This window comes from Dermacentor andersoni, chromosome 7 (genome assembly GCF_023375885.2).
Source record: "Dermacentor andersoni chromosome 7, qqDerAnde1_hic_scaffold, whole genome shotgun sequence".
NCBI lineage: Eukaryota > Metazoa > Arthropoda > Arachnida > Ixodida > Ixodidae > Dermacentor > Dermacentor andersoni.
In genome coordinates, this window is record NC_092820.1 from 144,866,114 (window position 1) to 144,979,156 (window position 113,043).

General features: G+C 47.3%; 2 protein-coding genes and 1 long non-coding RNA gene across 3 annotated transcripts; 1 reads left to right on the plus strand and 2 right to left on the minus strand.

Annotated features, from left to right (window-relative positions):
- The first annotated feature begins 6,969 nt into the window (after window positions 1-6,969).
- On the plus strand, window positions 6,970-28,887 carry LOC126533694 (uncharacterized). The gene is made up of 7 exons (XM_055072158.2): window positions 6,970-6,991; window positions 7,937-7,987; window positions 9,218-9,665; window positions 11,896-12,019; window positions 15,180-15,350; window positions 26,190-26,327; window positions 28,243-28,887. The coding sequence occupies exons 1-7, from the start codon at window positions 6,970-6,972 to the stop codon at window positions 28,411-28,413; spliced, it is 1,125 nt and encodes a 374-aa protein (XP_054928133.1). The 3' UTR covers window positions 28,414-28,887.
- Window positions 28,888-32,851: 3,964 nt separating this feature from the next.
- On the minus strand, window positions 32,852-86,940 carry LOC129385568 (uncharacterized). Its single transcript, XM_055072268.2, has 9 exons — window positions 86,831-86,940; window positions 82,517-82,621; window positions 79,338-79,545; window positions 76,721-76,868; window positions 58,831-58,940; window positions 48,251-48,374; window positions 43,473-43,643; window positions 35,090-35,227; window positions 32,852-33,086 (listed from the first exon to the last, which is right to left on the minus strand). Exons 3-9 carry the CDS (start codon window positions 79,496-79,498, stop codon window positions 32,916-32,918), a joined length of 1,023 nt encoding a protein of 340 aa, XP_054928243.1. The 5' UTR covers window positions 79,499-79,545; window positions 82,517-82,621; window positions 86,831-86,940; the 3' UTR covers window positions 32,852-32,915.
- Window positions 86,941-87,011: 71 nt separating this feature from the next.
- LOC129385567 (uncharacterized) lies at window positions 87,012-104,455 on the minus strand. The gene is made up of 4 exons (XR_008613034.1): window positions 104,221-104,455; window positions 104,091-104,150; window positions 98,892-98,995; window positions 87,012-87,232 (listed from the first exon to the last, which is right to left on the minus strand). It is a non-coding gene; the product is annotated as an uncharacterized lncRNA (long non-coding RNA).
- Window positions 104,456-113,043: the final 8,588 nt, after the last annotated feature.

Below are 113,043 nucleotides of genomic sequence, written 5' to 3' on the forward strand. Positions count from 1 at the left end.
TAAAATGGAGATTTTGGCCGAAGGGAGTTCGGCAATGGCAATTATGGATGGATGGAGTACTCTCGTACCTAGGTAGCTGCAGTTCCGCAGAAAACCACGCTAGTAAAATCGTCGTAACTTGTTAATTTACAAATTTTAGCATTATTTTTTTTTTTGCCTTGGGGGTGTGTGCCACATAATGGAAGATTTAATTTCTTTTAAGAGCATCAGTGCCTGTACCCTCTACACCAATACTACGCCACGCCGCATCGGGAAACGTCGTTCCGCCAGTTAGTTTGTTTTTATACGCACGCGAGCCGCACGTGTCGTTCAAGCCGAGTTTTGTAACTCATCTAGAAGCGGTTCAGCTCACCGCGAACACACAGACACGCACGATTACACAGCGGAATCACAACTCGAAGCACCGGCGCAACAACGTGACCCGCGCTGCCCACGCACGAAAGCAAGAGCGCAGTGTGGCCAGCATCGCTTGCAACTTCGCTATGCTTGGAAAACAAGTCTTGCCTTAACGTACCGCAACGTTTCTCCCTGTGATTTTATATTGTTACATACAGCGTTAATAAAATAAACATATATAGATTATATATAGATTACTTTACCGGCGACCGTATATGCGAACAGTTGCGCGCGGTAGTAAGCACAGCAGCGCCGTTTCTATCCCGTGCGGCGTCCGTCGAAAGCTCGCACTGTGCCGTGTAGCACGGCCGTAACTCCATTGCCGTCAATTTCCGTTAGGGAGTTTCATGCTCAACGGAGTTCGTGGGGTGCCCGTATGACAGGGGTATAAGAGCTGTCGCTGGGCGCCCGCCGGTAAAATAAATACAAGCGCCCGGATCTTCTAATTATATCGAATCTCGAATTTTATATCGATCTTCTGCAATTAGATCCAAATTTTTCCGGATCTTCTACAATTATATCGACAACAATTTTCTCCGAATGTAACATTTGAGGTGTCGAAAACTAATAGTAACTAATTAGGTTATTAGGCGAATTACAAAGAATAGCCTGACTTGCGCAGAGCGACGGCGAACAGCGTTACTCTGCTTTTGTCCACATGCGTGGCACTTAACATATTATAAAATTGTTGCACTAGTTAGGTGGACATGGTATACCCGTTGTTCTACAAAACAAGTCCCCGCTTGCGTCGGTTTTCCTTCCTCGAGAAAGCACAAGAGAAAATAATATTTGACAATATTGATTATTTAATCCTCGAAATGAATATGCATCCAATATGAAATTTCATTAGATTCCTATTAGATATTTCAAATGTTCGCACGAGCCTCATAAAGGGGTGCGAGAATAAGGCCTTTAAGATACACCACGTAGAGGTTGTGAGAACGAGATCGGTAGAACGTGCTGCCTCCGCATTTAAAAGGGAATGCTCGTGCCGTCATCAGCATCAGCCGACGCCGCGAATGCATCGCAAACAACGTTCCATGAGCTTGCATACCGTACCTTTTGACATTCCATCGTCCATACGGCCTTCGGTTGCTTCCACGCCGCCACCCCGTGGTCCATCTTGCTTCCGTTTCAGGTACATCACCGCGGACAAGATAAAAAATGGCGCCAATGCTTTGGCCCAGCTGTCCTATTACAACATTCGGCACTTCGGCGTGTTCAATGTCGTCGGGAAGGCCGGTGACATTCTCAAAGCAGTGGAGTCCATGAAACCAGTTTTTGAGGTGAGTAATCGCTGCGCAATTCGAAATTCCCTCGGGTTCTGCCCTCAGGTAACGGTGCCACGTACGGGCGCCCATCGGTTCTCTACGCGCCATCAAGTGCGTCTGCTACGACACGCGCATTTGCGCAGCACAATGCATAATCGCAGTTGTACCTCGCAAACTTGTACCGCTGCTACTCTGAGCAGACACACACTCACACAGAGCGAGAGGAATAACGCCTTAACCAGAATGAAGAAACTTGCGGTGTATTTTTGGCGTTGACGCGCCTGCTGGGAGTCAGGGGGCGTCGGCTGACCACGTGTCAGAACCTTGCGACGCCGAGCGCGACGCTCCGTGCAGAATGGAGACAACCTGGGCGTCTACTGCGGCGTCGGGCATGTGAATGGCGGATACACATGAGTGCCGCCAACGCGTCCCTACGCCGTCCACCAAAGGCGTCTACTACGGCGTCCGCCATTCGCGTGCCCAACGCTGTTGTAGAAGGCGCGGTTGTTTCCACTCGGGCGTGGAGAACATCGAGCCACCCTAGCCCGTACCGTACCACAGCGCCCGCACCCGTACAAGAAAGCCGGCCGACGCCAAAAATCTGTCGCGAACTTGTCCCTGGGTCTTACGAGGAGGCGAAAGGTCTCGGCTTTGGCAGCCTCGATGCATTGTGGCAGCGTACGGGGATGTAGATGTGGCATGAAGAATGGTCACCTGTGCCGCGAACTTACAGCGAAGCCTTTTCTCGACGCTAAAGCCTTTTGGCGCTTTTCACGTTCGTGAGTAGCTGCGTTCGACGCTCCATCCAAGGCAGAGCACCTCTTGACCCCTCATGAACGCGAAAAGCGCCAAAAGGCAGTGCTATCGTAAAAGCCATCGCTACAATATCGTGGCCCTGCTCCTTAAGCCACTTTCTATACATGTCGCCTGCGTGTTAAAGGTGCCTTTAAACATGTTTTGGACTGAATAAGAAAACGTTGCCACTCGGTCGCTGAGGCTGCTATTAACCAACTATTACTGCACTGCATGCAGCAGGGGATATACAATCTCGTGTCGGAAACAGTGTTTGCTTCCTCTCGCTTCTGCTATGCCGTCAAGCAACTTCATGGCAAGGAGCTGGCCCGCGAACGCTGTCGGCTGATTTCGTCAGTGCGAAGACCGTTCTTCTCGCTAGGTCTATTACACTTTATCTGGGCCGAAATTAGTATAATTTTCAATGCAATTCGTACTTTTTTCAGTGCAGAAGGTAATAAGATTGTATAAATATGCATGATTGCTGCTTTTCCATGGGTTCGTAACATGACGACTTCAATATCGGGCTTCCGTGTTCAAGGTCCTGTGCTCGAATCCTGCCGTCGGACAGTTCAAATATTATCCTTTTAAATATTTACAACGCAGAACTTTATTAACAATGATCGCTTTGCACCGTCACGAAGCCACGGGAAGCCAGAAGGACGAAGTTTAGGCCAGTCCGTGTACTGCCCATCGTGCCCACGCTGGCTGAACCACCCTGCTCGATGCTCACGCAGACACTAGCGCCAGAGTTACCTCTGGTAATTATTGTGTGAAACTCTTATGTGGTGTGAAGCGCAGTTTACCGCGGCCACCATGCACGGGGTGCCGCGACGAGTGCTTTCGCCGCCGCGGTACTGAACTTTTAGCCGGGACTTTGCGCTCTTGGCTTCTCCGCTGTGCAACTGCCAGCACGCTAGTGGAGACGAAAATTAAAAAAAAAAACGGGTATCGGTGCGGTAACTCCACTGTCCTTCAAAAGTGAGGCCACGCTATGATTACTAAGAAAGTATTTCAGGGGCCTTTTAAAGTACCTTGTAACAGCGGTTCTGTTATTTTTTTTTTCAAAACTGAGAACGCATCGGAGTAAGTGCGGTGGTTTTCAGTGAACACCTTCTCGCAGCAAATTTAGAAATAAAAGTGTGTGCAAAAGACGCACACATACGCATGTGCGTGTGGTGTTCACATATGCTTCGAAACTCAATATTGCTCAAGAAGACTCAATGTTATTCCACAATAAGTTAACAGACTTTTGTCAACGACTTTATTGTTGTGAACACTCAAAATTAGCTCAATAATGCTTAAGATAATTAAACAATATATCAGCAGAATTTAGTCAAAGACTTTATTGTTGGAAACTACTCAACAATGGCTCAATAATACCTAATACTATTCAACAATATATCAACAGAATTTAGTCGACTTTTTTGTTTAGAACTACCCAACAACTTTACTGTTGATGTATTGCTCTGCGGTTTAAATAATTTTTGAGGTAATATTGAAAGGCTATTGAGTCAACAATTCATCAACAATTTGCCAACAACATTTCAACAGTCATTTTCATAACGGTTGGCTTGCGGATACAGTAATGGTAAACAAATCTGCCTGAACTGTTGGCCACACAAGCTTAAGAAACAGGACACATGAAAGAGACGTCACTCCTTCAGGAAGTAAATTTTTGTTGACTTGTAAACGCGAAACACGTAACTAAAGCCAATGCACCTTCTCAAACGGGTGTCGGAGTCCTCAGATTTCATTCTTCAAAATCTGTCCCCACCACGTTTAGCGAGCACTCTTCTTTTTCTTTTTGCAGGAGATCAAGAAGAACTTTGATGGCTCGCACAATGTCATTGCGATCGGAGACTGTGATTACAGTCGTCCGAGCATGGTCACCTTACAACAGGCGGTCCAGCAGGCTGTAGAGTAAGTATCGTGTGCATGCCGGTGCGGTGCATGGAAAGGGTACATCTAACAGTGCATCTTTCCGTCGCCCTGTGGCGCTGCTCTTCGTTTGGTATTGTATATGGCTCCTTACGGGAGTCGACGTCTGTGGCGCTTATTCGGCCGAAACTTTTCGAGCACTGGTCTCGCATCCGACAACGAAGCTTCTGCGCATCGCAGCGGAGCCCATTTTTTGGCCACGTGATTGCGCTCCGCGAATAAGCAAGCGCCTGATAGGCGCGCGAAAAGCAGTCGCGCAATTATGGCTCCGCTGCATGGGGTTCGTGTACACGATTACTGCTGTGCACAGTCCAGGAACGCCGGAGCAAATGCCCATTTGTGAATACGACTGTAAAGGCAAAGGACACGCGGTATACGATTTGGCGTGCAATCTGGCAAGTTTCAAAGAGATGACGTCAGATTCGAATCAGTCAGTAACAGCCGTGCATGGCAGTGACTCCTGCCAGGAGTCCCCGGTACTCCCTTTTTTGAAAGAGATTGCCAGTGATATTACTTCATGAAACAGTACAACAGTTCTCCCAAAGAAGAGTTCGATACGGGCCGTGAGTTGCAGTTACTCGGGCAATAATATGAGCCACTAGCGCTCCAACTGTAACAGACAGGGCTAACGACCACAATCCGTTGATAAGTACGAAACTCGAACGCAAATTCTGGGATTTGACCTGCCAGAAGCACCATCTGTTTATGAGGCAGGGTACACTCCGGATTAATTTGGACCACCTGGACTTCTTTAACGTGCACTCAATGCACAGTACACGAGCGTTTTTACCGCGTAAGCATTCTTGGGCCACTTCTCATGGCAATCTGTCCGTCCGTCCGTCCGTCCGTCCGTCCGTCCGTCTGTACCGTGGGACACGACGCCCTAGTTAGGTATACATGGAGTCCTACGGGGCTATATATGAGAAGGCTTGATGACTGCGCATGGTCTACTGAGATTTGTGCTTATGACTACATCTAGTGAGTACTAAAGTATCAAAGGGGCGTTGAAGGAAAACAGTAAGTCGACTTGTACAATTCGATACCATTCCGGAAACTTCGCAACGCTTGTTTCGTGCCAAGAAAAGATTGCCTAACAAAAAATTGCGTCTGGAGGGTCCGCATATGTTTAACGCAAGTCAAATTGTTTGCCCCCGAGCGGGAAGAACGTGACGTTGCATATGCCATCACTGCCCTTCACTGCCGTCGGTGAGTAACACGGCGCTCGACAGGGGGCGCTACGGTTTTCAGCGCAAAAAGCAAATGCGCGGCCATTGGGAAACCGAGCCAATAGAGCGTTCGATTCGCCGCTCATCTGCTCTTGGTCACGTGGCGTCGGACCGTTCGGGAATCCCGCGACATCGCACGGACGCGGCAATCTCTGCCACTCGCTTCTTGTGCCAGTTTCGCGAGCCAGCAAAGATTGCACTACGCGATAACGAAACTACTCGAACACGAAAGCGTGGGCGGCGAGGAGTGGAAAAAACCCAATCTTTCGGCCGCCCGCGTCGTTGTCAAGGGTAACGTCAATAAGTTGTTCTCTATCCTCAACAATCAAACAGAACTGCACAAATACCATTTTCTGTCGTGTTATAATGCACATCAACGATCTTTTATTAGCGGGGGCTGAGCACTAGTAATGGAATTACAATGAGGAGTGCATTCACCATTGGGCTATTACTTTAATGTACCGAGGGAGTGTCGACTCCTATCCTGCATTTACTTCAATTTCCCAATTACCTTAGACGTTCTTGAGCAATAATATTTTAACTGAAAAGGTAGAGGCAACTAAAAAGAATCCTCTAATGATGGGGGTAACGAAACTTTCATAACGACTTTTTAGGAGGGGGGTGTAGGCTTCGGCGTGGAGGAGGCTCAGGCCCCGCAGGCCCTCCTCCCCCCATATTTGGCGCCTATGCGTTGCGTCATCCGCGGTGTGCACAACTCAGCCACTAAGTGTCAATCATTCGTTGCATGAGTGCAACGAGACCAACTGGATATAATGCCTATTCGCTATCTGAGAAGTCGCACTAGGAAGTTTCTGCTGTAATTTTGCATTCATCCTCCATCATAATGCGGCCCAAGTACGAAGCCTTCAAAAATAAAAAAAAATAAAACGGACATGCGTGCAGTTACTACTGCACAAATAAAGGCGTCGCCAGTATTCCCTTTGTGAAGGACATTGCTGGCGACTTTACTCTGTTGAACAGTACTGCACTCTTAAAAACACTTTGCATCCTTTGGGGCTCACAGTGATGAGATAGCTGCGCCAATTGCGCCAAAGTGCGCCAAAAGGCAAATCCTGCTACATCCTGCTACATTTTTGCTATTCTGCGCCAAAGCTGCGCCGAACGCGTATTTTCACACTCCGAAAGCGAAACTAATATCTCGAGGCCGAAACGTCCATGCGCCCTACAATTGCGAGCGACATCAATCCTCACGTCGACATCGATCTTCGTCGCCATTGCACACTTCGCGCGTGAAGCAAAGGAAACGTGAGCGCGTGTGCAGGGCAAGTCGAACTACCGGATAATGACGTGCTTGGAATGCTGCAGCACAACTCATCATTGAAATGGCGCATTCGAAGCTTAAAGGTGAGTTCACGGAACTTTCTTAATAAAGCGTTATGAAAAAGTTCTGCACTGGTATAGTGATGCCTTAGGGCGATGCAAGTTTGCCATTGTCGCATTCAGTAGATGTTAGCTGTCCTGTCAAGTCGGTTCAATTGTTCTTTAATCTTTGGTTTTCGTCCTTGATAAGGACAAAACCAACTACATTCGCGCCGCAAATATCTCTTTGGCGTTATTTTTCGTCGACCGATTGCGGAAGCTCAGTGTCAGTGCCTTTTGTATTGCATTTTCACGTAGGCTGGCGGCATCGCATCACATGGTAGTTTGCTGGCACGCGGCGCTATCTGCTTGGTCGCGCTTATCATTTGCCATGATCTAACGTTAGAAGTCAGTACTCTGGACCCTTTGCTAACTTTCGATTCGTGTTTTCAGCGCGGTGATACTAGCAGGTGTCTTTTACAAGCCTATGTTCTCGTGCGGTACACTAATACCGGTGTCAAACTGGCACCTTTGATCGCGATCAGGGCCAACCCGGATTAGGCTCGATCCGGATCAGGTGTAGCTGCACGGTCACTCTCGATCGCAATCAGGCCCGATCGGGATCACGATAACCGCGATCTGGCTCCGAGATCGCGATTTGGTTGACGTGTGCGCCATATGACCTCCGGATTAGTTTGGACCGTGTAGCAGCGACCACTGTTAATCGCGATCAAATGTGCCCATGGGACTCCGGTATACGACCGGGCTGCTTCCCGATAGTGTCACTTGTTCGGTCCGTTTGCTTCGACGCTTCGTTGTGTTGGTCTGTTCACTACACATTTGAGTTGCAGTGAAAAATGTGGTGGTACAATCGCTTTTAAAGCATTTTTGGGGAGTTGTCTTGCCTGGTGTCTCTTAAAGCGATTCTTCCAGCATGCCAAACGCATGTATGTGCCGTGATACTAAACTAAAAAACTTGTTGTTCCTCAGGTCGTTCCATCAAGTTCAACATCGACATCCTCGGCAAGAAGGACGAAAATGGTGACACCATATCATCTTGGTGTCGCCAAGGCATTGATGGCAGTGGATACTGCATTGTCTGCAATCACACCATTAAATGCACACAGCATGGTGTTGCAGCGATAAAGCGACACGCTACAAGCAAGCGGCACATCGAGGCCACGAAGAACCATCGTGATTCTGCAGGTGTACTGAAAACGCCGAAGGCCTGTCAGACGCATTTGGACTTCTCGCAGAGTTCAGCGACACTCTCAGGCGACCGCGTGGTTCGTGCAGAGACTCTCTTCGTTCTGGGGATTACTCTCAAAGAAGTTCCCTTCTCCTGGGCGGATACAGCCACGTCTCTTTTTCCGAGGATGTTCCCCGATTCTGAAATTGCTAAACAGTTTTCCTGCAAACGAACCAAAGCATCCTACATGGTGTCTGATGGTCTTGGGCCCTACTTTAGGAAACTTGTAATTGATGAACTAAACAGACCAAATGTTTTCTACTCAATCGCAATTGATGAAACGCCATTGCCGGAGCAACGTTGCCAGCAACTCGATGTAATGGTGAGGTACTTTTCATGCATTACAAAACATGTGGTTGTGGAACATCTTCAGTCTTTCAGGTTAGGCTCAGCTACGGCTGATATCCTTCTCAGCGAAACAAGAAAGGCAACACAGGATCTTCCACAAAACAACTTCATTTGTTTCTTTAGTGATGGGCCTAATGTAATGAAAGCTGTGAAAAAGAAACTGAAGGAATCGCACCCAAACCTCATAGATGTAGGCGAATGCTGCCTCCACAAAGTTCATAATGCATTCAGCCATGGCATAGATGCTTTTGGTTCGGATGTTGAGGCAGCAGTCGTGGATGTATATTACTTTTTCAAAAGTGCTGTACAAAGTGCTTCGATTAAGGCCCAGCAAGAAGTGCTTCAACTGCCAAGCAATGTTTTCTTACGTCATGTGAGCTCCAGGTGGCTTACATTAGGGCCTGCAGTTGATCGCCTCATTGAGCAGTTTCCAGCGATCAGAAGTGTTGTCATGTCTGATTCAGCTTGTCGTGTGGGAGGACAGCTGCGTCAACGCCTGAGGAAAGCGTTTTCAGACAGAATGTTTTATGCAAAGCTCCTGTTCATGAAGAATGCTGCAGGTATATTTACCGATTTTTTGTCTCTGTTTCAAAAGAGCGAACCTTTGGCTCATCTGCTTTATAGTGAAATGGTGGCTTTAGTTTATAAGCTGTGTGGGCGTTTTATGAATAAAGAGTCCTATAGCTCTAAGAAGGGCACAGAGCTGCCACTACTGCAGGCCGACTCTCCTGCGAACTGGAAAGCAAAAGTGGAGATTGGAGAGGACACAGAGCAGGAAATGTCATCTTGGGAAGCAGCGGACAAAAGAGCATTTAGGCTGGGTGCCAGAAAGTTTTATATCAAGTGCACAGAGTACCTTGTGTCACGACTGCCATTCGGCAATTTATTGCTGAAGAGTCTACGCTTCCTTAAGCCAGAGTCCGTGGAAAAGGAATCCTCATCCAGTGACCTCAGGCAACTAGCTTCAGGGCTTCCACAGGTTATACAGCCGCGCGACATCTCTGCCTTGATGGACGAGTACAACCTCCTCCGGCTGCAGCACATTGAATCAAATGCATCCACTTCTGTCGAAAAGTACTGGCAGAACATTTTTGATAAGAAGAAGCCTGACAATGGAGCCAAGTACCCTCTGTTGAGCAAGATTGTCAAAGCGTTGCTTTGCATTCCGCACGGAAATGCAGACGTAGAAAGGGGGTTTAGTGCGAACCGTCGACAACTTAATGAAAGGTCTAGATTGACTATTCAAACCGTAAATGGCATAAAGAACATTGTTTCATATGCCAAACGCTTTGGTAGTGACCCGTCTAGTTTCGATGTTACGCCTGATGCTGTCAGAGCAGTGCGAGGGGCAAGCAAAAGATATAGAGAACGTTTGGCAGCTGAAGAAGAGCAGGCTGCGAAACGGCAGCGTGCCAATGGTCCCGAGATGATGCCAAGTGAAGCTGACAAAAACCTCCAGCTGGAAGTAGAAACGGCAAAGAAAATGTTGGTGAATGCAGAGCTGCTCATTAATAACGGCATCAAGACGAAGAATTTTGGCGATATTGAAAGTGGGCAGGCCTTGCTTGCTGAAGGGAAAACAAGGCTTTCGGCTGCGCTTCACAAAATGTCGCCTAAGGCAGCCAACTAGGCAGTATTTTGCAGTTAGAGTGAATGATGTTGCTCACAGAAGAAGGCACAGAACAAGTCCACTGCTTTTTGATAGGCCAAGAAGCCGAGAAGTTGTGCTGTTGTTACATGTACATAATTATTATTCAGTTCATATATGTTTAGAACCGTTGATAGTGTTTGTTCATTGTTTTTCTATAGGCTTGTGATCTGCATTCTAGTCTTTTTATTTATTTTTCTGTAAGCTTCTCATTTGCGTTCTAGTCTTTTTTAAATAAAAGTTCCATTGACTTGCTCGTTGTCCATTTATAACTTGCTGTCCTATAGGGGCTTGGTGGCTATAACACAGCGCTGATCTATACTTGGTCACATAACAAATAAATAAAATGATGCTGAAGTTCTAAAATTAGTTATTTGGGCCAACATATGACGTTGCACATGTAACCCGAAATTAACTAACTTGTAGGGTCTTGCGTGCCAAAACCACGATCTGATTAGGAGGCACGCCGTAGTGGGGAACTCCGGAATAATTTGGACTACCTGGGGTTCTTTAATGTGCACCTGAATCTAAGTTACGGGTGTTTTCGCTTTCTGGCCGCATCGAAATGGCGCTAACACCCTCTTTATGGCACAGCACCTTTTTGTTCCCAAAGGCTTCTTATTTACTGTTTTACTTCTCGTAAAGTCAGTTTTTCCACTTGGCAATGAGCCTTGAGCTGCTCCAAAAGCATGTTTCCCTGCTCCAAAATGCCCTTCTGGCTGCTCCAAAAAGCTGCTCCAAAATGGCTTCAGCCAATCACATCACTGGGCTCATCTCATCCCAGAACAATAATCGCCATCTGTCTTGCCCGCATTTCCTTTCTTTAACCCGGCGTTATCAGCTTGACACAGCATTCTCGACAGGAAAGTAGCGCAGAGATTTCATGAAAGGAAACCCAAGAAAAGTAGATGACGGTTACTGTTGTGCCACAACATAAGACCCAAAGGTTTCAAACAGGTTTAAGAGTGTATTGCTCTCCAAGCGAAAATGGATCTGTGTGCAGTGACTGCCGTAAAAAAGGGCGTCGCGAGCACTCCTGTTGTGGAACACTCTTTAAAATGTTTACACTTTTTTGGGTCGCATTTTGTCACACAACAATAATGGTCATCTGTCTTGCCCGCATGTCCTTTCTTTAACGCTGCGATCCCGGTACTTCCAAGTCACGAGCGGCTTGCGCGTTGTCAGCGTGACACAGCATTCTCGACAGGAAAGTAGCACAGAGTTTTCAAGAAAGGAACGCAAGCAAGGCAGATGCCCATTACTCTTGTAGGACAACATAAGCCCCAAAGAGTGCTAACAGTTATAAGAGTGCGTCGCTCTCTAAAGCGAAAACGGATTTGTGTGCAGTTACTCCCGTAAAGAAGGGCGTCACGAGCACTGCCTTAGTGGAACACTTAAAATAAAGGTTTATGCATTCTGAGTCGTATTTTCTGCCGCAACAATAATCTTCATCTGTCTTGCCTGCATTTCCTTTAACGCGGCGAGCCCGGTACTTCCAGGTCACGAGCGGCTTCCAGGTCACGAGTACTTCCAGGTCACGAGTAACGAGCGCTGAATTTTAAAGAAACGCAAGCAAGGCAGATCACGGTTATTGTTGTGAAAAAAGCCCCAAAACGCGTCAACATTTTTAAAGTGTGAAGGCATGGTTACTCTCTTCATGAGGAGGATGCGCAATATGGATTTCCTGCGCTCTGTTGCCCGCAGTTCATTCGCCGTGGACACGGTCATCGCCATAGCTTCAGTGATCTCGGCGGAGAGCAGAGAGAGCTGCCGCGCCGTGCCTCCGAACATCCTCCAAAGTTCGGCAGATGAGAAAAACCCGAGCTTGGTACGTTTGCTTCAACCTGTACAACTTCGGATTACGTCCTGGGGTCTAGTTCATTTATAATCACTTTTTGCAAGCATAAGCCACGGCCGGTCTCAACCGTATGGGCCGTAATCACCTGCTTCCTTTGGGAGGCGACGGCCATGGCCAACCAGGTGAAGGGTGCTAAGCAGTATTTACCTTTCCAGGAATAAACTGAGCCAGGTAGCTATAAAGTGCGAGGTTCATTGATAGATTTATTCAATATTAGCGAAGGTGAAACAGAACCTGGACGCTGGAAGGGTAAAAGCAAGCGAATTCAGGCTGGTACTCATGAACGAACATACAGCTTTCGAACAGGAAAGTGGAGATAACAGAGAGGTAAAGGAGGAAACCATAACTAGGCTCATTTCCGAAGCAACAATTGAAGTGGAAGGTAAGGAACCAAGGCAACCTACATTGGAAGTAATGATCTTTCTATTACAAGCGATGAAGTTAGAAGCGCCTTGCTAGACATGTCCCCAGCGAAAAGCGGCAGGAGACAATGGAACAATACAGAATTTAATCAAAGGTGGGGGAGAAATTATGCTTGAAAAGCTTGCTGCCTTGTAGCGTAGAGAGCGGGAAGAATGCCATCATAATACTAATCTACAAGAAGGGTCACGTCAAAGAATTAAGTAAATATAAGTCCATTCTAGCTAGCTTTCTGTATTGCATTAAATGTTCACCAATATAACTTCCAATAGAATCAGGGCAAAACTTCAATACACACACAAAAAAACAGGCAGCTTCAGGAACAGATATTCTGCAGTGAATTACATCTATTTTATCAATCAGGTGAGAAATCCGCGGTGTACAATCAACCTCTCTATATGGCTTTCGTAAATTATGAAAATGCATTTGATTCAGTAGATATGCCAGCAGTAATGGAGGCATTGCGTAATCAAGGAATACAGGAGGTATATATGAAAAGATTGGGAAATGTCTACAAAGATTCCACAGCTATCTTGGTTTTGCACAAGAAAAGTAGAAAATTATCTGTCAAGAAAGGGGTCAGATAAGGAGAGAATATCTGTTCAATCCTGTTCACTGGATGCTTAGAAGTATACAATCTATTAGACTGGGAAGGAGTCAGGATCAATGGCGAATATTTCTGCAACCTTCATTTTGCATGCCAGATTGTCCTGTTAAGCAGAACGAATGACAACTGAGGACGAATTACAACAAAAGATTGAGAGTCTTAAACTTAAATCTGTAAGAGTGGAGTTGAGGATTATTATGCACAAGACAAAGGTAGTGTTCAATAGCCTGGCAAGGAAACAAGAATTTAAGATCTGCAGTCAGCCTGTACAGTCTGCACAGTAATACGTTTATCTGGGTCCAGGGAAAACAGGGGGAAGGCGGGAGATGGAAACTGAAGATGATGAGCAAAACGAGAACAAGGTGAAAGCAGGTCCCAACGTTTCGACAAGTGGACTTGTCTTCTTGAAGGCAACTTACGCTTTCCGTGCCACAGCATATATAGGTGGGGTTCTTCTAAATGGGAGAGGGCGTAAGGCGGGTGGGTGCGGCAACGAGCGAAGGTGTGTTAGCGTCGAGGGTGTCGAATTGAGAATAAAGGAGTGCTGTGCACAATTGAACGAAAAAACCAGTCAAAAACACACTGGACAAGAGGAGAGGTTCACACCACAACGACTGGACTATCAACTGAGGTTTATTAGAATCGGAGTAGTCCCAGCAAGGCCAGCAGAGCATGCGCAACTGCATCATCGCTAGTCACACAGCATGAAAAGACAAGAAACGCTTCTATCGTGGCCGACCTATAAATTCAAATTCTTTTTCAAGTAAGCGCACCGAGGTTGTACTAACACAGTCATCACCTAATAAACTGATGTAGTACGCTTCCAAGATTTCTCGCTCTTCTTTGCCCTTGCCCCTACCAAGAATCGTCACATTGCTGAACAAAGGGTAACAACCACACTCATTGCAATGGCGAGGCAAGTTTGCACCGTTATCTGACCCCAGGGAGGAGTGGTGCTCACGCAGGCGGTCATTATACATCGACCGGTTTGGCCTATGTAAAATCTTTCGCACGTGAGAGGGAACTTACAGACAACCCCTGCAGCACATGCCGTAAAACGGTTTTCATGCTGCGTTGTGCAAACGTGGTTCCTTGCCCTGCCTCTAGAAATGCGCGAGCACAGACCCGAAAGGCTTACAAGGGGCAGAAAACACAACACTTACTCCCTGCTTGGCGGCAACCTTCTTGATGTTGTGGCTCACCTCATGCACATACGGCAAAAGTTCCCTGACGTTTTTCTTATTTCTTGTTTAACTCTACTGTACAGAAATTCACTAGTGTCTTGTATCTTATTTAATTCTGCACTAAGTGCCACTTTAGAACGTACCTTGTTTATCTTCTCGGAAGCCAGCAGTGCCAACTATCAAAGTTAAATATTGTCCTTTATAAAACCTTGATACGCTTGTGTTTCAAACTTGCTGCTACCTCTAAACATTGCAATAGGGTCCTGCAAGTGTCGACAAATGTGTTTCAACGTTCTTAAAGTGCGCGGCAAAAATCTTGATTAATAAATTCGTCGACAATACGTCGGTGATTTGTTCCTTTCGCGCACAACAGCAGCTTGGAACGATACGAGACAAGCAAGTCTATGGCCGCCATTTTCGCCAAGAACGAAGCACTAAGCAGAAGGGAGTCGTCCACGGTGTTGTGACGGTGGCGGCTACACGTATAAATTCGGCCAGTGTCCAATAAAACAATTGTTTGTCCTTTTTAAATGCAAATTAATGTCGGTATGGCAGCATTTCAGTAATTTCTTTTTCTCTGAGCGTTTTCATTCGAACAAGAGCAGAACGTTATTTTCGATATCCCAGAGCCTGAGTATATATTTTATTTAAAAACTTAAAAGGAAAATTGCGCAACAAACCACCCTGCAACCTGTAGAGAAGCTTGCCAGTAAACACATGCTGACGAGACTAGTAGTCAAGGCCGTTTAAGTCGTCCAACGGACACCGAACTTTGGCACTACATCTCGCCGCGCAAGAATCTGCACACGCGGGTCGCGTAGCTTTGGCTCTGCTGCACGGAACTACCCCAACAAAGTGTAGCCAGCGGATGGAATCGTACTGCGTAGTGATATTCGAACGCGCGCGGAACTGCCTGCAGGCCAAGCTCTGGTATCTGTTGAAAAGGAACGCCACTAACAAACAGACCACAACGCTGGGACTTTCCTTTGAGATGGGCACGCTGATGTACGAGCTGACCAGCGACCACAACGACCTGGCTAGCGCCGTCAACGCTAAATGCAACGGAACTTCCCTGACAAGCAGGGAAGCGGTGAGTTTTCGAAAACAAGAATTTCTTTGCTGACTTCGTACGGGTCGCACGGGTCGTACGGGTCGTACGGGTCGTACGGGTCGTACGGGCTTAGCATTTCAGGCGCTAAGCCATGCTCCCTAAACGGTTGCAGAAAATAGTGCCCATTCCTCTTCACAATCTCTCTCTCTCTCTCTCTCTATGTTTCTAGCGTTTCTGAGATCTGACTATCTATGTGGCCTACTTACAAGAGCGGCGATTTCGTTACCTTAAAATGCGAGTTGCAAGTGCCATAAGACAGGTCCCAACGAGACAAGTGTTATGTTTTAAGTGGCCGAGTAGCCCTTCCCCAATACGTATATCCCCAAAGTGTTGCACATATAAAAAAAAAACTAAAGTGTGTGTTTTATGTGTTTTTATCTAGAGCCCAATATTAACGGAATAGTTGACAAAAATAATCTGCCAAGGCACGACGAAGGCGTTTTCGACTCGAACACTTTTCTCGACCACAGACTAGACGAACAAAGTATTGGGCACTTTCAAAAGTTCAGCCTTTACCACTGGCAAGCCAATCAATTTTGCGAGGGTTGGCGGTAGTAAAACCTTTTGAATGACAGCAATAGGTTCCCTCTCGGTGCCTAAGTGACGGGACGGGGGGAGGGGCGCTCATAGAGAATATACGGCGACCCTAGGGACGACATGAAAAGTTCGGAGTAATTCTCAGAAAGCCTTTCTTTTTTAGCTGTAAACAGCCATGGGGGAGGGGGGGGCGCATCCGACACACAGATTGTGGTAGATGGTCAGCGCGAGGAACATAAAACGCGCAGGAGTGTTCCAGCGTCTCATCATGTCCATCTTGCCTTCCTCGCACGGTCGTTGCGCGGAGTTCGCGCATATATGCGACAGCGGTGCCTTAAAAGGACACTAAAGGTTACTATGAAGTCAAGTTAAAGTGATAAAGCAATGCTCTAGAACGTCTAAAGCGTCAATATCATAGCGAACAGAGCTTTAGTAACCGAGAAATTGATGTAAATGCATGACACGATTTGAGACCCCCCCGCGCCATTCCGGTACTATAGCCCGATGACGAAAGCACTCCTCACCATAATTTATGTCACTAGTATTCAACTACACGCATTAGGTTATAAGACGGCAGAAAATGCCACTTGTCTACTTCTGTTCCATTCTAAGAAGAAAATAACATTTTGACGTTACCCTTGAGTAGTATGGGTGGTCGAAAGGTTTCGTTTTCGCTCGACTCTGCGCGCTCGCCTCTGCACCGCGCGCGCTTTGGAGTTTCAGTTGTTTCGTTATCGTGTCGTGCTGCCCTGGTCCTGCTGGCTCGCAAAACTTGCATTTGGAACAAGCAGCGAGAATGCCACGTCCATGTGATCTCGTGGGATGCGCGAACGGTCCGCGGAACTTGTCCAAGGGCACTTGCAGCGACGAATCCAACGTTACTTATTACTGTGTACCAACGAGTGAACCTCTCCGTTCGAAGTGGTTTAAGTGCCGTACCTCTGCCACAGCGCGTTGGAAAAGAGTCGGAAAATCGCATAGTGTGCTCGCTGTACTTTCGTCCAGATGATTACGAGTTCACCGCCGACTTACTGAAGTCGTGTGGATTAGCTTTCAACGCAATGCTTTCCCGTGTCGCTGTTCCGTCGGTCTTGCCTGCATTCTCCGAAGCGCAAGAAGCACTGCAGGTCGAAGACGGGGCGGTGAGTGCGGTATTTGATTTTCACGAAGGAAAAGCTAAATATGTACGAATATGTACAGCCATGAGATACAGCTGCCCTCGTAGTAGTACGCAACGACGCCGGCAGCGCGAGCCCTAAGCAGCAGGTCACGTTCATTAGTGCTTAAATCGCTGAAGTCGAGCCCAGCATCGTGAGCCAATGTGTCTTTGTCAGGGTCGTCCATTGCAACGAGCGTCATAGTGGGCGTCATAAAATAAAGAACCAGCTTATCGTCGCGCGCTTTCCCTTCCGCTAGCCACCATAGTTCCGCTTTCGCGATGCTGTCGGCTCTGTCTTGGCTCTGTTTCTTGCCGCGCGTTTGCGTTTGGCGAAGAAAAGCCATATAGCGCCGTCTGCGGGCGCCGTTTTACTCACCGACGGCGCAACGTCACTATGACACTATGACGTCACCACTCATCGATCGGAGGGCGGCCGATTTGAACTGTGCTAGAGGTACGCGGACGCTTCAGAACGCATTTTCTCCTAAAATAAGTCCCTTCTTCGCATGAAACAAGTGTTTCGAGGTTTCTGGGATGGCATTTCAACAGTCCACGTTGACTTATTAATAACCTTTAGTGTCCCTTTGGGCACGAATAAGACGAAGTGTTGAAGAAGCGCTGCACGAGCTGGCAGTCGCCTTGACTGCTTTGTCCAATTGTACGTACTGCATAAATACAAGCTGTCGCTTTTCCTCGACATACGGGTAATCCACGCATCAGCTTGTTCGAGCTATAGCGAAGTCCAAGGACGCCCGACCACGGGAGTTACACAGAGGTCGTCGCTCCAGTGTTTCCACGATGGCGGACAAGTCGGTGAGGGCACCATCAACGGCACCGGCAACACCAGCGATCGTCCTTTCACGTCCTCCTAACTCAGGAACATTCTACGTTACGAGTGAAATTGGCGTTGAAAATTGGTTGGACTACTACGAACATGCGAGTCAGCCCAACCACTGGGATCCGAGGCTCATGGTCGCGAACGTGCTATTATACCTCAACGGAACACCAAAGATACGGTCAACCACGAAGAGGAGCTGGGAAGCTGGGACGACTGCAAGGAAGCAACTCCGCGACTTGTACGGGAGGGCCGCCGGCGGGAAGGCCACTGCAATGAAAGAGCTAGCCACCCGAGCTCAAGCATTCGACATTCAGAACGTGTTGGCACTACTTCAGAACACTGATGCTAACACGTACGAGTCCTACAAGGTTGAACACGTCTTGAAGGGCATAGCGGACGACGATTTCAGCCTCTTTAAGTTCAGCCTCTTGATGCACTAGCGTCAAAGGCATCATTGAGGATTCCCGGCGCTTTGAACAGGCCATGGGTCGCCGTATTAAGAAGCTGAAGCCATTTGTCCGGTTACCGAACACCACTGGGACCGTCCTTGTATGAGGAAAGCTCTCCCATTTCGCCTCCGCCTCCGCCTTAGCTCGCCCGGATGGTACACTAATAAATTGAAGCGAGCGCTCCTGTTGCCTCGGCGATTCCTCCGCGCCTTAAGTTCCTCTTGTTCAGGCCGTAGTGCCAGGAACTCAGGGACTAAGTTCACACCGTCGACGCAGTCTCCAGGTCTACGACCAATGACTATCGACATCCTCTTCTCCAGTCGTAATCAGCTACCAGCCTTCCTAAGTGTCATCGAGTACCTCGACTCGTCGGGGCTGTCGGCGAGACTCTAGGAAATTTCTTCAAAGACGATTACCCTAACGGCTATTCACCACCTCGGGCCTCCTAATCCGCCTCAACTCCACTTTTGCTGGGCCACCTCCTATGGTATATCACTAATCCACTCCTCCGGTCGAAGCCACTGGGCCTTCCAGGCCGGACAGCTCGGCTGTTGCCATGGCGGCCCTCCTTCTATCTCCTTCACTCCCATATCCTTCCCCCTGCTGGCGCTGAGCCGTGTTCCCGCAAGGGTTGCAGAAGATAGTGCCAGCCTTTCCTCCTTTCCCTACAAGAACCACTTCTCGACAAATATCACCGCCTCACGACCAGCGGTTTTATGCTCACCCTCGCAACCCAGAAAATGGAGGACTGCAGATGACCACCTGATTTGTTTCAACTACCGTCGTATCGCTCATGTGGATCGCTGTTGTAATAACCGGTGATCGTCGTCACCAACAACGCAATATGCGTCTTCTAACCGTTTTCACACCACCTATCGTCGCTCACAACCTCCGTCTGAGCGTTTCAACAACCCCGATGCCACTACTGCACTCTACAGCCCCTCGCCATCGCCACGAGGTCGCCCGTCCCGTTGGCCGCCGAAACGTCGTTGGTCGACTCCTTGCTCTCGACGGCGACGGCCGACCTCGTCGCTCAATGTGGACAGGAGACTACGTGACGCAGCTCTCAGAGGTGATGCTACATCGTCGACTTCAGCTGCAGATCATCTCTTTGCATTGCCGACATGACGAAGCTTCGCTGAAGTTGGCTTTGATGGTACAACTGTGCCTGCACTCGTCGACGCTAGTATCCGCATTTCCTTAACGAGTGTTCCACTTCGCCGCCGCCTCGAAAAGTGTCGGTGCCTGCCACTTAGAGTTTTAACGCGATAGCATTAAGGGCACCGTGCCGCAGAAAACCTAGCGTCGTGAACCACGTAGTTGCCGCCTTGCATTGACGGCTGTCAAGTTTATCGATAAACCCCTACGTTACACTTGGGCAACACTTCAAAAACACGTTGCTGACGCAGTCTTCTTGCAGCGTTGGCCCACTCTTGCAGGTGGTGGCAGCGCGTCCCTGACTTCACGTACTCGTTTAAGGCGTGGTAACACTGGGTCGATACAAGACCGACAAGACGTTGACGCCGACGATTGACCGACTATTCAGCACTGCGTCACTGAGACCATTTGATCATAATAGGCCGACTGTCATATAGCACGACGGGCTTTCTTGTCGACGACGGCACCGACAATACCAGAGTGCAGGCCGTGATCGTCCTACCGAACCCTACGCGATCAGCCGTCCAACCGGCAACGCGATAGCTGCAGCTCATTCAGTTGTAAATATAATTATTCGCGCTCAAAATGCACCGACATGCCTTCGAAGTTGAAATACACAAGCATCAGGCCTTTCAAGCTCTGCACGTGAAGTTCGAGCCAATGTTTATCCTGTTTATAGCGAAGGTTGGGTTAGGCCTGACCCCGTAGAGTTCGTGCACTCGCTACCGATGGATCTGAACCTAAAGAATAATCAGTCAGGACGAAGGAAACCACTCTTATAGTTCAGTTGTGGCCCCATAGCGATTTGATAAATACTCTTCACTTCTCACGGCACTTACACAATAAACGGCAAGCGGCGAAACACCGCTGTGCCAACATCTTGTAGTGTGGTCACCGTTCCAGAACGCTGCCGGTCGCATTCCCGTAGATGGTGGGTCTGTGTTTGTTGGTATGCTGACACATTTCTTAATTTCACAGAAGCACTGTTTACCTCTGCGTAAACGGGAAAGAAGAGACAGTGCTTTCGGTAGAGCAGCATAACCTCGCTCAGTAGCCAACGGTGTCAGCGATGACATCTTCGCTTTCGTGAGAGAACTACACGGCCTGTAAGTGGGGCCTTATGCCGAGGACAGTTTTCTCTAATAATACTTTGTGGCACGCGTAAACTGTAAGTATGATGAAGTTAAAGAAAATCGAGAAGCAGTAGCAACATCCCGTATTATATATGCGTCTGGATCACCGTTGTAGTTGGTTAAGTTGCTCGACCGCTCATATTGACTCACCTCAGGGAGGAACAACGCGGCTCATGTGTGCAGATATGTATGTTTTGCTACGTTTTGAGAGTATTTCACATCAGGGATGCGTCGTTTCTAAAATATTCGGAGCTAACGGCGATCTGAAGCTGTAGATGTACATGTAAACAAATGCATCGCTTTGGCAAATCCTACGTGGCAGGCTGTGCTCGAAGGCTTCTTGAATATGCAACATGTTTAGTAAATGTCTCAAAGGAACACAAAAAGCAATATGCAAGCACAGACATCAGCAACAACGAACTCCAAGGCAGTCGCGTCGGTAGACGGAACTCAGCGTGCCTTCATTGGCCGCGCTGTGACCACAACAGCGCACTCGGGCCTTTCACCCAGTACAGTTGACGGGTGAACGAGATGCTACCCCGGAGAAACCATTAAGAATTAATCGCGATCCATGAAGCGCACAACCGACGCACACTCAACATGGGCGCAGGTACACAAATCAACCGGCGAAACCCCCGGCACCTTTCCAAAACGTTTCCAGCGGCGTGCGTCAGAGGGCAACACAGGAACAAGAAAGAGACGGATTGCCGCCGGGATCCGCCCACCATTCTTTTGTATCGGGAACCGCGTCGCACAATATCCAGGGTCGGTGTCAGCGTCAACAGGGCCAGATAACGTTATCGCGTTCCGTGTTCAAATATCTTACACCAGTGTTCAAACATATTATAGAGACATCTTCGGCTTCCTTCAGGCAAACTTCACTGGTGACTCACCGCATATATACCGGTGCTGCCAGTCCTATTTGGCTACGTCCCTATCATGTGTGTCATGCTGAACGTCAAGTCATTCAGCGTGAAGTAGGTAAAATGCTTGCCAAAGCCGTCATCGAAGCATCCTCCAGTACATGGATCTCTCCTGTGGCCCTGATCAAGAAGAAGAACGAGCGCTGTAGATTTTGCGTCGACTATCGTTCTTTGAACAAGATAGCTCGCAAGCGCGTCTATCCGCTGCCACGCATTGACGACGCCCTTGACTGTCTTCACGAAGCCAAATACTTCTCAACTATAGATCTACGCTCTGGATACTAGCAGACTTCTGTCGATGACATGGACGCGAGAAGACAGCGTTTATAACACCAGACGGGATCTATCAATTTAAGGTTATGCCTTCTGGACTCAGTGATGTCCCAGCTACGTCCGAACGGATGATCGGGTATTTATTTCGAGTCTATAGATGATCAATCTGGCTTTGTTACCGCGACCACCTCATTGTGTTTTCCCCAATGTTCGAGAGTCACCTTACCTGTCCATCAACTGTTCTGTATTTAGTCGAGCTGCCCTTTGAATGAACTCCTCCCAGTGTAATTTCGGCAGGCGGCAAATAACAGTCGTCCGCCATCGTATAAATGTCACCGGCGTCCCGCCCCACCCTGACAAGATTCGTGCCGTGAAGAACTTCCCAATACCATGTTACCCTAAAGATGTTCAGAGTTTCGTTAGATTATGTTCGTAAAACATTTTGCAAATAACACTCGTCCTCTTATGGGTTTTCTAAAGAAGGACGTGCCTTTCTCGTGAGGGCATGAGCAAGCCGCCGCGTTCTCCACGCTGATCGATTGGCGGACCCCACCACTTATACTGGCCCATTTCCAGCCATCAGTGCCCACTGAAATTCTCCCCAATGCCAGTGAACATGGCATAGGAGCTTTCCTCGCCCAGCATCGGCATAACCAGGAACGAGTCATTTGATATGTCAGTCGCCTTCTTTATACCCATGAACGAAATTAGTCTGGGCGGTCGCAAAATTACGTCCGTACTCGTACGGCCCTCGATTCTCAGTCACTACTGGCCGCCACGACCTTTGCTGGCTGTCTTCTCTAAAAGACCCGAGCGGCCGCCTTTGTCGTTGAGCCCTTCAGCCCCAAGAGTATTCGTTTGTTGTAATATACAAATCTGGCCGATTGCACCAAGACGCAGACTGTTTCTCACGTCACCGGATGGACAAGACTCGCTCTCCTGAACATGATGCTGATAGTTATGCACTGGCTATCTCCGATTTGGACAATATCGACACCGAACAGCACCGCAATGTTTCATTGGAATTCATCATGAACTGTCTCCGCTCTGGTCATTCCGACCCTTCTCTTCGCCGCTCTGTCCAATACGCGGTGGCATTCTGTACCGCCGCAATGCTCAGCCAGGTGGCCCTGAATTTTTCCTACTTCTTTCCCGGTGCTTGCGTAATCTACCCTTCTGCATGATCTTCGTGATGCACCGATAGCTAGGCATCTCGGCGTCTCCAACACATACGACGACGTGAGATGGCGGTTCTCTTGGCCTGACCTTTACCGTTGCGTGCACCACTGCATCGCCGCCTGCGGTCGCTGTCAGAGCCGCAGACATCCTTCTCTTGCACCTGCTGGTCAGCTGCAGCCAGTAGACATCTCACCAGAGGCATGCTTTCGTGTCGACCTTGGTCAGCTGGGGCCTTTCCTACATCCGCCTTCGACAATAAATGGCTTGCCGTCGCGACCGACTACGCGACCATATTTGCTATCATCGTGCGCCCACCCAAGCAGCTGCGCAAGAGACGTCGCCAAACTCTCTAACCACGCCATCCTTCAGCATGGTGCTGGTTACGGACCGTGGCCGCTCATTCGTGTCCCAAGTTGTCGATGACATTCTTCGCATTTGCTCTGCAATGCATGAACTGCCGACCGCCTACTATCCGCCAACAAATGGCCATAGCAGACGGCTCAACCGAACAATAACCGATTTGCTGTCCACATCTGCATATCCTGAACGCCACGACTGCGATACCAGCCTGTGCCTGCCTTCACGTTTGGTACACTTCGTCCCGCCATGACGCCGCCGGCTATTCGCCGTTCTTCCTTTTATGTGGACGCCACCCGGTGTTGCCATTCGAAGCACTGCTACCTCCGGCTCCCTGTGTTCCGTTCCTGCTGCATATCCCCACCACGTCGTTGTCGCGCAAGCCCAATGCCTCCACAGGTCGCTCACACGCTGCACTGTGCTTGGCAAGTGTCCCAGAAAGCAGGCAACAACAACCGGCACTGCGACGTGGACTCTCCTCCTGGAACTCTGGTTCTGCTCTGGTTGCCCTGTCGACGTTCATAGCCTGTGCGAGAAGCTCATCGACCGCTACACGGGACCATACAAAGTTATTCGCAAGATTAGCGCCGTGAACTGCGTGAACACTCCGCTCTATCCTAAAGCATCGTCTCCTACTTCACTACCGATTGACGTGGTGTATGTGCCACGGCTAAATCCTTATCACACCGCCAATGCCACACAAACTCAGCGGCTGCCGTGACGCGGCTCAGTGACGCCGCCCGTGACGCCGGTGACGCCGGAGCGGTGGAGCCACCTGGTGGCATAGAACTTAACCACACAAACACAGAGCTAAAATTGCAGTAACCTGCTGTATTCTGCTTCGCTGCTTGTGCAAATTTTCGGCAGCGGCGTAATTGTGAATACGATTGCGCTGCGGTCGAAAATTCACACCACTAGCCAAGCAGAATATAGTATCTGTGTCTGTGAGTGTGGTTGAGCCTTGAACCACATGCTGGCGCCGCCAATTTGGCAGCTCAGGTTTACGCCCCCGCCCAACCGGCAAACCGCCCGGGCTTGCTGGGATACCGGACGCAGTGTAATTCTCTTAACGCAGCTATTGCGCATGAACGCTCGAACGGTTCCTTGAATGCGATCGTCAAGAAGGGCTGCACGAGCTGGTAATCAGCTTGGCTGCTTCATCTCATTGTAGATAGTATGCAAATGAACACATTCCGTTTTCTTCGACGTCCGCGTAATTCCAGTATCAATATAGTAATGAACCACAAACAAGCAGGACCTTTTATCCTATTGGACATATACTCACGACATTAATCCTGCGTTTTTTGTAGGTTGGGTGTGTGTCGTGCAGTGTACATATCATTTCATTTTTTTTTCATAATATCCCGTCTGGAGGAGCATGCTATGCCTGCCGCCAGGCAGACATGGCTGAGAGCGGGGACTGCTTGGAATTTTCACGTTTGACGCATTTGCAGCTCCTAAAGGGAAACAGCAAATACTGAGAGAAGAAGAAAACAATAAGAGAAAGTGCTCAGTATGATTGAAGCTTTTACTCAGGGGTTGCTACCAAAATATATGGGAACAGAGAGATACATGTGTTATCGCTAGTCACCGCGCCGAATTTGATGAGATAATTGTTGCATTGAAAAGAAGTCGAATTAAAGTAATTATAGGAAGCAGAGTTTCCATTTATGCCGTCAATTTCTTATTAATTTTTTTGCAAAATAGCAAAATTTCAAGAACGAATATACCAACTTCACAACTCTGTAACTCAGAAATCAAGATCTAACACTAAGTCAAATCTAACACCGCAGCTAAAACGGAAAAAATTGATGGAATATACACTGCTTTGAATGCGCTACTTCATGTGCGTAAACCTTTTACACAACCCTTACAAATACCATAGAAAATTTACACATTTCATTTAGCACATTTGTCCGTTTGAGATACCCCTCTAATCCTTATCTGTGTTTGTATACGGTAGGTGCAGTATCTATCGTACTTTTCTTCTGTACACACCTCTCATCACCATTCAGCCCTCGACAACTATCATACATCACCTTAAGGTCCTCACTTCGTCGCTGTATCGATGACAAATATTATTGCAAGCATCGAATTTGGTTGCACATAGTGGATAATGGAAGTGGACGTGAATGGGAAGTTTTGAAACCGAATTGAATACAAATCGCAAAAGTGCCAGAAGCGAAGTGAGTCTAATGTCGAATAATTTTCGAATATTGTGCAGGCCATTTTGACCGTTACTATAAGCAGCGCTTCACGTACTACTATAATTTCAACGTTAGCAAGATTCTCATAATATGGCGCATTATGAATCGTTCTTTAATAAAAGCGCCAGTTGAGCATTCGGAACGAATAAGCAGTTTATTCGCACGCTTAGGACTCGTTGGAGACTGTGTATGGCACTAGTGTAGCAGGAAAATTCTGGTTACATGGGCGACGTAGTCTTCTCCACTGCATCTAAATTCTCCTATTTATCTGCAGTCATGGATGAAATTTATTGCACTTTTCGTCCACTGTTATGCTTGATCCCGTAGAGTTGGCGATTTCAAATATTCGGAAACTGCTCGAAAGGCCTTCGTATTTACGTATAGCGACTATTCGATTGGAATACGCAGTCGAATAGGGGAACATTCGATTCGTTATTCGAATGTTTGAAATATTGGCACACCGTTAGCTTTTATCGAACCGCTTCAATTAAACTTTTGCCTCACAATAAATTTCATCATGTGCATCGGATCTGCACCTGCCTTTTTGCTTACTAATGGGAGTCGAGGGTACTGATTCGACGTCGACTGCTGGCGTTCCGTTCTAGCTCTGCGGAGCGGCGAAGGTCGTCGACACAGCCAAGCAAAAGTTGGCCGCACCGTACCTCACGTACGGTGGATTCCCGACTGCCGGTAACAACAGGAGAGTCGTCTTCACGGACTACCTGCACACTGCCACTGAAAGGGTCAGTATATCAGCGCAAGCTTGAGGTCGTAATTCGTCTGGATAAATTTTTTTTCCGCAAACATTTTACCGTTTGTGGATTACCGGGTTATACAGAAGACAACCGGGTAGGCAGCGCCAGCTGGTGGCGCAGAACTTATTCAAACAAGAACAGGATAATTATTGCAATAGCCAAGTAAGTTCTCTACATTGGAGCTGGTGTAAATTTTCGCCAGCGGCATAATCGTGAACATATGGTATATTTTTTTTCTTTTTACAGCGGAGCTGGTAGCCTCTGGGTAGTCGGCACAACCCCCTAAGCAAGTAAAAATGCAATGGCTCACCCCCCCCCCCCCCCCCCCTCCGTAATGAAGAGGCTACAAGCACTCAGCAAAGTGTCGCGAACCGTGCGTACATTGTTCAATCATGCATGCAAATACAGAACAGCGAGCGTTTAACTGAAGAACACGCTCTAAACAAGCAGCTATCATAAGCAGCAATTGATCAAACCCCCCGTGAGCACGCCAAAAATGCAATGGCTCGCACCCCCGTAAGGCAGAGGATACCAGCCCTCAGCAAGTGAAGCGAACAGTGCGGGCATTCATTGATGTCACCCATACAACACAGTGAACAGCATACATTTAAAGAAAGAACAAGCTCAAACAAAACAGGCATCCGAACCATCAATAAAGCATTGCATCAGCCTCAGCTGCTGTAGTGGTGATTTTCAAAAGCTTCGCTGGACATCCACTTTTTGAGAGCCGGAATGGCGATTCAATTATCTCAACAACTCAAATGGCGTGGACACGTTTCTAAGGTGTTGAGGTTAAGCGAAGCATCAGTAGATGTCGCTGCTAGCGTTTTTACTTCTGCGCACTTCACCGATAACCCGATAAACCGCAAACATTAAGAAACTTACAAGGCAAGCTAAAGCTCTCTAATATTACAAAGCTTTAGCTTGTCCGAAAACTTCTCTTCACTTACGGATTACCGGGTTACCGCAGCCGTGGACGACACCGTCAATGCTGATTGCGACATCGCGTGACTCTTTGCTCAACTACAATGCGAACTGTTCTTGTATCGCGGGAGTGTTCTCGGTGAAGGAAAATCATAAAGAGGGCGGTCGTTAAGGAGTTTTCCGCTATCAACGCTTTAAAACAGCACTTATGTACAGTACAGTAGGTCAGTGAAGTATTAGCTTTGCGGGCTACCTTGTTAAACTCTGCGTAACGCGGTACCGCCATGGATGCGGCCGTACACCACCCTGGTGATCCGGTATACCGCAAACGGTAATGACGTTTACGGACAAGCTAAAATTCTCATCGAAAAGCGACTGCTTTGCACTCACAAACCGCGGCGGACATGTACAGTCGTTCAGCAAATGCCTGTATCTTTTCTACTACCCCACCACATTTAGAAATTTTATTGCGGCTGTGTGTTCATTGTAGACTGGCACACAGCTACTACTCCATAAAATATTTAAGAGCTCAAGGTGGATTATTGTGTTTTTGTAACGCAAAAAACGGTAATTTACATTTTTCTTATCAGCCTCTAAACAGCACCGAAGCAGACGACGAGTGCTACTGGTGTATTTGCCACTACGACATAGATCCTAGCTAGCCGCCTCCGATATTTTCGAATCTCGGAGGTCACGCTGATAAACAGCGAGTTGTAGGCTATCCGTCACTTATGGCAAGTGGTGATGGATGGTTTTTCAGCTTCTTTGTCAGAAGCGGCTATTTTTTTAGAGCTTTGCTTGACACTAATGTTCGTATTTCAAACGTCAAATTTTGCACGGAGGTTTCTCGACGTCGACACTATCTCAAACTAGGCATGTATACTACGCGTTCCAAAAATTTTGTCGCAGTCGGCCTTCAAGAGTACACGCGTTGCGGAGCGCACGTCGCACCTTCGCTTTTTTTTTTTTTTTTTTTCAGTTCTTGAACGTCAGTGGTGGAACTGGCAGCAACGACCTTCGTAGTCGAGTGGCCTGGATGTTGTTCAACGTGCACCTGGCAGACACGGGAAAGATATGCGGCGGTATCCCGCCTTTCGAGCTCGAAAATGATTTCTGCAAGGTATTTCTTCCGTCAGGCCAGGGATGCTGAAACAACGCAGGTGATCTGAAAGGAGGAAGATAAAACTGCAATAAAAATCAATTTCTGCGCTTTATTGTGGCGTGACTCATTGGCTTTTAACGCGATAGTGTTAAGGTCCCCGTGTTCGAAATTTGGTACGAAAGCCCGTGCTGATGGTCCCAAAATTCTTCAAAAGCTCTGATTCAATGTGATGCGAGTGACGTTTCCCCGGAGCTAGGGAGTGTCCCACATATACTCCTGAAACCACCGCGCCCTGAACCGTTGAAGATGCGCGGCCAGCCGTTCTAACGTCGCGAATCCCAGAGGCAACACTTCGAGGACTGTGAACCCCGGCAGTCCTGCGTGCCGTGCTGTTTACGGCCACTTTCTGCTGGCACAAGCTGGATGCCACAGTTTCCGCGCCGTGCCTCCGCCGGCACCGTAACGCTTGAAGCTTGGAGCTCGTCGTCCTTGGCCACCTGCCGGCACTTACTAGAAGGGCACTAGCCCTCCTTAATCCCAAACTGAGGATGCCGAGCTTGGAGCCGAAGGCAACGTCAAATTCTAGTGTCTTTAGGTGCCGCTAGGATGCCTCGATAGTACCGCTTCTCTCCGTTTCAACTGCGGCGCTGTCGTCAAGGCGTCCTGATTTGCAACGTCTGGCTAATATCTGTGGACAGGAAGTCAACAATTTAGGCTCGGTGGCCTGCTAAGCTCGGCAGGCAACATTGGTCACCGCACCGCAAACACCGACGAGCACGGCTGTTCGGCGGTCAGTCATCGTTCAGCACCACCACGCTGCGGAGTGTCCGTCTAACGGAGTTGTGCCTCGAGCCTTCCCTTGTTCATGAACCCAGGTGGATCGTGACACCATCTCCAAAGGATAAATGCGCTGCCATCCTTTTCCTTCAGTACCCCATTACGGAATCCACAACTACCTGCACGCATATGCTTGCTTCGTTGTATGTATATTTACAAGACACTACCTATTTTTAGCTCCCTGTACGATTTCGACGTATTCTAAGGCGATAGACGGATGATGGACGCAGAAAAGCACAGGTAGGTTCATTCCAGGTTGTGCTGTAAAAATGTAATTAACGTATGAAGAACAGCAGCAACATTCGGATCCATAGCGGAGAGTCCGGTGAAGCGACGAAGTTTCTTTACTGGCAGCAGTGGCAGCTCGTCGACAACGATTATGACGATATATGGATACATATAAGGTAACGCACAAAAAGCTACATTTATAAGTAACAGTCCCTATGGAGCCGTACCAGGCGCGTAAGTACTAACCTGCGTGGGGCTGGTTCTTGCAGCATACAAAGATACGTAGGTACGTACGTACACCCGTGAGCAAAAATATACGGACCAGGGATCGCGCGATAAACTAATTTTCTCATTTGTCTGTGAGTGCAACTTGAAAGTGAAGACTGCAGTCCAAACTTGCCATAACTAAGTTTCTAGTGCACTCGTCTGTTTCCGTTTGTGCGTGTTAATTACGAAGAAATTCTGTTCTTTTTTTTTTCGGCGACCCTGTGGTCCGTACACTTTTGCTCACTGGTCTACGCAGCCTTTTCCAATGTTTTCCTGTGTGAATCCAGCGCGTTTATTTGACACTGGATCGCACTGTGGACGCTGGCGATCGCTGGGAGTCAATGGCACACCGGTGAGGCCGCTGGAAAAGAGCTGAGTCACACTGGACGAGACGCTGGTATTACTACAGTATGGGGCACACTGGTACGTGCGGTAAACGCGCTGGTTCTCGCTGGAGTTCGCCTGCGCACAGTGGAAGTTGCACTCATTGCGTTTCTGCCGCAATGGTTACATTGCGTATGGAGTAGGCGCTGTTGAAAATTAAATGATGCAGTTTTATAAGGATATAACGGCATATCTTGAGGCCACCAGTGCATGTTTCGTGTGGCAGCTTGAAAAAAAAATATGTACGTGGGCTGTTCTGTTTGCAAATGCATATATGTGACACTGAGAAAGAGCGAGATAGAGTTAGAGAGCACTTATTTCATGCATCGAGGTGGTTGCTTGTGGCACTGAAGACCACTTTTTTTCAACTCTCTTTTGCCGCGTTTCGATGGGAGAGAAGTGCGAAAACACCCGTGTACCTAGATTTAGGTGCACGTTAAAGAACCCCAGCTGGTCCGAATTGCCGAGAGTCTCCCACTACTGCTTGCCCCATAATGAGATCGTGGTTATGGCACGTAAAACCCCTTAATTTAATTTTAATTCGCTAATCTCCCTTTTGACTGCGCGGATAGCTATGTTCCTGGACGAAACCGCGCAAGCGCCGGTGAGGAGCCTGGTCGGCATTTGTTGATTTTCCGTATTACGCCCGCAGTCTATAACAAGTATTGTTGCGTAGGTTTGAGTATTTGCATGCTGGAAAACCCGCATTCGCTTTTGTACATAGCATAGGTTCAAATTTATTCTTTAGTGCCCATCATCAAGCAAATTGAGAATTTTCATTTTCGCTAGCCCCCTTAAATAATTCTGAAGTTTTACGACCAAAAATCTTGATCTGATTATGAGGGATCCACATTTGCGTCCAACTTCTTTAATCATGCATGGTTACTGACGCAGTTTCTACGAGGGCGGCCCGGTCGTTACTAAGTTTTACACACGCAGCAATGAAATTAGCCCGTTCCTTCAGCATGTCCTTTATGCATGCCAAATAGTACATTCACGATAACGGTGGTAGTAAAGGAATTGTGTGCTAATTAAACTTCTGTGGTTCGATGCGATGACCTAAAACTAAATCGGGCGATTGTTTCGGCGGCGCCTGCGAGAAGACTGAACAGAGAGGACACGAGAGTTTGCAGATATACCCAGGGTGCGAAAACTAAAGAGATGTAGAACATGTGCAAGAAGAAAGTTTTATTGGTACGGTAAAATATAGGAAAATACCCGAGAAGGGTAGAAATTCGGCCTTGTTGGTATGACATAGTGCAAGTGAGCACATAAAACAGAGACGACGGGGGACAGCAGCGCGTGTGTTGTATCCACTGTCTCACCCTGAGTTTCGCGCTTCACTTGCAAAAGGAAAATACTGTTATGCATTGCAACAGTATACGAGATCACGCTGCGCTGTCAATTCATTGCACACGACTTGGTGATCGAAGCATTTTTCGCACACATATATTCTGTCGGCTGAAGGGATCGATCCTTCCTCGGGATCGCACACACTGGTCAGGCGATCATAGTCTTTTGTGGAAAAAAAAAACAAGAACTTAGCTTTGCAGGACTTGTACCCCGTATTAGAATGCGGGACCAAGCAGTTTCTTTTTCGTTATGCGCTAAAATACTCGACACATTGCTGAGAAAGCGCGCGCAAACGGACCATGTGACCTCATAACAGCCCACGCACATTTTCTTTTTCAAGCTACACGAAACATGCACTGGTGGCCTCAAGATATGCCGTTATCTCCTGATAAAACTGTATCAAGTATTTATTATTCAACAGCGCCTACTCCTTACGCAATGTAACCATTGCGACATTGCGACAAGCTTAAGGCAATCCAGCTGGCCGAAGATACCGCCAGGGATTGTACCTCTGGTTTAAAGCAAACAACCGCATTTCCAAAAGTAAGTCCTGGAACCATTACACCTTTTCACATACCTCGGAGGACCTCGTACCTATTGTATCCCCATAGCGTTCTGTGCTTCATTATGGCTGCATTTCTCTTCCCCTTCATTCTTATTGTTTTTTCCTGTGTTTCCATATATCTATTGCCCTCGTTTATCCATACACCATAGTATTTACATCCTGTTACCCAAGGTATTTCCTGGCCCTGTACCTCCCCTCTCTGTTCACTGTTTTCGTTGAATACCATAACACCTGATTTTCTTACACTAAATTTAAAACCTAAATTGTTGCCTTCCTGTCCACAGATATTAGCCAGACGTTACAAATCAGGACACCTTGACAACAGCGCCGCAGTTGAAACGGAGAGAAGCGGTACTATCGAGGCATCCTAGCGGCGCCTAAAGACGATGGAATTTGACGTTGCCGGCGCCTCCAAGCTCGGCGTCCTCAGTTTGGGATTAGGGAGGGCTAGTGCCCTTCTAGTAAGTGCCGGCAGGTGGCCAAGGACGACGAGCTCCAAGCGTTACGGTGCCGGCGGAGGCACGGCGCGGAAACTGTGGCATCCAGGTTGTGCCAGCAGAAAGTGGCCGTAAACAGCACGGCACGCAGGACAGCCGGGGTTCACAGTCCTCGAAGTGTTGCCTCTGGACTCCGTGACGTTAGAACGGCTGGCCGCGCAACTTCAACGGTTCTGTGCACGGTGATTTTAGGAGTATATGTGAGACACATCCTAGCTCCGGGGAAACGTAACTCCCATCGCATTGAATCAGAGCTATATCAAAATTTTGGGACCACCAGCACGGGCTTTCGTAGCAAATTTTGAACACGGTGACCTTGACGCTATCGCGTTAAAAACAATGGGTCACGCCACAGTGAAGCGCAGAAATTGATTTCTTTTACATTTTGATCTTCCTCCTTTCAAATCGCCTGCATTGCTTCAGCATCCCTGGCCTGACGGAAGAAATGCTCTGCAGAAATTATCTTCGAGCTCGAAAGTCCGGATACCGCCGCATCTCTGCGCCGTGTCTCCCAGGTGCACGTTGAACAACATCCAGGCCACTCGACTACGAAGGTTGCTGCTGCCAGTTCCACCACTGACGTTCATGAACTGCAAAAAAAAAAAAAGAGGTCAAGGCACGACGTGCGCTCCGCAACGCGTGTACTCTTGAAAGCCGACTGCTACAAAATTTTTGGAACGCGTAGTATATATGCCTAGTTTCATATAGTGTCGATGTCGAGAAACCTCCGTGCAAAATTTGACGCTAGAAATACGAAGAGTAGTGTCATGCAAAGCTCTAAAAAAATAGCCGCTTCTGCTACCGAGACTGCAAAAAAAAAAAGCCATCCATCACCACTTGCCAGAAGTGACGGATAGGGAGGACTCGCTGCTTATCAGCGTGACCTCCGAGATTCGGGGCCCGCCGCGGCGGCCAGCGGCTTCCTGGGAAAATATCGGAGGCGGCTAGCTAGGATCAATGTCGTAGTGGCAACTACACCAGCAGCACGCTTCGTCTGCTTGGGTGCTGTATAGAGGCTGATGAGAAAAATATAAATTACCCTATTTTGCGTGACAAAAGCACAATAATCCACTCTGAGCTCTTAAAATGTTAATGGAGTAGTAGCTGTGTGCCAGCCTACCTGTGTGCCTATAATATTTCTAAATGTGGTGGGGTAGTAGAAAAGATACAGGCATTTGGTGAACGACTGTACATGTCCGCCGCGGTTTGTGACTGCACAGCAGTCAGTTTCCAATGAGAATTTTAGCTTGTCCGTAAACGTCATTACCGTTTGCGGTATACCGGGTTACCAGGGTGGTGTAAGGCCGCATCAATGCCGGTACCGCGTTGCGCGGAGTTTAACCAGATAGCGCGCAAAGCTAATACTTCACTGACCTACTGTACTGTACATAAGTGCTGTTTTAAAGCGTTGGTACCGGAAAACTCCTTAACGACCGCCCCCTTTATGACTTTCCTTCACCGAGAACATTCACGCGATACAAGAGCAGTTCGCATTGTAGTTGAGCAAAGAGTCCCGCGATAACGCAATCAGCATTGATGTTGTCGTCCACGGCGGCGGCAACCCGTAATCCGTAAGCGAAGAGAAGTTTTCGGACAAGCTAAAGCTTTGTAATATTAGAGAGCTTTAGCTTGTCTTGGAAATTTCTTAATGTCTGCGGTTTATCGGGTTACCGGAGAAGTGCGCAGATCCAAAAAAGCTGGTAGCGACATCTCCTGATGCTTCGCTTATCCTCAACACCTTAGAAACGTGTCCACGTCACTTGAGTTGTTGAGAAAATTGAATCGCCATTCCGGCTATCCGAAAGTGGATGTCCAGCGAAGCTTTTGAAAATCACCACTACAGCAGCTTAGGCTGGTGCAACGCTTTATTGATGGCTCGGATGCTTGTTCTGTTTAAACTTGTTCTTTGTTGAAATGTATGCTGTTCTCTGTGTTGTATGGGTGATGTCAGTGAATGCACGCACTGTTCGCTTCACTTTCCTGAGGGCTGGTATCCTCTGCCTTACGGGGGTGCGAGCCATTGCATTTTTGGCGTGCTCACGGGGGGTATGATCAATTGCTGCTTATGATAGGTGCTTGTTTAGAGCGTGTTCTTCAGTGAAACGCTCGCTGTTCTGTATTTGCATGCATGATTAGACTATGTACGCACGGTTCGCTACACTTTGCTGAGTGCTTGTAGCCTCTTCATTACGGAGGGGGGGGGGGGGGGGAGGATGAGCCATTGCATTTTTGCTTGCTTCGGGGGTTAGGAGCCATTTAGGAGCCATCTGTTAGGAGATTTTTGTTCACGGACAGACACGAAAAATGGCGACTACCGAAAGGCTAACAGCTCCGCTGTAAAAAAAAAGAAAACAAATAACATGTTCACGTATATGCCGCTGGCGAAAATTTACACCAGCTGCAACGTAGAGAAGTTACTTGGCTATTGCAATAATTATCCTGTTCTTGTTTGAATAAGTTCTGCGCGACCAGTTGGCGCCACCAACCCGGTCACCTTCTGTGTAACCTGGTAACCCGCAAACGGTAAAATGTTTGCGAAAAAAAAATTATCCAGGCGAATTACGACCACACGCTTGCCCTGCTATGTACTCACCCTTTCAGTGGCAGTGTGCAGGTAGTCCGTGAAGACGACTCTCTTCTTGTTACCGTCAGTCGGGAATCCACCGTACGTCAGGTGCGGTGCGCCCAACTTTTGCTTGGCTGTGTCGACGACCTGCGCCGATCCGCAGAGCTAGAACGGAACGCCAGCAGTCGACGTCGAATCAGTACCCTCGACGCCCATTAGTAAGCAAAAAGGCAGGGGCAGATCAGATGCACATGATGAAATTTAATGTGAGGCGAAAGTTTAATTGTAGCGGTTCGATAAATGCTAACGGTGTGCTAACATTTGAAACTTTCGAATAACGAATCGAATGTTCCCCTATTCGACTGCGTCTTCCAATCCAATAGTCGCTATCCGTAAATACGAAGGCCTTTCGAGCAGTTTCCGAATATTTGAAATCGCCAACTGTACGGGATCAAGCATAACAGCGGACGAAAAGTGCAATAAATTTCATCCAAGACTGCAGATAAATAGGAGAATTTAGATGCAGTGGAGAAGACTACGTCGCCCATGTAACCAGAATTTTCCTGCTAAACTACTGCCATACACACTCACCAACGAGTCCTAAGCGTGGGAATAAACAGCCTATTCTTTCCGAATGCTCAACTGGCGCTATTATTAAAGAACGATTCATAATGCGCCATATTATGACAATCTTGCTAACGCTGAACATATAGTAGTACGTGAAGCGCTGTTTATAGCAACGGTCAAATTGGCCTGCTCAATATTCGAAAATTATTCGACATTAGACTCACTTCGCTTCTGGCACTTTTCGATTTGTATTCAATTCGGTTTCAAAACTTCCCATTCACGTCCACTACCATTATCCACTATGTGCAACCAAATTCGATGCTTGCAATAATATTTATCATCGATACAGCGAAGAAGTGAGGACCATAAGGTGATGTATGATGGTTGTCGAGGGCTGAATGGTGATTAGAGGTGTGTACAGAAGAAATGTACGAGAGATACTGCACCTACCGTATACAAACACAGATAACGATTAGAGGGGTATCTCAAACGGACAAATGTGCTTAATGAAATGTGTATATTTTCTATGGTATTTGTAAGGGTTTTGTAAAAGCCTTGCGCACATAAAGTAGCGTATTTAAAGCAGCGTATATTCCATCAATTTCGTCCGTTGTAGCAGTGGTGTTAGATGGGACTTAGTGTTAGATCTTTATTGCTGAGTTACAGAGTTGTGAAGTTGGTACATTCGTTCTTGAAAGTTTGCTATTTTCCAAAATATTTAATAAGAAATTGACGGCATAAATGGAAAGTCTGCTTCCTATAATTACTTTAATTCGACTTCTTTTAAATGGAACAATTATCTCATCAAATTCGGCGCGGTGACTAGCGATAAAATATATTTCTCTGTTCCCATATACTTATGTAGCAACCCTTGAGCAAAAGCTTCAAACAGGAAATACTGAGCTCTTTCTCCTATTGTTTTCTTCTTCTCTCAGTGTTTGCTGTTTCACTTTAGGAGCTGTAAATGCGCCAAACGTCAAAATTCCAAGCAGTCCCCGCTCTCAGCCATGTCTGCCTGGCGGCAGGCATAGCGTGCTCCTCCAGATGGGATATTATGAAAAAAATGAAATGATATGTACAGCACACGACACACACCCAACCTAAACAAAACGCAGGATTAATGTCGTGAGTGGATATCCAATAGGATAAACGCTCCTGCTTGTTTGTGGTTCGTTACTATATTGATACGGGAATTACGCGGACGTCGAAGAAAAGGGAATGTGCTTATTTGCATACCATCTACAATGAGAAGCAGCCAAGCTGATTGCCAGCTCGTGCAGTGCTTCTTGACGATCGCGTTCAAGGAACCGTTGGAGCGTTCGTGCGGAGTAGCTGTGTTAAGAGAATTATACTGCATCCGGTATTCCAGCAAGCCCGGGCGGTTTGTCGGTTGAGCGGGGGCGTAAACCTGAGCTGCCAAATCGGCGGCGCCAGCTTGTGGTGCAAGGCTCAACCACACAAACACAGATCCAGATATACTATATTCTGCTCAGCTGTTGGTGTGAATTTTCGACCGCAGCGCAATCGTATTCACAATTACGCCGCCGCCGAAAATTGCACAAGCATCGAAGCAGAATACAGCAGGTTATTGCAATTTTAGCTCTGTGTTTTTCTGGTTGAGTTCTATGCCACCAGGTGGCTCCACAGCTCCGGCGTCACCGGCGTCACTGAGCGGCGTCACGGCAGCCGCTGAGTTTGTGTGGCATTGGCGGTGTGGTAAGGATTTAGCCGTGGCACATACACCATGTCAATCGGTAGTGAAGTAGGAGACGATGCTTTAGGATAGACCGGAGTGTTCACGCAGTTCACGGCGCTAATCTTGCGAATAACTTTGTATGGTCCCGTGTAGCGGTCGATGAGCTTCTCGCACAGGCTATGAACGTCGACAGGGCAACCAGAGCAGAACCAGAGTTCCAGGAGGAGAGTCCACGTCGCAGTGCCGGTTGTTGTAGCCTGCTTTCTGGGAGACTTGCCAAGCACAGTGCAGCGCGTGAGCGACCTGTGGAGGCATTGGGCTCGCGCGACAACGACGTGGTGGGGATATGCAGCAGGAACGGAACACAGGGAGCCGGAGGTAGCAGTGTGTCGAATGGCAACACCGGGTGGCGGCCATATATATAGAAGGAAGAACGGCCAATAGCCGGTGGCGTCATGGCGGGACGAAGTGCACCAAACGTGAAGGTAGGCATAGGCTGGTATCGCAATCGTGGCGTTCAAGATATGCAGATGTGGACAGCAAATCGGTTATTGTTCGGTTTAGCCGTCCGCTGTGGCCATTTGTTGGCGGATAGTAGGCGGTCGGCAGTTCATGCATTGCAGAGCAAATGCGAAGAATGTCTTCGACAACTTGGGACACGAATGAGCGGCCACGGTCCGTAACCAGCACCATGCTGAAGGATGGCGTGGTTAGAGAGCTTGGCGACGTCTCTTGCGCAGCTGCTTGGGTGGGCGCACGATGGCAAATATGGTCGCGTAGTCGGTCGCGACGGCAAGCCATTTATTGTCGAAGGCGGATGTAGGAAAGGCCCCAGCTGACCAAGGTCGACACGAAAGCATGCCTCTGGTGAGATGTCTACTGGCTGCAGCTCACCAGCAGGTGCTCTGACAGCGACCGCAGGCGGCCATGCAGTGGTGCACGCAACGGTAAAGGTCAGGCCAAGAGAACCGCCGACTCACGTCGTCGTATGTTGCAGACGCCGAGATGCCTAGCTATCGGTGGATCACGAAGATCTTGTAGAACGGTAGAATACGGAAGCACCGGGAAAGAAGTAGCAAAAATTCAGGGCCACCTGGCTGAAGATTGCGGCGGTACAGAATGCCATCGCGTATTGGACACAGCGGCGGAGAGAAGGGTCGGAATGACCAGAGCAGAGACTGGTCGTGATGAATTGCGATGAAACATTGCGGTGCTGTTCGGTGTCTATATTGTCCAAATCAGAGATAGCCAGTGCACAAGTATCGGCATCATGTTCAGGAGAGTCAGTCCTGTCCATCCGGTGACGTAAGAGGCCAGATGTGCATATTACAATAAACGAATACTCTTGGAGCTGAAGAGCTCAACGACAAATGCGGCTGCTCGGGTCTTTTAGAGAAGACAGCTAGCAAATGTCCCGGTGGACAGTAACGACTGAGAATCGACGGCAATACGAGTACGGACGGAATTTTGTGACCGCCCAGACTAAGTCTAGTTTCGTTCCGGAGTGTAAAGGTGGCGACTGACATATCAAATGACTCGTTCCTGTTTATGCTGATGCTGGGCGAGGACAGCTCCTTTGCCATGTTCACTGGCATTGATGAGAACTTCAGTGGGCACTGATGGCTGGAAATGGGCTAGTATAAGTGGTGAGGTGTGCCACTCGATCAGCGTGGAGAACGCGGCGGCTTGTTAGTGCCCTCAAACCGCAATGGTTGCTGAGTGGCTATGGTGTTGGGCTGCTGAGCACGAGGTCGCGGGATCGAATCCCGGCAACAGCGGCCGCATTTCGATGGGGGCGTTTCGCGACTAATCCGTTGAGGGAAGGGCGCATGTGCCGTCGCGCCGTGAAAAAAAGGCGGATTCAGGACAGAGCGATGGCTCATACACCCGTATGGCCGATGCTACAAGCAGTGACTCATCAATGGCTCATACCCCCCAAAGGGCGATTTGTGATTGAGTTTTCGCGTAAAGAAAATATGTTTTATCATACGTTCAAATTATTTTCTCGTACATTCAAATTACAGTCCGAAGCTATCATGTCTGTAGGTTGTGTGTAAGTCGGACTTTACGAATTTTCTGACGCTTTTTTTTTTGTTTAGATATTCAATTATTTTGGTAACTGTGCGCCACGCGGTGGGCATAAGTGGCTGTGGTTCGGGATGATTTTTTTTTTTTTTTCTGACGGACAACGTCGCCGACGGCGGGCGCTGACGCTAGGTTTTCTGCGGCACGGTGCCCTTAATGCTATCGCGTTAAAACTTGAAGTGGCAGGCACCAACACCTTTTCGAGGCGGCGGCGAAGTCGAGCACTCATTAAGGAAATGCGGATACCAGCGTCGACAACTGCAGGCACAGTTGTACCGTGAAACTTCAGCGAAGCTTCGTCATGTCGGCAATGCAAGGAGAGGATCTGCAGCTGAAGTCGACGATGCAGCATCACCTCTGAAAGCTGCGTCACGTAGCCTCCTGTCCACATTGGGCGGCGAAGTCGGCCGTCGTGGGCAAGGAGACGGCCAACGGGACGGGTGACCTCGTGGCGATGGCGAGCGGCTGTGGAGTGCAGTAGTGGCACCGGGTTTGTTGAAACGCTCAGACGGAGGTTGTGAGCGACGATAGGTAGTGTCAAAACGGCTAGAAGAGGCATATTGCGTTGTTCGCGACGACGATCATCGGTTATTACAACAGCGATCCACATGAGCGATACGACGGCAGTAGGAACAAATCAGGTGGTCATCAGCAGTCCTCCATTCTGCTGGATTGCGAGGGCAAGTATAAAACCGCTGGTCGTGAGGCGGCGATATTTGTCGATAGTCATTGGTCGTTGACCTGGAGACTGCGTCGACGGTGCGAACTTAGTCCCTGAGTTCCTGGCACTATGGCCACAACGAGAGGAACTTAAGGCGCGGAGGAATGGCCGAGGCGACAGGAGCGCTCGCTTCAATTTATTAGTGTACCATCCGTGTGAGCTCCGGCAGAGGCGGAGGCGAAACGGGAGAGCTGTCCTCGTACATGGAGGGTCACAGTGGTGTTCGGTAAGCGGACAAATGGCTTCGGCTTCTTAATACGGCGACCCTTGGCCTGTTCAAAGCGCCGGGAATCCTCAATGATGCCTTTGACGCTAGTGCATCAAGAGGCTGAACTTAAAGAGGCTGAAATCGTCGTCCGCTATGCCCTTCAAGACGTGTTCAACCTTGTAGGACTCGTACGTGTTAGCATCAGTGTTCTGAAGTAGTGCCAACACGTTCTGAATGTCGAATGCTTGAGCACGGGTGGCTAGCTCTTTCATTGCAGTGGCCTTCCCGCCGGCGGCCCTCCCGTACAAGTCGCGGAGTTGCTTCCTTGCAGACGTCCCAGCTTCCCAGCTCCTCTTCGTGGTCGACCGTATCTTTGGTGTTCCGTTGTGGTATAATAGCACGTTCGCAACCATGAGGCTCGGATCCCAGTGGTTGGGCTGACTCGCATGTTCGTAGCAGTCCAACCAATTTTCAACGTCAATGTCACTTGTAACGTAGAATGTTCCCGAGTTAGGAGGACGTGAAAGGACGATCGCTGGTGTTGCCGGTGCCGTTGATGGTGCACTCACCGACTTGCCCGCTATAGTGGAAACACTGCAGCGACGACCTCTGCGTAACTCCCGTGGTCGGGCGTCCTTGGACTCCGCTATACCTCCAACAATCTGATGCGTGGATTACCCGTACGTCGAGGTAAAGCGACAGTTTGTATTTATGGTGTACGTACAATTGGACAAAGCGATCGAGCCGACTGCCAGCTCGTGCAGCGCTTCTTCAACGCTTCGTCTTATTCGCGCTTAAAGGGACACTAAAGGTTAATATTAAGTCAACGTGGACTGTTGAAATACCATCCAAGAAACCTCGAAACGCTTGTTCCATGCAAAGGAGAGACTTACTAAAAGAGAAATCCGTTCTGAAGTTCAATCAGTTCAATTAGCCCGCCCTCCGATCGAGGAGTGGTGACCTCATGGTCTCATAGTGACATTGCGCCGTCGTTGAGTAAAACGGCGCCCGCAGACGGCGCTATACGGCTTTTCTTCGTAAAACGCAAACGCGCGGCCAGAAACAGAGCCAGGACAGAGCCGACAGCAGCGCGAAAGTGCAACTATGGTGGCTAGCGGAAGGGAAAGCGCACGACGATAAGCTGGTTCTTTATTTTATGACGCCAACTTTTACGCTCGTTGCAATGCACGATCCTCACAAACACATACTGGCTCGCGATGCTGGGTTCGACTTCAGCGATTTAAGGACTGATGAAGGGGACCTGCTGCTCAGGACTCGCGCTGCCGGCGTCGTTGCGTACTACTACGACGGCAGCTGTATCTCATGGCTGTACTACATATTCTCAGATTTTTAGCTTTTCCTTCGTGAAAACGGAATCCCGCACTCGCCGCCCTGTCTTGGACCTGCAGTGGTTCCTGCGCTTCGGAGAATGCAGGCAAGACCGACGGAACAGCGATACCGGAAAGCATTGCTTTGAAAGGCAATCCACACGACTTCAGTAAGTCGGCGTTGAAGTCGTAATCCTCTGGACGAAAGTACAGCGAGCACTCTATGCGATTTTTAGGCTCTTTGCCAACGCGCTGTGGCAGAGCTACAGCACTTAACTACTTCGAATGGAGAGGTTCACTCGTTGGCACACAGTGATAAGTAACGTTGGATTCGCCGCTGCAACTGCCCTTGGCCAAGTTCGCGCATCCCACGCTATCACATGGATGTGCCATTCTCGCTGCTTGTTCCAAATGCATGTATCGCGAGCCACCAGGACTAGGGCAGCACGACACAATAACGAAACAACTGAAACTCCAATGTGCGCGCGGTGCAGAGGCGAGCGCGCAGAGTCGAGCGAAAAGGAACCATTTCGACCACCCATACTACTCAAGGGTAACGTCAAAATGTTACTTTTTCTTAGAATCGAACAAAAGTAACAAGTATCATTTTCTTCTGTCTGATAACCTAATGAAATAATTTTTTAATACGAGTAGTTGAGTACTAGTGACATAAATTATGGTGAGGAGTACTTTCGTCATCGGGCTATTACCGGAATGTCGCGGGTGAGGGTCTCAAATTGTCTCATGCATTTACCTCAATCTCTCGGTTACGAAAGCTCTGTTCGCGATTATATTGACGCCTTAGATGTTCTAGAGCATTGCATTATCATTTTAACTTGACTTCATAGTAACATTTAGTGTCCCTTTAAGGCACCGCTGTCGCATATATGCGCGAACTCCACGCAACGACTGTGCGAGGAAGGCAAGTCGGACATGATGAGACGCTGGAACACTCCTGCTCGCTTTATGTTCCTCGCGCTGACCATTTACCACAATCTGTGTGTCGGATGCGCCCCCAAGGCTGTGTACAGCTAAAGAAAAGCTCTCGTTCGCAGGCTGCTTGCCTCGATCCCTGTGAAGACGATCACCCGCTGCCGCCACCCACCACTCGCAGAGAGGAAGAGCGAACAGAAAGGCTTTCTGAGAATTACTCCGAACTCTTCATGTCGCCCCTAGGGTCACCGCATATTCTCTATGAGCGCCCCTCCTCCCGTCCGCTCATCTAGGCACCGAGCGGGAACCTATTGCTGTCATTCAGAAGGTTTTATTACCGCCAACCCTCGCAAAATTGATCGGCTTGCCAGTGTTAAAGGCGGAACTTTTGAAAGTGCCCAATACTTTGTTCGTCTAGTGTGTGGTCGAGAAATGTGTTCGATTCGAAAACGCCTTCGTCATGCCTTCACAGATTATTTTTGTCAACTATTCCGTTAATAATGCGCTCTAGATAAAAGCACATAAAACACACACTTTAGTTTTCTTTATATATGTGCAACACTTTGGGGATATACGTAATTGCGGAACGGCTACTCGGCCACTTAAAGCATAACACTTGTCTAGTTGGGACCTATCGTATGGCACTTGCAACTCGCATTTTAATGTAACGAAATCGCTGCCTTTGTAAGTAGGTCACATGGATAGTCAGATCTTAGAAACGCTAGAAACAAAGAGAGAGAGAGAGAGGGAGATTGTGAAGAGGAAGGGGCACTATTTTCTGCAACCGTTTAGGGAGCATGGCTTAGCGCCTGAAATGCGAAGCCCGTACGACCCGTGCGACCCGTACGAAATCCTTGTCTGCGAAAACTCACCGCTTCCCTGCTTGTCAGGGAAGTTCCGTTGCATTTAGAGTAGATGGCGCTAGCCAGGTTGTTGTAGTCGCTGGTCAGCTCGTAAATCAGCGTGCCCATCTCGAACGAAAGTCCCAGCGTTGTTTCCTGTCTGTCAGTGGCGTTCCTTTTCAGCAGATGCCAGAGCTTGACCTGCAGACAGTTCCGCACGCGTTCGAATATCGCTACGCAGTACGATTCCATCCGCTGGCTACACTTTGTTGTGGTAGTTCCGTGCAGCAGAGCCAAAGCTACGCGACCCGCGTGTGCAGATTCTTGCGCGGTGAGATGTAGTGCCACAGTTCGGTGTCCGTTGGACGACTTAAACGGCCTTGACAAGTAGCCTTGTCAGCATGTGTTTACTGGCAAGCTTCTGTACAGGTTACAGGGTGTTTTGTTCCGCGATTTCACTTATAAGTTTTTAAGTAAAATATTTACTCAAGCTCTGCGATATCGAAAATAACGTTCTGCTCTTGTTCGAATGAAAACGCGCAGAGAAAAAGAAATTACTGAAATGCTTCCACACCGACATTAATTTGCATTTAAAAAGGACAAGCAATTGTTTCATTTGACACTGGTCGAATTTATACGTGTAGCCGGCACAGCCACAACACCGTGGACGATTCCCTTCTGCTTAGTGCTTCGTTCTTAGCGAAAATTGCGGCCATAGACTTGCTTGTCTCGTATCGTTCTAAACTGCTGTTGTGCGCGAAAGGAACAAATCAATTGGTGTTGAACATCCTTGGAATAGCGCGGAAGGTGTGCGGTAAACGTGCACCAGTTCTAATTAAGAAAAAGGCTACACTTACGAATAAGGAATGATCGATTACCTTTTGAATTCCATTAACGATTAATCACTGATCATTTCAGCCGTTAGTTGATTAATCGCTTTCTATGCAGGATTTTTTTATCGACTAATTGATTAATCGAGATTAATCGAGATTAATCGAGATACAAGATGAACTTCGTCTATACAACTACCAGCCATGCTCATCACGGCGGCTCAGCGGGGCGGCGCAAAGTGGCGGCGCCTTAATTAAGGTGAGGCAGGAATGCAGAAACAGTTGTTACCGTGCTTTAGGAACACTGTAACAGATACAAATATATTTATTTATCCCATTTCAATATTTCCTTTTAATTTTTTTTACGAGCACCGATTTCTGCCGCTCCTTCTATTATCTCTTTCAGAGACTCAATACCCCACGACCACCAGGCACGGTGGCTGACACACGGTCGCTTACAAGTGATTGACGGACGGCCGTGTCCCTGGCCTTGTGCACAGCACTCCTTTATTCTCAATTCGACACCCTCGACGCTAACACACCTTTGTCTCGTTGCCGCACCCGCCCGCCTTACGCCCTCTCCCATTTAGAAGAACCCCACCTATATATACTGTGGCGAGTCGCGTTGAAAAAGACAAGTCCACTTGTCGAAACGTTGGCTCCTGCTGTCCCCTTGTTCTCGTTTTCCTCATCATATTGAATTTCCATCTCCAGCCTTCCCCCTGTTTTCCCTGGACCGAGATTAACGTATTACTGTGCAGACTGTACAGGCTGACTGTCGATCTTGAATTCTTGTTTCCTTGCCAGGCTATTGAACATTACCTTTCTCTTGTGCATAATAATGCTCAACTCCGCTCTTACAGATTTTCGTTTAAGACTCTCAATCATTTGTTGTAATTCGTCCTCAGTTGTAATTCGTCCTGCTGAACAGGACAATATGGCATGCAAAACGAAGGTTGCAGAAATATTCGCCGTTGATCCTGACTCCTAAGCCTTCCCAGTCTAATAGATTGAATGCTTCTAAGCATGCAGTGAACATGATTGAAGGGATTGTCTCTCCTTATCTGACCCCTTTCTTGATAGATAATTTTCGACTTTTCTTGTGCAAAACCAAGATAGCTCTGTAATCTTTGTAGACATTTCCCAATCTTTTCATGTATACCTCCTGTATTCCTTGATTAAGCAATGCCTCCATTACTGCTGGCATATCTACTGAATCATTTCATACTGAATGCATTTTCATAATTTACGAAAGCCATATAGAGAGGTTGATTGTACACCCCAGATTTCTCACTTACCTGATTGATAATATAGATGTAATTCACTGCAGATTATCTGTTCCTGAAGCTGCCTGTTTTTTTTTGTGTGTGTGTATTGAGAGAGAGAGAGAGAGAAAACATTTATTTATCAGGAGTTTGGGCGACTTCCGCGCAGGGTGGAGCCCTTAGTTCAGGGCCCCATTGGCTCGCGCCACTCCGCGTGCCCGCCGGATCAGCCATCGCTGCTCTTGCGGGTCTGAGCTGGCCAGCGCAGTCTCCCAGGAGGAAGGGGAAGGTGAAGGAATAGGGGAGTAGCCCGGAGGGTGTGGGCACTCCCAGGTGCAGTGATATACTGTGGGCTTTGCTCCACAATAGGGACAGTATGAGGTATATTGTGTGGGGTGGAAGAGGTGAAGATAAAAGAGGCAGGGAAATGAATTAGTTTGAAGCTGTCGCCACGCGACGGCATCCTCTCGATTAAGGGAATTATGTGGGGGAGGGAAGTGTCTCCTGTTATCTCTGTAATATTGTAGAGTTTCAGTGTAGTTCAGTGGTTCTGTCGGTGCGTCGTCTGGGTTGGACAGCTCTTCCAATGGCGCCCGGTTAGCGAGCTCTCGGGCTACCGCATTAGCGCGTTCATTACCATGGAGAGAGGCGTGTCCAGGTGTCCAGACGATACGCACCCTGTGTAACGCTGTGGGGTGTAATGATGCAAGGATGCGGTGTGTGTAGGGTGTCACCCTCCCTTGTGCCAAAGTCCTGCAGGCGGTCTGAGAATCAGTGACCACTGTGATAGGTCCATCCGGCGCCGGCATGGTTGAAGCGTGTACGATGGCTAGGGCAATAGCAGCCTCTTCCGCCGTGCCACTCTCCACAGTGTTGAGCGTTGCCGAAGCTCTCAGAATGTCTGCACTATCTAGTACGACTAGGCATAGGGCGCGTTTCTGTGGGTAGCGGGCCACGTTGGTGTACAGGACTGGAGTGTTTGATTTGTCATCGCCAAATAGGCGAGCGAAGGCTTGTGCTCTTGCCTTTCGTCGACCTTTATGACGGTCAGGGTGCATATTCCGGGGAATTGGGGCCACGTGAATTTTGTTGCGAATGCTAAGCGGAAGAAGTGTGCGGTTTTCCTGTTGTGGTTGTCTTGGTATTTGGTATCCTAGCCGGGATAGAATGTGGCACCCTTGCATTGTTCGTTGCAGACGTTGCAGTTGGCTGTTAAAATGACCTTCAACTAGTTCGCGGATGGTGTTGTGCACCCCCAGTCGTAGTAAGAGCTGCGTAGACGCATGTTGGGGTAGTCCCAGCGCTGCCTTTAGTGCCGTACGGAGGAGGGTGTCCATCTGGTGCATCTCAGTCTGAGTCAGATTATGATAGGGCAGGTGGTAGGTTAATCGGCTAATTATGAGGGCTTGCACGATTCGGAGTACGTCTTTTTCTTTCAGTCCTTGTCGGCGGTTTGTAATGCGCTTTATCATGTGCGTTATTTGGGTAAGTTGTTGGCGGAGCATGTGTAGGGTATGTGTGGCCTTCCCGTTGTGTTGTATGTGAAGTCCTAGTACACGTAGTCTGTCAACCCTTGGAATAACGTTGCCATCGAGATGCAATGTGATGGCTGGTGGAAAATCGGCCTTGTTCCGTTTTTTGAATACAAGCAGGAGCTCCGACTTCTCAGCTGCGCATGTGAGTCCTCCGGCTGTTGCGTACTCTTGAACTATATTTACGGCTTCCTGTAGTGCGTCTTGCATGGCGCCGTCTGATCCTGTGGTCACCCAGATTGTAATATCATCGGCGTACAGGGCGTGCTGCACGTTCGGAAGTTTGTCGAGGAGCGGTGGTAGCTTTGCCATCGCCACGTTGAACAGGGTGGGTGAGAGAACCGAACCCTGGGGAGTCCCTCTGCCGGAAAGATTTATGATATCCGACCGAATATCACCTAGGCCGATGGTGGCTGTTCGGTCGGATAAAAAGGCTTGAAGTGTTGCCCTGATTCTATTGGAAGTTATTTTGGTGAACATTTAATGCAATACAGAAAGCTAGCTAGAATGGACCTATATTTACCTAATTCTTTGACGTGACCCTTCTTATCTAATAGATAAGTATTATGATGGCATTCTTCCCGCTCTCTACACTACAAGGCAGCAAGCATTTCCAGCATAATATCTCCCCCATCTTTCATTAAATTCTCTATTGTTCCGTAGTCTCCTGCCGCTTTTCTCAAGGGACATGTCTTGCAAGGCCCTTCTAACTTCATCGCTAATAATAGAAAGAGCATTACTTCCAATGTAGGTTGCCTTGGTGCCTTACCTTCCACTTCAATTTCTGCTTCGAAAATGAGCCAAGTTATGGTTTCATCCTTTTCCTCTCTGTTATCTCCACTTTCCTGTTCGAAAGCTGTATGTTCGTTTATGAGTACCAGCCCGAATTCACTTGCTTTTACCCTTACTGCGTCCAGGTTCTGTTTCATCTTCGCTAATTTTGAATAAATCTGTCAATGAACCTCGCGCTTTATAGTTACCTGGGTCAGTTGATTCCTGTAAATGTAAATACTCTTTAGCAAACTTCACGTGGTTGGTCTTGGCCGTCACCTCCCAAAGGAAGCAGGTGATTACGGCCCATGCGGTTGAGACCGGCCGTGGCTTATGCTTGCAAAATGTGATTATAGATGAACTCAATGCCAGGACGTAATTAGAAATTGTACAGGTTGAAGCAAACGTACCAAGCTCGGCTGTTTCGCCTGTGGCGAACTAGAGAGAACGTTCGGAGGCACGGCGCGGCAGCTCTCTCTACTCTCCGCCGCGCTGACTGAAGCTATGGCGATGACCGTGTCCACGGCGAATGAACTGCGGGCAACAGAGCGCAGGAAATCCATATTTCGCATCCTCCTTGTGAAGAGAGTAACCATGCCTTCACTCATTAAAACCGTTTACGCCCTTTGGGGCTTTTTTTCGCAACAGTAACCGTCATCTGCCTTGCTTGCGTTTCTTTAAAACTCGGCGGTCGCTACTCCTGACCTGGAAGTACTGGAAGCCGCTCGTGACCTGGAAGTACTGGACGCCGCTGGTGACCTGGAAGTACCGGGCTCGCCGCGTTAAGAAAATGCGGGCAAGACAGATGAAGATTATTGTTGCGGGACAAAATACGACTCAGAATGCGTAAACCTTTCTTTAAGTGTTCCACTAAGGGAGTGCTCGTGACGCCCTTTTTTACGGGAGTAACTGCACACAAATCCATTTTCGGTTTAGAGAGCAATTCACTCTTAAAACTGTTTCAACCTTTTGGGGCTCATGTTGTGGCACAACAGTAATCGTCATCTACCTTTCTTCGGTTTCCTTTCTTGAAAGCTCTGCGCTACTTTCATGTCGAGAATGCTGTGTCACGCTGATAACGCGCAAGCCGTTCTTGACTTGGAAGTACCGGGCTCCCCGGATTAAAGAAAGAAAATGCGGGCAAGACAGATGACGATTATTGTTCTGGGATGAGATGAGCCTCAAAGGATGCAAAGTGTTTTTAAGAGTGTAGTACTGTTCAATAGAGGAAAGTCGCCAGCAATGTCCTTGACAAAGGGAATACTGGTGACGCCTTTCTTTGTGTAGTAGTAACTGCACGCATGTCCGTTTTATTTTTTATTTTTGATGGCTTCGTACTTCGGCCGCATCATGATGGAGGATGAATGGAAAATTACAGCAGAAACTTCCTAGTGCGACTTCTCAGATAGCGAATCGGCATTATATCCAGTTGGTCTCCTTGCACTCATGCAACGAATGATTGACTTAGTGGCTGAGTTATGCACACGGCGGATGACGCAACGCATAGGCGACAAATACGGGGGGCAGGAGGGCCTCCGGGGCCTGAGCCTCCACCACACTTTACCACAAAAAAGGGGCATCCCCCGCCCCTTCGGCAATGCCGAAGCCTACACCCCCCTCCTGAGATGTCGTTATGAGAGTTTTGTTACCTCCATCATTTGAGGCTGCTCTTTAGTTGCCTATACCTTTTCAGTTAAAATATTATTGCGTCTAAATGCTTACTGCATCGTTGTTGGCGCGGACGTGCACGGCTAGTGATTCATACTACAGCTTTATTGCTGCAAATCCTGACAATAGGAGGACAAGCGCATTAGGAGCAACAGAGGCGACTACCTTATCCGTATTTTTTCACAACATTTAAGAAAAATTTATGCTGCGAACACCATGCACAGACACAAAATATCTAAATATATACACAGGCCAAAGCTTACTATATTTCTTTAAAAAAACAGTTAGCCAACTAACAAAACTTTCTATTTGCAGGGATAGCCTGTGCCTAGAAAATGAATATCTTGCTCTATGTTCACCTCACTTCAAGTTTGTTGCCGTGTTTTTAGGATGCTGAAAAAAAAAATCTGCAGACTTCAGTGAACCCTTCGGCAGAGTCTTTTATCAGCGGCGTGTGAAATGTGCGTGAATGACACGTGCCTCAGTGTTACTTCTTATTCCAGTAGGCAGCGCTAACGACTCATGATCGAAAAAAAAAAACCTCTTCTAATAATTGAGTACATTTATTTGGAATGGAAACATTGCCACTTGAATGCAGAGGTAATAAATATATATAGTTTACTCAGTAACCGAAATGCGGCCAAGCTGGATTCGATAGAAATCGGAATCAATAGTAGTAAAAAAAAATTATGAGGTTTTACGTGCCAAAACCACTTTCTGATTATGAGGCACGCCGTAGCGGAGGACTCCGGAAATTTCGACCACCTGGGGTTCTTTAACGTGCGGAAATGCGGCCGCCGTGGCTGGGATTCGATCCCGCGACCTCGTGCTCAGCAGCCTAACACCATAGCCACTGAGCAACCACGGCGGGTATCAATTGTAGTCACCCGAAGCAGTATTAGTGATTGCGAAGCCATAGCCTCCAATAGGAAGCTACGGCTTATATATATAGGAGGCTATGGCGAAGCATAAGACAAAGACACTTATTCCAAATGAACAATGCAACGAGGTGACACGAAGTTTCTTCAAGTGCGACGTTTACTAAAGGTTATATTATAGTATATATATATATATATATATATATATATATATATATATATATATATATATATATATATATATATATATATATATATATATATATATATTTCCGCCTCCCGGAAAGATGCAAACTTTCCGCCTATGACGCAATACATCGAGGATACCATAATGGGCTGGAAGCATTGCAAAAAACCTGATGCAGTTATATAATTTGTGAACCTAATTATACTCGGAATTAATCTTATTGAGCGAAATAATGTCATTGTAGATAATCGGGATTAGGGTTAAGCAATGTAATATGAATTGACCTTCATTAACCTTATTATTCATGACCGGGCATAAGTCATGTGTACGTAATTAATCTCCATTAGACTTAAGTCGGCTTAATTAACGCGGATTACTTTTCATACATTTAATGTTGATCTTATTCTTAATCTTTCAGGCTTGTTCAATCTAAAGTAGCCTCAAATAATCTTGATTAGGCTTAAGTAGTTATATAACCTAAATCATTTTGATTAGCATCACTATTCTCAGTCACCCGTCATTACGCTTAAATAATTTCATTTTAATCTCCGATACGCTTCCTTGCTCTTCACTAGTCTCAGGGAGCTTTATTAAGGCTTACATAATTTCACTATAGCAACCCTTCTTAGTCTTTTATTAGCCCTAATTGCTCCTAAAAGAACAGTAAAGGCAAATATTAGGTAAACTAAAGCGATAGATTGGTGCTCAAGAAGTCTAAGGTAATTGGGAAATTGAAATAAATGCAGGATAGGAGTCGACATTCTCTCGGGACATTAAAGTAATAGCATGATGGTGAATGCACTCCTCATTGTAATTCCATTTTTAGTGCTCAGCCCCCGCTAATAAAAGATCGTTGATATGCATCATAAGACGACAGAAAATGGTATTTGTCCGGTTCTGTTTGATTGTTCAGGATAGAGAACAACTTATTAATGTTACCCTTGACAACGACACGGGCGGCCGAAAGATTGCGTTTCCTCTTCTCCTTGCCGCCTGCGCTTTCGTGTTCGAGTAGTTGCCTTATCGCGTAGTGCAATCTTTGCTGGCTCGCGAAACTCGCACAACCTGCGAGTAGCAGAGATTGCCGCGTCCGTGCGATGTCGCGGGATTACCGAACGGTCCGACGCCACGTGACCAGGAGCAGATGCAGCGGCGAATCGAACGCTCTATTGGCTCGGTTTTCCTATGGCCGCGCGTTTGCTTTTTGCGCAGAGATCCGTAGCGCCCCCTGTCGAGCGCAGTGTTACTCACCGACGGCAGTGAAGGGCACTGATGGCATATGCAACGTCACGTTCTTCCCGCTCAGGGGCAAACGATTTGACTTGCGTTAAACATATGCGGACCCTCCAGACGCAATTTTTTGTTAGGCAATCTTTTCATGGCACGAATCAAGCGTTGCGAAGTTTCCGGAATGGTATCGAATTGTACAAGTCGACTTACTATTTTCCTTCAACGCCCCTTTGATACTTTAGTACTCACTAGATGTAGTCATAAGCACAAATCTCAGTAGACCATGCGCAGTCATCAAGCCTTCTCATATATAGCCCCGTAGGACTCCATGTATACCTAACTAGGGCGTCGTGTCCCACGTTACAGACAGACGGACGGATGGACAGATTGCCATGGGAAGTGGCCCCAAAATGCTTACGCGTTAAAAACGTTCGTGTACTGTGCATTGAGTGCACGTTAAAGAACTCCAGGTGGTCCAAATTAATCCGGAGTGTACCCTGCCATGAATACTTTGTTTAGCGCAAAACGACAGAGACAAGAAAGACGACAGGACAAGGCGCTACTCTCAACTGACATCATTTTATTGCGTCACTCCTTTATAGACCGCTCAAACCAGAGGAACATGCGCAGTGAGCACCATGCGGTGGAGCCACCAACATCCGATCCCAAGAGCGCACTCATGCGACAGAATCCAAAAAACCAAATTCAGCGCTGTACAAGGTTAAGGAAGGCACACTAATGCACTGTGACCCCAATGACTGAATGAAAAAAGCTTCCGATAACTCTCGGGCGGTGGTGTCACGGCTCTTTTTCAAAATCGTGGTATCACGAAACATGGGTTTGCACTTGCATGTTTTACAATGCTGAGCCAAATGGGAACCTGTGCCTGTTGGTATGGATCGCTCATGTTCTCTAAGGCGCTCGTTAACACAGCGGCCTGACTGCCCTACATACACTTTGCCACATGACAAGGGAATCTTATAAACCACACCGACTCTGCAATCTACAAACTTCACGTGGTTCTTTTCACAATCAGGTTTTTTACTTGTTTTGGAAATACGGCTGCACAACATTGACAGTTTCTGAGGAGCGGAAAACACTACCGGAATTTGATATCTAGTGGCGATATTCTTTAGATTGTGAGCCACTCTGTGGCAATACGGCACAACTTCAGGCCTCTTCTTTTGTATGATGCGGTTACTTTTGTGCCGCTTCCCTTTCAGTTTCTGAAGCAATACCTCCGAGACTGACGTCACCACCACACTTGGGTAACCAGCAGCCTGCAGCCTATTTAACTGAGCAATGAAACTCATTTTCGCAGAGTGATGACAAGATTTCATTAAGGAAGATTCTAAACACATCAAAGCAATGGCGCGTTTCACAGTCTTTGAGTGCGCAGACGCGTAAGGTAAAAGTTCCTTACGTGCACGTGGCGAATACATCCAACAGGCGTGGCCTGTTTGTAAGGAAAGCTGCAAATCTAAAAACTGGAGTTTTCCGTCCCTAGATAGCTCATGTGTGAAAGTTAATCCTTTGCCATTGTCATTGAACAGAGTTAAAATATCAGCTACCGTCACGGAGCAGTCATTGTTAGTCTGTTTCATCACAACAAGAAAATCGTCAACATATCTAAAAATTTGAACTGAGTCATTGTTTAAGGCACTCTTAAGAGCGCGGTCGACAAACGATAAAAAGATATTACAAAGAGCAGGCGCCACACATGAACCAATACACACACCATTTTTCTGGATAAAAAGGTTGTTTTCGAACCGGATAAAAGTTGCACTTAAATAAAATTCAAGAAGGGACATGAAACTTTCCGAAGACAACCCGGTCACATTGCGAAAATCTACCTCGCCACTTTCTTCGATGCACGTCATCACACTGCGAAATAGCTCATCATGCGGTATTGAATAGTAAAGATCTTCGACGTCAACAGAAAAAATGTCAGCTACTGAATGGTTGTCTTCCAGAAAGGAAACAACATCGAAAGAATCCTTTATGGCATACGGATCGTCAATAGTTAAATGCTTCAATTGTTTTTGCAAAAAGCGGCTAACCAAAACCTGCCAACAGTTGTTTTCACTGACTATTGTACGGAAAGGCACATCCTGTTTGTGCGTTTTTGCAGTGAAAAAAACCTCTAGAGCAAGTACCTTACATTGTTTTACATTTTTCACAATCTTGGTGAGGCCCATATTTTCCAACAAAGAAATGGCTTTGCGTTTTACCTTCTGAGCTTTCTCATTTGCCAGAATGAAGTTCTTGTTGACAGCCTCAATGGCTTTTTTGTTGAAGACAGCAGACGGAGCTATCACAAACCCGCCCTCTTTGTCACTGAGTAACAGCCGAAGTTCATTGTCTCTAAAGAAAGATACTGTCCTGTTGATCACAGCTGTCGAAGGTGGTGGTCTCCCGGTGACGGTCCTACGAAGGCAGTCCACCCCATCGAGGAGGCACCGCTCCTGGTCCTCTAGTTCTGCTTTCCTTGCGATACGCCTGTTCAAAGCCAGTAGCTCATGTGCAGGAATTCTTGGTTCCGTGCTATACTTCGGCCCATTCTTTAACAATGCAGCAACTTCGTCAGGAAGCCTGGCGTCACCGAGTACCTGGAAACCAGCGGTGACAGGTTGCGTTTGTTCCTTTCTGCGCGGGAGTCTGGACCGGAGGAGTAGCAGCAGCTGTGTCCACCAGAATTCTGTAGTCTGAGTTGATAGACGTCTGTAGAGACGAAACTTCTTCTCAGCCACAATAGGCGCATCGCGCGAGCAGCAGACAGCTCTCAACCAGTCGTACAGAAGGCGTACCTGCCGCCAAATTTTCGAAGAATCCGACACATTCGCCGCACGTGACCGACGGAAGGTCTGACGTTCCCGAAGAGACTCGCCACGTCTTGAGGAACATGTCCATTCTTCATGCAGAACGTAAGCATCCTTGCACGGCACACAGCAAAAGCTATGTGACTGACCAGAACAGCAGGATCAGGAGATGACACAGACACACAAATATCAGGGCCCACAGTAGAAGAAAGATAGTTCAGCACAATGCGTTGGCGGGCTAGTTGGTGCGAATCCATGAATACTTTGTTTAGCGCAAAACGACAGAGACAAGAAAGACGACAGGACAAGGCGCTACTCTCAACTGACATCATTTTATTGCGTCACTCCTTTATAGACCGCTCAAACCAGAGGAACATGCGCAGTGAGCACCATGCGGTGGAGCCACCAACATCCGATCCCAAGAGCGCACTCATGCGACAGAATCCAAAAAACCAAATTCAGCGCTGTACAAGGTTAAGGAAGGCACACTAATGCACTGTGACCCCAATGACTGAATGAAAAAAGCTTCCGATAACTCTCGGGCGGTGGTGTCACGGCTCTTTTTCAAAATCGTGGTATCACGAAACATGGGTTTGCACTTGCATGTTTTACAATGCTGAGCCAAATGGGAACCTGTGCCTGTTGGTATGGATCGCTCATGTTCTCTAAGGCGCTCGTTAACACAGCGGCCTGACTGCCCTACATACACTTTGCCACATGACAAGGGAATCTTATAAACCACACCGACTCTGCAATCTACAAACTTCACGTGGTTCTTTTCACAATCAGGTTTTTTACTTGTTTTGGAAATACGGCTGCACAACATTGACAGTTTCTGAGGAGCGGAAAACACTACCGGAATTTGATATCTAGTGGCGATATTCTTTAGATTGTGAGCCACTCTGTGGCAATACGGCACAACTTCAGGCCTCTTCTTTTGTATGATGCGGTTACTTTTGTGCCGCTTCCCTTTCAGTTTCTGAAGCAATACCTCCGAGACTGACGTCACCACCACACTTGGGTAACCAGCAGCCTGCAGCCTATTTAACTGAGCAATGAAACTCATTTTCGCAGAGTGATGACAAGATTTCATTAAGGAAGATTCTAAACACATCAAAGCAATGGCGCGTTTCACAGTCTTTGAGTGCGCAGACGCGTAAGGTAAGGGCAGGTACGCCTTCTGTACGACTGGTTGAGAGCTGTCTGCTGCTCGCGCGATGCGCCTATTGTGGCTGAGAAGAAGTTTCGTCTCTACAGACGTCTATCAACTCAGACTACAGAATTCTGGTGGACACAGCTGCTGCTACTCCTCCGGTCCAGACTCCCGCGCAGAAAGGAACAAACGCAACCTGTCACCGCTGGTTTCCAGGTACTCGGTGACGCCAGGCTTCCTGACGAAGTTGCTGCATTGTTAAAGAATGGGCCGAAGTATAGCACGGAACCAAGAATTCCTGCACATGAGCTACTGGCTTTGAACAGGCGTATCGCAAGGAAAGCAGAACTAGAGGACCAGGAGCGGTGCCTCCTCGATGGGGTGGACTGCCTTCGTAGGACCGTCACCGGGAGACCACCACCTTCGACAGCTGTGATCAACAGGACAGTATCTTTCTTTAGAGACAATGAACTTCGGCTGTTACTCAGTGACAAAGAGGGCGGGTTTGTGATAGCTCCGTCTGCTGTCTTCAACAAAAAAGCCATTGAGGCTGTCAACAAGAACTTCATTCTGGCAAATGAGAAAGCTCAGAAGGTAAAACGCAAAGCCATTTCTTTGTTGGAAAATATGGGCCTCACCAAGATTGTGAAAAATGTAAAACAATGTAAGGTACTTGCTCTAGAGGTTTTTTTCACTGCAAAAACGCACAAACAGGATGTGCCTTTCCGTACAATAGTCAGTGAAAACAACTGTTGGCAGGTTTTGGTTAGCCGCTTTTTGCAAAAACAATTGAAGCATTTAACTATTGACGATCCGTATGCCATAAAGGATTCTTTCGATGTTGTTTCCTTTCTGGAAGACAACCATTCAGTAGCTGACATTTTTTCTGTTGACGTCGAAGATCTTTACTATTCAATACCGCATGATGAGCTATTTCGCAGTGTGATGACGTGCATCGAAGAAAGTGGCGAGGTAGATTTTCGCAATGTGACCGGGTTGTCTTCGGAAAGTTTCATGTCCCTTCTTGAATTTTATTTAAGTGCAACTTTTATCCGGTTCGAAAACAACCTTTTTATCCAGAAAAATGGTGTGTGTATTGGTTCATGTGTGGCGCCTGCTCTTTGTAATATCTTTTTATCGTTTGTCGACCGCGCTCTTAAGAGTGCCTTAAACAATGACTCAGTTCAAATTTTTAGATATGTTGACGATTTTCTTGTTGTGATGAAACAGACTAACAATGACTGCTCCGTGACGGTAGCTGATATTTTAACTCTGTTCAATGACAATGGCAAAGGATTAACTTTCACACATGAGCTATCTAGGGACGGAAAACTCCAGTTTTTAGATTTGCAGCTTTCCTTACAAACAGGCCACGCCTGTTGGATGTATTCGCCACGTGCACGTAAGGAACTTTTACCTTACGCGTCTGCGCACTCAAAGACTGTGAAACGCGCCATTGCTTTGATGTGTTTAGAATCTTCCTTAATGAAATCTTGTCATCACTCTGCGAAAATGAGTTTCATTGCTCAGTTAAATAGGCTGCAGGCTGCTGGTTACCCAAGTGTGGTGGTGACGTCAGTCTCGGAGGTATTGCTTCAGAAACTGAAAGGGAAGCGGCACAAAAGTAACCGCATCATACAAAAGAAGAGGCCTGAAGTTGTGCCGTATTGCCACAGAGTGGCTCACAATCTAAAGAATATCGCCACTAGATATCAAATTCCGGTAGTGTTTTCCGCTCCTCAGAAACTGTCAATGTTGTGCAGCCGTATTTCCAAAACAAGTAAAAAACCTGATTGTGAAAAGAACCACGTGAAGTTTGTAGATTGCAGAGTCGGTGTGGTTTATAAGATTCCCTTGTCATGTGGCAAAGTGTATGTAGGGCAGTCAGGCCGCTGTGTTAACGAGCGCCTTAGAGAACATGAGCGATCCATACCAACAGGCACAGGTTCCCATTTGGCTCAGCATTGTAAAACATGCAAGTGCAAACCCATGTTTCGTGATACCACGATTTTGAAAAAGAGCCGTGACACCACCGCCCGAGAGTTATCGGAAGCTTTTTTCATTCAGTCATTGGGGTCACAGTGCATTAGTGTGCCTTCCTTAACCTTGTACAGCGCTGAATTTGGTTTTTTGGATTCTGTCGCATGAGTGCGCTCTTGGGATCGGATGTTGGTGGCTCCACCGCATGGTGCTCACTGCGCATGTTCCTCTGGTTTGAGCGGTCTATAAAGGAGTGACGCAATAAAATGATGTCAGTTGAGAGTAGCGCCTTGTCCTGTCGTCTTTCTTGTCTCTGTCGTTTTGCGCTAAACAAAGTATTCATGGATTCGCACCAACTAGCCCGCCAACGCATTGTGCTGTACCCTGCCTCATAAACAGATGGTGCTTCTGGCAGGTGAAATCTCAGAATTTGCGTTCCAGTTTCGTACTTATCAACGGATTGTGGTCGTTAGCTCTGTCTGTTACAGTTGGAGCGCTAGTGGCTCATATTGCGCGAGTAACTGCAACTCACGGCCCATATTGAACTCTTCTTTGGGAGAGCTGTTGTACCGTTTCATGAAGTAATATCGCCGGCACTCTCTCTCAAAGAAGGGAGTACCCGTGACTCCTGGCAGGAGTAACTGCCATGCATGGTAGTTACTGACCCATCCGAATCTGACGTCATCTCTTTGAAAGTTGCCACATTGCACGCAGAATGGTATACCGCGTGTCCCTTGCCCTTACTGGACTGTGCACAGCAGTAGTCGTGTACATGAACCCCATGCAGCGGAGCCATGATTGCGCGACGGCTTTTCGCGTGCCTATCAGGCGCTTGCTTACTCGCTTAGGGCAATTACGTGGCCAAAAAATGGGCTCCATTGCGCTGCGCAGAAGCTTCGTTGTCGGATGCGAGACCAATGCTCGAAAAGATTCGGCCGAATAAGCGCCATAGACGTCGACTTCCGTAAGGAGCCATATACAATGCAAACGAAGAGTAGCGCCACAGCGCGACGGAAAGATGCACTGTTAGATGTACCCTTGCCATGCACCGCACCGGCATGCACACGATACTTACTCTACAGCCAGCTTGACCGCCTGTTGGAAGCTGACCATGCTCGGAGGACTGTAGTCATGCATTCCGATCGCAATGACATTGTGCGAGCCATTATGGTTCTTCTTGATCTCCTACAAGAAAAAAAAGAGTGCTCGCTAAACGTGGTGGGGACAGATTTTCAAGAATGAAATTTGAGGGCTCCGACACCCGTTTGAAAAGGTGCATTGGCTTTAGTTACGTGTTTCGCGTTTACAAGTCGAAAAAAATTTACTTCCCTAACAAGCGACGTCACTTTATTGTGTCCTGTTTCTTAAGCTTCGGTCGCCAACAGTTCAGGCAGATTTGCTTACCATTACTGTATCCGCGACCCAACCCTTATGAAAATGACTGTTGAAATGTTGATGGCAAATTGTTGATAAATAGTTGACTCAATAGCCTTTCAGCAATACCTCAATAATTATTTGAACCACAGAGCAATAATTTAACAGCAGAGTTGTTGGGTAGTTGAGAACAAAAATGTCGACTAAATTATGTTGATATATTGTTGAATAGTATAAAGTATTATTGAGCCATTGTTGAGTAGTTTCCAATAATAAAGTCGCTGACTAGAGTCTGTTAATATTTGTTGAATAATATTGAGTATTATTGAGCTATTGTTGAGTGTTCACAACAATAAAGTCGTTGACTAAAGGCTGTTATACTATTGTTGAATAACGTTGAGTGTTCTTGAGAAATATTGAGTTTCGAAGCATATGTGAAAACCACACGCACATGTGTATGTGTGCGTCCTTTGCATATATATATATATATATATATATATATATATATATATATATATAGTTTTCCTGATCACATGATCACCATTGCATATATATAGGGTGTTCTTTCACGTTGCTTGAACCATAGACGTAACTACCGAGTGATCAGGGAGACACTGACCCCTGCCCAACATGTAGACACGGCTATAGTTCAAATTACGTGACTTGGCCTCTCCCCCACTTCAGAGAGCGGGGGAGGGGATGAGCCCCATTCACTGTACTGGTTGGCGCCCCCTGTCCACTAAGTAGATACGTCTGCGGTTTAAGTTACGTGAAAGGCCCTGCACGTTTCCACACACACACATATGTATGAATAAGACTTCATGGGAGAAGGAATCTATGGCTGCGGCAAAGTTTTATTTGAAATGTTGATGCACTTCTTGAAAACTCTCGGCCATGCACACTCGTTTTCTTTGCCCGGTGTCCCAGCTTACTTCAGCCAGAGTTTAAAATAATGGGAATGCAATGTAGCTGAATAGAACCAAGGTCATCTTGTTTGCCGTCGCTTGGTGATACGCAAATGATTCTTTTTTCATTCAGCCTGATTGGATAATTATTACTAATTAATTGTCTGGCTTTTCAAATATGATTAGATTAGAACTGTCAATGAGAAAACTGTATAGCGACATGAAAAATCTCCCGATACAGCTTTCTGTTGCTCAGCACCTGCTACATAAAAGTGGTTTTCCGAGCGTGAAAGTATGCCGCAAATGCACGCATAATTGCCGCGCGGCTGGCCGCTCGAGGCACTTTCGTGTATTCGCGGGCTTCTTTCACGCTCGGAAAAATACTTTATGGGGCACGCATTGAGCAACAGAAAGCTGTATCGGGAGTTTTTCATGTCGCATCACAGTTTTCTCATTGACATGTTAAGTTACTTAAAACACCCTGTGCGGCCACGAACGCATACACCCACCCACACTCACACACACACAAACACACATATGTATGAATATGACTTCAGGATAGAGGCATGTATGGTTGCCGCAAGGTTCTATGTAAAAAGTTGATGCACTTCTTGGAAAACAACTTTCTCTCTTTCACACGCATTCTTTCTTATATCGGGTGTTTCAGCTAAACTTCCTAAGAGTTAAAAAATATGTCGATGCACTCTAAGACGACGCGACCAAATGCATGTTGTTCACTTTCCTATGTGTCACGCTATTCTTTATTTATCTTAATTAGTTAATTACACAAGAAAGTTAGCCATTCTGAAATAGCAAAGTAAGGCAAAAAATTCCGATGAGAAAGTTCTAGAGGACTTTGTAAGACGTCCGATTAGGCAATTTCTAACTTTCTATCTATTAAGTGTTGGTGTTTTTCAGGTTACTGCGTATGCCTGCGAAATACAAAAACATTTCACGTGACATACCCGCTTGCGCGACGAACATAGCATCTAGCAGGGTGTGCTGCCGCTTAGAAGGCAACAGGGCAGTGACCACGGCGTTGGCTGTGGTATTGACGCCAGCGATGTGCTTCCCTCGCGGCGGTTCATGATGGCGATAAGCAGACGGGTGGTCACACCGGTTAAATTAATGCTATGTTAGTTTGTGCACGGAAGGCTTAGGAGCAGTGCAATCACGAATCGCAGGCGGGCACGTCACATGGTGTTTTTTTGTATTTCGCGGGCATCCGCAGTAAGCTGAAAAACACTAATACTTAACAGCTAGAAAGACAGAAACTGTTTATTCGGAAGTGTTGCCAGCTGCTCTGCAACTTTCTAATTGGAATTTTTGTCCTAGCTTCCTTACTTCAAAAGTTGGGTAATTATCCTTGACTAATTTGCTACTTAAGCAAAACACAAAAATAGAGTGACATGCTACAAAAGAAGTGAGCAACATTCATTTGGTCGCGTCGTCATAGAGTACATCGCGTCGTCATAGAGTGCATAGAGCTTAAACTAGGCCTAAAGTTAACTGAAACACCCTATATACATATATATATATATATATATATATATATATATATACATATATATATATATATATATATATATATATATATATATATGTACACGCAGTCTGAGAAGAAGACAAACATCCCTGGAAGCAGTGACCAACAACCGATGATTGGACGCATCCTGCATTCCCATCGGCGTCCATTGTAAGTGGCCAGTGCTCTGGCTGTGCGTTAGGAGACGGCATTGCATGCCTCCATTTGCAAACTGCATTAAACATATCTTTTAGCACTGCAGGACTCCCTCACGAATTTAACACGTATTGATATTTTATGTGCACTGGTTGTATGGTTTACCCGGCCCACACCAAGCACAAGCCTCGTCGCGTTAGAGCGCGTGTCTCTTGGGAATAAAATTCAGACCCCAACACCGCTCCTCTGTCATCTGTGTTGCAGACGAAGCCAGCTTTGTCGTCTGCATGGGCACGTTGCAAGTGCTAGGCGGCGCCCTGTCTTTCCGACCCCTGGCGCCATCTGACGAATAGTTGCGCGAATGTGGTAGGATTACTCACGGCGTCAGCAGCCCGCGCTGCGTGTTTGGCGTCCTGTCAAACGGCAGCGATGGCGCGAAACAGCGTGCCGATATTAATTTTAACCGGGTTTCGGGAATTACAAGATCTTCATAGCTTTTTTAGGGAAAAGAATTTAGAGAAAGGAAGTCGTCTATTTGAAATGGGGCACGTCTACGGCGTGAGCGAAGTGCTGAAATCGCACTGATCGGAAGTGACTGCTAGATTTATTCCGCAAACGAAAAATAATGCACCAGCGAGATGCGTGAAGCTCAGCTTAAGTTACTTCGTTATCTATGGTGTTGACGCATGAAATTATAGGCGACATTGATTCTTGAAGATCGGCGACAGCAGACAAATCCTAGCGGGGAGCTGCGATTGCCATGCTGGTATCGCAGGGAAGGGCAAGGACGCCGCGGTAGTTTCCCTGTACATACAGGACGGCAAATACGAATCCAAAACATCTCATCCAAGAACGTGGGGCGTACGAACGACTCGTAAGACCTACCAGAGGTATTCTAACGTTGCTCTCCCCAAACACAAAAAAAGGGGATGAACTTACCAGTTGTTAGACTACGCTGGGAAAATATTTTCGCACAAGTTACTGGAAGTGCGATACTTTTATGTTGCGATTTTTCAGTGCGTGCAAAGGAGGTTCCAATAAACCACGTTGTCAAAAATTTTGGTGATCTCATCTGCCCCTTCGTTGATATGCTGGGCGCAGAAGGGTGTATGCCAGCTCAGCCGGCTGCAACCCCTCCTTAAACCTCTCAGCAAGCCCTAGCGCTGTTTGAATGGGAGAGGATTGGGAAAGAGTTCCACAGCTTTACTGCGGTATAGTGTGGGAACAAACTACTTTGTTTGCTGCATGTCCCGGTACGCACTGCAGGCAGTGACGTAGCAGGGGGGGGGGGGGGGCGTGGGCTCCTGGTGCAAGGGGCCAGGGGGGGGGGTGTCATATACGTCTGGAGACACGCGGAAATTGTTGATATCCTCACCTTCCTCGAATAAACCCGTGGGAGGGGGGGGGGGGGGGGACAGAAGACCTATGGACCCCGGGTGCCAGACGACCTAGCTATGCCACTGACTGCAGGTGTCCCGTTGCTGCCATCATTGCTGTAAAAGCAAAGAATTCAGCGTTATAACGCACTTGGCATAACGCCGGAACATAAAACAGCTTATGCCGTCGGACGAGCGCTATCCAGTGTTGACGCCGTTCTGGTTCATGTGGTCGGCTTGGAAACCTGTAAAACTTTGTTCCTCGTGAGTTGGTGTACGTGCTGTTGCAGCCCACTACTCAACAGCTCGGGCTGCACTTCGGCATTGCTCAGAAAAGGCAACAGCTACGCGCGAAACGGTGCACATACAGGCTCTCCGAACGCAAGCGAGCCGGTCGTATCCTGCCGGTTCCGCGCTCGCCGCCGCGAGGGGCGCCCTAGTAGGCGCGGGAACTACGTGCGCAACCTGCCTATTCCCAACCGGCAAGCCTGTGCGCACATCCAAGGAAAGTCAGTGCTGACAAAAATTCAAAAAGAATTTTTTCGCATTTCAAAATAATTACCTTCTTTTTTAACTTCACACATGCATAGCAGACATGCAGATCTATCCAGTAATGTATCACATATATTTTGTTCAACTACCAACGCTGTTTTTACCTTGAACATGAAGCTTCTTGCAAAAGATAAAACATTTACAGTTTCTTTACAGGGGATGAGCTGAACCTTGAGAGCTTCAAACATTTTTCTGTTATACTGTGTCCCCTGTCTACCATTCTGTATTTAATTTGCCCTTTGAATTTCTTGTTACGAAAAAAATTAATGTATTGCAATTTTACTCACTTTTGCCGGTGCCAAAAGCACTTGAAGTAACGAAACATTTGAAAGATTGGCTTTTTTGGCAGTTGCATCACTTCACCATATCTCCATGCACAACATTTGAAGGCCTCGATCAATACAATGTGTATTTGAAGAATAAATGTTGATTGATGTCCTCTAGCTCAGCTGAGCAGGAAAACCAAACTGCCACTAAAATCCTACAAAATATCTGGCAAAAATAAATGAAAGTGGGTAAGGAGTTTTCAACTCTAGTAAACATAGGGCGATGTTTTCAGCTATATCTGTGGTGTCGAAATAACGCTGGTCGATTCGGCATGGAATCGCACATCTCCAAGTGCATCTGTGCCATTGTCCGAGTTCTTCAGTAAAAACTGCATTTTAAATAACTTTGCAAAAATGGGTTATTGCTATCTAAAATGCATGAGTAAAAATTATTATATGTAAGTCAGCTTATATTTAAAATGCAACAAAAAATCTCCAGTAATGGCAATGATGTGGCTTTCATGTTTGCATGAAACCAGATTTTTTTGTCAATTCTTTCGATATTTTTTGTAGGAGTGAACAAAATTGAAATGGAATTCACACAAGGAGTAACATTGTAGCATTCCAGCACATCATTAATAGCTGTCTTTTTTTTTTCATATAAAAATCTGAAGCAGTCAATATGAACAAGTCGCTTGGTATGGAATGACCTGCGCAGGAACGTTATCATGGCAAAAAACACAACTGGATCATGCAACAGCAATGCAGCATAATAAACTGCTCCAATAAGCACCACTTATTGCGATTGCCTTGTTTCAAAAGTAGCTAAGGTTTACTGAAATTGGCACACACTATTCAACCAGCAAATAAGGATTGTACAGGGTGATCCTTTTTCAGTTTTACATATTGTTTTAAGATGCCTGTGCCATGCAGCATAATTCTTGATCTTCAGCTGGATTATTCAGAGGTGGGCATTACTAGCACAACAAATGGAAACACATTCAACTGATTCTCATAAATTTATTAATTCACTTATAACATCACGGCACATACTTCAGTTTGCAAATTGTAGACAGTGAGTTTGAAAAAACGTATTCACTTGAAATTAATTTTCAGGATGGCCCCAGTTTCGAGAATTTTCCATAAATGTGAGAGAAATGCATGGGCATTCCAGACACTTTTGTGCTTCGATGCATAACAGTGTGTTTCGTTAGAAAAGTAACCACATAACCATAACCGAAAAAGTAACCATAGTCATCCACTCGTCATATTTCTTTGATATCAGCGTTTCCTTCTTAAAAACTGCTTCCGCATTATCCCCCTTATTGCTCCGTAGTCGCATTGCCAGCCTATCTCTATTTCACAAATTGTTTCATAGCCCTGTGCGCATCGCACCGTATATCCTTCGCCCTACACGCATATCTCACCGCACCAGCCATCAGCTACAGGTTGCCCGTCCAAGCTCATGCACCGCCACGTTTTCAAATTCCTTTTTTCTTCGCACAGCTGCAGACTGGAACGGCCTTCCTAACGACGTTTCTGTCATTATGTGCCCATCGAAGGTCATCGAAAATGTAAAAAAAACTTTCTGTTATTGTGACAATGTATATTTATTCTTGCCACCCCTTATGTAACGCTCCAGTTATTGGGGCCTTTAAGGTAATAAAATGAAATGAACAGTGCAACCGTGCATTTCTACAGCCACTTTGATGGAATATGTCTCGTTACTGTTGTCATTCTGGAAATTCATGCGCAGTGCATACACCTTGTAACATTACCGTTCACAAACTGTAAAAAAATTATTCGGAACTTGAGTTTTTGTTAATTAGCTGAATATGGTGTCTTGATTTCTCATGCAAGTAATGTTTGGCACTCTGTATCTATAATTATGTTAACGAAAAATGTTAGCCGTAACGGTAAGCGACAGGAAGAGAGCGGTGTGGATCAATGAACAAGCAGGCGTTCCCGATATTTGATGTGATATTAAGAGAAAACAAATAGATCGGAACAGCCCATGCGATGCGTAGGGCTGATAACTGGCAGACCATTAGAGTTACAAAATGAGTGCCAAGGGAAGAGAAGCGCAGTCGAGGACGGCAGAAGATTGGGCGGCATGATGACATGAGGAAATTTGTAGGCACAAGCTGGAATCGGCTAGCGCTAAACGGCTAATTGGAGATCACTGGGAGAGACCTCCGTCCTGCAGTGAACATAAAAATAAGCCGATTATTATTATTATTATTATTATTATTATTATTATTATTATTATTATTATTATTATTATTATTATCATTATTTAGGGCAGCGCTACCTACTGTCCCGGACACCCTCTGCATCATTTTTGTGACTTTTCACGTTCTTTCTTATCAATGTTCAGTCAACTCATTGAACAACATGTTCTACTGAAGAAAAGCGTGTAGGAGGTAAGCTCAAGTGCGTCAAATCTGTCCGATCCATTGCAAGACGACAAGTATAGGCGGCGGCATATGCACCGATGGGACCCGACAAAACTCAATGGAAAATTGGAAGCTTGTTGCGCGTCTTGTTTACACGAACAGTCGTACGAAGACTTCCATTGTTTCCGCGCAAATCTGTTTTCTCCGAACACCTGTGACACAACACGCCAGAAGGATGGAACCTTAACGGAATTTGTTAGAAACTTGTAGGAAGCTTTCGGCGTGTCTTATTCGGGCGACCAAACGTATGCGAAGCCTCCGATTGTTTACGCGTACATCTGTTTCGCCCAGAATCCGCCGGACAAAGTGTCGTGAAGATGGCTACTTGATGCAGTTTGTTGGAAGCTTGTTCGAAGGGTTGGTGGCTGTCTCGTTGCTCCGACAAGTATTATACGATTAAGAGGACGATTTCGGCTTCCGCGCACCCGCGTTTCAACCAGCATCCGCGGGACTACCTTCCAGAAACACAAGCTTCTTTGACTGATAGATACGTGATGAAGTTTGTCGCGAGCTCTTGTCGAAAGGCTGTTCGATTTTTCGTTGACGCGACGAGTCGCGCAAATTATCCGACGGTCTATTGCAAGCGCACCTGTTCGTCTATCAACTGTGAAAGGACGCTTCGCAGAGACGGTTACCTTGACTAATGGAATCTGGTGCAATTTGTCACAAAATTTGTTTGACAGAGTTGCTGGTATGACTAACGCATGGGCGGATCAAACAAATTTTGCACACTTGTGTTCAGCGCCTAATTTTGTCGCTTAAGGTGGACAGCTGAAACAGTTTGCGACAGGAGGAGAGCCGTTGGCGCTGGGATCAAACTAGTGAGAACTAACCTATCCCAGTGCCGCTTTGCGGGAACGTATTATGCGGGCACGAAGGCCACTAAGCGTGACGTAGCCTCCCATCGTCATGTGTAAGAACACGATGCAATGGGTTGCCCTGTATTTACTGTTAAACTCGTCACCAATTATAGTAACCAGTGTAGGATACGTCCGTCTATATATATATATATATATATATTATATATATATATATATATATATATAGCCAGAGGCGCGTACAAACTGCGTGACCTGGCCTTTCAACAATTTTAGCCTCCCAATTCTTTCTTTCGCGAGTAAGTACCTTCTCATATCCAGCATAGTTAATCGAAGATGCTTGGAGAGAAAAGTTTATAGCGAACAGGTTATGTCGTGCTCAGATTGATGAAACCGTATGAAATTCATTTGAAACAGGTTGGCATATTATTGGATGTCTTGTTCGCATGACGAGTCGTTCTAATCGGGCAGACTTTTCCCGAAGGCGCTATTTTTTTTTCCTTTATGAGGGCAATTAATATTTTGTAGCCATAGAGTGTTTACATTTACCATGTGCAAATGTTCCGCTTCGGCAAATCGATTATATTGGGAGTAGTGCGTTACCAGGGGCTTGGTAACGCTTTGGTAACGCTTGGTACCTTTGGCTCGCTTGGTCAACAGTCGAATAACTGCTTGTTTACTAAACAGTATATTGGTTTACATTTGTGTAGTCATAAGGTAATGAAGCCAATCACTGCATAACAAACACCAAATGATTTTTATTCAGCTGTGTTTACTCTACCAGTCCAGCTAAGGAGGTGGCTCTCCCTCGGTTGAGTTTGAGTATCCATTCACATGTTGTTGTAACCGGGCCCTACGGAGGGTTAGCCAGCGCTATTCAAAGTCATAGCGGCGGATGTCAAAGATGCATTGAAGAGGGCACTGCAACTTTTTATTGCGATAGCAATTATATGGACACTCCAGGCGCATTTCCGCCGTCGTCGTCGGTGGTGCCGTCACCGTGATGTTGCGCATAAAGTCCAATAACAATAACATCTCGGCCACGTATCGTAAGCTATGGATGCGAGTGAAAGTGGGCAAAAGTGAGCCAAGAAGGGCGGTGATTCCATCTCGAACGCGCAAGGAAGTAATGCGGTGAGGAAGCGCACTGTATTCCGTACCGAACAAGACATCTGCGGGGGGATGGGGGAGGCGGTGTACATTTTCGGTGGCTTCGTATGGACCGGCTGAGATTGGCCGCGCGGGCTCTATCTTGAAAGCGATCTGCGCTCGGTACAGAGTCTAGGTGCACCGATATCTGATGGCTTCGTGTGCGCCCTGTTCTCGCCGCTTAGTTCTTGTTGTAGAAAGAGGCCGCACGAAGGTCAATGCGCTCGCTACTGCTTCCGCTCTTCCTCACGCCAGCGTTTCGACAGCGACTGCCCGCGTGACAGGGTGAGATGTGTTCCTGTTTGCGTGTGCGCGGGTGGCACGAAGCTTGTTAATTTAGTTAGTAAGCCAATGCTTGCAAGTTTATACGATCGACAAATCTACTATATCCTTGCTTGATATAGCTGCTTAATAATTTGCTATAGCAATCGGGCGAAACGGCGACATTTTTTGAACATAAGTGTTGAAAACCAGGAAGCGGAGCCGAAGTAGAGAACGTCTTCTTTACTCGACGCTTTTAAGAACAACTAAAAAATGCAGGCGCACGCTCATCTCCACGCTCGTTTCTAACTTCGGCTTCTTCACTTCTTTTTCGGAGCATAATATTTAACAGCTCGCGGCCGAACAATTTGCGTGTGCTTGTTCCTTTTCAAGAAGGAGCTTCAGTACAGCATCTGTACTGGGCTCCGCAACGTGTTGCCATTGGAAGTGCGTACTTTGCATGAGTGAACTTTGCCGTCGCTGCCCAGGAATAATTCTGTAATTTGCCCCATCTTCCACAATTGTCTTGGCGAGTTTAATTCATTTAGCAGTACTAGCTGTCTCCAAGCTTCACTGATTCTGAGTGTCTATTTTCATTAAGGTGAGCTGAACGAAGTTCTTGGAGGTACTCTCGTCGCCACCGGTTCCAGAAATTGTTTAACACATGTTCTCTGTGTTTCCATCTTCGTTGAAATAATTCGCGTGACGACGGGGTCTCTTTTGATGCGGTGCTCGTGGTGTAACCATTGCTGAAAGGTGTCTTCCTGATGGGAGTAGGTGCCGCAGCGAGAGCCGTTGCAGCCACCATTGCTGACATGGTGCTGGTGCATGCGTCGGGTGTCATGTGACTGGCCTGCACTGGCCCCGGCCCAGACAGCATTCCTAGCCTTCAAGAGGTTAAAGGTGGTGGCGGTTGGGGCGAAGGTAATTCCTTTTCACGGCCTGGCGAGCTGTTGCGGGCGGCCATGGCTTCAGGCCGTCGTGGAAGTGGCATTCGCTCCACCAGGACAATGGGGGCCAGCGTGTGGTTGTTGCGTTTTAGCCTTTCCACCGCACTGCTGGGCCTCCCTGACAATGAGGACCCAGATGGAGCCTTTGGTGTTGACGACGGGCGCCCGGCAGGCCCGCTCGGGTGTCGCGGGGCGGAAGACGATGACGTTGAAGACGACGATGATGACGACGATGACAAGGAGCTGTGCCTCGACAACTTCCCTCCCCCCGCCGGGTGGAGCACGGACGTGTCAGCAGTGTGGTCACCCCGACCAAAGGTGTCAATGCTCCCATGCCGCTGCTCCAAGTGATTTCGCAGAGCCTGTGGTTTCGTGACTTGGTTACGTATTTCACACACAAATTAACAGAAATCATCCCACGCTAGACAAAATCCGAAAAGTTCCATATCCTCTTTTCTTAATTTCATGGCATCGCTTTCTCTTTTCGCTGTCTCTGCCTCTGTATCGGTTTCTTCGTTTTCTGGACTCCGGAAGCAGATAGTTTCGGCCCAATAATTCCATGACTGTTCAGTAGCCGACACACTATTAGTGGCCGCCATTATGTGAAGATCATTCAATAGTTTGGCAGTAGAAGGGTGGCAGTAGGGTGGCAGTAGAAACATCATTTCAAACAGCTCTCTGGTCATACTTAGAAAATTCCAACGTAAAATGACGTGCGTCTTTGTTTCTTCCTTTCTTTTGTTTTCGTGCCGGCCGTATCGTTCCGTGAATGTTAGATGCCATGTTTTGCAACTTCTGAAGGGGCTGATTTTTTTTTCTTTGTGGAATTCGCTACATGTGCAATTTTCCAGATCCTGCTCCTAGCCATTTTTTTCTCTTAATAACTTGTACCTGGCTTCTTAACTTGCTTATTTCTGTCTTCAGCCGTTTATAACCTGTGTTGTATATTTATAAGTTGTATATTGTAGTTGTATAAGTTGTATAGTAGTGTTGTATATTATAAGAATCCCCCCCTATGTAATGCCCGCATGGGCCTTTAGGGTATTGAAATAAATAAATAAATATGTCTTCTACTTGTCGCAGAGTTGCAGCAAGTGCGGCAATTGTCGAAGTGCTGTCGCAGAGTTGCAACAAGGAGAGGGACTGCTGCAGACGCCAAAAGGAACCCTTTTCATGCGCAATTCGTCAATATTGGAAGATCCTTCCTCAAACCAGAAGTAACGAAACGCGTCTCGGTCTTGTTCAGCCAGCGGTATTTGAAGAAACGCTTTTTCGATGTCGGCGGAAATTCCAATCTTGAAGCTGCGAAACTTCAGCAGTAAGTCGAGGATGTTGGGGTTCAAATTCGGCCCTGTCCAAAAGACGTGGTTGAGTGAAGGCGAGTCCGAAGCATGAGAAGAGGCGTCGAATACCACCCGTACTCTAGTCGTAGTTCGGTCGCGTCGCACTACCGCTCGGTGTGGCATATAGTACGTGATATGTTCACTCGTACTGCCGATAGTGACCTTCTCAGCGAAGCCTTTGTTATAGTAGCTCCTAATGGCGGTGTCATATTCCTTCTGAAATTCTGGTTCTCGATGTAGCGTTCTCTGCAAGAATTCCAGCCTCTTTAACGCGACATCCCGGTTATCTTTAAGCTGGGAACAATTGCTGCGCCACGGCAGTTCAACTTGATAGCGACCATTGTTCCTAACAGTTGTTTCCACGAAGTTCTTCAGGACGTGTTCGTCATCTTTCGAAAGTCTGTCTTCGTTAGTCAGTCCCAGATGTTCTACTTCCCAGAAAGACCTCAGTTGCTGGGAAATTTTGGCTTCCGTTAGGCATATATTGAAGTTCCTTACGGTTTCCGGCTTGTAGAACTTAGGTGGATTTCTCGTATCTCCATGAAGTGTCCATCCTATGATAGTTTCGATGGCGCTCAAGGAGTCGTCCAGTCGATAATTCTTGCGCTGACGAACTGCCAGTAATAGTCTGCACCTATACGGACGCTTATTCCAGGCTCACGCGAGACTTGAACTGTGTTGACGTCAGCCAAACGTAAGTTCTTGCTTTCAACTTTGCAAGTACATTTGTCTCCGTCAATGCTGACAAGTCATTGCATATTTCGGGAACTTCTATAGCCTCTACTTCAAGTGAGTTTGAGTCATACTGGCTATGCAGTGTGACTCGTACTCTCCGATAATATTTCCGCGGTGCTGAAACGTTTCCAAATCCCGAGATGGTGAGCTGCTGTTCGGCTAACACAGTGGCTTTCAGCTTCCTAGACAATTCTTCCGTAATGAAGCTGCGTTGACTGCCACCATCAATCAACATTCTTACAAAGAATTTACTTCCAGTGCCCAGAGCCCAGACTTGGGCGGTCTGCGGAAGAACTGTGTACTTCAGCGAGTCTGTTGACGAGCTGGAAACAGTTGACTGCGTTTCCATATTCTTCTGCTTCCATTTTGGGTCACACATCGTGGTGATATGTCGCCCCTTGCATTTCGCACAGCTTTGTCTCTTCCAGTTTCGGCATTCCTTACCTTTGCGAAATTGTCTAGCGCAGCGGAAACAACGTTATAATTTGCGTAGTTTCTCTTTCTTCTCGTCTAATGTTAGTTCCGTTGGGCAGGCATCCACCGAGTGATCTTTGTCTCCGCATAATATACAACTCTCTGAAGTCAGTTTCACGGTTCACATAGATGCAGAAACTTGGAAATGCTCATTGGATTGTCGTTTTGCGGTTGAAGCTTGTTCTGTCTTGTCAGAAGTCATCATTAAAGTCTGTTCCCGGCTTCTTACTTCAAGGCTCAAGAAGTCTTGAAGAACAGACAGTTCATTTAGCCTGTCACTAGTAACGCCTTCATTTGTCCAAGACAAGATGCCCTGAGTATAACGGAGTACCATTTCTTGTGGAATATTTTGTATTATTGCAGTTTTCAGAAGCACTCCATATTCTTTTTCTTCGACGCCAAGGTTATGCAGGGATCTCACGCGGGTCTGCACTTCTTCATGCAACCTTTGATGCCCTTCGAAATCTTGGCAAGAACGAGCTTTACGTCGGTTTAGAAGACGACGCATGTGGTCGTTAACAATCAGTCACTTCTGACGGAATCTTTCTTTGAGAAGTTCTATAGCTGTGCTATAGCTTTCGTTAGTTGTCGACAAGCCGCTGATGACACCTTCCGCTTTACCCATCAAGTAGCTCCGAAGATATTGCAATTTGTCTACGTCTGTGATATATCGGTTCTGATGAACAGTAGACTCAAATTGATTCCAAAATTCTGGCCATTTAATGGAGTCAAAATGAAACTTCGGCACATTGAGCTTCACTAGCTTAACGTGTGCGCGTGCTTGATGAAAGTCATCGTGAGATGCGTGCGTAGTCGTTGTTTGCTGATCGGATAAAATGCGTTCTGCGCGGGAATTCGCGAGGACGATAGATTCTTGATACTGTCCGATGCTTTGAAGCTCATCCTCATAATTATCATTGGTAACATGCTCTTCTACTTGGTTATCAAGGTCCGTAAGCATAGTTTCCTTTATCTTCAATAGGTTAATATGGTCGGTCAGCTCGCCATATGGCGTTGGTTCCGTCAGCATAAGAGTTGTCATGTCGTTGATGATCCTGGTGACCGCCGCTCGAACGGTAGCACGCTTCCGTCGTAGTCTTTCCATGTCGTCACGTCGGGAATCGTAGGCTTCGTGATGACGTGGATCGTTCTTCGATTCTGTCGCATCGTCGTCGCGTTGATCATGTCGGTCGTTCGTCCTCTTCAGGTAGCTCGCTTCATCGTCAGGGATCTTCAACTGTAGATATGATATCCTGGTCACGGCGCCATATTTTGAAAACCAGGAAGTGGAGCCGAAGTAGAGAACGTCTTTTTTATTCGACGCTTGTGAAAACAACTAAAAAAATGCAGGCGCACGCTCGGCTCCCCGCTCGTTTCTGACTTCGGCTTCTTCCTTTGTTTTTCGGAGCACAATATTTAACAATAAGGAAGTGTTCGCAATCTCCATCCAGACAGTGCTATCGTGAATATGCGGGCAACATAATATTCCGCTTCCTGTAGCGGGGAACCCACAGTCTCGCATAAGCGATCGCCCACTCTCACCTGAGGCCTTCAAGCTCCCCCCTCTTGTGTCCCATCTATGACGTCATAAACCCGCTCGCCCTTTTAAGTGTTTTAAACCAGCAACGCTCCTTTAAGGGTTACAATAAGTGCATCGCCGAAAGAATAAAAAAAAGGAATATGCAGGCCCAACGCACCTGTTCGATCCTCTATTGGAGGAAGCCTCCGTGAAGCAGCTAATTAAATGTGTTAAACGTAAATTGGATGCTTACGATTGTCTTTATTTTCACCTGAGCACCTTGCAGTGTCACGCAATGTTCAACTTTATGCACCGAATCGGTCACAACTTAAGTGGTATGCAATGTCTATGCTTAGGCACTGCAACATTCACAATCTAAACCGACATAAAACAGCACCCAGCGAGACGTCGACACTGTGAAGTTACGAGGACAATGGTGATGTTTGTGGAAACAAGAGTGGTGAGCCCCGGTAGGTGCTCAAATAAGCACACGACGCCAAAGACAGAGGTAAGGACGAACATTGCCACTTTTCATTCGTGCGTCCACAGCCTAATAGACGCTGGCGCGTGTTCCACACGACGTGATGATCGTGCCTATTAGGAACACAGCAGCAGCCACGGGAATGTAAAAGTGAAACTCATTATATGCAAAGATTGTGTAAAAAATATCAATCAATCAATCAATCACTCAATCAATCACTCAATCAATCGGTAGTGTCCAAGTGAACGCCCCAGCAATGGCTCCGACGTATTAAAAGAAACCAATCTTGAAGGCTATGCTTTTGCTGGCTGTACGCGCCGGAAGCAACTGCAGAGGCGAAAACTCACCATGATTCATGAACGCCGTGTTTTGGCCACTACCCACATGCAGATCGCAGCTATTAGCGCCGCCCCAGCTGAGGGGAAACATTATGTTGAGGAGTAACGAGGAAGCTGAACATTACGCTCTTGGAATGTCCGTTATTAGCAGGTAATTTCTTTTTTCAAAATTTGCTGCGGGAAGGTGTTCACTGAAAACCGTCGCACTTACTCCGATGTGTTCTCAGTTTTGAAACAAAAAAAATAATAGAACCGCTGTTTCAAGGTACCTTAATAGGCCCCTGAAATACATTCTTACTAACCATAGTGTGGGCTAACTTTTAAAGAACAGTGCAGTTACCGCACCGATACCCGTTTTGTTTTTGTTTTTTTAATTTTCGTCTCCACTAGCGTGCTGGCAGTTGCACAGCGGAGAAGCCAAGAGGGCAAAGACTCGGCTAAAAGTTCAGTACCGCGGCGGCGAAAGCACTCGTCGCGGCACCCCGTGGTACCGCGGTAAACTACGCTTCACACCACATAAGAGTTTCACACAATAATTACCGCAGGTAAGTCTGGCGCTAGTGTCTGCGTGAGCTGCGAGCAGGGTGGTTCAGCCAGAGCGGGCACGATGTGCAGTACACGGACTGGCCTAAACTTCGTCCTTCTGGCTTTCAGTGGCTTCGTGACGGTGTAAAGTGATCATTGTTAATAAAGTTCTGCGTCGTAAATAATTAAACGGACATTATTTAAACTGTCCGACGGCAGGATTCGAGCACAGGACCTTGAAAATGGAAGCCCGATATTGAAGTCATGTTACGGACCCGTGGAAAAGCAGTGATCATGTATCTTTGCACAGTGTTATTACCTTCTGCATTAAAAAAAGTACGAATTGCTTTGAAAATTAGACTAATTTCAGACCAGATAAAGTGTAATAGACTTAGCGAGAAGAACGCCTGAAGTCCCAAGCACGAAGATAAGACAAATCCATGTACTACCCACCATTGCCAAGCTGGCTGAACGGTAGCAGCGCCCGAGTTCTCTATGTGACGTAGTAAGTATGACGCATCAAGCCACTGCCACCTCGGAGTCCACGCGCAGCTGACGCAGCTACAAGCAGTGCAAACATGACATAATATGGTTTTTCGGTCTTTTCGAGGTCGCAAACATATATTGTTGCATTTTAATTCAAATGAGCAATTATGTATTGCCGAGAACGCTGTTCGCACTGACGAAATTAGCCAATAGCGTTCGTGGGCCAGCTCCTTGCCATGAAGTTGCATGACGGCATAGCAGAAGCGAGAGGAAGCAAACTTTCACTGTTTCCGACACGAGATTGTATATCCCCTGCTGCATGCAGTGCCGTAATAGCTGGTTGACACGTTCAGAGCAGCCTCAGCGACCGAGTGGCAACGTTTTCTTATTCTGTCCAAAACGTGTTTAAAGGCCCCTTTAACACGCAGGCGACATGTGTAGGAGCAGGGCCGCGATAATGGAGCGGTGCCTCTTGGCGCTTTTCGCGTTCGTGAGGGGTCAAGAGATGCTCTGCCTTGGATGGAGCGTCGAGCGCAGCTACTCACGAATGCCAAAAGCGTCGAAAGGCTTTAGCGTCGGGTAAAGGCATCGCTATAAGATCGCGGCACAGGTGACCATTCTTCATCCTACACTTACATCCCCGTACGCGGCCACAATGCATCGAGGCTGCCAAAGCCGAGACCTTTCTCCTCCTCGTAAGACCCAGAGACAAGGAACAAGTTTGCGACGGGTTTTCGACGTCGGCCGGCTTTCTCGTACGGGTGCGGGCGCTGTTGTACCTTACGGGCTATAGGTGGCTCGATGTTATCCACGCCCGAGTGGAGACAACCGCGCCTTCTACAACGGCGTTGGGCACGCGAATGGCGGATGCCGTAATAGACGCCTTTGCCGGACTCCGTAGGGACGCGTTGGCCGCACTCGTGTGTATCCGCCATTCACGTGCCCGACGCCGCAGTAGACGCCCAGGTTGTCTCCATTCTGCACGGAGCGTCGCGCTCGGTGTTGCAAGGTTCTGCACGTGGTCAGCCGACGCCGCAAGCTTCTTCATTCTGGTTAAGGCGTTATTCCTCTCGCTCTGTGCGAGTGTGTGTCTGCTCAGAGTAGCAGCGGTACAAGTTTGCGAGGTACAACTGCGATTATGCATTGTTCTGCGCAAATGCGCGTGTCGCATCGGACGCACTCGATGGCGCGTAGAGAACCGATGGGCGCCCGTACGTGGCACCGTTACCTGAGGGCAGAACCCGAGGGAATTTCGAATTGCGCAGCGATTACTCACCTCAAAAACTGGTTTCATGGACTCCACTGCTTGGAGAATGTCACCGGCCTTCCCGACGACATTGAGCACGCCGAAGTGCCGAATGTTGCTATCGGACAGCTTGGCCAAAGCACTGGCGGCAATATTTATCTTGTCCGCGGTGATGTACCTGAAACGGAAGCAAGATGGATCACGGGGTGGCGGCGTGGAAGCAAGCGAAGGCCGCATGGACGATGGAATGTCAAGAATGACGGTATGCAAGCTCATGGAACGTTGTTTGCGATGCATTCGCGGCGTCGGCTGATGGAGATGATGGTACGAGCATTCCCTTTTTAATGCGGAGGCAGCACGTTCTACCGATCTCGTTCTCTCAACCTCTACGTGGTGTATCTTAAAGGCCTTATTCTCGCACCCCTTTATGAGGCTCGTGCGAACACTTGAAATATGTAATAGGAATCTAATGAAATTTCATATTGGATGCATATTCAGTTTTCAGAGGATTAAATAATCAATATTGTCGAATATTTTTTCTTATGGCTTCTCGAGCAAGGAAAACCGACGCAAGCGGGGACTCGTTTTGTAGAACAATGGGTATACCATGTATTCCACCTAACTAGTGCAAGAATTTTATGGTATGTTAAATGCCACGTATGTGGACAAAAGCAAACTAACGCTGTTAGCCGTCGCTCTGTGCAAGTCAGGCTATTCTTTGTATTTCGCCTAAATACCTAATTAGTTACTATTAATTTTTCGACATCTAACATGTTACAGTCGGAGCAAATTGTCGTGGATATAATTGTAGAAGATCCGGAAAAATTCGGATCTAATTGAAGAAGATCGATATAAAATTCGAAATTCGATATAATTGTAGAAGATCCGGGCGCTTGTATTTATTTTACCGGCGGGCGCCCAGCGATAGCTCTTATACACCTGTCATACGGGCACCCACGAACTCCGTTGAGCATGAAACTCCCTAACGGAAATTGACGGCAATGAAGTTGCGGCCGTGCTACACGGCACAGTGCGAGCTTTCGACGGACGCAGCACGGGAAAGAAACGGCGCTGCTGCGCCTACTTCCGCGTGCAACTGTTCACATATACGGTCGCAGTTAAAGTAATCTATATATGTGCACCGCTAACACATAGATACGCACGATTACGCAGCGGAATCACAACTCGAAGCGCACCGGCCCAACAACGTGCCCCGCGCTGCCCACGCAGGAAAGCAAGAGCGCAGTGTGGCTAGCATCGCTTGCAACTTCGCTATGCTTGAAAAACAAGTCTTGCCTTAACGTACCGCAAAGTTTCTCGCTTGAACTCGGTTTGAACGACACGTGCGGCTCGCGTGCGTATAATAACAAACTAAATGGCGGAACGACGTTTCCCGATGCGGCGTGGCGAAGTATAGGTGTAGAGGGTTCAGGCGCTGATGCCATTAAAAACAAATTAAAACTTCCATTATGTGGCACACACCCCAAGGCAAAAGAAATAATGCCAAAATTTGTAAATGAACCAGTTACGACGATTTTACTAGCATGGTTTTCTGCGGAACTGTAGCTACCTAGGAACGAGAGTACTCCATCCATCCATAATGGTCATTGCCGAACTCCCTTCGCCCAAAATCTCCATTTTACTTCCTTGGCGCAATGGAGACCGTGTGACACGGAGCGCAACTCCATTGGCGTAAAGACGAAGAAGTTCAATGGAGTTCGCAGGTGCCCGTGTGACAGGGTTATAAGTCTGCACGTCACAGCCGCGTGGAATGCTTGTCACCACACAAACCTACCCCCCCCCCCCCTTTTTTTTTTTTGTGGAGATGCGAATCCCCTCAAGTAGCAGAACACAAGGATGGAGTGGGCGTGGAAGGGGGCATCTCTACCCAACAAAAAGTAAAAAAAAAACTGCTTGTTTCCGGCGGCTCTGCGATTTTAACACCGTACTTCCCGCATACGAGACGCACGCTCCACCACTGGGTCATTGCCGAGATCATCGAGCTACCTACATGGAATGCTATACATTGATGATCGAGTCCTGCGGGCTAAACCACAGGCTCGTTCGATAACTAAAAAAAAAAGATACGCGAGGCAATGCGAACGATCCAGTTTCTCAAACGCTGCTGCTGTTGTGACTAATGCAAAACACGCCTAACACCATGAACCGAAAGGAAAAGTAACATGTTCGTCGTCGTCGTCGTCATCATCACCGTCATCATCATCATCGTGATCCTGAAACCTAGCTCAGCGTTAGGCTTAGTTGTCATCGTCCTTCGATCAGTTTTAACGTGGCAGCTGAAGCCTTCCTCACCATCGCTCCTGCCTCTTGTTTTCGCGCTGTTACTCGTAGCCTGCATCTCAATTCCTCGTCGCAATAATCGCGTCATCACCACGATCGGTTCTCTTCAGAGTGGTAGGCGTAGTCTGCGTTATCACAATCGTATCATGCAAGCCTCCTCTAGAGAACTTTAGGCGCCATAATTATAATCAGCGCCCTCTTCCGGTAGGAGGTCGTGGTTCAGTGTGTGGTGGCATCTTCATCATCATCATCCGGTTCAAGGTGTTAGGCCTAGTCTGCGCCAATAGCGATTGAAGCGGAAGGTGACACGTAGCATTAGCAGCCTTTTAAAGCACGTGCTCCTCACCGGTGGTCAAAGGAGACTCCCATCTTGACGTTGCGGTATGTCAAGGCCCGATACTTGTAACTCAGCCAGCTGCTCTGCATTTTGGCGCCGTATATGTTGTTCCCGTCGATGATCACGTGTGTGTAGTACAAGTACGTACACATCCTGTCTGGAGGGTACATGGACACTATGACTGCGGTTTCGCCCACTGTACACAGAAGCTCCCGGTCTGGGTTAAAAAAAAAGAAAGGTTCTGAGATATTACGCGCCAAAATCACGTTATGATTACGCGGCACGTGTTATTGTGGGACTCAACAGATGATTACTGACCACACGGGGTTCTTTAGATTGTATTATAATCCGAAGTGTTCTTTCCCAAATTCCATTTCGTTAATTTAGTGGTAATGAGGTTGGTTATATTAGAAGAGGAAATGGCAGCCAATCTCCAATTTTGCGAATTCCATGTCGAAACGCATTCTGGCCGCTGTGGTTCAGTAAACGTTCTCGGAACTTTTGGAGTTCTGTATTCAGCCCCCTTTTTTAGAACACACTGCAAAGTATCTTAAAGCCCATAAAGAAATTAACTAAGCCTAAGCAGACGCTATATGAAATCCATGACGTCACGACTAGCATGGTGCGGGAACTTAACAGTGACCGTCACCACCAGTCTTTGGTTTTCGCACCGAGGAGTGTTTTGGACATTTACCCAGCAGGCATCTGCCGAATTTCATCGCGTGGCATGTTGACAACAAAATGATATTTCAAAACGTCGCCCAAATTTCAACAACTTTCAGTTAGCAATGTCGAAAGGGCACGCGCCCATATGATAACCCGCGTGTTTGAGACACTTATCCCTAACTATGCTGCTGTGGTGTATCAGTGTTTTAATCCTGGCCAAACAGAGCATTGCTATAACGCATAAACGACGACGTTACGATTAAGTGTCGTAAATAAGCCATGTAATTAGGAGGGATGTTCTGTAGTCGAAATTCGGGCGGCCTTCGGAAATTTCATTTACCTTAAAATGCTGCCTTTGATTTAGACTGGTGCACTGCGGTTAAGTTTTACAGATGACCGAAAGGTAAATGTAGAAAATTTCTTGACCTATGTGCGTGTTCAGGCTTGCCAAGCTTGGCACCACGGTAAGAGTGGTTTCCTTGCGATTGCAAAATGTTAATTTGCTAGCATAGCTCGAGCGGTTATTTTCACTCCCTTTAGTTTAAGCGACGGCAACTTGAGGGCCCATTCAGGTGCACTTTTTGAGATGATCAGTGCTACTACCAACAATGCAGAAAAATATATTTATAACACTATACGGGTCTTTTTTACTCCATAACCAAGGAGTTTACCTAATGCTGCAGTACACATGACCTAAAGGAGTACTGACGCGATAGACTGTGTTCTCTATTTCTACGTTACACTGCCTACAGTTGTCTGCTTGGGAAAGCACCACAAGACTTATCAATAAGGAAATATGATACTTGTGAACAATAGCCTCTAAGGTGACCATCGATAGAATAAGCGGCCATATTTTGAGCCAAACAGGGTAACAGGGTAAGTGAACGTCCGCATTTATTACGTGCATTTCGTAAGGCTAAATGTTACGTGCAAGCATAGTCATAGAGAAAAATACGCAGTTGGCACATTTGTTCCAGTTACTACTCTCAGCACTTGTATCTGCAAATTAATTCGAGCGCTCAAAGCTGCTCGTATGCGCAGAACACACCGGTCAAATCGGTGGCCGGTCAGCGAAGAACAGTTCTCATGAAAGAAACGAGTCCAGCGATTTCTGACCCCGGGTCACTTAGCGTTCGTGGCAAGGCCGAACGCTAATCATTGTGCGAACGCTTTTTGTGCTTCCAAATTTACCTTGACCCCATACATGCAGGCTATCTTCTTCTTCGCGCTTGAACTTGTGTCTCGTTCACACTGGGACCGTCGGCGCGTCTACAGCGGCGCGGAATCTCTTTCCTCCGAAATACCGCGTCGTTCACATCATTCGCAATTCGTGAACGCCGCGCATTCGCAAACACCGCGAAAGGTAAAAAAAGAACAAAAAAAAAGCTCGCCTTATTTTACTACTAGCGTAATCTGCCAAGCATGAACTTTATCTTTCCTCCCCGTTTCCAGCCACGCCCAGCCCCATTCCCACCCTCCCTACCACGTCCCCCAATACTGTCCTGCGCTAGCGTAAGGTTCGCGCTTTTACAACTTTCCGCGCGAGCTCGTCTTTCTCGACCTTGTGCTTGGGTTGGCGCTTGCCGTACAGAACCGGGCAATATTCTCAAAGCCTCTGTGAACTTCTTCACTTGCGCGACAGCTGACGCAGCCTGTCGAGACAGATCGTGAGAAGACGAGATCAAACGCGATCAATGATTTGCGGAGTGCCGCCAGGCGAAGCATGGCGCGTCGTAACCAGGGCGGTGCCCACCGGGAACGAACTTGATCGGTCCAAATTTGCATGTACCACGGATCATCATCAGCAGCAGCAGTAGTCTATATATATGCCCACTGGCCGGGGGGGGAGGGGGGGGGGGGTGTAGACGAAGACCTCTCACAGCGACCTCCAATTACCCCACTCTTGCGCTAGCTGATTACAGGTGACGCCTGCAAATCTCCTAATTTCATCACGCCACTTAATTTTTTTTCCATCCCCGCCTGCGCTTGCCTTTCCCTGGAAACCATTCTGTTGCACTAAAGGCCCTTCGGATGCCTGTCTTCCGCATAACATGCCCTCCCCAGCTCCACTTTTTCTTTCAATGTTAAATCAGAATTTTTCGCTGTTGCCGTTTGTTCTCTGTTCCACACCGCTCTCTCTTTCTCTTAACGTTGTCCCTGAGAATACCGACGTGCGACAACAAGCACATGCCTCTCCTTTCCCCTGCAAAAAAAAAAATACTAATAAAGAAACAAGGAAATTCCTGTCTACGTATATAACTCGCAAGGCATGAATCAGTTGCTGAGTCTAGTTCTGATTGGTCCACGCGACGAGAGACTCGGGTGGCGGCAGAAGCGGCAGAAATCGCTATAAATAATATCGATCGGTGCGGCGGAATGCGCCGCCGCCGATTTGGATCCGCGCACCTCCGAACGACGGTCGCCTCAGTGTGAACGAGTCATTTCGGGCGCTTTACACCTACCAGAAAAAAAGCTTATCCGCGCATTTCTATTTATCGAAAGTGGCATCGACTATTGCTTACATATCGGCAGCTGTGTCGTCGTCGTCGGTGTCGGTGTCGTCGTCGGGGTCGTCGTCGGTGTCGGTGTCGTCGTCGGTGTCGTCGTCGGTGTCGGCTTCGTGGTCGCTACGGGCGGGAAAAATCAGAATGAGTCGCGTGTCGTCAAAACCGAGCCATTGTAAACGAATTAAGGTACACGCTTAGAGCGACAGAAAAGTTGAATTCGTTTGTAAGGGTTCATAATGCAAAGAAAGGGTAAGGCGTGCAGACATGGACAGAGGAGAAGTGGACAACACGAATGCGGCGTTCGTGTTGTCCACTTCTCTTGTGTCCGTGTGTGCACGCGTTTCCCTTTCTTTGCAATGTAGACGCGTTGAGCGCGAAATACGTCAGGCAATTCACCGTATACGACTCAGTCGTAACGAACAGCCTAAATCTATTATTAATGCGAAAGCGTTATTTGCCCCATACAGCGAACATCTGTCGGCGTCACTGAAAGATAGTACCAAAAAGTGTCCGTGCGGCTACAGGGTCCTGGTTGACGAAACGTGTGCCGAGTTCGTGCGTCATTGATCACGTGACGGCATAGCCAATGGGGAGGAAATTGAGCCACGTCATGAGTGTATCAAGTAAAAAGTGACAATAATGCCCGATTGAACGCCGATGAGCGGCCCCTTCGAGCTATGAACTCTGCGCGAGCAAGCGGGCTCGTTAAGACAGTGCGCATTTTGATTTGGCGTTACCCAGGCCGAACCTCTCTCTCGCCTCCGTTAGAACGAAGGCGACAGATTGCGCCTATAAGGAACGCGCGAAGAAAAAAAAAAAAAGATTTCACCACAGGGATTGTATGATGCTTTTGCATTCCCTCACGTAGGCAGTCTTCAGTGCAGCTGCCGAATTTATTTTCTCGAATGTTCCAGTACTACAGAAGCAGACATCGTTTCCAACTCATCGTACTCTGCGGATCGGACGGTTTTCTGGATCGCTTGCCAAACAGGAAGCGCATAAGCACGACAGCGGAGTGGGATCCGCGGGCGTACGAGATGTCGTAACGACAACAGCTAATCAAAGAAATTTTTTCCCAGCAAGTTCTGACTGAGCATCGAGTCGGATCCGACGCGCGAGTCATTTGAAAAATGCCCACACCGGAACCTTACTCTTGGCTGTTGTAATCTGTCGAAAACATTTTAGAGGCGGCTGTCGGTATACGTGCGACAGGTCGTCCGTAGGATCGCGCGCTGATTCGTAAAAACACCTCCGTAGACGCTCTTACCCACGTTCTGCACAGGTTCGGCTGAGTTAGTAAAACATATTCTTTTTTTTTTTTTTTGAGAAGCGTTAAACGGGCTTAATGGTACCTTAATGGAACGACTTAAGCACGGTGCGACAGATCATCCATTTGTAGGATCGCCTACCGTCTGTCGGAATAATTAGCCAATTATTCATTTGGATGTGTTGCGCAAGTAATATCTGGCTCTTCTATGAATAAATTTCAAGGTTTTACTACTGTGCTAGCTGCCATGGGCAAATTATTAAAATTTCTGCACAATAAAGAATAGTCTGCTGGTATGTCAGAACAATATCATGTCGAATATATATGCCTCTTCTCGAAAGTGGTGGCCAGTGACCACGTCAGCGACATGATCGAAAGCAACGGTACGAGGACATGTCGAAGTGCAGGCAATCAGCGCGCAACGACGATCTAAACGATGTGGTAAGTGTGGCTTGGATATTTGTTCTTCGCTACCGACGGCATCGACAAAACTAATTGTGCTCGCTGATCTATGCTTATCAGAGTATCTCATACATCAAATACGCTGTATACAAGGAATTGCGTGTTTCTCTTAAAATCGCTGAAGAAAAACGTTTTCGCCCTTAACTAAATTATGTTGTTGCCTAAATTTCTGGAAATATGGCATTTGACGGCCTGGATCGTTCGGTATGACACTTGGTATACGCTTACCTGCCTGGCTAGTCGCGAAAACGAACTTTGAATTTGCGTTCCCGCACGCCCCTGGCACTCTGCGATGATTAAAACATTGCGGCTCTGTAACTTCCGTCGTCTGCAATACGACAAAGCGTGGCCTAAGATATTGGCTTCCAGGCTTCTATTAATCCCTCAAGAACGCATCCAAGAGGCAGACAAAGGCAACATGGCAGTTTTTTTCCTTAAAAACATCAGACAAGTAACATTGACCAAGTGCCACATTGAACAATCCGCACAATACAATGATATCTTTCTCCGAAATCAAGCAAGCTCATCTTTCCGTACTATTGTAAGACCAAAACGCACATTCCAGTACGTAAAGGAAGTTATACCTTTCTGCAACCCAACAGCATGCCACTACGTCCGGTGTTACTGGACGTATCCGAAGCATGTCGTCAACGACGCGTTTTCGGCTCCCGCATCGTTTGCGGCGAATACAGAAAAATAAAGCATGCCTCCCGAATCCGAGGCAACCATCGGTGGAGCGAGGATTTGGACACAGCTCCTATTCGATTGGTATGTCTGACTTTTTGAACGCTTCATAACATCATCGTGAAACCGGAAGGCAACGTTCACACTTGGGAAGCGGCGAGCGGGCGGAAAGGCCAAAGCGGGCGGAAAATCTTTTCCGCGCGTGTCCAAGATGTTCACATTCGTTTCGCCACAGCAGCGCAAACCATGGCCGCTTTCGGCCACATCCGTCGAGCCTGCGTAAGTTTCTCCGCGTGGTGGCGCTATTCATCACACCACTTCAAGCAGTTTGTTAATTCATTGACTTATCAGTTACTGAAAGCTACCATTTCACACAACTGCTCGTGTCGTCATCAACTTTCGTCTACCATGGAAGTTAAGAAGACATAGTTCTGATACTTTTGGCTAGTTCCTGAAAGAGTGAACAATGAACAACGGAAGATGTTAAATTTTACGACCGGATGTTTACATGCTAGTGCAGCATCCGGTGACGCGAAACGGCTTTCCGCTTCGCCATGGCGAAAATATCGGTCCGAGACCTATCTGACTCACCGCCTGGTTTTCCGTTCATTTTGCCGTCTAGGCGGCGGAATTTTGTGAAGTTTTTGCCGCTTCCGGCTCCTCCAATACCATGTGTGAACGTAGCCGAAGACATCTCCGGGATATAAATGCTTATCAAGTCAGCTTGTTGTTACCAACTAATATGTTACGAACGTGAAACAAGAAGTGTTTTTTTTTTTGTTTGAAGAGCAGGGTTATATGTAGATAACAGTATATTTTCGTACATAAACAAACGGTCTTGCTATATATGTTGTCGCAGAAACAGATTTTCTTTGTCAAACTACGAAAAAAAAATGAAACTGCAACATTGTGCGGTAGATTGGGAAAGTGACGTTGCATCCTGGATTTTCAGCTCCTCTCAAAGCGTTGGAAACGCATTTCGCGAGCCTACCAATATTGACGTAGTTTGTGATGACTCAGCGGTCTCAATTGAAACAGTGCCAATTATTTCAGGAGCTGTTGGCAGTGATATCCATAAACCACTTGCACAAAGTTTTGCATGCGTTTGACTTCATATATGTGGTGTCGTGACTTTCGGTTTACCGCGGGTTGTGTCTTCAGATACGTCATATTTGGCGACGTTTGGAAGTGTACGTGGTGTCACATCAATGCTTTTGACATCACCAATATACTAACCTTGAAGTCCTATCCGAATGAGTTCTTGTCGTCAGCGATACGACTGCGAAATTAGTTCAGAGTTAATTTTATAAAGGACTGACCTCAATGTGCAATTATTGTACACGGGGTCTCAGGAGGATAGACAAGCTTAGTATAATTCCAGCGCTATATTAGACTCATAATTCTGTATGCTTCGCCGCCTCTAAAAGAAGTTTGTAAGACGAGTTTCACATGACGAGCTGCGGCAAGGGGCGTAGCGATGTCTACTGCCGGTCCAACGGCCATCGAGCTAGTCTGATAAACTACACTGTTACAATCAGTAGCTGTCAACGAAGCCCACAAAACGCGGTCCGCTCGTCGTTGCGGGGTACCCGTGTGTCTGCCACTGGCAAGCATGCACGTGCTTCAGTGATGTGTTTTGTAGCGCAGCGAAGGAGCTTTGGGCGCAGTTGGTTGGTTTGTCGTTTTCGGCGGAAGAAAAGTAAATGCGCAGGCACAGCGCGGCGCGAAATGTGCCTGCGGGGATATTGGACAACAGTGGTCGTGTGCCTGTACGAGTGCTCCGAATCTTCGTGCACCGGGCGAATCCCTTCGTCCGATGACGTGTACAGTCGACGAATCGTACCGTTAATTGCACCACGTGTCTGTCATTATCAAAAATTTATGAACGCAGAAAAAAAAAAGAAACAAGTGCTCACTCGGTGGCGCCGGTGGAGGAACTGGTCTTGCCGGTGGAGGTACTGGTCCCCCAGGTGGAGATACTGGTCCCCCAGGTGGAGGTGGAGGTCCTCCAGATGGCGGAACAGGGCCCCCAGATGGCGGAACAGGGCCCCCAGATGGCGGCGCTGGTCCACCATGTGGCAAACCTGGTCCCCCAGATGGCGGCGCTGGTCCCCCTTGTTGCGGAACTGGTGCCCCAGATGGAGGTACCGGTCCTCTCGGTACACTTGCTGGTACTACTGATGGAGGCGTGGTCGTCGAGGCTGGTGTTTTAGCTCCTATAGGAACTGGTACCGGAAGAGGGAGGCTGCTACCGCCACCACCACCACCGCCGCCAACGCCACCACCGTCGATGTTGCCGAACTCATTTTGTTCGTCCTCTACGGGTCACAAGGGCAAGAGTGCGTCGTCGTACAAATGCTTCTCTGACAGAGTTTAAGGATGACGCAGAAGCTGCGGCTATATTGGGTTACAATTTTTTCAGTTTTATAGACACCTTAAAAATCGGCTGATGGTCTTAACGCAATTTTAGACCTTCAACTAGGTTATTGAGAAAGGTGGGCATTACTAGCACTAAAAATCGAAACACACATTCAACTAAGTAACAGGCAGTCGCGAATTAACTTCTTGATTAAGTACTTTATGGCACATATGGCACTTTACAAGTTGTAGCGGTTGCGTCTTCGTGGCGTGTCTAATTCGATTTGATTTGCAGAATGACACCAGTTTGGAGATATCAGCCATTAATGTCACCACGAGAATGCACGGTTGGTCCACTCACTTTTTAACAAAACATTCTTTTATGCATTGAATCACAACGGTAACTTGAATGCACGGTTGCAACAGCGACAGCGCTTTTGTGTGTGACGGGATAAATTAGCGGGCAGGTAGGTCAGACTTGTACGTAACTGAAATACTGTACTCAAGTTACGCTATCCTAAATAATTTTCATAATATTTTGGTGTCTTGGAAATACATTGAGAGAAGAGTATTTCTGCCGTAACCTAAATGTGCTTCAAGGTATCCTGTACAGAAGAAAGGCACAACACTGTCTTCCACAGAAACTTGTTCCACCAAGCACCCACGTACGTGTCCCCCGTGGCTCTTACGTTCGTCCTTGATTCATGAAAGAATTTAACTACCCCGCAGGTGGGGAGCGACCACACAACCTTATGCAAAGGTTGTGGGATCGTTCCCCACCTTTTCCAGTAATTTATTGTTTATTTCATTCATTAAGCACAAGTAATTTTCCCTATTTGTCCTTGGTGTGTCAGTGTTTGTTGGCTTCGCATGATAGGACTAATAAAATGGGGCCCCTCAGTAAGCCCCTTTCTTCTCGTGTATATATATATATATATATATATATATATATATAATGTTACACACGAGGTGTTTAACGCAGAACCAGAGGAATCTGGTTGATAGGCGCGGTTGTTGAAGAGCGGTCTCGCGGCAGCTTGGCCAACGTCGTTCTCTTCTTTCTTCTCGTTGTCTCCGCGGCAGGCGTGGTTCATGACAGCTTGTGACATTTCCCCGCTGGCAGACGAAGCCCGCCGGGCGAGTCAGTCATCTCGTGGGTTGTAACGCCTCAGACGCGCGACGTGCGTCACTTCAGCCTTGGCCGAGCGTCGTCCACTGCTCGTGACACGCGCAATGCGGTAGTTTACTTCGCTGAGGCGCTCCAGAATAACGTAAGGGCCGACGTAGTGGGCGAGAAACTTCTGGCACAAGCCACGCTTCCGCAACGGCGTCCAGAGCCACACAAGGTCCCCAGGATCGAAGGAAACGTGGCGGTGACGCCCGTCATAGCGGATCTTGGACCGGTCCTGCGATGCTAGGGTGCGTAGCCTAGCGAGGCGTCGCGCTTCTTCTGCTCGACATAGGATCTGATCAATTGATTCGTTGTCATGAGCGAAGTAGGGAAATATGGTGTCGAGGGTGTAGCGCGGCGGACGAGCATACAGAAGGAAAAATGGTGAGTAACCAGTGGTCTCGTGTCTCGCGGTATTGAAGGCATAGGTAATGAAAGGCAAGATACTGTCCCAATTCTTGTGTGCTGAATCGACGTACATGGATAGCATGTTGGCAAGAGTTCTGTTTGTGCGCTCGACCAGACCATTAGTTTGTGGATGGTAGGGCGTAGAATGGCGGAAGCTACATGAACACAGACGAAGGGTTTCTTCAACCACGTCCGCGGTAAACTGTCGCCCACGATCGCTGATTACTATGCGAGGGGGTCCATGTCGGAGTATAACGTTAGCCAGCAAGAAGATAGAAACTTCTGTAGCTGTGGCCGATGGCAATGCGGCGGTCTCACAATAGCGGGTCAGGTGATCTACGCAAACGATAACCCAACGATTACCCTTGGAGGATCGCGGGAAAGGGCCCAGAAGATCTATACCAACTTGCTCAAAGGGGACGCTAGAAGGGGGAACTGGTTGAAGCAGGCCATGTGGCGCTTGTGGCGGACGCTTGTAGCGCTGGCATTGAGAGCAGCTGGTGACGTACCGTTCGATATATTTCCGCATCTTAGGCCAGTAAAAACGTTCTTGAGCACGGTAGAGTGTACGTGTGGAACCAAGATGACCGGAAGTTGGGTCATCGTGCATGGCGTGTAATACTTGGTGGCGAAGGTTCTTGGGGACAACTAAAAGGTAGCGTGCACCGGTGGTCGAGTAGCTCTTCTTATACAGCGCGCCACCATCACGTAGGCGAAAGCGACTGCCTGCAGGTGACTCCTGTGCTGCCGCGAAGAGCGGTTGTAAGCTCTCGTCCTTGTGCTGCTCGGATATGACGGTACGCATATCCGGAAATTCCGGGGACACAAAAGCGATGTATTCATCAAAATTGTCCGCATCACATTCAGTTGTTTGAAGTGGCATCCGAGAGAGACAATCAGCGTCAGCATGTCGCCGGCCACTTTTGTAGCAAATAACGAAATCGTATTCCTGTAGACGGAGGGCCCAGCGCGCTAGTCGTCCTGAGGGATCCCGCAGATTCACAAGCCAGCATAGCGAATGATGATCTGTTATCACAGTGAAGGGGTGCCCATAGAGATACGAACGAAACCGTTGCACGGCGAAGATGACCGCCAGACACTCTTGTTCGGTGACTGTGTAGTTGCGCTCGGAGCGGCTCAAGGACCGGCTAGCGTAAGAGATCACGTGCTCACTGTCGTCAACACGCTGAACTAGCACAGCACCGATGCCTACGCCACTGGCATCGGTGTGAATTTCAGTTGGTGATGAAGGATCAAAGTGCCGAAGAATTGGTTGGGATGTCAACAGGAACTTGAGCTGGCGAAACGATGAGTCGCAATCTGCAGTCCACTCAAAGAGAACGCCTTTTTGGAGAAGGCGTGTAAGGGGATGAGCCATGTCAGCAAACCGGGGAATGAATCGGCGAAAATAGGAGCACAAGCCCAAGAAACTTCTTAACTGCTTGACAGAGTTGGGTACTCTAAATGCTGCTACGGCCGCAGTCTTTTGTGAATCTGGTCGGATGCCTTCTTTAGCGACGAGATGGCCTAGCACAAGAGTTTGTCGTTCCCCAAAACGGCATTTTTTTTAATTGAGCACGAGGCCCGCTTTCTCCAAGCAGTTCAAGACCAAATCCAAACGTTTGTTGTGCTCACTAAACGTTCGCCCGAAGATCACAACGTCGTCTAAGTAGCACATGCAAACTTCCCATTTTAAGCCGCGTAATATCGTGTCCATGAACCTTTCGAACGTTGCAGGTGCGTTACACAACCCGAAAGGCATCACGTTAAACTCGAATAGTCCGTCGGGTGTTACAAATGCTGTCTTTTCTCTGTCGTCCTTGTGTATAGGAATTTGCCAGTAACCTGACCGTAAATCGATTGAGGAAGAGTAAGATGCCGCAAAGAGACAGTCGATGGCGTCGTCAATTCGTGGGAGCGGATATACATCTTTCTTAGTGACGGCGTTTAGGCGACGGTAATCAACACAGAACCGCCACGTACCGTCTTTCTTCTTCACCAATATCACGGGTGCTGCCCAAGGACTAGATGATTCTCGAATGACGCCTTTGCATAGCATTTCTTGGACCTGATCACTGATTATCTTGCGTTCTGACGGAGATACACGATAGGGTTTTTGTCGGATTGGCTGGGCGGCTCCTGTGTTGATGCGGTGACGAGTTCTGGACGCAGGAATTGATGGCGGGCCCTCGTGCTGCGCAAAGTCGAATACCGAGGTATGTTTCGTAAGCAGGGCCATCAAAACTCGACGCTCGTGATCGCTGAGTGACTTGTCAATCATGGAAAGTATCTTCGAGCTCCCGGGGCTCGAGACACTGGTTGCTCCTCCATCGGGGAGCTCTGTAAGTACTGCCACCGATACGGGCGAGTCTTCCTGAAACGTGGCAATCTTTAGGCCTTGAGGTAGCACTGCCGCTTCAGTGGAACAGTTTAGCGCCCACAGCCCCGCGCATCCATTGGTCACTGAGACTACGCAGTGCGGAACTAACACGTTTTTCTTGAGGCAGTTCCGATGTACAGGTTCCACTGCAGCGTCGAACGAGATAGGAGCCGGAGATGAACAGGCGACGGCAACACGCATCGCGGATAAGGCGGGCACAACTGTATCCTCAGACACGCACAGCACACTCTCCGGGCAAGCTTCACCTTCAAAGAGCACAGGTGAAACACTGGTGTCGACACTGAGTTCTCCCGTCCGGCAGTCAACATTCGCACCACACAATTGCAAAAAGTCAATCCCCAGAATCACGTCATGCGAGGAGCGAGGAAGAACAGTAAACTCTGCATTAAAAACTTTCCCACCCAATGACACATCCACGTTACACACACCAACCGGGTATAATGATTCACCACTGACTCCACGGAAACTTGTGCACTGGTCCCAACGAAACATAACCTTGCGTCCCAGAAGGCCTTTAAACCCCACACTCATGACCGAGACAGTTGCTCCCGTGTCGACTAAAGCCATTGTAGAGACCCCATCAATCAGTACATGAACCTTATTCTTTAGCATGAAAATAGTTGGAGGCAGTTGAGTCGGCAGCACACATTTTCCAGCGACCTCACCTCCATCGGCCGCGCTGGCTAGTTTCCCGGCGGGGGCGACACGAAACGGCGCCGAGGCGATGGTGACGTGAATCGCGGCCGAGGGGATGGTGATCGGGAGGCTCGGAAGGCTGGTGGTGGCGTCAGAGTACGGTCGGAGGCAGGGGAGCGGTAGCGGTTCCGGGTTCTTTCTTCTCCAAGGTAGGTCTCCTGGGCGCTGCATCGGTCCTCTCGAAAGTGGCTTCCTGAAGTGGAGTCTCCTGGCCACTGAGTGCGCAGTGTACGACCGCTAGACCGCATAGTGGGCGCTGACGATCCGTAGTTCGATGCTCGGCGTCGGCTACAGTACCTAGCTATATGGCCAGGCATGCCGCAGCAGTAACACACTGGCGAAGGGCGAAGTTCAGAATGCGGGTTGAAGTATTCTGCCGAAGACATCGGTTGAGGATAACGAGGCTCTTCCCCTTGAAAGTCGTAGGTAGCGGCGAGTCTTCGTGGACGAAAGTTGCGTGGGCGTGGATCAAAACGTTGAGGGGGCGAATCATTGCGTGGTGGTTCGGTCGTAATGTAATGCGGTTCGTCTCTGGAGCCGTTAAGATCCGCGACGTTCACCGAGTGGTTCCAAGTAGCCGAAGGGGGTTCCCAAAGAGTGTCTCGGAAAACGGAGGAGCTGTAACGTGGCGCCGCATAACGTGCCTGTTCGTCATGTCGCTGTAGCTCCTCGCGGACTATCTGGCGGATGGCGGACGATAGGTCTGGGAGCGGAGGACTCGTGTCAACACTTGCTACAGTTGTTACATTGGCCAGCCGTCCAAACTTTGGTGTAATTCGGCGAGTCTTCAGCGCCTCGAACGTACGGCAGTGCCGTATCAGTTCTGATACAGTGTGCAAGTTCTCTTTACCAATGAGGAAGTTGTACACGTCTTGCGCTATTCCTTTTACCACGTGTCCCACTTTATCTTCCTCTGTCATGTGAGGGTTCACGGTTCGGCACAGCTTCAAAATTTCTTCGATATAGGTAGTGCAAGTCTCGCCGGGTACCTGAGCTCTCTGGGCTAATGTGAGTTCCGCACGTTTCCTCTTTGCGTCCGAGTCACCGAAACACTTTTTGATCTCCTCAACGAAGCGTGTCCATGTAGTTAGCATGTCCGCGTGGTTGTCATACCATACCAGCGCCGTGCCGGCCAAGAAGAAAACAACGTTCCTAAGCTGACTGGCAGCATTCCAGTTATTGTATTGGCTTACCCTTTCGTAATGGGTTAGCCACTCATCCACATCTTCCTCTGCCTTCGCCGAGAACGTGCGTGGCTCTCGGTAGTGCTGGATAGGGACTGGGCTTGCCGAGGCACTGCTGGTGAGGGTATTTTGCTCTGTAGCCATGATTGAGCGCGACGGCGAAAGTCCGGCGAGGCGACGGCTTCGGCGTAGCTCTAGTGCTGGTGGTTCCGTTGTAAGTCGTGGGAGGTACCCCGCACAGCTCCACCAAATGTTACACACGAGGTGTTTAACGCAGAACCAGAGGAATCTGGTTGATAGGCGCGGTTGTTGAAGAGCGGTCTCGCGGCAGCTTGGCCAACGTCGTTCTCTTCTTTCTTCTCGTTGTCTCCGCGGCAGGGGTGGTTCATGACAGCTTGTGACAATATATATATATGTATATATATATATATGTCGAAAAGAAAGAAAATATAGGCGCACCAAAAAGATTCTGGAACCATGGAAGGTCATCCGGAGCTTCAAGTAATAATTTGCTAATGGCTATAAGGGATCCAAACTGTAACGTCTGCGATGGAGGCGACGAGCCGCCGTACAACAGAGATGTCATTAGGGATAACTTGGACAAGAAAGAAAGCGTAGTACAGCCACAAACAATTGCAGGAACAGAGAAGCCTTAGAGATCAAAATGTATCGTAGAAAGCTTTTACTAAGAAAAAATGGGAGAGAAAATGAACCTAATGACACGGCCACAGGATCCGATAAAACCACAATACAGCTAAGCAAACATCAGGGTCCGAAGAGCAAGGCACTGCTGACTAATGTCATGAAGCAAGTGATTAGAAAGAAGCGAAATCCATTTGGGTGGCATGAAAGCAGGATGAACCTTATGTGTAAGGGCAAAGGTGATACAGGTCATTGGAGCTCGTACAGGACAGTTACAGTAACGTCGGTGAAATATAGAATGACAATGCAAGCCATAACATCAGAGCTGTCCAATTGGATGGAGAAACGATAAACAGGTACTAGAACTACACAATAGTACTAGAACTACACAATGGGTTCTGGTCAGGCCGGTGCTTATCAGAGAATATTTTTATGCTAAGGTGGGCATACATATTTCAGTAGCTCAGAATAGACCTTTATGGATAGCATTTCAACATACTGAAGGAGCTTACGACAACGTAGACAAATAATTGTTATGGAATATTCTCAAGCAAGAGGACATGGACGACGATTTCGTGGAGCTGTTGAGGTACCTACCTAGAGACAAAGGAGTAAAAATTGTAAAGGAAGGACGGAGATACAATCACGTTGCGGAAACTCACTAAGCACTGATGCAAGGGTCTCATCTGTCTCCAATATTGCTCACGATTCATGTGAGGGCGTAGAAAGACGACTGGAAATTAGTAAATTAGATTTTGATCTCTTACATCCATGATGGGCAAAAGGTGGAGCAGGATGTGGCTGGGCTGATGCATTTGGAGGACGCAGTGCTACCAGCGAGCAATGCAAGTTATTTACAGAAACTTGCTAATACGAGTCACAGTGCAGCGACGAATCTAGGCCTGATGTTAACGCAGATAAATCAGGGATTATGATCTTTGATAAAGAGACTAGTGATAAAGTGGCACCAAATCAACGTATAGTCAAGCAATATTTATACCTCGGTGTATACATAAATGAATGAAAGGCCTACTCAACCATTTACCAAAAAGAAGAAATATGAAAGGGTAGCGGAATGCAGCAATAACAAAACATAGATTGCTTTGACGCTACAAAAAACACGAGGTGATCCGAGGAATTCGGGAAAAAAGTAACTGGGCCGGAGCTAACGTTCGCAAAAGGAATTCTGTGCTATAAACTAGAAATCGTGCTGGGGTTGCAGATTAAACAGACGGTGCTGGGCCGACTGAATTTGGGGGTCTACGGTAAATCCCCCCCTTCCAAAAAAAAAAAAGGCAGTGCAAGGTGACTGGGGTTCGGCTTCTTTTGTACTGAGGGAAGCGCAGAGCAAGATTCGTTTTGAAGAAAGGCGAAGGAACATGGATCAAAAGAAATGGTCGACTCAAGTGTACAAACATCTGTGCATCAAAAGCGCGGACACGGAATGACGGACAAGGTCAAGGAAGTCGGTAATCCAGTACACTGTAACTGAAAACATAAATATACCAAAGGAGGTCGTGAAAAAACGTGAGAAACAGAAACAGCAAATTCGATGCGATGTACGGTAACAGACACGAAGACGGAGATTTACGGAAACGGCGCCAAATAAGCCAGGAGAGACAAATCTGTATGATAACGCATAGATAAGTGCCTGGCTATGTAAGGCGCAAGCTGGCTGCCTGAGCAAAAAAATATACCGGAGAAGATATGCGCCACATGATTAGGCATGAGTGGGCAGCAAAAAACGACTCCGCCCATCGTTATGGAATGCCAAGATATCCACCGAGATCTAAGGTGTGTCCACCTTGGAGAAGCGTTGGTGTTCAAAGAATACGGAAGAATTAAGTGGTCAGCAGGCGAGATAAGTAAGGGACGATTAGACTATTGATGTAAAAAACAATCAGGCAGAGGATTGATAGAACCGGAGTCAGGGCAAACGCTGGTAAGTTAAGATCGAGATCAGATATAGACAAAAAGGTTAGATAGCGAGAGATGAAGTAAAATATGATGAAATCAAGCAAGCTACGGGACCACTTGTCCCCGCCCCGTTTCAAAAGGGATACCGATAAATGTCGTCATCATCATCATCATCATCATGGACACATTTATCCCATCTGATGTTCTAGGTTACTCCATGTTCACAGCACCTCTGTTGTCACGCCTGACATGCACTCTTCGAGTCTTTGCATTGCCGGCCGTGCAGCTGCCGGAGTATTGGGCAGAGGTAGCGGTCCCGATGGCAGATCATGTGACCCGGCAACATCGATGGTCCTCGGCTACTATCAGTAGTGAGTGACACTGCTGATGTATTTGTGCGCGGCGCCACAGCCAGAAGAATAGTATGGGAGAGAAAAACCAAGTATGACGTTTTAGGTAAGGCATTACCATGCCAGTTGTTGCAGGAAAGCCAGTCATCTCTCTCACGACCATTGTAGTGCAGCAGGTATTCGTTCACGCCGGAGGCCAAGTGAGCCAGTGCCGTTGGGATCACACGCATCCTCTTTATTCTCATCTGGCGACGTAAATGCGCTGCCCCTTGCCACTCCCGACACTTGCACATTGGCCATTGCAGCGAATAGAATTCGGCTAAAAAGAAATTCGGCATAAGTTACTTCCGCTTAAGCAAGCGTTGGCGGGCGTTTATTGACGCCGAACTGAGATTGCTGTCCACTAGGGTCGGCCTTGTCGGAGCACATGTCATTGCCACGAAGCCTCACGTGGCACTCATACAGACCAGGATTATACGGTGCAGGAAAGCTGTAACCACCGACATTCGCCGTTTTGTTTCCCTGACAACGCGAGTGGCAGCTTTTAATAGACACCTTCACTTTAACCGGGCTTGCAAAAGGAGGGGACTCATCCCTCGTACTCTGCGACTGAACCGGTCTGTACCTTCCAAGTTTGGCCTGAGCGTCGTCGCAAAGGCAGAAAGGCTGTTCTGCAAGAAAGGAGACTGGACTGCCGGAACACAGTTCAGAAACTTGTAAACGAGACGTTCTTTGCCCGATGTCGCCTTGAGTTCCGCTATGCGGACCACTTTGCTGGCATCCAGCTACACGCCAATCATGAGGCCAATACACGGATGCGCCATGCCGAGTTCACGCACGAAGTCAAACTCCGCAGACTTTCGGACACAGCCAAACCCCATCGTCTACACGGCGCGACTGCGGCGGTACATAATCTGTCTTCGCACAGACTTCATCTTTCTGATGTCTCAGTTCTTGAGCTAGGCCGGAACTTCAATGTTGGTCCTGCCCTGGACATGAGAAAGGTGGTTTGCGCTGTGGAGCACGCCGTCATCCAAGTTCATCAGTCCCACCGGGATGAGGCCCGCACCCGCGTTATCGGTGTCATCTCTCGGTTGCAGCAGCGGAAATTTGCTTCGCCACTTTCTGCTGAGGAACGCGGTGCTGTCTAGAGGCTTCATGACAACTCTGAGATCGCCATTCTCCCTGCTGAAAAGGGGAATGCCACAGCTCTCCTGGACACGGCCACGTACAAAAGAAAAATGCTGGACCTGCTTGACACCAGAACACTTACGTCCGGCTCACCCGGGACCCTAATTTGTAGGTACACTGAGAACTACTGAAACTCCTAGTGCAGGTGTTTCACTTTGTTTCTCTCAAGCACAAGTCGCTCTGCTACTCGCTTCTTTGCCGTAATGGTGCGCCCCCTGCGCTTTATGGCTTAACAAAGATTCACAAACCTGATGTCCCTTTGCGACTTATACTGGAATTTACGCGTTCCCCTCTGTGAAAGGTATCCAGCTTTCTGCACAGAATTTTGTCCTCTCCAGTCGGATAAGGCACAACGAATTTGCCCAACTCCACCGATTTCGTTGAAAAAGTTCGGGATCTTGTCCTCGACGACGACGACGAGGTGATGGTTTCGTTTGACGTTGTGTGTCTGTTTACTTCCACTCTCACTGACATGGCCGAGGAAGTGTGCTGCTGCTCTCGACTCAGATCCAGCTCTACCAGAACGGTCGCCATTTGATGTCCCCGACCCGAGGGGTCTCCTCAGTTTTTGCCTGGGCAAGACCTACTGCTGTTTCGATAAGACCGTCCAATTGCAAATACACAGCGCACCAATGGTTGCCTCAGTCTCGGTGACCGCTGCCAACCTGACAATGGCATGGCTGGAAAGTCGTGTGCTCGCTTCTTTCAGCTCATCGACAAGAATTTTTCTACGCTACGTTGACGATTGTTTTTCCCTAATCAAGTGCTGCGCTTTGGAAGCTTTCACCAGGCATCTAAACAATCAAGCAGATTTCATTCAGTTCACGGTTGAGATGGAGACGGAACAGAAACTGCCTTTTTTTGGACGTATTGGTGAAAAGAAGCAGTGGTGCGCTTTCTTTCAACGTTTTCAGGAAGAGTACACACACTAGCCGGTACTTGTACTTCTTGTCTGCGCACCCTGAAGCTCACGAGAGGTCAGTAGTGTCCTCCCTGTGTGGCCGTGCGAGCCGCATTTGCACGAAACCTGAAGATTTAAATTCTACCCGCCGTGGTTGCTCAGTGTCTATGGTGTTGGGCTGCTGAGCACGAGGTCACGGGAGTGAATCCCGGCAAGGGCGGCCGCATTTCAATGGGGGTGAAATGCGAAAACACCCGTGTACTTAGATTTAGGTGCACGTCAAAGAACCCCAGGTGGTCTGAATTTCAGGAGTCCTCCACTACGGCGTGCCTCATAATCAGAAAGTGGCTTTGGTACGTAAAACTCTATAATTTGATTTATTTTTAAAGACTCAAATTCCGACGTGCAGATAATCCGGAAAGATCTATCGTCAAGCGGTTACCCCACTGCGTTCATGAATGCCGTGGAGCACCGTTTGTTTGGAGCAACCTTGGGCACTGCCGACTTGAACCCTCTCCAAGCCGGCATTGTCCGTTCGAAGAAACGAGGTTCCATTCTTTACATTCAGATAAGTTTTGCTTGGTCGGTGTACATCTTTCTTTGTCACGTCTCATGCCGACCAGACGGGCTTCCGTCAAATTCTCTATTACAGCTTCTTAGAAGCCTTCGATACGCTTGCTTTAGAAAAAGTTAGTAAATTCGATTTATTTCGTTTTGTGAAAGGAAAGAGTCGACTCATCCACAATTTCTGTCCTTACCGGAATCACTCGATCCAACGAGGAGGAAGAGCACCAGGCCGGCTATCCCCAGGAACATCAGGCAGAGTACAATAGCCGCAACTGTGCTCCGGTTCTCGTTCTCCCTGGAAGGTGTTTCGCACGTCTTCAATAATAGCGAAACAGTTTTACGCATCGGCAGGAGATCATTTGATAAGGTAAGAAGTAATGTCCCTTTCAATCAATCAATAACTAAATAATAAATAAATAAATCGATGAATCAAATTTATTCGTGCATCAATGAAAATACAGGGGTAAAAAAATCTTGCAGTTTCGCCCGAAAGGCGAAGCACGGCTGGCGATAGCAAATTAGTCAATAGCTGCGCGAAGAAAGGATGGTGAGTTTATCAGGCGTATAAACTTGTAAACATTCGCTCACTAACTAAATTAACAATTATATTATGCGTAAGCGTGAATGAACGAGGACGCAGAAAGGAACAGACACACAGAGAGTGTCTGTTTCTTTCTACGTCCTCGTTCAGTCGCGCTTACACATGCTATCATGTATTAAAACCAGCTAGCTCGCCGACGTATTTTAACTAAATTGGCAAGCATGGTGTCATGCACACACAGGTAAGCGATGAACCCATCTAGCTCTATGAGTGCGGAAAATCGCGGTCAGAATGTTGGAGTGAGGAATCTCGGCAGCAGCAGCGAATGAATCGACCGTGATGCATCTCTCGCTTCAACTTGAACGAAACGTCAAAAGCACAGCACACACGAAGCTATATATATGCCGGCACTTCGCGCACTCTGCAAACCTCTCAGGCCGCCTGCGACTGGAGAGGGCGCGCTTCCGGTCCGCCTTTTCTCGCTTGCACACACGAGACTGAGCCGCGTTTGCCGGCTCACCCTCGCGCGCTTTCACTCGCCAATACAGAATGCGGCGCGCGGCGACGATTTTATCGCCCTTCGACTTTATAAGGAACCTCACGGCGACGGCGACGGCAGAAATGCGCCTGGATTGTCCATACAATTGCTATCACAGAAAAGAAAATTACCTGCCGATCAGGCACCTTGAGTGGTTGTCACCTCCGTGCGTTTGAGTAGCAACATTTCAGAGTACACGAATTCGTAGCTATATAACAAATAACGAACGCCATCGACAGAAATAAAAGTGTCACTCTTACCATTGGGCACTTTGTTCCAACCATCTGGCCCGTGCGGGGAGCTTATTGACGGCAACTTATTGAGGACCGAGAACTTACTATTCCTTTAGACGGCTACGACCATAGCCGGTCGTTCCATAGCTCACGCGCCGCTCGCGCCTAGCTGTCGTTGATGATAATGGTTTCCATGATCTATTACGTTATATATATTATGTCTATAGGCTTCAATATTGGGAGACGAAGCTCCCTCGTATTCATTTTTCTTTCCTGCATGACCTGGAACCATGCATCCAACCGAGCGCTGTCAGTGTGAAAGGAGAAATCGTTTGTCTAGCTCGACCGGGCCACGCAGATGGTATTTATTCGAAATAAGTGAAATGGATTGCCCTGGAACACTTACAAAATTATATTAAGGGGTTTTACGTGCCAAAATGGCAACATGATTACGAGATTATGTGGAATAATTTTGACCACCTGGAGTTCGTTAACGTGCACCCGATGCAGGAGACACGGGTGTTCTTGCATTTCGTCCCCATTGAAATGCGGCCGCCGCGGCTGGGATTATAATGCCCTGGTTCTTCGTACTTATCGTTTTCTGTTCATTTTTTGTATTATTTCCACATTAGCTCACACGCAACGAGTCAGTGCTTGGAATGCTCAGCAGGTGTCAGGGGGCTTTCACAGGCCCATGGCAACCACTGGTTACCTCTTTCTGTTTAGTAAGAACCACCGCATCTTTCACCTTGCTACTGCTCTTCTTCATTCAAGGGTGTTTTGATAGGCAATTCCGCTCGACACGGCGTGCGAGTGCTACTACCTGGCGGCGTCTTCGAGCACTGACTCTCTCTTAGCAAGGCAGAGGTATAGTATTTATTCCTTGCAAGTGTCATTGCGTCTAGTGGTAGGACTTAATAAGCCTCCTGAACAGCTAAATCCGCATTACACTAGGCAAGGGATACGCTCGTACATGATCGTCCCCGTGTAGCATCGAAAGCAGGAACAGCACTGAGCTAACGTTATCCAATGTAGAGCCAAGATATGCATAAGTTGGATTAAGAGACACACTTGCCGAGCAAGGTCGCACGTAATGTTCATGGCGTTTTACGTTCCAAAATTTGAAAAAAAGATACATCAGCAATACCTTTAGGTTTATCGGAGCTACTACGCGGATTTTAAGGATGGCACGCTATAGCCGTATTGATGGAGCGTTTAGGATCCGGAAACGGCAAGGGACCTTGATGTGCGCGGACGGTGCAGGAGTCCTGATATGGTAACTGCCCGACCAGTAATGACTGTACGATTGCGCAAGTCTCTGGTATAACGACGTCACTAGGGCAACTCGTACAGGCAGATCACGCAATACTCTTGCGACAACTGCGTATTACGGCTTACCCAGGATCCACACCTAAAAAATAATAAAGAAAGGAGGGGTGAGAAACGATACGGTATTTGAGAGCGACAATATAGTGAGAAAGTACGTAATTTTGAGCAAGAGAAATTATTCCAACAACATGTTTTGTCTTGATGACAAGGCAAGCGTTTGAAATGATGTATTGAACAGCTCGACACACACAACACAGTAAAGATGTACACAGCTTTCTTCTGGGGTGAGCGTTGAATGACTGGCCGAGCAGCAACACCGTTGCGGTTCGTACTTCACGGAATGCAGCAGGGAATATGCAGGTCGATTGCAATCGAAAGTGCACATTTCAATTACAAATACCAACGCTTTTGCATATTGAACCAGTGATAATATTATCGGGGAGCAAGTGCGCAACCAACAATCGCAACACGTAGGGACATATCAAGCATGCAGTCAATGACAGCCAGACAGGTGAGTCGTTATTGTTAGTGTTGATAAGCAGGAAGCTCATCAATAAGGATTTAGTCTTTGAATTGTTGAACATTCGCTGGTTGAACACGGAGGACACTCGATCGGTACGAAGTGCCGTAATTTGTACGTGATGATTTGTTTGTGTAAGTATTTATTCCTGCCGAATATCAATGCGTCTAGTGGCGGGTCTTAATAAACCCCCTGCGCAGATAAAGTCTCATTACACCTATATAATTTCCTACACATGCGATTCATACGTATCCTTTTCAGCTTACTAAGTAGAATCAAAGCACTTACGGTTGACCTGTCTGTTGAAACGTTTTTAACCGCTAGCCTATACTGGAAGAGTAATGACGAAAGTGCGCCGGAATGTGCAATAGCAGTTCAGATCTAACCGTTGCTATGAAACCAGTGAATGCCTCACTAAGGATTTCTCAGAAAAAGAGAGCGCAGTATCTCCTTTCCGGGTCGGAAATGCGCGTCAATTTTTATGAAGGAATTTGGATGCTCTGCAGACAAAAAAAAAAGACTGTAAAATATTGCGACTGCTCTTTCTAGGAATCGCAATCCGAAACTCGATGCTTGGCGACATCCTGTATTTACACTTGGAAAATATCACTCAATGCTTGTAGGGCTGTCCGTCGTTTGTGCTCTAGTCTGCCTTGTTTGTTCAACGACAACCAGCTTTCTTTCTATTTTTGTTCTTTACTATACCCAGCCCGGTAGTGCTATCGGCAAAAATAAATGAATAAATAAACAAGCTACAATACTTACGCGACATCTCGCTGAAACTAATGCCTAAATGAAAACGGAGGAGAAATAATTCAGTTGCGAGGTATGGTGTGCTCATGTATCAACGTCTGGATACGTTGCACATCGAACCGAATTTATGGTAACAAGGCTCCACCCTTCAATAAAAAAAATTATTATATGGAGCTGTCGCCATATGAGAGCACGCTATGAAGACTAATATCAATAAAGAGAAATTAGAAACGCATCAGGCAGGACGAAATGTCTTAGATAGGCTGGCAGGACTTTCGTAAAGTAAACTTATACTTGTCAGTGGCTGCCCTGTGATTCTTGACAAACGACAGAACTGACACTGACAAAGAGACTGATCTAGACTCTAGATAGTGGAATGATACTACATGGCAACGAAGATAATGAAGTGGAGGCACTGGACAGCTGGCCCGCATTCAGTGCCACCTTTGCAGATTTCCAGCGACACCACGTGACGACGTTCCACGTGGTTCATAAACGTAGAACGGCAAGAATGACAGGGCCGCTTCTGTCGAGGATGGCGTTTGCATGAAAACGTCGGCCAGCGTATCCGACATGGCTAACCCTGATCGATATCCTTTAGCAGCGAAGAGTTGGCTTTGTCAGAGTCGGTGCTAATCTTTCGCGCGACTGCCACGGTTGCCGAGTTGCTACGGCGACCTGCTGCTGAGCGCGAGGTCCCGGGTGCGGCTCCCTGTCGTGGCGATCACTTTGCCACGTGATCAAAACGTGAGAGACGTTAACGTCAAGAGAATTCGGCGCATGGTGAAGAGCCAACAGGCAGTCAAGGTTATTCCGAAGCGCTTTACTATATGTGGCATCATTTATGATTGACTACGCGGTTTCGAAAACATCATGGTTTAATGTAATCTTAAATGATATCCGGTTCGCATATGGTTCACCGCGTGTCGTCAGACACGTATGTCGATACAGATAACGATCAGTTAAGGTAAAATGAGGCATCCACTTAATCGTAGCACTTGCTATGAAGGAAGCCTTTGTAGCAATTGGGTTTCCTTTCAGCAATTGCTACGATTAGGTGGATGTATCATTTTCCCTTAATTACTTCTCTCCACCTTGCGGGTTTCCGCAGAGCGATTACGTCAAACCCTTGCCTTTGCTTCGAGTTGTTGTCAAATTCGACTTCGCCCTGCTATCTACTAGCGGCCTGGCCAGCTCAGGTGGTAGAGCGGCTGCCCCAGAAAGGCGGTGGTCCCGAGTTAAGAGTCCCGAACCAGGACGAATTTTCCTTCAACTATGAGGCTTTTCTTTCGCAGAACCCGTTTGGGTTTCCTTCGTAGTGATTGCTACGATTAGGTGGATGTCTCATTTTCCCTTAATTACTTCTCTCCATCTTGCGGGTTTCCGCAGAACGATCACGTCAGATAACGATCAGCTACTCATATCACAGTTCTTTCTGAACGTAATTCTAGTTTCCGAAATGAACATCACACTTACCCGACATCGCTGTACTTTCCACATTGCTTGACATAGCAGACTCGAACATAGACGAATCTCCTGTAAACCAAAAGGAGCGGGCAGATTAGAGATGGTATAGTCCGTGTAAATCGACGTACCATTAACGTACCCATTGTTTAGCGTTCTTGGACGGACGTTCGTTGGGTGACGAAGAGTGGGCGAGGCTGTGAAATTAGTCGACAGCCCGTGGTCAGGCGACGTCGACTTCCGACAGATGATCAACAACGGAGTGCTGCGCAAACTGTGCGTTACTGATAACCCGCAATGTGTTAGGGACGCCGCGTGCTAAATTTTAGCCGAGTGGTTGCATGCCTTAGCTGTGATAGCCACGGTGCGTGTGTACGTTTTTTGTAGCGTGCGCTGGAAATGAAGCCGAAGCGAGCCGAGAACGGGACGATATGTAGTCGGTGATGGGATGAAGAACGTGTACTACACATGCGAGACTAGCCGCGTTTGCACGAATTAGACGGTGGCAAATCGCATAATCTTTCTAACGAATCGAATTCGTGGGGACAAGGACCATGCTTTGGGGAAGACACGTCGCTCTAATCGCCTTTGGCGAATTCGGCAAATCCCGCTTTTGATCTCCTTCACCGTATGTCGTTTCCGGGACAAATATGCTCACGTCGGGACAATTAATTTCCAACATGCAATAGCGCGAAGGCGCGACGCAATACAGTAACTATTTTCCTGGGCGAGTTGGTGTTCGCTGAACGACACGATATTGTAGCGCTAAAAAACCGGAGAAGATTCTAAGAGACAGACAAAAGAGAAGGTGTGAGAAGATCCGGGATGAAGAGAAGATGTAGCGCCGTCTTCGTTTCTGTCCGTCTCTTAGAATCGTTGTTTCCCGGTTTTTTCGCGCTTCACTATGATGTCGCTGAGCTATGCTACATTTAGACCAAATCGCTGCAGGCGTAAAGTCGGCGTGATACTTGAAAGGCTGGAAATTTCAAGTCAGCGAAGTATCAGCTTCTCCGCTTGCAATGCGAAGATGAGCAGCGTTGCATATTAGCTACGCAGTTGTCAAGGGACTTGAGACGCTGTGTGCACTAGATATCGAGAGAAGAGGAAAGTCTCTACTGTGGCGCAGACATGTGAAGCGAATAGCTTCTAAATCTATCTTATCTTCATGGCGTCCGATTTCATGCGCAGGGTTCCAAATGATAGACCTGCTTTTTTAAAACAGGACAAACTATACGTTCTTGTGAGTGCGCTAATTTGGTGACCTCGCGAGCCGAACGGAGCCTAAGTTCTGATACGTGACGCGTGTTCCGTACGATCAGAGATGTGTTGCTAAGCAGCTGTCGCTTGAGAGACGCGTCGGAGGTCCCTTGCCATATCGGCTTATCAGCGCCCGCGGGGCAAGAAGCAGAGAACAGGACCTGCTCAAGGAGCTTCTCCATAAAGGACCCACCCAGAGAGCCACCGGTGCTCACGCTGACGTGTGCCGGTGGACGGCAGTCGAATTTCTGCGAGACCGGGTGGTAGGACTGGGCACGGGACCAGAGCGAAGGGCCGCCGAGCTGCGTGACCGTTGCCGGACAGTAAGGGCCCAAACAGAACGCTTTCGCGTGCGTGTCAGCAGGTGCTCGCTCGTGCTAACGGAAAATGGCGCTGTTGGTTTCTTTTACCCCCGAAGAAATGACGCAACCCAGTGAGGAATGTTTAGCATGAATCGGGGTTACTTTTAGGAGAGACATATTTTTTTTTTTAAAGGATAACGGCGACAATGCCGTTACAATGCCGTCGGGATAGCGGCGACAATGCATTCGTCGCTCACAAACCCGTTTCTGTTCTACATGCAGATCGTCACTTTGCTGGGAGCATATCTCTCGTCCGAAGCATCAGAAGTTTCACCGATAACGCCGCCATCGGCACCAACTTTCGACCATGATGGAGCATGCTATCTTCCTTACTTGGATTACGGCGTCCCTTCAGTCAGCGGCTGGCCAGCGGCATCGTCACCGACAGTCCCATCAGAAGAGTACAAAAGGGCGGCGGATCCGACTTCGGCCTTCAGTGGGCACGGGATAGCGGCGACAATGCATTCGTCGCTCGCAAACCCGTTTCTGTTCTACATGCAGGTTGGTAAAAAGCCATCACTTCTTAGCAAGCGATCGAACAATCTCTGTTTGCTGCTTATCCCGTGCCCAAGTGTGTTATTCCAATGCTTTTGTGATTGTGTACTAGTGGCAAGGGCATTACTGGTTCGTGGCGATGTCGAGACGAATCCCGGGCCTCTCAATGATTCTAGTACACAGTATACACAATTATTTGCGGTAATCAGCGACCTGTCATCTAAAATTGACTCGAGACATGCCGAAGTTATGGGTGCACTAGGTGAACTTAAACAAAAACAAGACGCACTCGCTCAAACCGTATCTGATTTAACTACCAGGCTAACCAAAGTAGAATCCTTTGTAGAGAATTTCGAGAACTCGCCACCTATGGCCGAAATCGAGGAAGCAGTCAAGGAAGCAGTCAAAAATGAGAACAGTGTCTTTGCCTCTCGCCTTGACGACCTTGAGGATCAATCAAGGAGGAATAACCTGCTCTTTTACGGTATCACTGACAGTCCCACAGAGACTTGGGCTGAGTCTGAAACCCGAGTTCGGGACATACTGTCAATGCATTTCGATATTTCTATTCGAGACATGGCTATATCTAGAGCGCACCGATTGGGGTCGTTTTCTGCGAATAAAACCCGCCCCATAATTGTTATGTTTTCGGCATTTAAGAATAAAGAAAGCATCCTTTCCTTGACGGCAAAGCTAAAGGGCTCTGGTGTATCTGTAGGTGAGGATTTCTGCAAAAATACGAGGCAATTGCGTAAGAGGCTTATAGACTTCGGAAACGCCAGCAAACAGAATTTTACACTTCGTTATAATAAACTAATCATTAACAAAAAAACATACGTTTACTGCGCAGCCATCGACAGCATCTGTGAAATGTATCCTCCTTCACACGTGCCAGCCGCCGTACCTGAGTCCGCTGCCGCCCAGGTGAATGATTCTTCATAGCTATCTGCCGTACACCAAAACGTCAAAAGCCTATCAATACTATTCACTAATGCACGAAGTGTACTCAACAAACGCATAGCTTTATCATCAGCCATTGATTCCTGTTCTGCTGACATTGTTATCATTACGGAAACGTGGCTGTCAGCAAAAATAAGCAGCAGTGAAATACTGGATTGCGGAAACACTTACAGTTTATACCGATATGACCGCGACATTCGATCAGGAGGGGGAGTTCTTATCGGTGTCAAAGATGCTCTTGTTTCTCACATCATTCCGATTACATCGTCATTAGAACTTGTGTGTGTACGGGTTGTTATTTCCAATCGCGAGTTTATTTTCTCTGCCTGTTATAGACCACCCGCTGCCCCTATTTCGTTTTGCCATGAACTTCATGATGTGATTAATAACCTCATTGTTAGATACCCCACATCACCCTTGTTTATACTAGGGGACCTGAATTTTCCCAATGTTGTGTGGTCGAAGGATGACGTAGTTGTGAAACAGAGTTGTCCTGAATTTTTAGAATTTTTGGACCTGTGCCGCGATTTTAACCTTATTCAACTTGTGCACTACCCCACGCGCACTACACTGACTTCTGCCAATATCCTGGATCTCATTCTTACCACTGCCCCCAACTTGGTTTCACCTCTAACGTTCCTGCAAGGTATAAGCGACCATGTAATGATCCATTTCACTCTTAACGCGCATGTTACTACTAAAAAAAGCTCAAAGATTATACTAGATTACAACAGAGCGGATGCCTCGTCAATAACAGCCGAATTTGAGTCTTTCATTACGAACTACTTAATGAACTTTTCGCAACGAACAGTTGATGAAATCTGGTCTCTCTATAAAAACAAACTTCTATCGATAATTGACCGCTACATACCTAAAAGAAGAGTACCTTCTAACCCCCGATCACCATGGTTTAATAATGCAGTAAAGCACCTGCGCAACAAAAAAAAAACGGGTGTTTCGCCGCGCTAACGCTACAAATCATCCTGATCATTGGTCTCGATATCACTGCATTGCCAGTGAATATTGTTCGGCAATAGCCAGTGCCAAAAACATATTCCTAAATAATACTCTGCCCTCGTTTCTGGTTTCTAACCCACGGAAGTTTTGGTCTATTGTTGCAGGTACTAAAAAGAATGTTCTTCAATTAATCCAATCAGACGTGCCAGTTCCAACTCACGAGTGCTGCGAAATCCTGAATAATACCTTGTCGTCATTTTTTCAGCGATCAGTACAGCCAAATTTTCCATTCTTATCGTCCCCAAGTTTTCCGCCTATGGATCCTATCTCGCTTGACTGGATTGGCATCGGCAAACTTATCAGAAATCAAAACATTTCTTCATCCTGTGGTCCTGACTTCATTAATTCAAAAATGCTAGAGTGTACTGAAGTTTTTTCAAGTGTTATTTTATCAAAGATTTTTGACCAGTCCCTACAGCTTTCTACCCTGCCCAAAGACTGGAAGGTGGGAAAGGTGGTTCCGGTCCATAAATCAGGTGACACTCATTCCTCCAATAATTATCGACCAATTTCATTGACATGCATTCCAAGTAAAACATTAGAGCACATAATTTATTCACACCTCATTAATTTCCTCGAGATGAATTCTTTCTTTAACAACGCACAACATGAATTTAGAAAATTCTTTTCCTGCGAAACCCAACTCTTGTCTTTTACCAATGACTTGTTTATTAATGTAGATCAGCAACTTGATACTGATTGTGTATTTCTGGACTTCTCGCGAGCTTTTGATTCTGTTTCTCATGATTTACTTATTTTCAAACTTTCTCTTCTTAATATTGACCCAAACGTATTTGCATGGATTAAGGATTTTCTCTCTAACAGGACCCAGTATGTAACCGCTAATGATTATACCTCTAGACCTTGTTCAGTTACCTCCGGTGTACCGCAAGGATCCGTACTGGGGCCCCTGCTTTTTCTCATCTATATTAATGACCTTCCTGACTGTATCTCTAACTCAATCATTAGGCTGTTCGCGGACGACTGCGTCATCTACCACAAAATAACTAACCTTAATGATTCCAGTAAGCTTCAAGATGATCTGGTTAGTGTATCAAAGTGGTGTAACAAATCAAATGGCAAATGCAGCTTAACACAAATAAATGCAAACATATCCGTGTCTCCTGCCGCTCTACCCCTTCTGATCCGCCCCCCCAATTCTATTAATGGAACTGTCCTGTCGGTTCTTAACTCTTACAAGTAACTTGGCCTGCATATTACTAGCAATCTTTCGTGGAACATGCATGTTGAATATATCAGTAACAATGCTAACCGAACATTAGGTTATCTAAGACGTAACTTTGCATCCGCTCCGACCTCACTAAAGCTTACCATGTTCAAAACGCTCGTCCGTCCAAAATTAGAATATGCGTGTGCCATATGGGACCCTGCTTATTCCAATCTCATTAATTCACTTGAAAGCATTCAGAACCGTGCAGCGCGCTTTATCCTCTCTAATTATTCACGTCATTCTAGCGTAACATCCATGAAAAAAAAACATTAGATCTACCTGACCTTTCACTACGTCGCAAGCATTCTCGCCTTTGTCTTTTTCATAAAATACACTACCTCAATGCGTTCCTGAAAGAAAATCTCTTCACCAGACCCAGTTACAACTCATCTCGCATCGATCATCAATACAAAGTTGAAGTGCCATCTTGCCGCACTAATTTATGCCATTCTTCATTCTTACCAAGAACCGCCACTGCATGGAACCGCCTTCCCGCCTCCTTAGTCACCATTTGTGACAGCACCAATTTCAAGCTTGCTGTTCGAAGTGCCTTATAGTTCATTCATTATTTTTTTTTCTCTCGTTCTGCAAATAATGTACTCTACCACTCCTTTCTGTTGTGCCTGCTGGCCTTGAAAGTATGTACAATAAATAAATAAATAAATAAATAAATAAAACTCGACAAGCTGATGTGGTTGTTGGTGGTACTAAGTCTGTGGGTCGTGCCCACTATGGGAGTTTGCAAATACACAGCTTGAAGTTTGAAAGTGACAGTCGAAATGAAAGAAACTTACAATAAAACTATAACAACGGTCCTTTAATGCCCAAACGCAGTTCCCCACCAGGGAGAATTAGAAGATTTGGTTCATCTATGTTTCTGGACACGGGGATTGGATCTGTACGAAAAAAACAATTAAGTGGCATTTGAATTAAACATAATTGGTATACTAAGTAACTTTATTAACTGGTGCGCCAAACTATCCACAACTGAGAATCTTCAGCGCATCAAAACGCCGTGCTATATGCTATGGATAACGTTTTCCGTGCTTATAAATCGTAATGTTTAGTATATGCAATTTAGTGCAGCATATACGATGCATGGTGATTACAACAAACAGCTTTCAAAGGCTTAGTTTGCCTGTTTTCGCGTGCAAATTACGAAGTGGAGGAGGAGGAAAAATAAACTTTAATTTAGGACAGCAGATTCGAGATCAAGGCCTCTCTACCTAGGTGACGGCTTCGAGCCCTTGGGCCCTGGCGGCACCTTCGGCCAGCTGGATTGCCTTAAGGTGGTCTTCGAGTACACAGCTGAGCGACGCGGTCTCCCACTGCTCTCTGGTCTTGTGTATCTTGTTCTGTGTGGGTGTCGGAGGACAAGCCCAAACTATATGTTGTGGGTCCACCCTTTCTAGACAGAACCTACATCTATCCGTGTAAAGGCCCGGGTAGCAGCGGTGGTAGGCCACCGGGTTCCGATATGTATCCGTTTGTAAGAGGCGCCATATGCCGTCGCTTGCCGTCTGCTTAGCGAGGAGTGTGCCGGTGGGGGGGGGGGGGGGGGGGGAATGGGCCCTTCTATATTTATATTGTTTGGTCATCTCGGTAAAGCTGGGCCATCCGGTCTCTCTCCGTTCCCCAATATTTGCGTGTCACCTGCTCGGCCAGAACCAACCTTGCGTTGGTTCTGTCGTGCTGCTTCCGCATTGCGACGGGACCAACGACGTGACGACCAACGAAATGAGAAGAAACGCGGTGCAGATTTTAGTTACGGACGCGTACCGCGAACTGAACACTTAGTAACATTGAAGGTCACGTACAAATAATCCAACCAGGATTCAAGACTACCTAAGTATGCCGGCAAACTCTGGAAAAAGATAGTGAATGTCATTAACAGAGGCAAAAAAAAGGCAATGTCGTTAGCGTAAACGTAAGCACTAACGCATTGATGTCGCGGCACTGTGCTAAGGAAGATATTGTTTCCGACTATTTGACTAATCGGTTTATCTAAGTGAAACGGCACAACCCTCCACAGGGAATACTCCTAGAATTGGGAGGTCGTGGAGAACAGTCTCCATAAAATTGGTTTGTTTCGATATGTAGGTGTTCGCCGTTATATTGCTTTACTTTCCTCTTTAAATTTTATATCCGCTCCTCTTTTAACCAGAGGCTTTTTGGCCAATCCCTCGTAGCGAGAAAGTGCCATTGTGTGTAAGGAGCAAACTGGCTAGCGAGCAATGACACGTTTTCTGGGTCAGAGCACCCATGACAGCATCCATCACGGCGGCTAGATTCCGGATGCGTTCAAATACAGCAGCTTTACAAGACCAAGTACTCACGGCTTCTCCAGATTATTAGCACCTGGCATTCCCTCGGCGTAGCGAGTTTTGCACCAAAACGATTCTTGAAGTGTGAGTGAGTGCATCAAGCAACTTTATTGAAGAAACCAGCTGATTGAGGCCTGGGCCTAGACCGTGCCAGGTGAGGCAGAGAGTCCCTGCCTCCCAGCCACCTGTCGAGCTTGCTGGATGGCCCATATAGTTGGTCTTGCAGATCTGAGCTGATAAGCGTGGCTTTCCACCGCGCCCATAACTGTTCTGAAGAGACTGCATTTTTATCCTGTACATGTGCGCACTCCGGTAGGTGGTGGCGGTAACAACTTTATTGAGATTCTGCTCAGTTATGATCTGGCAGGCCCGAGCCCTCGGATGGCGCCTCACGAGGAGCGACCCTTTCGGCCCAGACAACGAGGGCTTTTTGTACTTTTTGATCCGGCGTTCTGAGCAGCTCCTCCCACGTCTGCTGTGAGGGAGCTGGCAGGGGCGACCTGGAAGGGGGTAAGCCCTCGCATCCACAAATAATGTGAATTTGGGTAGCCTATGTTTGATTTCTGCAGTTTTGACATATTGGGTTTCATTGCCCGTTGGTAATTTTGGCCAGCATAGAATGTGTTCTAGGGTGGTGTGTTCTGTCCTACATAGTTTACACGTCATCTGGGTACGGTTCGGGGTATAGATGCGACGTATGTGTACTGGGCTGGAGCAGGTTCTGGTTGGAAGTCGCCTCCAGCCAGCCGCCTCACAGAATTATGTTGCCGCAATCCCTCTCTAAACTTTTTCTTACACAGATCAGGTTTGGTGCGCTCCCTTCTCTGCTCTTTTTGTAATCAGAAAGAAACGATTCATGGCTTCCTTCGATCTCGTGGCCACTCATATGCGGCAAGAAATAGAGCATTGGAACTAGCTCTTCGAAGATTTGGCCTGGACTTAACAGAGCCTGTTATTCTTTCGTTTTAGGGCCTCTACTCTGGGATTCAGCGACAGGGATGTGTGCTCCTCTTTGCGGGAAGTTCTTATGGAAGCGAACCAAACGCCTTGTTAAATGTGTGTCCTTTTCTGTTCTCTTTGTTTACTTTTCAGTTATTGATTATTGGTGTTTCCCGTTATTATTGCTTTATTTTAACCCGTAGTTCAGTCTTTTCAACAGCACTAGCTCCACAGCAGTCCTGAAAATCTGTTCGTTATTGTAACTTGGAATAATCCACCCATTTCTTAATTGGCCAATGCCCCCTAGTGATTATGAGTCACACGTTCGGTGAGCAACAACAACGCTCGGCTTCCGTAACATTTCGCCTTCACGGCGCGCG

What these genes read in the sequence shown, in the direction of transcription:
- LOC126533694 (XM_055072158.2), top strand. Translation starts at nt 6,970, where the DNA reads ATGGCGCATTCGAAGCTTAAAG. An exon ending in GGCGCATTCGAAGCTTAAAG is followed by an intron (nt 6,992 to 7,936) that starts GTGAGTTCACGG and finishes GTTGTTCCTCAG; the next exon opens with GTCGTTCCATCAAGTTCAAC. An exon ending in CCCTGACAAGCAGGGAAGCG is followed by an intron (nt 15,351 to 26,189) that starts GTGAGTTTTCGA and finishes GTTCCGTTCTAG; the next exon opens with CTCTGCGGAGCGGCGAAGGT.
- LOC129385568 (XM_055072268.2), bottom strand. Translation starts at nt 79,498, where the DNA reads ATGTACCCTCCAGACAGGATGTGTACGTACTTGTACTACACACACGTG. An exon ending in AGGCGAAACAGCCGAGCTTG is followed by an intron (nt 43,644 to 48,250) that starts GTACGTTTGCTT and finishes AACTGTCTGCAG; the next exon opens with GTCAAGCTCTGGCATCTGCT. An exon ending in CCCTGACAAGCAGGGAAGCG is followed by an intron (nt 35,228 to 43,472) that starts GTGAGTTTTCGC and finishes GTTCCGTTCTAG; the next exon opens with CTCTGCGGATCGGCGCAGGT.